Below are 111,671 nucleotides of genomic sequence, written 5' to 3' on the forward strand. Positions count from 1 at the left end.
CTTTTGCTCCCAAAGCACGTTTCTCTGGAATTTGGCCATGGATGTCAGTGCAAATACTCACTCCAGCACAACCTGCTTAGCTTGGATTCCACGACTAGAAATTCACTTTATATAGTCTAACCAGAGATCTGGGTGTTGGGTGGCAGTATCGGGCCTTGAATTTGTGAAACAGGCCGGTTTCTCTTCAGATGATCACATCAAAGTTAATTTTGTTAATATGGGTCATTTAAGGGTTTGCTAATTCTGCAATCTTTAACTAAATTTATACCATTGCATTATTCCTGGTGCATGACTTTCTCTTCTTGATGCGGTATATATAATATTAAAACCATTCAGGTAGTTTTGCCCTACTTATGTCAGCAGCTTTAGGCAATTAGATCTTTATATTCATAAATTAGTTTTTCATACAACAAAGTGGTTTCGGATTTTTGCAAAACCTCCCTGTCTTAATATGAAACATTGGGGAGTGGTAAAAAAGTAGTTATTTAGAAGGAGTTTATAAAAAGATACAAGTACATCGTACATTTCATAGGATTTGTGTCCCGAGTTATTCATGGATATATACAGTAATCCTTGACATGTGACCACAATTGAGTCCAAAATTTCTGTTGCTAAACAAAATAGTTATTGAGTTTTGCCCCGTTTTACAACATTTCTTGCCAGAATCCCTGCGGTTCTTTCTTTCTTTCTTTCTTTCTTTCTTTCTTTATTTATTTATTTATTTATTTATTTATTTATTTATTTATTTATTTATTTATTTATTAGATTTGTATGCCGCCCCTCTCCGCAGACTCAATTGTTAGTAACACAGTTGTTAAGTGAATCTGGCTTCCTGATTGATTTGGCTTGTCAGATTATTGCAATACATTGGGACAATGGGACAATAAACACATGCCAATTGCCAAGCAAGATTTGTGTGTGTGTGTGTGTATATATGTGTAACATATTTTTGCTGATAAGGAAAATGAAGGGAGACTACTATAGATCTATTTCAAGCTATTTAGCTCTCATTAGCTAGCCATACCCTTACCAGGATTTGAACCTGGGCTGTCTGCCTATAAAGCAGTAGCTTTAATCTGTAGGCCACAGGTTCTTCTCCTGTCTCAGCTTTGACAGAAAAAAACCCATATATGTTTGTTTGTATGTATGTAAGCAGTGAAGGGCTACCAAAAATTTTACTACCACACTGTGGACATTATTATTATTGTTGTTGTTGTTGTTGTTGTTGTTGTTGTTGTTGATGTTGTTATGTCAATACAACTCATCAAACGAGATCACTATGCTGGATTTCGTATTTCATCACCAGTCGGGCGCTTCCCAAGCACCTAGGACTGTGTGGTGAAGCGGCGAATTATGTTTGCTGATCCCAGTAAAGCGGCCTTTTGCAATTGACAGATGGAGATTTTGTCAATTCCTATGGTTTTCAAATGTTCGCTGAGATTCTTTGGCACTGAGCCCAGCGTGCCAAGTACCACTGGGACCACTTTCACTGGCTTATGCCAGAGTCGTTGCAGCTCTATTTTTAGATCTTCGTATTTCACTAATTTCTCTAGCTGCTTCTCCTCAATTCTGCTGTCCCTTGGGATTATTATTATTATTATTATTATTATTATTATTATTATTATTATTTATTAGATTTGTATGCCGCCCTCTCCGCAGACTCGGGGCGGCTCACAACAGCAATAAAACAGTATACAATAAACAAATCTAATATTTAAAAAATATCTAAAAGCCCATTATTAACATACAACACAAACATACCATACATAAAACTATATAGCCTGGGGGAGATGTCTCAATTCCCCCATGCCTGATGGCAGAGGTGGGTTTTAAGGAGTTTGCGAAAGGCAAGGAGGGTGGGAGCAATCCTAATCTCCAGGGGGAGCTGGTTCCAGAGGGTTGGGGCCGCCACAGAGAAGGCTCTTCCTCTGGGTCCCGCCAGATGACATTGCTTAGTCGATGGGACCCGGAGAAGGCCAACTCTGTAGGACCTAACCGGTCACTGGGATTCGTGCGGCAGCAGGTGGTATCAGAGATATTCTGGTCCGATGGCATGGCGTATGCAGGGCCGCCCTACATTTTCTTTCAACATCTTCCAGTGCAAATTGGGTTCTCTGGGGTGGAGCTCCATTTTCGCTACCCCACTGCGTTCCCTCCTGTCCGGGCAGTAGCCAACCCCTGTATGTATGTATGCATATGTATGTATATAAATGAAACAATTCCAGTGCAAAAATACTGAACATATGAAATAAAAGGTATACAGTATACCTTACTGTATACAATGGTGATTTCTCAAACCACCACCGTCTTTTAAATACCTTTTGTGGCCATGGAGCATGGCCAGGGACCCCCAAGACGTAACTGAAGACTTCAATCATAAAATTTCTTCAAGAATTTGCAGATTTCCTGTGACAATATCGCAGCCCCTCAGGGCATCATGGACCACAGGTTGAGAATCACTGTAACTGTACAGTAATTATATAAAGCAGGATGTTATTTACATTCCTATAGTCACACATAGACTATATGATTAATTTAGAGCAAAGAACTGGATTTGAAAAGAAGACAAGCATAAACAATTTTATCCTAATCGGGGATAAGCAGGAAATTTAATACGCTTTGTTCCATTATAGCTCTCAGCAAGAAAAATCATGCCTTCCATTTTAAAGGAGAGATAGGTTGGTGTAGATATTGGTATAATTACACTTTTCCACAAACAACAAAATATTAATTTAATGGCTTAACATGAGAATTATAAATAACAAAATATACATCTGCTTTAATTTCCAGGGGTCTGGGCAGGGGACAGAATGGATCTGCCCTCAATGTGAAAGGGATTGTTACTCTCGGATTGGCCTTTTTAGTCACACAAGATGCTGTGCTAGGATAAGGTGACCAGACTGTAACTTTGGTAAAATGGGACACCATTGCCGGGTGTAAATTCCATCCCATCCCAGCCTTCATGGGTTTTCCATATTTTCCATCTAACAGTCTTTCTTATGCACTTACTTTGAAACAACGATCTTGTTAAACTTCCACAGTAAAGGCTTTATAGATCATGGATGGGCAACTTTTTAAGCTGGAGGCTGCATTTTATATAAAAGGAATAGGAGGCAGAGGAAGGTGAGAACAATGACCTCACAACATCACTTAAGGGGGTGGAGATGGGATTTTGACTTAAAGTACCATTTTTTCTCAGTAGGCTAGTTTTTCTTTCTTGATGTGCTTGCTGCCTGCCAGAAAATCAGGAAGAAAATGAATCCTGCTACAGCCATCCAGAAAGGATCTAAAAGATCCCCCGCTAAGAGTTAGAAATATGAGCGAAAGGTAATAGCCACACCTGATTTACACAGAGGCCTATCCATCTTCTCTGGGAGGGAGACATCTTGAAAATGTAAACACCTTTTACATTGTTGCAGCAGTTGTTGGCAATTAATTCTATAGGGTGGCTTCATTGTCATCTGCAATAAATCCTCTCATCCAGACAAGCCACATCTGAGAATTTTCGGGCAACTCGAGTTACAGAGTGAGATGAAACCAGGAAGGATCTCGGGGTGGGGTGTTTGTTTTCTTTCTTTCTTTCTTTCTTTCTTTCTTTCTTTCTTTCTTTCTTTCTTTCTTTCTTTCTTTCTTTCTTTCTCTCTTGTTGAACCTAGTCTGAAAAGGTAGGTAAGTTGAAAAATACAGTGGTGCCTCTACTTAAGAACTTAATTTGTTCCGTGATGAGATTCTTAAGTAGAAAAGTTCTTAAGTAGAAGCAATTTTTCCCGTAGGAATCAATGTAAAAGCAAATAATGCGTGTAAACCCATTAGGAAAGAAATAAAAGCTCAGAATTTGGGTGAGAGGAGGAGGAGAAAGAAGAGGAGGAGGACAGTCGCTGCTGAAGGAAGAAGGTGAGGGGAATCAAAAAAATCCAAAACTTTAAGGCTTAAAAAAAAAAAAAGAGGGACTCTGAGGCGGCGAGGAGGAGCACACGCCTCCAATACACCTGGCACGAGGCTGCCTGTCATACACTGTGCCAGAGAAAGAAACCCAGGTGGGTGAGAGGGAGGAACCTCCCGCTCCTTTGACCAAAAGGCTGCTGCTGCTGCTGCTACCTGCTTCCTCTTCCTTCCCATGCTGAAGGGCTCCCCTCTCCTCTCGCACACTTTGTAGCCGGCGCCTTTCCTTTACTGTGGTGACTCTTCGGCTTGGTTAAAGCCGAGTTGATCTGGCCGGGGTGAAGCACCCCCTTTTGCCTTTCTGCGCCCAGACGCTCTGAGAGGCAACCTCGTGCCGGGTGTATGGGAGACAGTGCAAGGGAGTCATCACAGTGAAGTGGTTTATTCTCTCTCCAAGCACCCACAGGAAGGGAAATGCTTTGTTCGCTCTGGACTGCCAAAGCATCCTTAAACGCCACCAAAAGGCTCCTCTGGCAGCCCAAAAAAGCCTGAGATGGCCAGGGGGAATGGCAGGAAACTCGCCGGGCCTTCGTGCCGCTCTCAAATTTCCTGGGAAATTTTTCCGGGTTCAGGTTCTTAAGTAGAAAATGGTTCTTGAGAAGAGGCAAAAAAATCTTGAACACTCAGTTCTTATCTAGAAAGGTTTTTAAGTAGAGGCGTTCTTAGGTAGAGGTACCACTGTACAATTTTTAAAACTAGATGAAGAGAATGAAAAATGTTACTCATGTGCACATGTTGGCATGGACTTTGGATCAGGGCCATTGACCATGGCTGTTAGCACTGGACAAATCCTAGTTTAACTATGCTGCAAGGATTACCTATCCCCACTATCAAACTGACTTGAACCAATAAATAGTTTTATTACAATTTCATTCTGCATAATTAAAAAAAAAACCTTTGTTGGCTGTTGTCATACAAATATATTTTAAAATCAGCTGCCTGTATATGTTTAAGTCTTGCATATTTTTCAGGTTTAATGAACTTCAGCTAGCAACCTAGAGTTCCCTTGTTGGGCTGGGAAATTCTGGATGTTAAAGTCCACACATCTGAAAGTTTCTGAGACTGAAAAACATTAGTTTAGACTTTAGAGAAACCTTTTTCACTACAGACCCTACAGCACAAAAATCTGGCTATGAAGCCTCAGCAGAGTTTGATGATTTATTTCCTACCTAGAAAGTGATTATGCCTAAATATAAAGTATCAAAGTAGAAAAAGACATCTTGCAGAGTCTGGTTCACACATAATGGACGGAAGCTTAGTCGCAGATGTATCCATAACCCTGAGGGGGGGGATTATTGACCCCTTCAGAGAGGGTCCACAACTCGGGCGTCCTCCTCGATCCACAGCTCACATTAGAGAACCATCTTTCAGCTGTGGCGAGGGGGACATTTGCCCAGGTTCACCTGGTGCACCAGTTGCGGCCCTATCTGGATTGGGAGTCACTGCTCACAGTCACTCATGCCCTCATCACCTTGAGGTTCGACTACTGTAACGCTCTCTACATGGAGCTACCTTTGAAAAGTGTTTGGGAACTTCAGATCATGCAGAATGCAGCTGCGAGAGCAATCATGGGCTTCCCCAGGTATGCCCATGTTACACCAACACTCCGCAGTCTGCATTGGTTGCCGATCAGTTTTCGGTCACAATTCAAAGTGTTGGTTATGACCTATAAAGCCCTTCATGGCATCAGACCAGAATATCTCCGGGACCGTCTTCTGCCGCACGAATCCCAGTGACCGGTTAGGTCCCACAGAGTTGGCCTTCTCCAGTCCCGTCGACTAAACAATGTCGTTTGGTGGGACCCATGGGGAAGAGCCTTCTCTGTGGTGGCCCCAACCCTCTGGAACCAGCTCCCCCCGGAGATTCGAACTGCCCCCACCCTCCTTGCCTTTCGTAAACTTCTTAAAACCCACCTCTGCCGTCAGGCATGTGGGAATTGAGACATCTCCCCCAGGCCTATACAGTTTATACATGGTATGTTTCTGTGTATGTTTGCTCTTAATAATGGGGTTTTTAGTGTTTTTAAAATTATTAGATTTGTTTTACATTGTCTTTATTATTGCTGTGAGCCGCCCCGAGTCTACGGAGAGGGGCGGCATACAAATCTAAATAATAATAATAATAATAATAATAATAATAATGCTTTGCTTGGTGTTCAGAAAATATCTGACTAGTCAAAACAACTTTCACTAACATTATAACCTGGAAATTGGAAATAGTTTGTCATCATTGCATACTTTGAGGATGGTCAAGTGTAAGGCAAAGTCCTGACCCTGAATCAGAATTCTCCTTTGCTAGAGAGAAAGGGGGGGGAAAGAGACCACAAAACAGAGGTGAAATCCAACAGGTTCTTACAGGTTCTGGAGAACTGCTGATGGAAATTTTGAGTAGTTTGGAGAACTAGCAAATACCACCTCCAGATTTTTTTAAAATCTGAGGGTTCAAACATTTTTCCCATGTCCCCCTAGGGAGCTGCTATTAGTAATAACTACCCTTCTCCTTCATTCTTTATTGAGAAAAGCCCTCAGGTATGAAGAATTTGCTGAATGAATATTGGTCACACTCTGATGGGAATTATAATGCTACTGATACCTATCATTTAAAGATGCTATTTAAAGTTCTTTAAAGGTGGCGTTTATTTATTTATTTGTCAGTTTGTCCTGGCTTAAGAATCAGCCAATACTGGAAGAGCAAGGACACAAATCTTTAGTTAATTACAGCACTGGACATACTTAAGCTTCTTGTGAAAGGAATTAGATTTGGTTTCATTAAATCTGTAAAATACTAAGACTATGCCAGCACCTGATTGAAGCAGCATCTTTCTTTTCCCTCAGGGAGGAGTTGTAAATCATGGTTGTGACCTAGTTTTAGACTGAGAACATTTCCATCATTTTGATTGTGACTCACTCTGTTGTATTGTTGACCTGGGTAATCACCAGGAATATTTTCTGGCTATACATTTAGCAAGATTGTGGGATATTCCACAACTAAAACAACCCTTTCAATTACAGATAAAATGAGATTTTATCTGGTGCTGGTTTTCTAATAAAGATTCTACATCCTAGAATGAGAAATGATAGATCTTGCATTTCCTCTGCTGTATGTGTAACTCTTTAAAATATTGGAAGAGAGATGTCATATCTCCCGTCAGTCTTCTTTCCACAAGGTAAAACATACCGTATCTAATGCCTTTAATCTTCCCCCGTAAGCTTCAGTTCTGAGTCCCCTGACCATCCTTTCACACTTTTCTGAACATGCTTCAGTTTTTTTGAATCCTTCTTAACATGGGAATCCTGGAATGTTATGACATACGAGCAGTAATGGGCAGCCAAAATTTTTACTGCCACACTGTGGGTGTGGTTTATTTTGTGGGTGTGGCTTGATGGGCATGTGACTGGGTAGGAGTAGCTTGCTGGCCATGTGACCAGGTGGGAGTGGCTTGAACGATCATCTTTCAAGCGAACTGTTAAGTCCTCGACTTACAACCTCATCAGTGTCGCTCTCTGGGGTGACAATTTCCTTCGCATTTACCATGCTCTCCTTCCTGGGTCACTCCCTGCCTCAGGCTGGGTAGCTAGATGAATGGGTGCGGTTCAGCTGTTGAGAAAAGATGGAGGAGGAAATGGGACCCCTGCAACTCCTGCCAGTGCTGGTCTCCTTGCTGCTTTCCGAGGAGGAGGAAGAGGATGGGAGGGGGGCATAGTCAACTGGAGCTGGGCACACAGCTTCATTTCCGCCGGTGGAACTGTGTTCCACCCCGCCCTGCCTGCTGCCCACCCCTGCATACGAGGTAAGGTCTGACTGAAGCAAAATACAATCGAGTAATTTTTCTCATTATTGAGAAATGATACTTCTGTTGATCTAATCCAATGATGGCAAACCTTTTTTGGTTGGCATGCCAAAAGGGTGTGCGTGTGTGCATGCTAGCATGGTCACATATATACCCACACCAGTATCAGGTAGCTACCCGGTACGCGTCATACTATGCACCGGTAACAAAAATGGAGCTCTGCGCACAGCTCCGCATCATTGGTGTGTGTGTGTGTGTGCATGGTCCAGCGAGATTTTGCTTCTGCGCATGCAGAGAAAGCAAAATCTCACCAGGGAATGTGCACATGTGTGAGATTTTGCCAATTTTTTGCTGTGCATGCACCGAAATCACCAAAATCTCACCCACAGATGCATTCCCTTACAAGATTTTGCTTCTTACATATGCACAGAAGCAAGATTTTTCCGAAACGTGTGCATGTGCACCCTGGTGGCACAAAGCTGCGTGTGCATCGCACTGGTAGCCGCAGTAAGTAGCAACCCCCACCCCTTGCCTCTTCCCCATGCATGCGTGCAATCCCACATGCTGCCCCCTGCACATACACACACAGACACATGCTGCTCTGTGCATGCGCTCAGGTGTCACTGAAGCCTGGGACGGTGAAATAGACAAACCAGAAATTCAGAAAAATGGACTTCTGGTTTGCCTGTTGGGTTCTTTTTCTCACTCTGGAGGCCTCAGGAACCTTCCCTGAAGTCTCTGGAGGGTGAAAACGGCCTTCTCTAAGGCCGAAAAATAACTTCCCTAAGTCCAAAAATCAGCTTCCCTATAGCCGAAAATCAGCTTCCCTAAGGCCGAAAGTCAGCTTCCCTATGGCCAAAAATCAGCTTCCCTAAGGCCGAAAATCAGCTTCCCTAAGTCCGAAAATCAGCTTCCCTAAGTCCGAAAATCAGCTTCCCTAAGGTTGAAAGTCAGCTTCCCTATGGCCAAAAATCAGCTTCCCTATGGCCGAAAATCAGCTTCCCTATGGCTGAAAATTAGCTTCCCTAAGTCTGAAAATCAGCTTCCCTAAGTCTGAAAATCAGCTTCCCTAGGGCCGAAAATCAGCTGCCCTAAGGTCAAAAATCAGCTTCCCTATGGCCGAAAATCAGCTTCCCTAAGTCTGAAAATCAGCTTCCCTATGGCCGAAGATCAGCTTCCCTAAGTCTGAAAATCAGCTTCCCTAAGTCTGAAAATCAGCTTCCCTAAGGCTGAAAATCAGCTTCCCTAAGGCCGAAAATCAGCTTCCCTAAGGCCAAAAATCAGCTTCCCTAAGTCTGAAAATCAGCTTCCCTAAGTCTGAAAATCAGCTTCCCTATGGCCGAAAATCAGCTTCCCTAAGGCCAAAAATCAGCTTTCCTAAGGCCGAAAATCAGCTTCCCTAAGGCCAAAAATCAGCTTCCCTATGTCTGAAAATCTAGTCTAAACTGTAGTTGCCTTTTATGCAGCCGTATCACATAGCTCATGTTCAGGGTTCAGTCAAGGATTACTTGAAGGTCTTCTCCTCAAACACCACTTCCAAGTCAGATCTACCCCATCCATAACCCTCTGTAAGTTGCTTTCAGTCAGAAAGAAAGTGGGGCAAAGCCAGTGGCACACTGCAGACTCCATAACTTTATTTATTTTATTTTATTTATTTATTTATTTATTTTGTCCAATACATAATACACATTGAAGAGAATAGATATGTAATAATATAAGTAAAGAAAAGAATAGAAGAAAAGATATAAAAGTATAGGTGAACATATTTGAAAGGAAGAAAAGATAAATGAGATAAGGAGAGACAACTGGACAGGGGACGGAAGGCACACTGGTGCACTTATGCACGCCCCTTACTGACCTCTAAGGAACCTGGAGAGGTCAATCGTGGATAGTCAAATGTGAGATGATATGACATAAATATAAAAGAACAGAGCTTACAATGCTTTTATCATTTGGCCCTTCTGGAGATGTCACTGCTGCTATCTTACAACTGCTTCTGTTTTTTGTTGAAATCTTTGCTCTTAACGTCTCTTAAATTTCTGGTTCTTCACCAGGGCCTTTTGTTTAAAAAAAAGAAATGTCTTTCTGCATACAGCTGAATATGCATTGATGATAAAGCAAAATTTTGATTCACAGGGGTGCCAATGAACCTCAAATAATCTCCACACATGGGGTTTTGTTCTCCAGCAAACAGGTGCTTTGAACATGGTTGTTGAAGATGGGTCTTCTTTGGAAGGCGAGCATGATGAAATCTCTGGTTTTCAGAACATTTAAATGGAATTCTTGCTTTAACATGAACTTAATTCAGTCCTCAATTCCTAGAAAAGTTAAGTTCTGCAAGTCATACAGAACAAAATAAAAGGCGGTAGTAGGGGCTTCTAAAATAAAGTTGGAACTTGAACAGAGAGATGACTATAACAACAGAATTTAACAGAATAAAAAGGCTGACATTGCGGGCTTTCTTGCCAACCTATCCGCTGACATTTCCATAGTTTGGATCATAAAAGTTGCTTTTAGTGTGTGTATTCTAGGCACCTCTTTGATGTGCTGAAATTTATATTAGAAAATGGGCACCAAAAACTACTAGTATTATGGCAAACCAAAAACTGAAAACAAAGACTAGCAGCATCAGAGTTCTATTTATTATATTCAAATATATTATATTTGTCATTTTTCTACCTTGAAATGAAGCATGTATTCTGTTCTGTTTTTTTTAATTTAGGTTCCACCTTCTTGCTGGAGACTCAGTTCTAGGCCCAAACCTTAACATGTAAGCCATAGTGGCTCTTTTACTATCTCTTCAAAGCATGGATTTCAAGCACAGAAAGTTAAAACATTAACTGAATGGGATTTTAGTCCAATTACACATTTAAATAGAGGAAATTTCATACAGATTTCATTGGATATAGCCAACAAATCTAGTTTGCAATCTGTGATTCAATACTTATTTTTTTTTATTTTTTATTTTTTTTTATTTATTCTTTGTCCAATATACAATACATATGAGAGAGAATATACATTAGGAATATATATATAAAGATAGGAAGTAAAAAGAAGGGAAGTGGATAGGAAGAGAATATATATAGAGGAGAGAATATATAAGATAAAAGAGGTAAGAAAAGAGAATTGGACAGGGGACGATAGGCACATCAGTGCACTTATATACGCCCCTTACTGGCCTCTGAGGAATCGGAAGAGGTCAATCGTGGAGAGTTTAATGGAGAAGTGTAGGGGATTGGGGGTTGACACTATTGAGTCCGGTAATGAGTTCCACGCTTCGACAACTCGATTGTTAAAGTCGTATTTTTTGCAGTCAAGTTTGGAGCGATTGATATTAAGTTTGAATCTGTTGTGTGCTCTTGTGTTGTTGCTGTTGAAGCTGAAGTAGTCGTTTAAAGTCGTACTTTAAATCAACCAGAACCACCTGTCCAGGGGGGGAAATATATATGAACCTATACAATTCCCTCTGACATTCTGTCCCAGTGGTAATAACTAAATTCCATACACATTAACAGGAACTTAAGTTCATAGAGAGCCCCATGTTACCAAGAGTTGCATTTGGTTATGTTTATAATGTTACACAATTTTCTCAAAATATATAATTGAAAGCTTATTGCAGTATCAAACATGGATTGTATATTTTAATTCCTGGCTTAACTAGAGAACAAATCCAGTTTGGAAAGTGATCTGACTCATCCATTTATTAATTATAATAACATTCGTCTTACATGTTTTTGTGCAGCCTCTGCATGTGATGAATTAATCTTCACCTTTGTGATATTACGATGCAGCTGATTTGTTTATAGAACAAACATATGCTTCTTTATTAAAATGTCTAATTAATTTTCCAGATGTCCTTGTACACTAGGGATTTAAACCAATCTCAGAACAATGTTAAATTTAACGGTTTCTGCATGAAAGGAGAAAGCATTTTGTATTTATGTTGAACAAAAAAATATCGTACTTTCTGTGGCAAAGATGCATTCCAATGAAACAAAATTCAGGATACTTCCAGGTTTTTGCTTTTGCTGGAACCAGCTCTTACATGACTTTTTGGAGAAAAATAAGGATTCAGAATAAGTCCTGTATATTTTCCTTCATTACCAAAATCCACTTATCAGAAAGTCTTTTTTACCCAATGTAGGTAAAACACTTTAAATCAATTTAAATGTCCCTGTTGTGTTTGGGTAACCTATTTGTGTATTATTACTCAAAGACAAAACTCTTTTACCCAATTCTGGGCAACTTATCCAGATTTGAGAAACATTGCCTTGAAGCACAAAAAATAGGGATGCTCCATGTTGGATTTGTCTAACTATCCAAACTGCTGTTGGCCAAAATTATTATGATTTTTAATTTAAAACCATAAATTTCAAAGAAAAGTATATACTACTCAAAAAAAATAAAGGAAACACTCAAATAACACATCCTAGATCTGAATGAATGAAATATTCTCATTGAATACTGTACTTTGGTTCCGAACAAAGCTGAACGTGCACAACAGCATGTGAAATTGATTGTCAATCAGTATTGCTTCCTAAGTGGACAGTTTGATTTCACAGAGGTTTGATTTACTTGGAGTTATATTCTGTTGTTTAAGTGTTCCCTTAATTTTGTTGAGCAGTGTATGAAAGTGAGATAGAAGCATGCTTTTTCATCATTAACTGCTGCATGACGCTGACTGGATTCACCCATGATCAACAATACTAAAATCTAATCTCAAAAGGGATATGTTGTTGTCATTGTTCTAAGGTCAAAACAGTTGTTTTGAGCACATAAAGTTCCATTCGTAGAATCTTTGCACATTCATATTACGTGGTTGAGGTTAAAAATTAGCTGGGAAATTGTGAAGCCATATACCAGGCCTAGCACTATGAAGTATAAGGCTTCACCCCTCTTAGCTTAATTCACCCCTCTTAGCTTAAGACGTCTTAAATATGATCTATGTATTGCCCACAAGATCATATGCTGCAACGTCCTGCCTGTTGGCAACTACTTCAGCTTCAACCACAGCAACACAAGAGCACACAACAGATTTAAACTAAATATTAACCGCTCCAAACTAGACTGTAAAAAATATGACTTCAATAACTGAGTTGTCGAAGCATGGAACTCATTACCGGACTCCATAGTGTCATCCCCAAACCCCCAACACTTTACCCTTAGATTATCTACGGTTGACCTATCCAGATTCCTAAGAGGCCAGTAAGGGGTGAGTACAAGTGCACTAGAGTGCCTTCCGTCCCCTGTCCTATTGCTCTTCTATATCTCCTATACCTTTCTTCTATTCCTATATCTCTTCTTCTATTCTTTCATTGATATGTTTTATTCCTATATCTTCTCTTCTATTCTTTCTTAGATATATTTTACTATGAGTATATCCTCTATAATCTTCATTATGTATGCTTTAATTTAATCTTCATATTATATTTATTTATTTTTATTTATTTCTTTATTTTGTCCAATACACAATGAGGATTTTAGTGGGTATATATATATATATATACATATAAAATACATAATGAAGATTATAGAGGATATACTCATAGTAAAATATATTATTGTTAACATGTATTCTGGAATATAAAGACTTGTTGCAAAAATATTGCTGTTGAAAAATCAGTCCCCAAAGAAGACTTTTGCCCTCAAAATGTTTTATTTTTAATTCAAGAGTTAAAATACAAACTCACTAAAGAGCAACCAAGAAAAAACAAAACTAAAAAGGACAAAAAACAAAAAATAAATGCATTAAAAAGTATGCGTATATTGTCTGTCTCACCACCACCACCAGTTGAGTACTGAACTCAAACATGAATTCATATTTAAACATGGGCCAGCGGTGTGCAGCAGAAGCCAAAAAAGCTAATACAATACATGGTTGATAAACAGAGGCCTAGGATCAAAATCACATGAAATATTAATACCTCTTTATAAAGCCTTAGTAAGGCCACAAAAAAGAGCAACTAAGATGATTAACGGCCTGGAGACAAAAATATATTGAGAACGGTTGCAGAAATTGGGTATGGCCGGTCTAAAGAAAAGAAGGACTGGGGGTAACATGGTAACAGTATTCCTGTATTTGATTGGTCACCAAAAAGAAGAGGGGGTCAACTTAACTCTCCAAAGCACCAGGCGGCAAGACAAGAAACAATGGATGGAAACTGATCAAGGAGAGAAGCAATCTGGAATTAAGGTGAAACTTATTAATAGTGAGGACAATTAAACCATGGAACAGCTTGCCTTCAGACATCGTAGGGGCTTCATCACTGGAGATTTTTAAGAAAAGATTGGACAGCCACCTATCTGAAATGGTATAGGCCAGGGTCTCCTGTTTGAGTAGGAGGTTGGACTAGAACACCTCCAAGGTCCCTTTCAGCTCTATTCTGATTGGTTGATAAATATTTTACAGCATTAGTAGCTTTGCCTCTTTGCAAAACTGATCGACAAAGTATAAGCTTCTACAACTCTATTTACCCACAATTTGAACTATCATCAATCTACTGTTTAAAAAACCCCACACAATTTACAGGTACTATAGCCCAACAAATTTCAAAATTCTCTGTGAACGATCTATTATTGTATTTTACTTGCAGAAAGTCTACAATGGCTTCAATTTCAACCTTAACCATTGCAGTCATTGTCTCTGGTCCAACCAGGATCAAATATCCTATTGATTTAATAACAAATCTTTTTTCTTAAAATTATAACTATGGTAAGTCTTTATTTCCCAAAGTCATAGATTTCTTTTGTAGGTATTGCCATGGCACTTGCTACTTTTTATTCTTCTAATCTTGCTGACGCAGTGGTTAGACAGCAGTATTGCAAGCTAATTATGCTCACATTGCCAGGAGTTTGATTCCCTTAATCCTGACCAGCTCAAGGTTGACTCAGCTTTCCTTCCTTCCAAAGTCAGTAAAATGGGGACCCAGATTGTTGGGGGCAAAATGCAGACTTTGTAAACCTGAAAAAGCACCGTAAAACAGTATATAAGTCTAAGTGCCATTGTTATTCCTATTTATTGTTCAAAAAGTCAATAAATGTTCTTAAGCAAGTCCAATTCATCACTCCATTGCATTATCTCTAAATTTTTTGAATTGACAGGTCTTTCAGCTTTCTCCACCAAGTAATTTTCCTGCAAATTTTTTTCTCCTCCCATTCTGTCATCAACAAATCAATTTCCAATCCATCTGATTGGAAATCTGATTCTGCTATTACCAGGAAAATGGCCTATTTAAGTTGATATATAATTGTTATTGCTTCAGTAAGCCCTTTAACCAAATTTTCAAAGAAAACTACTAGGTTAAAAAGCACTTTTTCCCCAAGGGCTTCCAAGAAAGCTTTTAATGCCTTCATTTTCATTTTTAATGTAGACTAAAAAACGTAGGGAATTCCTCTCAAGGACAGCCTGTTCCACAACAACCTGACCACAGGAGAGATTGAGATAATTTTTCCCATAGTAGAAAATGAGTAGATGAGACAAAGGGAAGTGTTCTTGTCTCTTTAAGGGAAAAAAGAGAGAGAAAAATATTCAGAAATAAAATATAGTAAAACAACAACTTCTTGTAAAAGCAAGTGAAATATAAATTCCTTACTGTAACAGTCCAACGTAAATCAAAGCACTCTTCACTACCAAAGAAGAAACCTTCATGCCATCATCTTCCATTAGTTAAAAATGGAAGTATTAATTCAGGGGGCGGGGGGAACAGTAATTTTTTTAAAATCATCATATTCTAATGATTTTTACATTACATTGTAATCCAGCAAGGGGTAAAGGTCAGTTCAGCATTCAGTCAGATGTTTAACATTTGGAATGTATGTTAAAAACAAATGTCAAAAGTGATATTAAAACAAAGATGCCTTCAAAAATCCAAGCAGCTGATAGAAAAAGATGGAGAGCTAATTTTCTGACCCTTCTTACCATGAATTGCAACGTTCCAGTTTCCTCTTCACAGATCTAGTCTAATAAATGAATGGACTATGGACATGCAGGTTGTTGACTGCATGCCAGCAGTGGGTATGGCCACAGTGATTACTGACACCCCCTTGCCAGCATACAGTCCCCATTTCAGTGATTTTCATATGTGCCAAACTTTTACTGAGTGGGAAGTGGCCTTTGCCAGAGAAGCACACTCAGCAAAGTAGAAGGCAGAGCAGGCCTTACCTTATTAATGGTGACTGTTTCTCAAAATATTACTACTCCTGCAATGAGCTCTTTTAAAATATTCTTCAGAAGCCATTGTGGAAGCTCCTTTAAAACCTTGTGAAGATAGGCAAAATTCTTACCTCTATCAGTGGCTGACTGCAAATGGATCTACAATATCATTTTTACTTGTGGATAAGTCAAGAATTTTATGTGCCAAAATACAGCCCCCAAAAATTGGTTCAAATTTTTGGCGGCGGAGGAAGGCAAACACTGGGGAGCTGTCGGCTGGTCGGGAGGCACAAAAGGAGCTGGGGAATCCCACGAAGAGATTCTGGGGACGGAGCTTTGACGTCACGTATACCGGCAGATTGCTAAGGATGCCAAGGTGATCACTTCCTGGATTCCATCCTCCCTCCATTATTCTAGTGCTGCCCCCGGAATCCAGGAAGTGATCACCTTGGTGCCCTTAGCAACCTGCCGGTATACGTGATGTCAAAGCTCCGCCCCTGGAATCTCTTCATGGGATTCCTCAGCTCCTTCAAAGGGAAGTCTTTTCATGTAAAAATATTTATTTTTATTTTTATGAAAAAGGACGCCACAGCGGCGCCACACGTAAAAATAAATAAAAATTAAAAATCCGTAAAAATAAAAAATGATGGGATTCCGGGAGCGGAGCTTTGGCACCATGGACCATTCAGGTTCGGGTTTGGCCGAACTTTGTGTGAAGCTCGTCCAAACTTGCCAAACCCAAACACCATTGGGTTCTCCCATCACTAGTAGTGAGTTTTCTCTTAGTTAGTGACATTCAAATTTCAGCCATGGAATAATATCACTCAGTGCTGTGTAGAAGCGATATGGGCACGGTGCAGTTTGTTCCAAGATTATTTCCTCCAGCTCCACTAGCTGGGTGATTGAGCCATCATTCACAAAGGAGTGTCGGTCAACGCTTAGGAGACATCCTCAAACTCCTCAGGTCAAGATGACTACCTGCTTCATCTTGCTTTCATGAGCTTCAAAGGAAAGGCAAACCTCTGCTTGAAGAGAAAACAATAAATTAAAACCCCAAAGGAGAAAAAGATCCTAAGATTTGGCTCCGCTACATTCTGTCCTGGCTTGGCTGCATTAATGCAACTATCATGATGGTTGCTCATTTCAAGGAAAATATTTTTCCAAGCATGAGATCAAAGGGTAAAAAAAAAAAAAGCACTTCGGGTCCCAAGCGCAAGGAACCTTTGAACAAGTGAGTCGGGATCGTTTATGTATCTAGAAATGTTGTGACAAAGAAAGTTCTTTTCATGGGGCTTAGTCACAATAGCGTAAATCAAGCATTAATCAGAAGTGGACAGCAACTACTCTATATTTCTCAAGGGACTTTTACTGAGAAATAATTTTAGGTGGACCCAATGTAATTCTTGTTTTTAGTAGCATGAAGGCAGTCAGACAGAAGGCGCCACTGTATCTTTGTCCTAAAGCATAAACCATGTTAAATATAAAATGATAACTGAAACAATATGAAGCAGCTGATCCAACTCCTTGCAGGAGACATCTAGTGCCTCCCAAGTTTGATTAGAAACAGAAACATAGAAATCTGACAGCAGAAAAAGACCTCATGGTCCGTCTAGTCTGCCCTTATACTATTTTCTGTATTTTATCTTAGGATGGATATGTGTTTATCCCAGGCATGTTTAAATTCAGTTACTGTGGATTTATCTACCATGTCTGCTGGAAGTTTGTTCCAAGGATCTACTACTTTTTCAGTAAAATAATATTTTCTCATGTTGCTTTTGATCTTTCCCCCAACTAACTTCAGATTGTGCACCCTTGTTCTTTCCTATTAAAAACACTTCCCTACTGGACTTTATTTAATCCTTTAACATATTTAAATGTTTCGATCATGTCCCCCCTTTTCCTTCTGTCCTCCAGACTATACAGATTGAGTTCATGAAATCTTTCCTGATACGTTTTATGCTTAAGACCTTCCACCATTCTTGTAGCCCGTCTTTGGACCCGTTCAATTTTGTCAATATCTTTTTGTAGGTGAGGTCTCCAGAACTGAACGCAGTATTCCAAATGTGGTCTCACCAGCGCTCTATATAGCGGGATCACAATCTCCCTCTTCCTGCTTGTTATACCTCTAGCTATGAAGCCAAGCATCCTACTTGCTTTCCCTACCGCCTGACTGCACTGTTCACCCATTTTGAGACTGTCAAAAATCACTACCCCTAAATCCTTTTGATTGGCTCTTTAGATTCTTGTGCAAAGTAGTAATTGGATTTTTTTTAAAAAAAAAATCTGTATAAATGTATAGTTGATTGACACATGTCTACAGAGCATGTCAGATGCAAAATTGCTGTATTTCTGTTAGGGCAATTATACCACTTCAGTGTCCCCTCTAGTAACAGAAACACTGCATTTAAGCATCTATAAGGGATAGGTTCAGTGAAGGGCTACCAAATTTTTTACTACCACACTGGGCATGGCTTATGCAGGACACTCTGCATTTTCTTTTAACATATTTCAGTGCTAATTGGGTCCTCTGGGGTGGAGGTTCATTTTCACTACCCCACTGTGTTCCCCCCTGTCCGGGCAGTAGCCCACCCCTGCATAGGTTATATGGTTTGTGGGCTATATTGTACACATGGGTCTAATCTAGTATTTCCTAACCTTGGCAATTTTAAGATATGTGGACTTCAACTCTGAGAATTCCTCAGCCAGCATGCTGAGTGGGAAATTCTGGGAACTGAAGTTTATACATCTTAAAGTGTGTCAGGTTAAGAAGCATTGGTATAGAAACATAGAAACATAGAAGACTGACGTCAGAAAAAGACCTCATGGTCCATCTAGTCTGCCCTTATACTATTTCCTGTATTTTATTTTAGGATGGCTATATGTTTATCCCAGGCATGTTTAAATTCAGTTACTGTGGATTTACCAACCACGTCTGCTGGAAGTTTGTTCCAAGGATCTACTACTCTTTCAGTAAAATAATATTTTCTCACGTTGCTTTTGATCTTTCCCCCAACTAACTTCAGATTGTGCCCCCTTGTTCTTGTGTTCACTTTCCTATTAAAAATACTTCCCTCCTGAACCTTATTTAACCCTTTAACATATTTAAATGTTTCGATCACGTCCCCCCTTTTCCTTCTGTCCTCCAGACTATACAGATTGAGTTCATTAAGTCTTTCCTGATACGTTTTATGCTTAAGACCTTCCACCATTCTTGTAGCCCGTCTTTGAACCTGTTCAATTTTGTCAATATCTTTTTGTAGGTGAGGTCTCCAGAACTGAACACAGTACTCCAAATGTGGTCTCACCAGCGCTCTATATAAGGGGATCACAATCTCCCTCTTCCTGCTTGTTATACCTCTAGCTATGCAGCCAAGCATCCTACTTGCTTTTCCTACCGGCCGACCACACTGCTCACCCATTTTAAGACTGTCAGAAATCACTACCCCTAAATCCTTCTCTTCTGAAGTTTCTGAAGTATAACTAGTGATGGGCTACCAAAATTTTTAGTATCACACCGTGGGCGTGGCTTATGCATTTTGTTTCAACATCTTTCAGTGCAAATTAGGTGCTCTGGGGTGGAGCTCCAAATTTTGCTACCAGAACTGCTTTCTTGACTGTTCCTGTAGGAGCCCATCACTGGGTATAACCCACCACAGAATCCCACTTAAGTCAAAAAACACTAATGAAATGGTTGTCCACCTCCCTTTCTTGCCTTCTGTGATACTCCTTAGGAATCCACTATCTTTTTTATGACCTGTGGACTTCAACTCCTAGAATTCCTGAGCCAGCCATTTAGGAAGTCTGGGTGTTGGAAGCAACAAGTCATAAAGGGGCCATATTTCCCTCTCTCTGGGACAGATCCATTGCCAAAGCATAAAGCGGGGAAAATATAGATTATTAAGTCTAAAACAAGACGGTGCAGTATGTGCAAGTGACTCAGGCAGATACTTCCCTAATTCAGACAATTATAAGGGTTTCTGGGGAGGGCAGTTGTTCTATCCCGGGCCTACGCAGTTTGAAAACAAAAGAGGAATCCATGCACTGGTATTTCAAAGCAGTCTTTTTATATAGAAAGTCTCATTTATACAAACCAAAGTCATGCATGTGATATCAGCTTGGCAGCTTCTCAGTGAGGGAAATTAAAAGATAACAGTTGCATGGCTAGCCTGCTGCCAAAGATCAAAGCTTATTGCGAATTCCTTCGTGAGATAAGGAGTCTCCAGTTTCACAGACTTACTTTTACAGCTTCCCAGCATCTCCACAGACAGGGCACTTTTACTCCAAGAATTTTAGCAGGAAAATAACAGTTGGCTAGCGTAACCTGGCTGAAACCTCAAACATCATCCAACTCCACTGCACAACGTTGAAACTCTACCCCGAATTACCCATACTCCACCCTTATATAAAGAGGGGTCAACAATTCCCTAGAGTTAACAAACATAGACTACTTCCTTTTCCCATACAAGTATTCTTGTCTTTTTCTTAATCTTCCTTAAGGATACAAGCAACAAGTTACAATCATACAGTCATAAGTGGGAGGAAATGGATGATAGGAATGATGGGGGAAAAAACTAGTTGTACTAATAGTGCAGACTTAGTAAATAGCTTGACAGTACTGAGGGAATTATTTGTTTAGCAGAGTGATGGCATTTGGGGGGAAAAAACTATTCTTGTGTCTACAGTAGTTGTCTTGGTGTGCAGTGCTCTGTAGCGAAGTTTTGAAGGTAGGAATTGAAACAGTTTATGTCCAGGATGCGAGAGGTCAATAAATATTTTGGAGAACCTATACAGTTGAAAGACTGAAAAGCTAGAACCTTTAAACAAGCATTAAATAAATAATAAATAATCCATCTATTAGTCATATATTTGTGCCAATTGTTTTCTTGTCTTATGTAATGGCAATGGTGTCCTGAATATACTGATGTCTTAGTTTTGAAAATAATGTGATAAAGCCACTCTCTTTATTCAGTTCCTCTTTATTTTCTTTAAGCTTCACTGATTAAAGAAATGGTAAGTTTACTTTTCATGGGGCTTACTTGTATTATCTTCTGTTGGTGCATGCTTTTATTTCAGTCTGGCTGATCAAAGAGGCCGAGTCTTTCTTTTCGCTGGATTTTTGCAAACAGAAACTAAATAGCCATCTCTCCAGAGCGCTTGCATTTGGATTCTTGCATTGAGCAGGGCTAGATGGCCTGAGCATACAGGGGTGGGTTTCACATAATTTACCTACCGGTTCGCTCAGCAGCGCCAAAGATGTGAGAGCATGCACGGGCCTCCTCTGTGTGTGCGCAAAACCTTCCACACATGCGCACAACTCACAGGCGCTGCTTGAAAATGTGGTAGCACTCAAAGATTGTGCTGAGTGTCAGTGCTGGAGAGGTGATTTATTGCTTCTCAGCTGAGGCATGATCCACACTAACATTGGTGGTAATATTCTGATTCTGTAAACTGCTTAGAGTAGGTTGTAAAAGTACTATGAAGCAGTATATAAGTCTAAATGCTATTGCTCTCTCTCTCTCCCTTTCTCTCTCTCTCATCTATATATATTGTTTGGTCAAGACTTTATTCCAGGGACATCTGTAGCAAGCCAAGTATGGATCAAAGGGATAAAAACATGGGTTGTGATATCACAGGGAAGCTTTGCCCTGTGCTAACTTACCTGCAATAGATTCATCATAAATACAGGTGTAGAGTTTGCATGATGACATTACCATAGACCATTGGTCATTTCCTATCCCTTCCTCCCTTCACAGGTATGCCTAAAGTGACCAGGAGGATACTTGCACGCCTTCCAACAAAGAGCCATGCAGTAAATTCAGAACTGAAAAACAAACACAACACAGTCCTAGCCTAGCTTGTGCTTTGCACAGTACAGTTGTACCTCTACTTACGAACTTAATTTGTTCCGTGACCAGGTTCTTAAGTAGAAAAGTTTGTAAGAAGAAGCAATTTTTCCCACAGGAATCAATGTAAAAGCAAATCTTGCATGTGATTGGGAAAACCACAAGTAGGGTGGAGGCCCTGTTTCCTCCCAGGAGATTCCTGGAGAGGCCCCATGGAGGCTTCTCTCTACCTTTTCTGGCCTTGTTTCCCCCCCAGGAGATTCCTAGAGAGGCCCCACAGAGGCTTCTCCCCACCATTTCCAACCCAGTTTGATCCCAGGAGATTCCTGGAGAGGCCCATGGAGAGGCCCCATGGAGGCTTCTCTCTGCCTTTTCTGGCCTTGTTTTCCCCCCCAGGAGATTCCTAGAGAGGCCCCACAGAGGCTTCTCCCCACCATTTCCAACCCTGTTTGATCCCAGGAGATTCCTAGAGAGGCCCCACAGAGACTTCTCCCCACCTTTTCCAACCCTGTTTGATCCCAAGAGATTCCTAGAGAGGCCCCACGGAGACTTCTTCCTGCCTTTTCCGATTACAGTTTCGGAGGCTCGGGTTTGTAAGTGGAAAATGGTTCTTGAGAAGAGGCAAAAAAATCTTGAACACACGGTTCTTATCTAGAAAAGTTCGTAAATAGAGGCGTTCATAGGTAGAGGTACCAATGTACTTTAGGATATTCAGCAGTGCATGTGATGATAGGCAAGCTCCTCATAGGTGGTGGGATGCCTAATTTCCACCTACAGGCTCACGATTTCTCTCGTGAATGCCATGCCTCCATTTTCATTGACGTAGAAAGTGTCTTCCTTTTGGACCATCTATTTTCTTTAAAACCAGGCCCAATGTGGAAGGGAAATTCAAGGAGACACATCTGCAGGAAGTATGAATCAGGGAAGACACTTAACATTTGGCACACTTCTCGGAAAGGATGATGGTTAGAGAGGGTGTGAAAATGCATTTCTTTTCACTGAGGAGGCTACTTATCAGTTCGGCAGGGACTTCACTTCCTGCCCTGTTTCAAGATGTTTGGAAGGGCCCCAGGAAGAGAAATAGCTTGCCTGCCGTGTTTTGATTTCCATCAGTTTGTCACAGACATTTCCTAACCCTGGCTAGCTTCGTTGAGCTAGAACTGCATTAATAACACACCTGCCAGGGAGGAATTAAAACACTGTTTTTCAATCCAGACCACTTTAAGAGGTGTGTAGGCTACTGCCCGGACAGTGGGGGGAACGCAGTGGGCTAGCGAAAATGGAGCCCCACCCCAGAGCACCCAATTTGCACTGAAAGATGTTGAAAGAAAATGCAGGGCGTCCTCCATAAACCACGCCCACAGTGTGGCAGTAAAAAATTTGGTAGCCCTTCACTGGGCGTGTACTGCATCTCCCAGAATTCCCCAGGCAGATCACTAGGGAATTCTGGGAGTTGAAGTACACACCTCTTAAATGTCTATGGAGATTCTCAGCCATCCAGGTTATCGTTGTCTCAAAGCAGTAATGGGCCACAGCCGGTACGACTGGGATCTCCAATTAGTTAGTAAAAATAGTGATGCGTGCACAACTGTGCACCCTGATGCACCACTGCATGCCCCCCCCCGTGTGTGATTTGGCTGCTGCGCATGCACAGGAAGCAAAATCTCACACAAGGACACTCGCATGCATGACATTTTGGCAATTTTGGGGCTTTTTTGCTTCTGTGCATGCGTGGAAGCAAAGAAATCGGTGAGAATTGCTGAAATCTCACGTGTACAAGCATCCTTGCATGAGATTTTGCTTCTGCTCACATGTGCAGAATAATAATAATTTAATAATAATTTATTAGATTTGTATGCCGCCCCTCTCCGAAGACTCGGGTGGCTCACCACAAAGCAATAGTACAATACATTACAAATCTAATATTAAAATTTAAAAAGTTAATTAAAAAACATTAGTATGACATAATCAGCATCATAAAATTATCAATTACACAATCATACACACTCAACCCAATTTATCGTACTACAGAGGTCAGAAAAACAACAAGGGGGGGTGTAATCAGTGCAAGAAGCCAAATCTGGATTATGAGTACAGGTAATTGCAACTACCATCTCCTTCTTAAATGCCTGGATAAAATGGAATTAGGGGAACCATTTCACTGTGAATTTTTCATTCCTGGAAAATCAACTTCAGACAGTGGGACATTGGCTCACATAAAATCTACATAGTTTTCGCTTTCATAAAGTTGGACATCTATTTTTGAAACATCCCATTAGGAAATCTCCTCTCTTTTCCCTCTTTCACTTCAAAACGTTCTGGAGATCCCAAGGTTCACGGAAAATTAGATGAGGTCTAACAAGAGGCAGTAATATTTCCTACCCAACAGATAAACCAAAATGTGAATGAATAGTATTGCCCTGACTGTTATGTTTGCAAGTTGTTAAAATAAATGTGATCGCTGATTGGAGCAGGCGCGACCAGTGAGAAGCCAGCAAGCGCAACCAATGGGAAGCCGAGGTGCGACCAATAAGGAACCTCCGGACGCAACCAATATGAAGCCCCGGCGTGAAGCCTTGAAACATTGTCACCAATCCCCAGCGCTGGTAACAAAGTATAAAAGGTGCGGCTTCGGCCGCTTGTCTTTAAGTCACTACCTGCCTGCGAGCTGGTCACTTTTAATGTTCCTGATTATTGAATAAAGAGCTGTTACCCTCTTCCTCAGCCTCCAGCCTCTGATTTAACACTGACAAAGGACACTTCTAGAAGGCTATAAATCCAATTTCTGCATTTAGTGGAAAGCAAGAAAGCACAACAGTGCGAATCCTCTCCAAATGAGATTTTTGACAGTGTTCCTGATTCATCTGGTCATGGAGGAAACAAATGGGGCCTCTTTAATTATAGTCATTTTTCATTGCCTAGAATCATACTGGACTGGAACACCTCTTGGCTGAAACGCAAACTAATGGTCAGTGTGTCCATTGATAGGTGCCTCACGTGGTCCTTGAAGCATCACAAGCTCACAGCCCAAAGATCTTCCTCTCAGTTGCAAAATCTCTGTGACCAATTTGTCAGAACTCAGACTAAAGCATGTAATGGGTGCAAATCGACGCCATGGAATAATTGGAGAAGGGAAAAGTCAGCTTGAGGCAAGTGTGCAAATTACAGAGAAAGCAAAGTTGTGTGTCTCCTTGAATCAAGATCTAAAGCACATGACCTGAGGGTTATGGGGAAGACATATCTTCACAAAGCACTAAGTATCCATCAACGCACACAAAATGAGAAGCCATAACATTACAAGACTCCTGTATGATAGGCGTAGAGAGAAAACAAATGCTTTGAAACATAGCGGCTTCAAAAAAAACCCTCAAACTCTGTCGCATCTTTGGGGTTATTTAATGGATATACGCATCCACAAATCAAAATGAATAAAAATAGGGTCATATTATTTATTTTTAATTCAAACGTACATTTGAATTGAAAAGGAAATATACTGTAGTTTCCATCACATGCATAAACATCCATGTGAATGATTTGAATGAAGCACTGAGAAAATTCCATCTGCTGCGGTGCTTACACAGTTTTGTGAAAAAGTATTTGGCTGGTTTGGGTTTGCCCGACGCTTTGCATCATCATCATCATCATCATCATCATCATCATCATCATCACCACCACCACCACCACCACCACCACCACCATTATTATTATTATTATTATTATTATTATTATTATTATTATTATTATTATTATTATTATTATGTCAGTACAACACAGCAAACGAGATCACTATGCTGGATTTTGTATTTCATCACGAGTCGGGCGCTTCCCAAGCACCTAGGACTGTGTGATGTAGCAGCGAATTATGTTTGCCGATCCCAGTAAAGTGTCCTTTTGCAATTGACAGATGGAGATTTTGTCAATTCCGATGGTTTTCAAATGTCCGCTGAGATCCTTTGGCACTGCGCCCAGCGTGCCAAGTACCACTGGGACCACTTTCACTGGCTTATGCCAGAGTCGTTGCAGCTCGATTTTTAGATCTTCGTATTTTACTAATTTCTCTAGCTGCTTCTCCTCAATTCTGCTGTCTCCTGGGATTGCGATGTCGATGATCCATACTTTCTTTTTCTCCACGATCACAATGTCTGGTGTGTTATGCTTCAGAATTCGGTCAGTCTGAAGTCAGAAGTCCCACAGTAGTTTTGCTTGCTCATTTTCGACCACTTTTTCGGGCTTATGATCCCACCAGTTCTTTGCCACTGGTAAATGGTAAAAGTTGTTGTTGTTGTTGTTGTTGTTGTTGTTGTTATTATTATTATTATTATTATTATTATTATTATTATTAATTATTTTGCCACCAAGTATTATCAGATCTTCTTTCAGGCTCTAATAATATACAAAGGAAGTCTGAGTGAACAAATAATAGCCACATTTGGTGTTTGGTTTCCTTATCTCATCAGCACATGCAAAATGTGATATGTCAGTATGAAAAAGTGAATGCTCCCTTTAGATTCAATAATTGGTTGTGTGGCCTTCGGATCCAGTAACTGCAGCCAAATTATTTGTGCAGGAATTTTATAGCTTTTTCCACCCTGACAGCTGCTTCCACCACCACTTCTAGGTCTATCCTTTGGACAGGTCATTCCAAAGTATTATGTTCATTCTTCTTCATTTGTTTTCTTGGGGCAATTGTTGTATTGCATAATGTAGCTATGCTTTAGCTGGTGAGCTGATATTCCTAGCTGGATTATTTCATACAAAAGCAAACTTCTACTTCATTCAAGGCAGGGTAATAATGCACCCGTGTCCAAAGGCCGCAAAATATCTCCACGCCATAAGACTGCAACTCCCAAGCTTGATAGTGGTATGAGATTCTTATGGTGGAAAGCAGGGTTTGGTTTCTCACAGGTATTTGGAAACTGCAGTTTAATGTTTCCAAATGTAAAATAATGCACTTGGGGAAAAGGAATCCTCAATCTGAGTATTGCATTGGCAGTTCTGTGTTAGCAAAAAATTCAGAAGAGAAGGATTTAAAGGTAGTGATTTCTAACAGTCTCAAAATGGGTGAGCAGTGTGGTCGGGCGGTAGGAAAAGCAAGTAGGATGCTTGGCTGCATAGCTAGAGGTATAACAAGCAGGAAGAGGGAGATTGTGATCCCCTTATATAGAGCGCTGGTGAGACCACATTTGGAATACTGTGTTCAGTTCTAGAGACCTCACCTACAAAAAGATATGGATAAAATTGAACGGGTCCAAAGACGGGCTACAAGAATGGTGGAAGGTCTTAAGCATAAAACATATCAGGAAAGACTTAATGAACTCAATCTGTATAGTCTGGAGGACAGAAGGAAAAGGGGGGACATGATCGAAACATTTAAATATGTTAAAGGGTTAAATAAGGTTCAGGAGGGAAGTGTTTTTAATAGGAAAGTGAACACAAGAACAAGGGGACACAATCTGAGGTTAGTTGGGGGAAAGATTAGAAGTAAAGTGAGAAAATATTATTTCACTGAAAGAGTAGTAGATCCTTGGAACAAACTTCCAGCAGATGTGGTTGGTAAATCCACAGTAACTGAATTTAAACATGCCTGGGATAAACATATATCCATCCTAAGATAAAATACAGGAAATAGTATAAGGGCAGACTAGATGGACCATGAGGTCTTTTTCTGCCGTCAGTCTTCTATGTTTCTATAAAGACATCCATATAAACCCCCCCCCCCATCCATTTTTGATGCCTCTATCCTTAGATCTTTCCTTCAGATGTTTGGAGGGTTTTGGTATCCGTACTTTCTGGCCAATTAGGAAGAAGCAACAGTGTTCTTCTTCAGATATGGGTTCCTACTTACCTCGCTGCTGCTTTGCTTCCTCCTGCAACACGTGGGTATGCCGCATGGGCACATACGCACTTTGTGTATACGCGCATGCGCAGTGCCAAAAAATCCATTAACCCGCCCCAAAACAAGATGGCGACCACATGCACAGTGCCGGGCACTCAGCTTCTGTGCATGCTCAGAAGAAAAAAATAATAAAAATATCAGAAAAATATTGTGAAAAACATTTTTTAAAAAGATGGCGGCGCTTACAGACCAGCACTGACCGAACCGGGTTGGTGATGTCATTATGACATCACCAGCGGGTCACTGGAGAAACCTACCCCGTTCTTCTTGGTGACCAGTGGCTCCTGCCTTGTCATTCTCCCATGAAACACACCTTAATCCAGTCCCTTTCTGAAGGCAACATCCTCATCAATAGTGAATTTAGAGAAGATGAAAGAGGATTGGGAATCTCTGATTGCTGTTTTGGAGATTTTAGTGATTTCCTGGGCAATCTTGGAGTGATTTTTAACAGCAGAGATCGTTTTAAGAAACTGCATTACTCTCCCAAACTTCCATTTCAAAACTGTGTGTTTGACCATAAAATTACAAAGTTTTAGAAATGGCTTTGTAACGTTTTTCCAGACTGGTAAGCTTCAACCACGTTTTTGGACCAGGGGTTTTCAAAAATTTCTTTGGAGGAGGCTAAATTGTTCCTTTACAATTTGTGTAGTCAGACCTTTACTCTCGTGAGGGAAACCAAAGATAGTGAGATTGACTACTAAATCACTTCACAAGTGATTTTTGTTCTTTTTCATCATCCTAGTGTTTTCCTACCAGTACAGGATCTACTTTCTGGATCAGTTTTCTGATGATTTTCATGTCTGTTAATTGTATCCTGCGACCTTGTCTTTAGTCTTCCATATGGGCATTTGTCATCAAGACTAAAATGATAGACAGTGGCTATACCACCATAGGCAAAGTTTCTCACATTTTCTCTTTTATTGATCTAATTCTCACCTGCAGTTGGACTGTATCATTGCTAACATGTTCAGGAAGGGAAACACCCGATGACCAACGGAGCACGTGAATCTATCTCCCTGAGTGCATGTAAAGGCACTTTTGGTGGCTGGCCAGCATTCAGTGCCATACAGTACTAATAGGCGGGCCATCATTTTATCCCCTTTTGATTGCTCTGTTCTTTCATGATTTGTGGCATTCTTTACAGATTCATTTATAATTAAAAATATTTGCCATTCTGAACATTCAAAAAGCTGGTTTGAGGAATGAGATTGTGCTATGTGACTAACAGCACTAATGTCAGAACAATTTTCAGAACGCTTGGACTAGAAGAATAATGTTGCGATTTATAATCACTCTGTTAAAAGGTTATATGATGGTCACTCAGGAGAACTAAATAGTGGAACCTAAAATAACTTTACTAATGCCACTCATTAGAATATAGAATATAGAATATAGAATATAGAATATAGAATATAGAATATAGAATATAGAATATAGAATATAGAATATAGAATATAGAATATAGAATATAGAATATAGAATATAGAATATAGAATATAGAATATATATATAATGTATAATGTATAATGTAGAATGTAGAATGTAGAATGTAGAATGTAGAATGTAGAATGTAGAATGTAGGTTTAGAATATAGAATATAGAATATATATATTTATAATGTTCTGTCTGGGTGCCCCCAGACTTCAGCACCAACTGAAAAAAGCAGCCAGACACGCTGGTAAAACGCAAAGTCACTTTACATTTTTGAACACAAACACAGAGAAAAACCTGTTCCTACACACTGGGATGCTATGAGGCTTCACAGAAGAGTCACGACGGCCAGACAATGCAACAGGCTTCTTGCTGGCACACCCACCACTGTAGAGAATAAGACCCACGCCTCCCCCAAGGTTTCAGCCTTCAAGGCCACAAGCCAGAATCAGAGACGCCAAGGATTGCAGCAAGGTCACAGGACTCCCAAAAGATAATTCTCCACAATACAGGAAGGGCGGGCCTGCCTTTTCAGCCTTTCTGGGGAGAACCACACCCAAACCCAGCTGTTGCCTATTAGGGATGGTAATACCTGGCTAATTGTCCCCTTCGTTGTGCTGCTCTTCTCTGCCTGAGATCGATGATGGCTTGTGCGTTCTCATCTAAGGACTCCAGGCTACTCGCTGGGGAGAGCTCCACCCCCGGGGGTCTCAGGCTGTTCTGCCTCTTCCTCGGCCTGCAATTCCTCCTCCCCGTCTGCCTGGACCTCCTCCTCCTCCTCCTGTTCCTCGTCCTCCCCCTCTGAGCATGGAGCCGGCAGAATGCCAGCCGTTCCCTGAGGAGCCTCAGACTGAATCACAACAATATAATATAATGTAGAATGTAGAATGTAGAATGTAGAATGTAGAATGTAGAATGTAGAACGTAGAACGTAGAACGTAGAACGTAGAACGTAGAACGTAGAACGTAGAACGTAGAATGTAGAATATAGATGTGTACAGAAGAGTACAGAAGAATACAGAAGAGTATAGAACAGTATAGAACAGTAGTTCTCAACCTTTCTAATGACGCGACCCCTTAATACAGTTCCTAATGTTGTGGTGACTCCCAACCATAAGTCTAGCGCCAATTTTCCTAATGGAGCTTTAAGGTGATTGGCAGGAAAGTCAGAAGGGCCCCCACTGTAAATGCCTGATTAGTCGGATTGCAAAAATATGTTCCAACATGCCAGAATAGAAACATTAAGTCCTAACACCATGGGAAAATTGTTTTTTTCCATGGTCTTAGGCGACCCCTGTGAAACGGTCATTCACCCCCAAAGGGATCCCGACCCTCAGGTTGAGAACCACTGGTATAGAAGAATATAGAAGAATATAGAACATGGCGAACCTTTTTTCCCTTGGGTGCCAAAAGAGCGTGCGCGTGCACTATCGTGTATGCACGAGTGCCCACACACATAATTCAATGCCTGGGGAGGGCAAAAACAGCTTCTCCCTCCCCCCAGAGGTCCTCTGGAAACAGCTTGTTTCCCAACTTTTGGTGGACCCAGTAGGCTTGTGTTTTGCCTTCCCCAGGCTCAAAAGCTTTTCCCCATCCCCCAGAAAGTCTTGGAAGCCAAAAATGCCCTTCCAGAGCCTCTGTGTGAGCCAAAAATCAACTGGCCGGCACACACATGCATGCTGAAGCTGAGCTAGGTTTATGGATCGTGTGCCAGCAGATATGGCTCATCATGTCACCTGTGACACCTATGCCATAGATTCGCCATCACTGATGTAGAAGAATACAGAATTCTTTATTGGCCAAGTGTGATTGGAAACGCAAAGAATTTGTCTTTGGTGCATATAGAGATATAACAAGCAGGAAGAGGGAGATTATGATCCCGCCATATAGAATGCTGGTGAGACCACATTTGGAGTACTGTGTTCAGTTCTGGAGACCTCACCTACAAAAAGATATTGACAAAAGTGAACAGGTCCAAAGACGGGCTACAAGAATGGTGGAAGGTCTTAAGCATAAAACGTATCAGGAAAGACTTCATGAACTCAATCTGTATAGTCTGGAGGACAAAAGGAAAAGGGGGGACATGATCGAAACATTTAAATATATTAAAGGGTTAAATAGGTCCAGGAGGGAAGTGTTTTTAATAGGAAAGTGAACACAAGAACAAGGAGACACAATCTGAAGTTAGTTGGGGGAAAGATCAAAAGCAACATGAGAAAATATTATTTTACTGAAAGAGTAGTAGATCCTTGGAACAAACTTCCAGCAGACGTGGTAGATAAATCCACAGTAACTGAATTTAAACATGCCTGGGATAAACATATATCCATCCTAAGATAAAATACAGAAAATAGTATAAGGGCAGACTAGATGGACCATGAGGTCTTTTTCTGCCGTCAGACTTCTATGTTTCTATGTTTCTATATTCTCTCAGTGTACATAAAAGAAAGGATACATTTGTCAAGAATCATGAGGTATAACACTTAATGACTGTCATAGACTACAAATAAGCAATCAGGAAACAATCAATATTAATATAAATTGTAAGGATACAAGCAACAAGTTAGTCATGCAGCTATAAGTGGGATGAGATGGGTGATTAGCAATTATTGTCGATGGTCACATTACTTATCTTTTTTTAAAAAAATGATTTCATGGTAGTTGGTGTAGAATATGTAGGCCTAAACTTATAAGTATCATGACCTCAATTAAACACTTAGCTTGCAGAGCAGACAAGAAGAAAAGCAATATTCATGGATACAAAACTATTCATCATGTTTAAAGTCTTGGAGTGATGGCTGGGAGGGTGGTTAGTTTCACAACTTGAAAGCAAAGCATCAACATTTAGGGCAATTACCATTGAAATAACCAGTCACCAGATAACCACTTTGATTTCACTCTACGTGGAATAAATTTATTGATAGAATCCTGGGCTAGAAGCATAAAACCCATACCTGGGGCCAACTTAGTATAGTGTGAAGCTGCTGATCCAGAAACCAGGAGACAATGAATTCTAGTTCTCTTAATATGAAATCTACTGGGTGGTTTTGAATCAGTCATTGTCTTTCCCCCAATCCAAACACCTCACAGGGTTGTGGTTGTAGGAGGCACAAGAATTGGATTAAATTAGATGATACCTAGATAGAAGAGAGATGGTGATAGATGATAGACAGATGGATGGATGGATGATGTTGTGGTTGGCTCTGGCCCAGCTCCTGCCCCAGGGAATGGGGAGGTGGATGTAGGGGAAAATTCAACATGTCACAGGCCTGTGTTATTGCTGACAGAATCAGTTCAGAGTTTAGTTTCCTCGGACAAAGAAGAAGGTGGGAGTGACTCGGCAGAGGAGGGCTTGGCACACAGCCAAGGCAGTCAATCTTCCTTATCTTCTATAGCTTCAGATGATGACATTTTGGGCCCATGCAAGCGCATAATTATGCGTAGAAGAGACCAAGTAAGAACATATTACAGGAAATAAGGGAGGCCACCTGTGTTTGGGTGGGGCTCCAGTAATTAGGGCTGCTGCTATAAATAGCAGCATGTGGGTTTGGCCATTGTGGAAGAATATCTGTTGCAGTTTCGTCAGGAATCTTGTGTGCTGGACTTTGTTGCTTTTTCACGCCTTTGAAACCAAAGCAGAGCAACGTGTGTGTGTGTGTATCCCTTCGTTGGAAGAAGCAGGGGTGTGAAGTTTCTCCACAGCTGCTGGCTAAGTACTTAATGACTGCTTAAAGGAAATTGTACAGATTACCCAGTTGTTTTGGGAAGAGTGCTCTTTGCAATACAAAAAGAGTGCTTAATTTTTTTTGACTTTTGTGATAAAGAACATTGTTTTGAATTTTCAAACGTGTGTGTGTCTGAAATTTGTATCCTTGAATTTTCTGGAGGCTCCTATCAGAGAGCCCGGCATAACAGATGACAGGGGTGTGTATGACTGAGTGGTGTGTGTGTGTGTGTGTGTGAGAGAGAGAGAGAATAGGACACAATAGGACACCATTCTCATTATCAAATGTAGTTGGCTGAGTCTGAGCCTGCTAATAGGAGGAGGGAAGACTACAGTCCAGTTCCTACGAGGGCTGAAATCGGAGATTGTGTCAAGGCTGTTAGTTTCCAAGTTGTGTATACTAAATATAGTTCAGGTCTGAGCACATGGCAACCAGCATTGTGCAGCAGGGAAGCTGATTAGAAATGCTAGGGCCAGGGACTCAAGAAGGCTTCCCTCTGTTCTGGGGTCCAATTGGCTAAAAAATGTAGCTGTCAAGTTGCTTTTTCCTTGTTAAGGTTGCAATTACCTCTATCTGAAGCCATTATTGTACGAGTGCTGGGCAACTCCTGTCCTTGCAAGTTACTGACAACATTCACATATGTACATATTTGACACAGATGCCAAAGAAAGTCCACTTTAAATTAGGACTACAAAGGGGCCAACACTGTAGGATTGGCATTCGATGGTGCATCAAGTGGTACTTTTTAAAGAACAAAGACTTCCTTCTGCACAGGCTTACCTGGCAATATTATAAAAGGTAAATACTTCCAGTCTTGCTTGTCGTCTCAAACTGAGTAATTAAAAATGCCTCTAGCCATAGAAAAGAGAAAAAAACAATATGGACTTTTATTTTATATGCATTAGTAAAGAGTGGGCTCAGCCCACAGTTGAAAATAGGTTGTGATCTGAGGAAGCTGCATCATGTTTCTTCCTATCATTCATTAATTCATTAATTCATTAATTCATTAATTCATTAATTCATTAATTCATTAATTCATTAATTCATTAATTCATTCATTCATTCATTCATTCATTCATTTATTTATTTATTTATTTATTTATTCGATTTTTATTCCACCCTTCTCCTTAGACTCAGGGCGGCTTACAACATGTTAGCAATAGCACTGTTTTTTTAACAGAGCTAGGCTATTGCCCCCACAATCTGGGTCCTCATTTTACCCACCTCGGAAGGATGGAAGGCTGAGTCAACCTTGAGCTGGTGATGAGATTTGAACCGCTGACCTTCAGATCTACAAGTCAGCTTCAGTGGCCTGCAGTACAGCACTCTACCTGCTGCGCCACCCCGGCTCATTGAATGTGGTCGGGATCAAACTCAGTTCCTCTCTTTGCCTAATCCCTATCAGATCCTGATTAACTCTCCATGCCCCACCTCCCACCAAAACTCTCCACAATCCCTTCTACAACTCAAGGGCAGTTCTAATAAAGGAGTAGCAATGCAGAAACAAGGTGAGAAAACCCAAAGGTACATCTTCAACCATTCTCATTATCTCAGTTTTCCATCACCATATCTTCTCCATTTTTTAAAAATGGTCAGGTTGAGAAAAACCACTCTTCAAAGAATCATAAATAACCATGTCACCAGTCACTGGTTTCACTTTTTCCCTCCCAGGTGTCTCCCTGCCTTCTGCCAGGCCTCTTACATATTTTATTTTATTTTTATTTATTTATTTAGTCCAATAGATAATACATATTGAAGAGAATAGTTATGTAGTAATATAACTAAAGAAAAGAATAGAAGAAAAGATATAAAAGTATAGGTGAACAAATTTGAAAGGAAGAAAAGATAAATGAGATAAGGAGAGACAATTGGACAGGGGACAGAAGGCACACTGGTGCACTTATGCACGCCCCTTACTGACCTCTAAGGAACCTGGAGAGGTCAATCGTGGATAGTCTAAGGGAAAAATGTTGGGGGTTAGGGGTTGACACTACTGAGTCCGGTAATGAGTTCCATGCTTCGACAACTCGGTTGCTGAAGTCATATTTTTTACAGTCAGGTTTGGAGCAGTTAATATTAAGTTTGAATCTGTTGCGTGCTCTTGTGTTGTTGCAATTGAAGCTGAAGTAGTCATTGACAGGTAGAACGTTGCAGCATATGATCTTGTGGGCAATACTTAGATCGTGTTTTAGGCGTCATAGTTCTAAGCTTTCAAGACCAAGGATTGATAGTCTGCTTTCGTAGGGTATTCTGTTTCGAGTGGAGGAGTGAATGGCTCTTCTGGTGAAGTATCTGAAGACTAGATGGACCATGAGGTCTTTTTCTGCCGTCAGTCTTCTATGTTTCTATGTTTCTATCTTTGGACATTTTCAAGTCCTTTCATGACTTCTTCCTTTGGTATGTTTTGCCTCCACGACAGCTTACAACAGATTGGTAGCATATTTTGGAATTGGCTGTGAACATAACAGAATAACCTAACTTAGTTGGAGTCAGTGCCCACTATTTGATGTCTCTTTTCATTTGATTGGGCGTTTTTGCTCCTAGAAGTAGAATCCTAATATCACTACGGTAAAAATCTTTTGCCCCATCTCTATTAACAATTGCTAATCCAGCATTTTGGAATTTTTCACCTCTTGAAATTTTTATAATGCTGCTTTATAATTTTAAAATTGTTGTTCCTAAATTATTCTGATTTTAGTAGGTTGATCTTACTGATTATTATATAATGTACAATTATTATATAATGTGTACTGCCCAGAGTCCCTCTCTGAGAGAGAGCAAGAGTGCTGTTAAAAAATACAAATCATTATATATTTATAAGTATAAAGAAATGAATACTTCATCCCTCATTAACATAGCACAGACACTATTCAAGGAATGGGCAAACCATTATTTCTGATTCCTTAATGGAACGTTGAAAAGAAATTATGTAAAGAAAATTTTGTAAAAGGAATGGGGGCTCTTGTCAGTGTCAGCATGATTCAATCTCTAGAAATTGAACTGGTAAGTCCTTACTTTACAACCATGCCAACTGCTGCTTCAATCTGATTGGTTGAGGTGCAGGCACCCAGCAAGTAGGAAAACAAAGACTTCCTATTGGCTCAGGACTTGACAGCTCCACTATAAAAGGGAGCTGTCTAGCCACACTGTTCTGTTACTGCCTCAGCTGTTTGGTTCTGCAATAGTTACAGTTCCTGTTCTCCTGTCTGCACCTCCCTTCATGTCAACTATTCAACACTGGCGCTGAATGTTTTGGAGCGGAAGCCTCCACTGCCACTTGAAGCCCAGCCGCGAGCCGCCTCCGCTTCGCGCCAAGCCATGCCAACTGGGGTAGTCACTTAGAGTGAAGCCACTACTTTTCCTGTCATTTGCTGGTTATTATTATTATTATTATTAATTAGATTTGTATGCCACCCCTCTCCGTAGACTTGGGGCGGCTCACAACAATAACAAAGACAATGTAAGAACAAATCTAATAATTTAAAAAACACTAAAAACCCCATTATTAAAAGCAAGCATACACACAAACATACCATGTATAAACTGTATAGGCCCGGGGGAGATGTCTCAGTTCCCCCATTCCTGACGGCAAAGATGGGTCTTAAGAACTTTACGAAAGGCAAGGAGGGTGGAGGCAGTTCTGATCTCCGGGGAGAGCTGGTTCCAGAGGGTCGGGGCCACCACAGAGAAGGCTCTTCTCCTGGGTCCCGCCAAACGACATTGTTTAGTCGACGGGACCCAGAGAAGGCCAACTCTGTGGGACCTAACCGGTCGCTGGTTGACGAGGTATTGCCCTGGCCGCTGTTGTCACTAATCTGTCCTTTACAGGATGGCCACTGTGCCTGCCTTCAATTGAATCTTGGGATGACTATTTAACTCATTTTGAATGCATGCTCCAAGCTAATGACTTTACCGAAATATCAGGCTCTCTCAAGCTGGGTTATTTCCTCAGCTCCTGTGGCCAAGACATGTTCACCACAGCTTGGGCTCTCACTGTTCCACAACCTTGTTCCCTGGGAGACTGTCATAGAGAATTATTATTATTAGCAATAGCAGTGGCTATTGCTATTGCTAATAATAATATTGATTTTTTTTTTAAAGTGACATCATCTGAAAAGCTTGTACATAGTAAAAGGATGATTATAATCAGGAAATTGGTTGAAATAGCAATAGCACTTTGATTTATATACCACTTTACAGCCCTCTCTAAGCAGTTTTACAGAGTCAACCTATTCCTCCCAACAATCTGGTCCTCATTTTACCCAGCTTGGAAGGATGGAAGGCTGAGTCAACCTTAAGCCTACTGAGATTCAATCTGCCAAACTGCTGGCAGAAGTGATCAGCAGAAGTAGCTTGCAGTACTGCACTCCAACCACTGCACCACCAAGGCTCCTATTCAAGCATAAACACTATTCAAGCAATGGGCAAAACATTATTTCTGACTCCTTAAGGGAACATTGAAAAGAAATTCTGCAAAGAAAATGATGTAAAAGGAATGGGGACTCTTGTCAGTGTCAGCACAATCCAATCTCTAGAAACTGAAAACACTGAAATTTGGAGTGCTTAAAGACCGAAGAGTTCAAAAATGGAACCGTCCCCACCACAAGCTTCCCTACAAAAAGAGAGAGTGGCACAAGGAGGGCAGAGCATTTATTCTATTGATTTAGCATATGGCACTCCTGAGATCTTCTCTTAGCGATGTGTTTTAAGCCAGATCACAAGGATTGTCTGGCTGCCATTGTGGAAGAATTAGCCGACTCTATGCTGTTGCCCTGGAGATGTCCCAGTTTAGGATTCCTACATTCTTCAGGGAGGCATCTATCTTGTCCCCTGAGAGTAGAGCAGACACTCATAGATACAACTTTCTATTCCTATTTTCTGAATTCAGTACAGATACCTATTGTGGCTACTGCTGGTAAAGGAGAAAAAAAAATCTGGGAACCATTGTTGTCCACTTTACCTAACTTCATGATAAGGCAAAAATAATCAGGCTAGAATGGCGTTTCCACTGATGCCTGCCCTTGAGGAAAAGAGAATTAAGTGAGATACCAGCATTGAATGCAGTTATTCACTAAACATTACTAGATGTCTATGGAGAATCTCAGGCATCCAGATCATGGAAGTCCCAAAGATGCTTTTTCCAAGAAGCAACTGGACTTCAAAAAGGAAATCCTACTTATGTGTTAGATTGATTGATTTGGTGTTAGATTGAGTGTATGCATGTTTTAATATTCTGGGGTTGTTTTTATGAATTTTTAGCTTAAAATTGTAATTGGATTGGTGGGTATTGGATTTGTTATTATGTATTGTTTTTATCTTGTTGTGAGCAGCCCCGAGTTTTCGGAGAGGGGCGGCATATAAATCCAATAAATCTAATCTAATCTAATCTAATCTTATGGTATGCTGCTCTTTCTAATAAGAAGCCACCAATGGGTTATTTATTTCTTAAGTTATTTAAGAAATTGTATATTAGTGTGCATCAGGATACATATGTATCAACTAACAAGTAGAAAATAAATCAAATTAGTCCTTCGCAGGCTTCATTGACATTTGCTTGTCGTCTTAACTGTGGCCCACGGCGAGGGAAGTATTGTGGCTTTGGCTGGTTTGAGGTTGCAAAATCTGGTGGCTCACACTCATTACGGGAACAATGGATTCTGGATTGCATCAGTACATTCTAGAGGAGAGTTTAAGAATGTGCATAAAGCTTAAACCAGTGTGAGGCATCCAGCATCTTAAACACATCAATGATTGTACAACGAAATTTCTGAAGTAGAAGAAACATTGCATCATGGAATAGCCAAATCTTGATTATTATTTTTAAAGTGACATCATCTGAAAAGCTTGTACATAGTAAAAGGGTGATTATCATCAGGAAATTGATTGAAATAGCACTTTACAGCCCTCTCTAAGCAATTTTATAGAGTCAGACTATTGCCCCCAACAATCTGGTCCTCATTTTACCCACCTTGGAAGGATGGAAGGCTGAGTTAACCTTGAGCCAGTGGCGAGATTCAAATTACCAAATTGCAGGCAGCAAGTTACAGGCACAAGTAGCCTGCAGAACTGCATTCTAACCATTGTACCACCCTGGCTCTTTAGTAGCAAATAATTGCTACTAACGGGAACTAAAATTTCACCTGTTTATTCTAATAAGAACATTTATCAATGTTGATCACTAAGTTCAATAAACAAAATACAGTTTGTTGTTTGTTTAAGCAGAACCTCATTATTAATAGGATTTAGATAAACTTCAGACACTATTGTAGGTATGTACTGCAGGATTCCTGATAGTTCTAAAGCATTCACAAATCTCCTTTCAGTTTTCCCTGCCTAGTTTTTCTGCTTTTCTTGAATTGCTTTTATTATAACCTAAAGAAAATGATGAGTGTTTATTCTGAAAAATGCATGTTTCTTCTGGAGGAAAAATCTGTTGGTAAGATACAACTACAAAAAGTGGGGATAACAACTGATTAAGTTTTTCCATCTAAAGTAGAAGTTTTAAAGGAATTCATTAAACTTCAGTGCTCAGTCATAGAAACATGAACCCAGCACATGAGAAAACTGACACTGGAACTATTTAGAAACTGCTGAAATAAAATTCATATTAAAGATATAGTTCACATTGATCAACTGCAGGCTCGGTCTCATTAACCCTTACCCAGTATTTGTCAACAGAGAAAATAAAAGGTTGCAGCAGGTGAAATATATGTAAAATCTGAACAGACATCAAACTAGTATCCAGTGTTGGAAATATTTATTTTTGGGTTCTGTTTAGCAAAACTGACATCCATGTAATTGCATATACATCTCACATACAGGGTTTTAAACTTAGCAGCTCTTCAGGATCACAAAAATATTACTATCACCAAAGATAGCTTTAAAGTAACTCTTTACTTTTCTTTTGCTAGAATAAAAGATTATTTTAACATCAACAGTTGGGAAGAAGTGAAGCAAATGTTATCTTGTTTGGTTACCCATACACCTATCAACAGGGCTGGGTACCATTGTTCATTATATCATAAAAATATAGTAAAGTTTCCAAAGCTTAAGAATTAGAGCCATTTGATGTATCACAATATTATTCATATGTATTCACGTTCACATAGAATGTACACCTATCGGCCACCACACACAAGGTTATACAATAACCAGCTGAAATCTTTTCAGAAACATTTCATTAATACGTCTGGTGCAAACAGGAGATCCATGATGCTTTCCCACAACATAATTGGGCTATGGATTGTCTTCCTCTGTCACAGTGGAGAACAATCCACTATTAAAACAAATTTCTGAGTTCTCAAAGGAAAAAAGCCAAAGTTCTCCATCAATGGAAGCGTCGCCTTTTTCCCTGTTTACTCTTGAGATGGCCAGCAGACCGCCTGAGTTTTCTCCTCTCTTCGTGATGGAGTTTCTCTGCTTCTTGCTGCTTTTTATGGTGCTCAGACTGGGGAAAAAAATACAAAAATCACTTAAAGACAACAAAATAGTTTATATCCAATGGAGTCCATGCTAAAAGATATCTTTTGGTGGAAGACACAACAGTGCCTTTCTCCTTTTAATTGTATCTTTTCCCTTCTCCATCTTTACTTATGGAGACATATGGAGAAAAGGGAGATAAATGAAAAGTTTTGGGGATGTGAATTCAATCATTAAATTTGTAAATAGCTTCATATTCCCATAAGAGAGATATGAGAAATCTTATCAAAAGTGTCAACCCCCCCCCCCAAAAAACCCTTAGTGAACACAAATAACTTGATAACTTCTTAAAAAATCTGCTCATAATAGAAACATAGAAGTCTGACAGCAGAAAAAGACCTCATGATCCATCTAGTCTGCCCTTATACTATTTCCTGTATTTTATCTTAGGATTGATATATGTTTATCCTAGGCATGTTTAAATTCAGTTACTGTGGATTTACCAACCACGTCTCATGGAAGTTTCTTCCAAGGATCTACTACTCTTTCAGTAAAATATTTTCTCATGTTGCTTTTGAACTTTCCCCCAACTAACTTCAGATTGTGTCTCCTTGTTCGTGTTCACTTTCCTATTAAAAACACTTCTCTCCTGAACCCTTAACCCTTTGACATATTTAAATGTTTCGATCATGTCCCCCCTTTTCCTTCTGTCCTCCAGACTATACAGATTGAGTTCATTGTCTTTCCTGATATGTTTTATGCTTACGACCTTCCACCATTCTTGTAGCCCGTCTTTGAACAAGTTCAATTTTGTCAATATATTTTTGTAGGTGAGGTCTCCAGAACTGAACACAGTATTCCAAATGTGGTCTCACCAGTGCTGTATGGTGGTTTAGTGTGGTCTCTATGTTAAGTTTAGATCCTAAATCATTTTTCTCATAATGGTTAAGTCCATTGTGGGGGGAAAAACAGAGTTGCTTTGTTCTAGAGTAGGGGTATTAAATAGGCTGGATGAGTCACGTGCTGGCCATGACCACGACTGGTTTAGCAAAGGGGGGAAAAGTCATGATATATCACGTGACACTGCATGTTTGACAACCCTATTCTAGAGGTAGATCAAAGCGCAATTTTTTCCAGACAGAAATGTAGGCGTGGTTTGGGAGAAAAATGTGAAAATCTCAAAGAAAATGTGAGAACCATCTCTCCTTCCACTCTCTCAGAACTGACAAAAATCTTAAAGATATCTAAAACTGTAACTTAGACTGCAGGCTGAAAATTCCTAGGCTAGCTACCAAAATACTTCATAGAAGCTAGTTAATTTGCCAAACCATTTGGATACAATTAATAGAAGCAAAATTTATTTATTTTTGATGCAATACTTTAAAATCTTTTTGATATCTTTTTGATGCAGTACTTTAAAGCCCTTTTTAGTTTATTCTAAACAAATCTAGCCTTTTCAGTTGTGAAGTCAGCATGAATTATGACCTGGTTTCCAAGAAACTGCTAGTAGTTTCTATTTCCAATTCTTTTCTCCTGTCACCTTGCCTATATGATTTTTGTGAGTGTGGAATGAGCCTTGCAACAATGATCAAAGCTAAGATGGTGGGAAGGGCTGCGAGAAAGTTGGAGAACTCTACAGGTGATGGACGTGGAGGGTGGTGGCGGTGAAAACATGAACGAAACTAAGATCCATCCAATTCCCACTTCTGCTTTTGGTTAGAAACTTCTGCAGCAGCCAAGTCAATACCAGTTGAAGCATAAATGCTAAATGGAACTAGCTACCATAACACAATCAAACAAAGATTTAGTCCCCTTTCCACAGCTAGGGGCAGCAAATTAAAATGTGCAAAGCAAAAAGAGAGATGCAAGTCTGACCAAGTTGGCTCAGCACAGACAATTCGGAAACAGTAGTCCACCTGCAGTGCTGAAGAAGAAAGCAGTTTCATCCAAAGGACCACGTGATACTTCTGCTGCATTGGTCTTAAAATAGTTTTAAATTTAGGACTGATGTTTACCTTTTTTAATTTAAAAGTGACTTGTTTACTTCCTACAGTGGTATCCTGTACGCTAAGTGCACCAACTCTCTCTTCAAGTTGCAAGCGATCTCCAAGTGACTTCCTGCAAAAAAACAAAAACAAAATGAGAGGATAAACTCAGCATCAACTTTAATGAGCAGCATATTATTATTATTATTATTATTATTATTATTATTATTTATTAGATTTGTATGCCGCCCCCCTCCGAACACTCGGGGCGGCTAACAACAATATAAAAAGACAATGTAAACAAATCTAATATTAAAAACAATCTAAAAAACCCCAATTTAAAAAACCACTCATACATACAAACATATCATGTATAAATTCTATAAGCCTAGGGGGAAGGGAAATTTCAATTCCCCCATGCCTGACGACAGAGGTGGGTTTTAAGGAGCTTGCAAAAGGCAAGGAGGGTGGGGGCAACTCTGATATCTGGGGGGGAGCTGGTTCCAGAGGGTTGGAGCTGCCACAGAGAAGGCTCTTCTCCTGGGTCCCGTCAAACGACATTGCTTAGTCGACAGGACCCGGAGAAGGCCAACTCTGTGGGGCCTAACCGGTCACTGGGATTCATGCCGCAGAAGGCGGTCCCGGAGATAATCTGGTCCAATGCCATATCAACTCTGACAGTAATTACTCTGAGAGCAAATGAAACAGAAATGAAGAACGGATGGAGGGAGGGAACTAAGCTAGTTAAAGTATCTTGAGAAAACTTTAAATGATCTTTAGATTAGGATAAGGTAGTGGGCTGATTGGCTAGTGGACCATTGATCCTGCATCAACCTAAGACCATATCCAGATTTAAGGATCCATGACACTGGCACAATGATGCCACATTGGCCTTGTGCCTCTCTATGCACAGCCCATCAAACTTTCTAAGCAGTCAACGGAGATTGTAGTTGCAATTCTTTTCTAACTGGTATGCAAATGAATGGGTGAATTAAGAGAAACCTCTTCATTATATCTGCACTATGAAATCAATTGCCTTTAGCAGAAATCTGAAATCATCACATTTTAATCACGATCAATGAAAAACAATAAAGACAAATCACTAGAATGGAATAAAATTGTGGTCTTACTTCATTAACTTTTGCTTTTGGGCAGTGTCTTGGAAACTTCTAAATTCTTCCCCGGCTTTAATCTCAAAAAACTTTGGTTCCAGGACTGTTTTCTGATCCTCCTTGAACCTTTCCTGCCGTTTTACTTTTTCCTTTTGGCGTAGAAGCTGCGCTGTTTCCTGACCTCTTCAACCCATCCTTTTTCATCATCTGAAGACTCTGAACTTTCTGCATCACTTGGTTTTCCTTCTGGCTCTTCCTCTTCTTCCTGAAGACAAAAATAGTCAGTTTAAAAAAAGAAAAAAGACTTAACATTCCTTAAATTAACTGTTTACCTAATTAGGAGTAAGTGATGCCTCACAGATGCACTGCTTGGAAAGGACTTTAACACAAACACAGGCAAGATATTTTCAACAGAATACTTTAATGGCTAATAACTATTGGCAATGATATATATTCTTAATCCACCATTCTACCATTCTGTAACTATTAAAGCAGCCCCTCCAAAAGGACAAAATGTATCTAGTATCAATTAAATTTAATATTCCTATTGTTGAAAAGAGACAAAAAGGATCCAAAACTGCTAGGAAGCAAAGCGTGTGCTATGTACAAGGGTCGCCCAGAAAGTAATGCACCATTTTTTCCCCCTTAGCCTACAGTAATGGAATGAATGTGAAATTTTATATATACATTATTTGAATTGTCAGGAGTGCGTGTGTAAATTTTGCATTTCTTCAGCCAGATAGCGTAGCTGCAGCAGTATTTTCAAATGGCGTCTGTAAATGATGTATGTTACAAGCAGTGTGTTGAATTTCTCACTGCAGGGAAAGAAACTGTTGGTAACATTCACAAACGTTTGTGTACAGTTTATGGAGAATCTGCAGTCGACAGAAGTATGGTTAATGGCTGGGCACAGAAGGTGAGGTCATTAGAGGTGATTCGCACAGTGCAGAAATGGCTTTGTGACCAGAACAAGGAGTGGTACCAACAGGGGCATACACACCTTTGTGTCTCACTGGAGGAAGGCCATAGAACGTGATGGAGACTACATGGAAAAATAGGGAGTGTAGAAGAAACATCATTCTTTCTTGTGTGTAAGTTTCATTGGTTCAATAAATAATCGTTGAAGAAAAAAATGTGGTGCATTACTTTCTGGGCGACCCTTGTATGTTCTCCAACTGCTCAATTTAAGAAGCAAACATCTGAAATTAGGAACCAACCTACCACGAAGTAAAAAAGGCAAAATGGAAGAGTTCCACTCTTTGATTTACAATAATTCAACAAAACAACAACTCCCTTTTCCAAAGATAAAACAGTGGCAAGAGAAGACTAGGATAAAAAGATGTGTTTTTAAAAACACAAACATTTGCAAGAGTTGGGGCTCTGATGTACACAGGAGGGAAAATCATTCTACGGCATATTGGTATGGTGCTATTGGTGAGTAAACCTGCCTCCATCACATCTTCCAGGATCAATCACAAAATTGTAATATAAAGAACATGGCTTCATCCGAAGAATGCAGGTGCCTGATGTATCTGGAGATGTTGTTTAAGATAGCCTACTGCTGAGGTTAGTGCAAAGTGACAGACAATTCTGATCTTTTAGCAGAGGGATGATTGCTTCAGTTTGGGGCACTCTAGTTAGTAACCTACCCATTGAATTCTGAACCAATGGCACCTTCTGCACTACTCACAAGCGCAGTCCCACAAACAGGCAGTTATAGTAGACCCATTCTTGAGGTTGCCTATGCAATGAATTTCTGTGAGTAGGGAATTCTTCTTGAGGAAAAGAACAGAACAAATCTACCAGTTTAAATTCATAATATGCTTCCTATTCATGAATGTAAACATTAGTAGATCCAGAAAAAATCCTAAACTGCATATTTGTTCCTTTGGGGAAAACCAGTCCAATCTAGAACAGTAGATCCGCTACTTTCTATATGGATTATAATTGCCTTTATCCTTCTCCTCTTTCCTATAATCTTCTCCTATTGGTTCCTTATGATTTATCACTTTGTTGCTGGTATGTACACTGAGAGCTTATGAACCGGAGACAAATTCCTTATGTGTTCAATCATATTTGGGCAATAAAGAACATTCTATTCTATGAAGCAGATACTCCTGATGCTTTAAACTTATGATCCCATAATATTTTCACACCTGGCAAAATTTAAAGATCATCTCCTTCTTGCGTGTGATCAGACTGCATGCTACTTTCCCCATTTGGTCCAAACTCTGCGTTTTTCACGTTTTGTGCTCAAAGAACATATATCACATAAAAGGAAATGCCATGGTCATATTTTATTGGTTATTTAAGTGTGCCCAGGGGCGGATTCTGGTTTTAATCACTGCTGATTCGCTCAGTGGCGTGCATAAGCACAGTGCTAAAACAAAGCTTCTGCATATCTGCAGAACCAAAAACAAGAAGGCAGAACTTATGCGCCACCAAGAGGGTCAGTTTGGGGCGTGTGGCAGGCCTGGATTGCTGCCATATTCTGCCGACCCAGGCTGCCAAGTTTCTACTGGTTCTATAGAACTGTGTGCGCCTGTGCACAAGCAGGAATTGGATGACTATGCAAAATGCACAATATAATTATTCCAATTCTTGTTAGAGATTCTTAGCACCCAGTAGCTAAACAAGTGGTGGGGATAGAAAGGTTAAGAAAATATGGTTCCACCGAATCCTTCTCAAATCGTAGACGGGAATTGCATCTCCATTTTTACAAACAGCTATTGCAGAACACTAGAAAAATCTCAAATTCTCAGATTTTACCTCTCCCAATGCTTCTTGGTATTCTAACATCTTTAACTTCTTCTTCCTTTTCTCACTCATTTTGGAAACAAGTGGATTAAGCAGCCTAAATTCTTCGCTCTTCTCATCCACCTGGAAATCAGGATTCTCAAACATGACTTTGAAGCGGTCGTCACTAAGGATGTTAGGCATTTTCTGGAAGAAAAATGAAAACGAAATTTAGAAATGGTTCCATTGCTTAAAGTTTTCCAACTTTAGCTTTTAAACGCATTTAGATCGCCAGAGACTTTTTGCACAGCAAGAAGCAGCTTTGTGAAATAAACTATATTTTTATTGAATGAGTTATCTATTTGTACTATTTATTTAACATCCTGCAGAGGTCCCCAAACTTGACAACTTTAAGACTTGTGGACTTCAACTCCCAGAATTCTCTAGGCTGGCTGGAGAATTCTGGGAGTTGAAGTCCCCAAGTCTTAAAGTTGCCAAGTTTGAAGACCTCTGTGCTAAACCAACTTCATCCTGTCTTTTAATAGTTTGTTTAGGGGACTTTCATCCTTCTTTATATATTTGTTATCTGATGAATTTTTATGTTTAGGGTTTTTTTTTTACTGTCAGTTGTCTTGTGTGCCATTTGTGATAGAAAGGGAGGTTGTAAGTTAAACAAAGTAAAACAAGTAAAACAGAGGAAGAAGGAAGCTGCTAGCCAGAATGTTTTATGAGTTTTCTTCCAAATTCTTCACCAGTCCTTGAAATGTCCACATTACTTACCGTATTTTTAAGAGTATTAGATGCACCAGAATATAGTTCACACCTTAGTTTTGAGGGACGAAAATAGGGGAAAAAATCTACCAGGTATTCATCTGGCTAGCGTCTTTAGTCTGTTCAGCTTCAGCACATTATTTTATCTCCTGATAAGGACTGAAAAAGCCTTTTTCAGAGGGAGTAGGAATATAAACAAGGCTGCAAAAACTTAGGGCAGGAAAAATTGCTTCGGAGGGAGTAGGAATTAAAAAAATAATTGAATACATAAATAAATTGAATTGAATAAATAAATGCGGCAAACCAGAAAGATGTTCGTTAGCACTGCATTAGGGCTGAAAAAAACCTTTTCAGAAGGAGTAGGATTGAAAGCATGCCTGCAAAGACTTAGGGCTGGAAAAAAAACCTTCTTTGGAGGTAGTAGGAAGCCAGGAAGATCATTAGTACCTAAGGGCTGGAAAAGAAAACTTTGAAAAAGCTACATTTGGAGTATAAGACGCACCCAAATTTTCAGCCTCTTTTAGGGAGGAAAAAGGTGTGTCCTCTACTCCGAAAAATATGGTACCTAATATTATGCTGACTTAGATTTATTTATCTTACTTTAGTTTATTTTTATTTCATTTGTTTACTTATTTAACTGATTTTTTAAAAGTTCAAATCATTTTATTGCTGGGTTCTTGCTTCCATTTATTTTATTTTTTAAAAAATATTTTTATTAAATTGCATAGACAAACATGACATACATAACATGCAACACTTAGTGGAGCTACAGTCGCGCCACTCAGAATAGAAGTCATCTTTATATTTAAACTATTTAACTGATTTTAATATACCTATTTGCACTTACATATAATTCAAGATGAAGGTTATTTTAAGATCAGAGTGACAGAAGGGATTGGGAGATTGCTGCATTAATGTACAGTGATACCTCGTCTTACGAACTTAATTTGTTCTGTGACCAGGTTCGTAAGACGAAGCATTTTCCCCCATAGGAATCAATGTAAAAGCAAATAATGCATGTAACCCCATCCCAAAAGTCACCCCTTTTGCCTTGCGCCACTGGGAATCCCCGCCTCCGGACTTCTGCTGCCAGCCGAAGCGCTGGGATTCCCCTGAGGCTCCCCTTGCTGGGATTCAAAGCAGCACCTTCATTTTTGCTGGTGCTGCTTTGAATCCCAGCGAGGGGAGCCTCAGGGGAATCCCAGTACTTTGGCTGACAATGGAAGTCGGGAGATGGGGTATCCCAGCGGCGGCAGCTTGGGTTTGTAAGGTGAAAATAGTTCGGAAGAAGAGGCAAAAAAATCGCAAGCACCGTGTTTGTATCATGAAAAGTTCATATGAAGAGGGGTTCGTAAGACAAGGTACCACTGTATAAGTTACAGTTCTCAACAGAATTCTTTGGGGATGGATTAAATAGACATTTTTCGGAGTATAAGACGCACCCTTTTCCTCCCTAAAAGAGGCTGATAATTTGGGTGTGTCTTATACTCTGAATGTAGCTTCCCCACCAGCCCTAACTAGCTGCTAATGATGTTCCCAGCTCTTACCTTGCAGGCTCTTTCATTGTTTCTCTCTGCAAAGAATGTTTTCCAAGCCCTAAGTCTTTGCAGGGTTTTTTCATTGCTCTAACTAGGTGCTAACGATGTTCCCAGCTCTTACCGGCTTGCAAGCTCTTTCATTGCTACTCACTGCAAGGAATGTTTTCCAAACCCTGTCTTTGTAGGAGGTTTTTTTCATTCTCTACTTGCTCCAAATGTTTCTTTCCAGCCCTAATCAGGTGCTAACAATGTTCCCAGCTCTTACCAGCTTGCAAGCTTTTTCATTGTTAATCTCTATGAAGAATGTTTTCCAAGCCCTAAGTCCTTCCAGGGTTTTTTCCATTGTTCTACTTGTTCCAAATCTTTCTTTCCAAGTGCTAATGATGTTCCCAGCTCTTACTAGCTTGCAAGTTCTTTCATTGTTACTCTCTCCAAATAAAGTTTTTTTAAAAGCCCTAACCAGGGGATAAAATAATATGCTCCTCAAAACCCACCTCTGCCATCAGGCATGTGGTAACTAAGATAATCTTTCCCCCTAGGCTTCTACAATTTATGCATGGTATGTTTGTATGTATGATTGGTTTTATAACAAGGGTTTTTAGTTGTTTTCGTACTGGATTTTTACATTCTGTTTTTATCACTGTTGTTAGCCGCCCCGAGTCCACGGAGATGGGCGGCATACAAATCCAATAAATAATAATAATAATAATAATAATAATAATAATAATAATAATAATGTTGAAGCTGATCAGACTAAGGACGCTAGTCAGATTTATTTTATTTTATTTGTCATACAAATATAGTATTGTATTGTAGTATGTTTAGCATAATATAAGTATAAAGTAGAGATAGAAAAGATAAAAAAGACATTAGGATAGGAACGGTAGGCACAAAGGTGCACTTATGCACGAATACACGGTAAGCAGATTTTTTTCCCTATTTTCCTCCCCCAAAACTACGGTGTGTCTTATTCTCTGGTGCATCTTATACTCCGCAAAATGCGGTAGGTGGTGTTCGGTATATAAGTGAGGTTCTTCTAATATCAGAAAAGTGTCATACTTTTAATGTCATACAGTGATTTCCTTGATAGTGTGGGTTTATTGCTAGATTTTGAAAAATATTATACATACATCAATAGTGTCAGACCCTGTTCTGCTTGAACAGGTTTAAGACACTCACCTTTACCTTAAGTGGATTTTGTTATAAAATATTGAAGCCCAGTCTATTGGTCGAAGTAGTCAGGATTTAAGTTAGGATTAGGGTTCAATGTCTCATTTATTAGGTAATTAAAAGGGAGTTTCACCTTTAAAATGAACAATAATTTTAATTAAGATTATAATGTTCTGACAAAGCTATTTAATCACCATTTGCATTTTAGGAGTTAGAAAAAGGTCATTTGAACCTGGATGCTGGAAAAATACTAGCACCTGGGAACTTGTCTTGTCCAACAACTTGTTTGGACAGCTGGCTGGAAAGGAAAATTCTCTGAGCCACTAAAATTGCTCTTCAGTGTAAAGCCCAATATAAGAGACAGGAGAACAGTATTCTGATCAAACAATTGTATTTCTCTCCCCCCCCCCCCCCCTGTTTATTATGTAGATGACTAACTTTTAGTTTATCTCACTTAAAACAATTTACATTACTTTCACTATTACTGCTGCTGTTACTACATCACTATTAATTTCAACATAGCTTTTCTATACAGGGATGTGCATTGTGCACTCTCATTCATTTCTGATCATAATACAGCTATATTTTGATTAGTGGAATTCAACTTAGCAAGTAAAACTCTTTTAGTTCAGTCATCTAAGTATCATTTCCTGTCACTCTCTCCAAAGATTAAGGATAATATCAACTCTTAACCCTACAGGCAGAAGCCCAATAAATGGAGATAGTATAAGTCAACATAGGACTTTCAAAGTTTCTGGTTTGTCATGAACTTATACCCTCCCATTACCCCACACATATTCAGATACAGGCATTTTTGAAATAGCAATTTCACTTCATAGAACTAATATAACAGAAACAAGGAAGGGTAACCTACCTTCTGTTTCTTTTTTCGAACATTCTGTTCCTCTTCTCCCTCCTCAATCAACTTCAGTGCAAGTTCTTTATTAACTTTGGGAAGTTTCTAGTGAGTAAAACAAACATGGGTCTCTTTAGGGTGGAACCTGGTACCTTCAATGTATTAAATATATGAATCACAGTAGGGACTATAATTGTATGGGATATATAATGATTTGGAATATGTTAAGTTATATATTAAGTGAAAAGCAAGCTCTGGTTACATTTACACAGATTTCTTTGATAATTTGACAAAGCCCAAATTATTTAGAAGATGCTCATTCCCGAGATTTCAATAGAAAACATCAGAGATCGCCTAAGATAGCCAAAGACTTCTGATTTTATCAGTGGCTTAAGAAAGAGCAGGATCACACTTATTTTCCTGGACATAAACTGTTTCAATTCCTACCCTCAAAATATCGCTACAGAGCACTGCACGCCAAGACAACTAGACACAAGAACATTTTTCCCCAAATGCCATCACTCTGCTAAACAATTCCCTCAACACTGTCAAACTATTTACTACCATTACTACTAGTTTTTTCTCATCATTCCTATCACCCATTTCCTCCCACTTATGACTGTACTAGTGTAACTTGTTGCTTGTATCCTTAAGATTTTTAATTAATATTGATTGTTTCCTCATTGCTTATTTGACCCCTATGATAATCATTAAGTGTTGTACCTCATCATTCTTGACAAATGTATATATATTTTTTGTCCTCCATGATGCAAAGTGAACTCTAAGCACAATGCCCATTCGTATTACAACCACCGACATTTTGTCAAGCTAGCCCAAAGTAAAATTCAGGTTGCTGACTTAGCACCTGGTTCAAATATCATTTCTCAGCAGGAAAAACCCATCTAAGTAGGGGCTAAAATAATGTTGAGCCTGAGCAGCCAGCAGTGGAGTCAGACAACGAGGAGGCTGGGGGAGGAACCTGGGTTAGGCCTGGAGTCTGGAGAAGAACAGGAGGAACCTGTTCTCAATATGCGCAGGAGCAGAGCTGTCAAAAGACAAGAACAGTTCCAGAGGAGTAGGACTACTCGGGAGTAAGGCTTGGGGAAAATTGTCTCCTCCCATAGGCTACTTAAATAAAGAATACGGATGGTTGAGTTGCAGGAAGCAACTCCCTTCATTTCCAGATCTTGTCTTTGCAATTCAAGCCTCCATTTTTGTTCCCATTTAAACCTGGCAGTTTCCTGCAAACCGTTCCTTGGCAGCTTGCCAAAGAAGAGCAAGGTTTGTGTGTGTTATCAGCTTTTACAGGAAAGACTTTTAGTGAGACTTGTTTGATTTTGCTTGGACTTATGTAAACTGCTAATGACAATAATTAGAAGGTCTTGAAAAGAAAATACTTGCTTTACTTTAATTTGGATTTAGGAAGACTGCTAGTGCAAACAATTAGCAGCTGGAAACAATAAGAAGAAGTTTGCGAGAGCTGTTTGTGCTGTGTGAGTTTATCAGGAACATTAGGTCAGAACACATAATCTCCCCCATCAAGAGTGGCCTTTTTCGGAATCCTTAAAAAGGGGAAGGAGACCAATGGATTCCTGCCCGATAGTTGAGTCAATGCCAGTTATGCCTTTTAGGATTGCACTACAGTAGTCCCTCGCTATACCGCGCTTCACCTACTGCGGCTTCACTTCATCGCGGGTTTTCAAGAAATATTAATGAGAAAAATCATTTGCGGATCTTCGCTGGTTCCTGAGGAAGTCGATCGGCAGATTTAAACAGCCCACCGAACTCGATCGGCAGGTTTTTCAAAAAAAATATATCTAAAATTGTAAATACTGTATTTAAATACTGTATCTAAAATAAATACTGTGTGAGAAAGGTTTATAAACACTTAAAACAATGAAAACTTACCAAACAATTACAATATAAATACTTAAATAAGTACTATTAGTTGATAAATTCCCCATCGCGGATTTCACCTATCGCGGCCGGGTCTGCAACGTAACACCAGCGATAGGTGAGGTCTTACTGTACTTACCCCAGAAAAGAGAAGAATTGTGTAGCAGATGAAGTTGCTCTCCTTTCCGTTCAGATATAAGATCTCTAAAACACCCCAAATGTACTGCTTATATCAGGGAATCTCTCTTTCATTGATGAACCTATCCTGAATGAACCAAATTTCATCGTTACCTTTAGCTGCACTCTTTGTGCACGGGTTTCTTCTATCTTCTGTCTAATTTTCTCCCTTCTGTATTCCTCATAGGCAAAAGGATTTACCATCATTTTAACCTGCAAGCACAAAGCAACCAGGCAAAAAAGGAGAAAGAATCATAAATCATTGCATAATTTTTCCATTTAATTCAGTGTTCTTATTTGCTGGATTGCTAGCAAGAATGAGAGTTAAAGTAAAAAAAAAACAACCTAGGCTGTGTACTAATTAAACATTGCTAAAAGATGGCAATAAAAGGCTAATTAAAAGGCATCTCATCACTCAACCAAAATTCTGCCTGAAAAATGGTGCTCTATAAGAAAGGGAGTTATCCCAACTTTTTGGGGCAAGTCTACATACCTTATGATATAATCGTATGTCCATGAAAAAGCCATGCATGTATGCCCGAAGAAGGGGTGATCCAATAAGATGAGCAAGCCCTGGAGACAACATGGGGGAGAGGAGAGAGGGAGATACATATATTGACCATGACTTTAATATAACACCAAATTTAAAAAGTAAATTTCAGTGTACTTTACAAAAAAGAAGTTTGCATATATCATTGATATAGAGAAAAAAGCAAAACATCACCAAAAGGATTCAGCCCCCAAAGAGAATCATATATTATTTTCAAGTGAGAAATAAGTGGAGTATCCATGGCAAAAAAATAATCTTGTAGTGCCAACATTGCTATAGTCACCATCACAGGCTCCCTGTAAATCTTAAGAAATGACTACTGGTATGTTAAATATTCCTAAAGGAACAAGGAACATGTAGATTTTTTAAAAAAAAGTTAGGTTGAATGTAAAAGTTATATTCTTCTAAGGTTGATCTTTTTTTTAAAAAAAATGAATTTATATGCTTAACTGGTTTCTCCTAGGTAAAATATATTTATATAGAGTTCTAACAGTTTAAAAATTTTCCCCAATTACTAATAAGGAATTGAGTCACGTGCAGCTTTTAAATTAAGGTCTTTAGCAGGAAAATTATTCCTGAAAAAAATGATAGTTCCATATTATTTTTCCCCATAATAACACAAGGTATTGAAATTGGAGAATTAGTGATTTGAATCAACCGATATAAACCATTATTTGAATTTGGATTAAGGTAGAAATCAAAGTACTCAATTTGGACTAGGAAAATCTAATACAAATCTAAATAAACAAACAAACACACACACACACACACATAAAGGAAAGCAAAAACAAGATTTCTCTACCAAAGACCTGATAGGGACAGGAATGCAAACACATTTCATCCTGGAATACTCTAGATCAGTGATGGCGAACCTTTTCTTCCTCAGGTGCCATAAAAGTGTGGCCGCGTGCTATCACACCTGCGCGAGTGCCTACATGCGTGGGGAGGGCGAAAACAGCTTCCTCTGCCACCCGGAGGCCAGAAACGGCCTGCTTCCCAACTTCTGGTGGGCCCGGTAGGCTCATGTTTCACCCTCTCCAGGCTCCAAAGGCTTGCTTGGAGAGGGGAAGGGTAAAAATGCCCTCCCCCATCCCCGGGGGCTCCTTGGAAGCCCAAAACACCCTCCCAGAACCTCTGTGCCAGCCGAAAATCACTTGGCCAGCATACACATGTACGTTGGAGCTGAGTGAGGGCAACGGCTTGCATGCCAGCAGATAAGGCTACGCGTGCCACCTGTGGCACCCGTGCCATAGGTTCGCCATCACTGCTCTAGACTGTAGGCACTAAGGTGCGTATACCATAAGTAAAGAGAATATCTGAGGTCATACTCAGGAAAGAGGCAAGATAAAGCAAATCGCATCCACAGCAGTTAGTACTTTACCAAGATTTTCAAGATCTTTTCTTGTTACAAATTTATAATCATCATAAACTGTTGTCTCCGGGTTCTCCTCCAGCTCTTCTGTCAGATTATCAAGAAATGAGCACCATTTTGGAGCAGGACCTAAAACCTGTAGATGTAATAAAGTTAAATGTGGTGATGGCAAATTATTTCAGTGAAAACCCAATGGCCCCAATAGGTCTCAAAATGATTGCTTCCATTTCCTCCCAAATGAGGGTGGTTCATCCCACTGTTGATATCAATCTCTCTTCTGCTACCCTGAGGACACAGGCACACCCAGTAAACCAAGATTAACTGTATGTACAAAGCATTATCAAAGAGCACATTGAAAGCTCTTTCTCCCCCCCCCCCAGAGGAAAGGGGGAAAAAGGAAATAATGGCACCTGCAGAATGGAACTTTTAGATGCCCCAATTCTTTTTTTGAATCTATCAGTGACAATTAACACAGGGAGAAGGTAAACAAGCCATTTCAAAAGAGAACAGCTGCCATCTAAGCCCCTCAAACAGCCCTACTTCAGAGCAAAATTTATTCAACGGATGCTGGGCCTACATGCTCATCACATAATTGCCACTGTAACTGAGATCACATCAACCCTGTGTACAGCCTACGCAACTCTACTCAAGGATGAGAAAAATATTTATACAGGTCAATAAAAATTGGCAGTACAAATTGTCTTAATACGCGTTCACTACCAGGAAACTCCAAGTACTTCTTTGGAATTGTTAATATAGGTTTGTCAATACACAAATTATGAAGAAGTCTTGAATAAAAGAATGCTGTGTACAGAACCATCCAGCCTGTGTTATCAAGTGTATCGATGGCACACAGAAGTTGCTTTTAGCAAGAAACCTAGCGAAGTGTAATTTTTCCTGAGAATTTTTTTTTGGCAAGATGGAGATTTGGATTCGGATTTCAATACAGTAGTCCCTCGCTATACCGCGCTTCACCTACTGCGGCTTCACTTCATCGCGGGTTTTCAAGAAATATTAATGAGAAAAATCATTCGCGGATCTTCGCTGGTTCCTGAGGAAGTCGATCGGCAGGTTTTTAAAAAAAAATATATCTAAAATTGTAAATACTGTATTTAAATACTGTATCTAAAATAAATACTGTGTGGGAAGGATTTATAAACACTTAAAACAATGAAAACTTACCAAACAATTACAATATAAATACTTAAATAAGTACTATCAGTCGATAAATTCCCCATCGCGGATTTCACCTATTGCGGCCGGGTCTGGAACGTAACACCAGCGATAGGTGAGGGACTACTGTAAAGACATTATTTCGTGTGACTGTTAACTGTTGTTCTCCAGCTATTTTTTTCCCCTGTTCCTCCACATTTCAAGCCTTGTAAAGTATAATTATAATTCTTTCAGAATTAGCCACTCAATTTGCATCTTGTACTTGTGTTTGTCCAAACTACTGACAGCTGCCCCATTAACCTACTTTCTAGGTTACAGAGAATAAGGCTGTTAACTCGTTCACTTTCCTTTCAGTGTAATTATGCCATGCCTTGTCACAGGCTTCCCTTCCTCCCTCACGAGATACACCCAAGGACGATCAGTGCTACCATTCGTTTCCCCCCCTTGGCTCTAGACCAGAGGTCCACAAACACAACAAGACTGTGGGGGGCGGATGGGCGTGACTAGGTAGTCATGTGCCTGGGTGAGTGTAGCCAATTTAGCAATCCATTAAACAATACACACAAATTAAATTTTAATTTGTCATGCTCCTGGGGAGGGAAAGCAGGTTAGTAAAGGGATGTGACTGCCTTGGGGTGTGTGTGAGGGATTTCTATTTGTGTACGTGTGTGTGTTTCTTTCTTTCTCTCTCTCTTCTCTTTTTTTATTTCTCTCTGGAGGCCGAGGAGGCCAAAAACGGGCCCATTTATGGACTCCTCGGCCTCCATTACCATTCTGACACCCAAAACTGGCATCGTTTTTGGCCTCCTCGGCCTGCAAATGATGGGTGGGGGTGGCAGGTAGGTGGGGTGATGTGGGCATGGCAGCCTCATGGTCCTGCACGGGCCAGATTAATGGCTTCAGTAGGTGGGAGGGGCAATGTGGGCGTGGCAGCCTCGTGGTCCCTCACGGGCCAGATTAATAATAATAATAATAATAATAATAATAATAATAATAATTATTATTATTATTATTATTATTATTTATTAGATTTGTATGCCGCCCCTCTCCATAGACTCGGGGCGGCTCACAACAATAATGAAACAATATACAACAAATCTAATATTTAAAAGTAACTAAAACCCCTTATTAAAAGCAAGACATACACACAAACATACCATGCATAAACTGTCTAGGCCCGGGGGAGATGTCTCAATTCACCCATGCCTGACGGCAGAGGTGGGTTTTGAGGAGTTTACGAAAGGCAAGGAGGTTGGGGGCAATTCTAATCTCCGGGGGGAGCTGGTTCCAGAGGGTCGGGGCCGCCACAGAGAAGGCTCTTCCCCTGGGTCCCGCCAAACGACATTGTTTAGTCAACGGGACCCGGAGAAGACCAACTCTGTGGGACCTAACTGGTCGCTGGGATTATTAATGGTTTTGGCGGGCTGTATCCAGCCCGTGGGCTGTAATTTGAGAAATCCTGCTCTAGACAAACACAACCCTAGCAATCTCTTAGGTTCCTTCCTGCTATTTCTCCCTTGTTGCTCTTGAGCATTTCTCTATCGGGGAGGGGTGTGTGTGTCACAACAAGTATATCTGCTCTTGCCACCAACAAATCTTCCTTAAAAAAATAACACAGGGACACTATAATCTACTCTTTCTTCATTTAGGCTGCCTAAATATGAGAAAAGAGCTTACGCAGGATCAACCTGACTGCAGATTACAGTATTGCCAGATAGGTTCACCATCACATGTAGGTTTTCTACCATTTTATCTGCAAGCAAAGACAGAAAGCAGAAGATGCTATTTTATCTACATGAACCAATCTGAACCATTGGAACAGCTTCAGGTAAGCAATTCTGTTAAAACGGGCATCCGAGAAGGGGAGAGTTTAAATTCCTCTCCGCCACCACCGAACCTGATGCTCCTTCTGCCTTCCTGCACTTTTTAAAAGCATGCGCGTTAAAAGACAAGCCACACTTGAATAACATTTACGGTAATTACACTGACAGAGCAAACCCCCCAACCTGCTGCCCGGCAGCCATTCCATGCTTCTCTTCCTCTCCTCTGTGAAATCAGAAGCAAAGAAAGGAAGAAAGGAAGGGCTACTGGATTTTAAACAGATGAAGAAAAGAGAGTTTCAGCACTGACTGTTCTACACAACGATTAAAGGACCTCTATTCTTCTTCAAGACTGGCCATCCCCTTTGGTGTCTGCATTTATTTTTCTGTCCTTTCCTTCAAAAAGAAATTTAAGGGAAGGGAAGACAACAAAAGAAAATAGGTCACCAGGAGTCTGGAGATGAATCCATTCCTGGCCTTTACACCCCACCAAGTGGAATATCATAGCAGTCTTCTCCAATCGCTTGTGGTCACATACTAAGCTGGGGGTCAGTGGTAAAATCCAATATTTTTTTACTACTGGTTCTGTGGATGTGGCTTAGTGGGCATGGCAAGGGAAAGATACTGCAAAACCCACGTTCCCTCCCTACTCCTGGGAAAAGGATACTGCAAAATCTCCATTCCCACCCCAATCTGGAGCCAGCCAGAGGTGGTACCGTGTTTCCCCGAAAATAAGACACTGTCTTATATTAATTTTTGCTCCAAAAGTTGTGCTACGTCTTATTTTCGGGGAAATAAATACTCAAACTTATATTTCTCAAATAAGACAAATTCACAGGCAGAAAAGCTGACACCCCCAAAGAAAGTGTACCGTAAGGTATACTGATTACGGTACGGTACCTGTCAGTATGGCACCCACCCACACAAACGACGGCACTTATATGGTATAACAGTATACTCCCGCTATTGCAGCTTCCGGCCACCAGAGGAACTACAGTCTACGCACTGTAGTGGAGACTGTAATGACGGTGAGACAGCAGCAGACTGTGTCTGCTGTACTGGACGGTACAAAGTGATGGAAGGGGCCAGCAGGGGATGCCACATTATTACGGTACCGCTATGGACAGCTTTGAATGGTACCGTATGCTTTTCCACCATACCGTATATAAACTTGACTACGCCTTATTTTTTGGGGGTGCCTTATATTAGCAAATTCTGCAAAACCTCTGACATGCCTTACTTTCGGGGTACGTCTTATTTTCAGGGAAACAGGGTATTTGCTGGTTCTCCAAACTACTCAAACTTTCCGCTACCGGTTCTCCAGAATCTGCTGAATTTCACTCCTGCTGGGAATTGCACTGCAATACTCTGGGAAGGCTGTACTACACATCCAACAGAAGGTGTGTGCCCTACTGAAATTCTTATCTAGAACTGTGGTATGGAGACCATGAGCACCATCCTTAAAATAATGAATCCTACAGATCTTTCCATGAAAAAGCAGTTTTTCTCCACGGATATCCTGCTGCGAGATGCTGCCCAAACAAACTATAATGTGCATTATTATGTTTCTGTGCTAATGTTATCTCTTAACCAGCCTAGGGATTTCTAACATCATCAACAATCCAGGCCAATTCAGCATTGTGCTTTATGTGTCATCCTTTCACATCCCACAGTCTTGTTTTGGTTTCTTTCCCCGCGGGCACTGTTAATCACTAGGAGGATTGGGGAATATACTTAAGTCTTGTGAGCAAGTCTTGCCCCAAGGAAAAGAATCTGCGAGAATTGCAAACAAGGAAAGCTCTGCCAGAAATAATTTTCACTCGTTCGTTTCTTGTTATGCCCCCCTTTTTTCGTTATTATTATTTCTCTTCTTCTTAGATCAGTGTTTCCCAACCTTGGCAACTTGAAGATATTTGTACTTCAACTCCCAGAATTCCCCAGCCAGCATTCGCTGGCTGGGGAAATCTGGGAGTTGAAGTCCAAATATCTTCAAGTTGCCAAGGTTGGGAAACACTGCCTTAGATGGCCAAAGATGTGTCGGTGACTCCTTGAGCAATCCTGCGGCAAGATCAGGCTTATCTCTTATTCTGAACCTTGCTTGTTTCTAGGCTAGAAATAATATAGTCAGCTGTACTGTAAGAGGGAACAAATGGCTAGGTCAGTGATGACAAACCTTAGATGACAAAAAATCATGCATTCCCCCCTCCCCACACATTCACGCAGAATCCCTCCGACACTGCCCCCCCCCCCAACATGTGTGTAGACGTCACTGAAGCCTCCGGACTTCTGGTAGGCCCGTTGGGCCATTTTTCGCCCTCCCCAGGGTTCAGGAAATTAGGGATAAAATAACGGCTCAACCAGGCGTTCATTTAGGTAGGCACGTTAGATCCAATTTTTTTGTCATCCGCCGACTAGGGAGGGCGAAAACAGCTCCCCCCCCCTCGCCCTCCAGAACACCGAAAATCAGCTGGCCAGCATACATACATACATACGTACGTACGTACGTACGTACGTACGTACGTACGTACGTACATACATACATACTCATTCATTCATTCATTCATTCGATTTGCATGCCGCCCCTCTCCGCAGACTCGGGGCGGCTAACAACAACAATAAAACAGCATATGACAAATCTAATATTTAAAATAAAATAATTAAAAAACCCTTATTGAAAACCAAATATACACACAAGCATACCATGCATAAATTGTATAGGCCTAGGGGGTAAAGGAATATCTCAATTCCCCCATGCCTGACGACAGAGGTGGGTTTTAAGGAGCTTACGAAAGGTGAGGAGGGTGGGGGCAATTCTGATCTCTGGAGGGAGCTGGTTCCAGAGGGTCGGGGCCGCCACAGAGAAGGCTCTTCCCCTGGGTCCCGCCAAACGACATTGTTTGCACGCTAGAGCTAACATAGGGCAACGCCTTGCATGCCCTCAGATATGGCTCCACGTGCCACCTGTGGCACACGTGCCATAGGTTTGACAGAGCTAGGTAGTTCAACCGTACAGTGGTGAAAGAAATTACATGGAAATTTAAAAGCATTCATAAGCTTGCAATGCTGTGACCTACAATGTGATGTGAGTTTCATCTAAGCCTCATTAAGGGATCAAGAGAGGCTGGTTAAATAAACAATGAAAGAAAGAAATGTCAAAAGTTTTTTTGTGAAGGCACTGAGCCTGCAATTATTTGTTTGGGGGGGGGGGGAAATCAGGTGACACCTCTTTTGACAATGATAACTTCAATCTAATGTCTGCTGCGCCTATTGATCAATCCTGAACATAAGCTTCAAGGTTTTTGGTTCAGTCTTCTCTATAATAATTTAATAATAATAATTTATTAGACTTGTATGCCGCCCCTCCTTGAAGACTCAATTTATAGAAACTGATTCAACTCCACTCACTTCAGACAGCTGACACATTTCAGCTGGATTCTTGGCAGGACTCTGACTTCATCATTCCAAAATGTAGCTCCATCTAGCCTCTTAAAAGAGACAATTATCTCAGGGCTTTATACATTTCTACTAAGGAAGTAAATATTAGTCAGTACAATAAAATAAGGGATGACAGAGTATACTGTTTGGGTTGGTTTGCTTAAGCAGAATTTCTTTTCTATTAATTGGATTTAGATGAAGTGGGACAGAGTACTGTTGGATTACAAACAAATCTAAGGATTCGAACAAGTTCTGGTACTACTCCAAAATCATCCTCCTGCACATTTCTCCACAATAGTCAACTATCAGATAACTGAGGTGCAGATCAATAGAAGCTAATTATGATAGAGGAGGCAATTTTTTTTCCAGAACAAGAACAGCCAAACAAAACACATGTTGCTTCTCAATTTTCTGGTCAAACAAAATCTTGCACAGTGGTACCTCTACTTAAGAACTTCATTCGTTCCGTGACCAGGTTCTTAAGTAGAAAAGTTTGTAAGTAGAAGCAATTTTTCCCATAGGAATCAATGTAAAAGCAAATAATGCGTGCAAACCCATTAGGAAAGAAATAAAAGCTTGGAATTTGGGTGGGAGGAGGAGGAGGAAGAAGAGGAGGAGGACAGTTGCTGTCGAAGGAAGAAGGTGAAGTGAGGGGAATCAAAAAAATCCAAAACTTTAAAGCTTTAAAAAAAAAAGGGATTCCAAGGCGGCGAGGAGTAGTTACGCACCTCCCATACACCTGGCACGAGGCTGCCTCCCATATACTGCGTCAGAGTATAGAAACATAGAAACATAGAGGTCTGGTGGCAGAAAAAGACCTCATGGTCCATCTAGTCTGCCCTTATACTATTTTCTGTATTTTATCTTAGGATGGATATGTTTATCCCAGGCATGTTTAAATTCAGTTACTGTGGATTTATCTACCACGTCTGCTGGAAGTTTGTTCCAAGGATCTACTACTCTTTCAGTAAAATAATATTTTCTCATGTTGCTTTTGATCTTTCCCCCAACTAACTTTCCCCCAACTAACTAGTATAGGTGGGCAAGAGGGAGGAACATCCTGCTCCTTTGACCGAAAGGCGGCTGCTGCTGCTGCTGCTGCTGCTACCTGCATCCTCTTCCTTCCCATGCTGAAGGGCTCCCCTCTTTTCTCGCTCGCTCGCTTTGTAGCCGGCACCTTTCCTTTACTGTGGTGACTCCTCGATTTGGCTGAAGCCGAGTTGATTCGGCTGGAGCGAAGTGCCCCCTTTTGCCTTTCCATGCCCAGACGCTCCGGGAGGCAACCTTGTGCCAGGTATGTGGGAGGCAGCGTGAGGGAGTCACCACAGCGAAGAAGTTTATTCCCTATCCACGCATCCTGAGAAAGGAAAACGCTCCGTTCACTCTGGGCTGCCCAGAGTGAAGGGAGCTTTTCTTTTCTCTGGGCACTGGCAGAGGTTTATTCCCTGTCTAAGCGCCCACTGAAAGGAAAATGCTCCATTCACTCTGGGCTGCCAAAGCCTCCTTAAGCACCACCGAAAGGTTCCTCTGGCAGCCCACAAAAGCCTGATATGGCTGGGATCAAAGGAGGAATGGCAGGAAACTAGCAGGGCCTTCAGGCCACTCTCAAATTTCCTGAGAAATTTTTCCAGGCTCGGGTTCTTAAGTAGAAAATGGTTCTTAAGAAGAGGCCAAAAAATCTTGAACACCCGGTTCTTATCTAGAAAAGTTCTTAAGTAGAGGCGTTCTTAAGTAGAGGTACCGCTGTATAAGTAGACTCAACAGTGCTCTTCATTATTTGACAGGCATACTAGTTGATTCATTTGGGAGAAGCATCTTCTAGATCCACGATGGCGAACCTGTGGTACACATGCCACGCAGTGCCCTCTCTGTGGGGATGCGAGCCGTCACCCAGTTGAGGCCTGCTGCGCATATGCCTCCTACCAGCCAGCTGGTTGTTGAGTCTCTGCCACACACGCGTGGGGCGTGTGTGGATAGCATGTGTGCATGCACAGGGCCATTTGCAGGGAGCGAGGCACATGCACAAGGGCCCCACATGCATTGCTTTTGGGGGGCTCTGGAGCATGCGTTTCGGGCACTTGGTCCGCAAATAGGTTAGCCATCACTGTCCTAGATTTTCCAAGCTTTGGAAGGAGGCGTTATCTTGAAGGAGTATGCCAGTTTTTCCTAAACGTTTGAATGCAAAAGCAGTTGCCTATAGTTTCCAAATATTCCCCCAAATCCTTCCTGTTCCTAAGTCTACAATTACTTTGTAAAATAGCAGAAATGGTCTTTTAAATGGTCTTCTGACCAAACAATGATATGCCACTAAATTAGACTTCATATTCATAATAGAAAGGAGCTATCCATCCTTTCTGACAGCATCCTTTGGTGATACAACAATTAATATCTTCCCTTCTCACTAAGTATAACTACCCAATGCCTTTTATAGCTTCTAAAATATAGAGGTGCGGGTATAATTCCATCAGCTTAAGGACTTTTCATGACGTGAGTACCATACTCCTCGTAGTGAATAGGGTCAAATTTTCTTTTGGTCTTTCCAATTCTAGGACCATAAAATAGGAAGCCACATCCAGGTTTTTGGGTCCCCTGTCAGATAAGATATTCCTGACCAGAGGGATGCCATTTAAACCAAATGTGATAGGAATCCCAAAGCTGCATGGGTTAACTACCAAAGTGGTGTCTGCTTTCACATCTTTGTATTCTATTTCAGGATAAAAATTCACATTTAAAACAAGGATGTTAAAGCAGGTGGGGCAGGATTAGGAAACAAACTCATTTTTATTTTAAATGAAAGAGTAGCAAACACATGTCAAGCCAAGTTTTGATATGAACCTTCTTGTATTACTAATGACATAGTCTTCTCTTTGCATAGGCAATATTCATCAACTGAAGCTAATATTATAAATGCTACACCTTCTTCACGCCCAGTTTCCAATCTATTCAATGGCGGGTCAGTTTTGGGAAATAAATCAATGAATCACTGCTATTTCTACCCCTCCTCCAAATTTTAATGCGTGCGTGCAAAAATCCGAGATGGCTGAACTGAAATCCCAAAAGTGGGTGTGGTGCGGTTCATGACTCCCCCACTTCCTTCCCCAAAGCCTTCTCCCCTGGTGTGGCTCTCCTGCCCTCACCTACCACTCTCTATTTTCCCCATAACCGTTTCCCCTATGGGCGGGTGGGGTCCTGGCATCCATTGTATTAAAGGCCACATGCAGCCCTCAATAGCCTTGATATCTATCTCTAGACTCCCTCCCCATCCTGCCAATCAACGTTCTATGTGTCGGAGTGGGGAAATTCCTAATTCAATCAAGAATAATCAAATTAACTAGTCAGCATAGTTCCCTCTAAGCTGAGCAGTGAGTAATCGCTCACTTAAAAATCATCATCAACTCAGAGTTTTCCAAACCTGCCCAGAAGCCGAGAGGGAAAGAGTGAGAGGGAAGGAGAGAGAGAGGAAGAGAGAGAAACAGATAGAAAAAAGAGAGGAAGGAAAAGAGAAAGAAAAAGAATGGGAGTAAGGAAGAGAGAAAGAAAATCAAAATCTAGTTTGAAACTAGCTCAACTATTTAAGTGGCATTTTGATATTGATAGAGTTGCCCTATTATGAGCTCACTGTTATAGACACACAGTACAGTATTTTATTTTGAAATTCTCTGAGGCAAAACAGGGTGGGTTTTTTATTTATTTATTTATTTGTTTGTTTGTTTGTTTGTTTGTTTGTTTATTATTTCTGTGCCGCCCAGTCCCGAAGGGACTGCCGCTCAGACACTATACTTTTCCGCCCCCCCCCACTGCTAGTCAGTATTATTTAGTAAAATAATTCAATTAAATCACAGTTATGTTTCCCTCACTCTACTTTCTTCTTTATTTTAGTCCTGCCTATGTTGTGAAGTGCAACCCCCAACATGCTACTTAAAGCATTTTCCCTCACAGAAATGTCCTCTCCCGCCCAGACCCACCTTGGTCCACAATCTACAACCATCCTTTAAGCTGAAGTATCTGACTTTCACATCTGCTTATCCAGCTGCTTATCAGGCCGACAGGGTCTCCCCCCCCCCACCTGACACAGAGGTCCAAATGTGTTAAAAGATTCAAAAAAATTACTTCCTGAGAGTCGCACACGGGATGGTTTCCGCACCTATGCCCACACACGCGCATTTCCTTTGAGGCAACATGTTATGATGGGAAGTAGAGGATTTCCTTTGTTGTGAATAAGCCCAACGTGCTACTTTTTTAGGTTGAAAGTACTTATCCAAAAACAGATAGGAAGCCCACGCTTCCTGTTTTGTGGAGACTCAACAATTGTCTGGCAGATCGTACTTGAAAAGTATTCGCAGATGAATCACAGAGAAGATGAAATTTCAAGGGAAATAGTTAAGGCTGGGTGTGCGATGCACAAATAAAGCAACAAGCGGGTTCCTTTCAAATCTATGTTTTTAAAATCTTATTTAGTGCTACGTCTAGTTATATAATACCAAATTGGTGAAAAGAAGTTGATATATGATGATCAACTATTTTACATTTCACTGTAACAGAATCAGAGAAAAAAAGTGTCACTGATCACTGGGGAACAATTTGTAACACAATTTCTATTGAGTTTGATTTTTGAGCTTTTTTATAGTTAATTAGGCATGCTGGTTTTGAAACTTCTATCACGTTCTTCTATCACGTCAAGTTTTTTCTCTATGCCTTATATAGAAACATAGAAACATAGAAGACTGACGGCAGAAAAAGACCCCATGGTCCATCTAGTCTGCCCTTTTACTATTTCCTGTATTTTATCTTACAATGGATATATGTTTATCCCAGGCATGTTTAAATTCGGTTACTGTGGATTTATCTACCACGTCTGCTGGAAGTTTGTTCCAAGGATCTACTACTCTTTCAGTAAAATAATACTTTCTCATGTTGCCTTTGATCTTTCCCCCAACTAACTTCAGATTGTGTCCCCTTGTTCTTGTGTTCACTTTCCTGTTAAAAACACTTCCCTCCTGAACCCTATTTAACCCTTTAACATATTTAAATGTTTCGATCATGTCCCCCCTTTTCCTTCTGTCTTCCAGACTATACAGATTGAGTTCATTAAGTCTTTCCTGATACGTTTTATACTTCAGACCTTCCACCATTCTTGTAGCCCGTCTTTGGACCCGTTCAATTTTGTCAATATCTTTTTGTAGGTGAGGTCTCCAGAACTGAACACAGTACTCCAAATGTGGTCTCACCAGCGCTCTATATAAGGGGATCACAATCTCCCTCTTCCTGCTTGTTATACCTCTAGCTATGCAGCCAAGCATCCTACTTGCCTTTCCTACTGCCCGACCACACTGCTCACCCATTTTGAGACTGTCAGAAATCACTACCCCTAAATCCTTCTCTTCTGAAGTTTTTGCTAACACAGAACTGCCAATGCAATACTCAGATTTAGGATTCCTTTTCCCCAAGTGCATTATTTTACATTTGGAAACATTAAACTGCAGTTTCCATTGCTTTGACCATTTATCTAGTAACGCTAAATCATTTACCATATTACAGACCCCTCCAGGAATATCAACCCTATTGCACACTTTAGAGTCATCGGCAAATAGGCAAACCTTCCCTACCAAACCTTCCCCTATGTCACTCACAAAGATATTAAAAAGAATAGGACCCAGAACAGACCCTTGTGGCACACCGCTTGTAACCTGTCTCTGCTCAGAATACTCGCCATTAACAATAACTCTCTGATGTCTATGCTTCAGCCAGCTTGAAATCCACTGAACTATCCAGGGATTAAGTCCAATCTTCACTAATTTATCTATCAGCTCTTTATGTGGAACCGTATCAAAGGCTTTGCTGAAGTCCAGATAGGCAATATCCACGGCACCACCTTGATCCAACACCTTTGTGACATAGTCAAAGAACTCAATGAGATTAGTCTGACACGATTTGCCTTCAGTAAAGCCATGCTGATTTGGGTCCAATAAGTTATTGTTTTTTAGATGCTGATTTATCCTCTTTTTAAGTAGAGTCTCCATCATTTTAACTACAACTGATGTCAAGCTAACTGGCCTGTAGTTTCCAGCTTCTTCTCTACTGCCCTTCTTGTGGATAGGCACAACACTGGCCATTCTCCAATCCTCAGGAACATCTCCTGTTAACAGGGATTGGTTAAACAAATCAGTCAGGGGGGTAGCAATGACAGATCTGAGTTCTTTAAGAACTCTGGGATGGATGCCATCTGGACCCATTGCCTTATTTATCTTTAATCTTTCAAGTTCTTCTAAGACATCGGCTTCTAAGATCACTGGAGCTGAATCCGTACAGCTGGAAGCAATGCTATATCCCTCTATAGTATTATTTTGTAAGGTGTCCTTTGAGAAAACTGAACAGAAGTAGCTATTGAAATGGTCAGCGATCTCCTTATTCCCATTAATGCATGTATTATTCCCGGTACTAAGCTTTGTGATGCTGCAGTTTTTCTTCTTCCTATCACTAATATATCTGAAGAAGGTTTTATCCCCCTTCTTTACAGATTTTGCTATTTCTTCCTCTTTTGAGGCTTTAGCAGCATATATTATCTGTTTCGCCTCCTTCTGTCTCATTTTATACACCTCTCTATCAGCTATACTTCCAGACTCTTTATACCTCCTATAGGCAGCCTTTTTTTCATTGACTATAGCCCTTACATCATTGCTAAACCATAGCGGTTTCTTCTTCCTTTTACCTTTAGTTACTTGCTTTACATAAAGTCTTGTGGCTTTTAAGATGGCCTTTTTTAATACAGTCCACTGGGTGCTCGCTCCTGCCATTTTATCCCTCCCCTTTAATTCATTATTTAAATATTCCCCCATTGCATTAAAATTTGTTTTTCTGAAATCCAATACTTTGGTTGCAGTATAGGATTGCTCACAATCAGTTTTTACATCAAACCACAAACATAGATGGTCGCTGCAACCTAAATTTTCTCCCACCTTGACCTCTGAAACCCGATTCCCATTTGTAAAAACTAAATCTAGAATATTCTCCCCTCTAGTTGGTGTCTTAACTAGCTGTGCCATAGCTGCTCCTGTAAAGGCCTCTACTATATTCTTACTTTTGCATGTAAGGGCACTGGGGATATTCCAGTCAACATCAGGCATGTTGAAATCACCCATAACCACAATATCTCCCTTTACTGCCATTAGGGTAATCTCATCCACCATCTTGTTGTCATGTTCCTCAGATTGCCCTGGAGGCCTATAGATCACCCCAATTCTAATGACAGAACCGTCTTTATTTTGCATGCAAATCCAGAGGGTCTCCAGATCTTTACATGTATTTTGAATTAGTATTGTTTTTAGACTTTCTTTAACATAAATGGCTACTCCACCTCCCCTTCTCTCTATTCTATCCTTCCTATACAGTGTATATCCTGGTATGGATATTTCCCATTCATTGGAATCCTTAAACCATGTCTCAGTTATGGCAACCAGATCCAAATTATCTCTAGATATTATGGCCATTAACTCACAGAGCTTGTTGCTCAAGCTTCGAGCATTCGTGCACATTACCCGAAGAACATTATTTTCATTATTAGTTTGCCCCTTATCATCAACAACTACATCTATTTTATTTTCAGCTCCCTTTTCATAAGCTTCCAGAAACTGATGTATCCTCATTGGTCGGGGACAGAAATCCTCCACATCTGGTACATCTCTGTCCCCTTTACCTAGTTTAAATGCCTGTCCAAAAAAGCTCTGAATTCCTCACCGAGCACCTGGGTACCTCTGTATGATGGATGCAAACCATCCCTCTTAAACAACTCCCTATTAGACCATCTACTGACATCATGACTTACATAACCAAAACCTTCAGCTTTACACCACTGCCTTAACCATACATTAAACTCTCTGATACAACTTGTTTTACCCTCCTGGCCACAAACCGGTAACACCTCTGAGAAAGTCACTGAATCAGTTATTTTACCCAGCTCCACACTTAGACTTTGAAAATCTCTTTTTACTACATTAACATTTCTCTGGGACAGATCGTTTGTGCCAAGATGCACCACCACATCAACTTTATTACCTTTACTCACAGCCCTGACAATGTTTGTAATCCGCCTCCTGTCCCTGTGGGCAGTGGCTCCTGGAAGACACCTCATCACCTTCACCACATCCTTCCTCTGTCCCAAATCAACACCTCTGACAATCGAGTCACCCACAAGAACATGTGTCCTCTCTTTATTTCTACTAACTGGACTTGGTTTGGTGACACTATGTTCCTCATTTACAACAACTTCTCCTTTGAACATCCCCTCATTCTCCGCCTGAGGGGCCTTGCTAATATCTACAACATCCTTACTATTTAAATCCGCAAGAACATTATAGGAGTTGGATACAGAGAGACCAAAATTGTTATGTTTTTGTTCAACTGCACGTAATCTTCCTGAACCAACAGTTGTCCAAACAGCCCTCCTCCTCGGGGGGCGCTGTGGAAGTGGAGGCTGCACACATGGCTGCATTACAGCACGTGGCTGGGACAATCTTTCCACTTCTGCCTGCAAGCTACAAACTAAGGACTGCAATCTAGAGATCTCGCCATCTAACCTAGATGTCCTAATGCAAAGAGGGCAGTACCCCAAGTTTCACAAGGTACTACGGAACACAACAGCCAAACAAGTGTTACACTGTACCAAGCCAATCATCTTAAGAATGTATTGAAATACAGGTACAGGTATATATCTGTATATGGGTATGACTAGCTGATGAGGCCAAAATAAGGCCGAAATAGATCTATCCTAGTCTCCCTTAATTTTCAAATTCAGCAAAAAAAACCATGTGACACATACAGATAGAATTGTCGGCTATCAATAAAATTAACTGCCTTGGAAATGGCTCTTTGTTGGGCTGAGAGGCAAATAAGGAGTTGTGATGTTCCTTCAATACACCAGGGTGATTCGACACAAAAATATGTAACCCTTCCCTGGTGCAGAGCTAAAGGGATTGGATACTGTAGCCTAGAGGATAATTCTCTGGCTTACAAGGCAAAGGTTGCAGGTTCAAGTCCCAGTGGGTATGGCTAGCTGATGAGGCCAAAATAAGGCCGAAATAGATCTATCCTAGTCTCCCTTAATTTTCAAATTCAGCAAAAAACCCATGTGATATATATATATATGTGTGTAGATTGTTCTGAGTTCGGGTTTTGCCCCGTGTAATGTTTTGAATGTCTATGCGATGTTTCAGTAAAATCACAGTCACCATCATGTCACATAGACATGCAAAATATTACACGGGGCAAAACCCGAACTCAGAACAATCTACATACATATACCCGTGAAAATCTACGAAAACAAATATATATATATATATATATATATATATATATATATATAAAGTTAATTAGGCAACATGAATATCAAATTGCATTTTTTACATAGCCATCTTGCTAAGGTCCCTGAAAATCTTGGTGCAGTCAGTGATGAGCATGGTGAGCGATTCCACCAAGATTTGAAGGTCGTGGAGGCAGGGTATCAAAGTAGATGAGATGTACATATGATGGCCGAGTATTGTTGGAGCATCAAGCGAGAATAACCACAGATTAAACACTCCAGAAAAAGCTATAAGCGAAATTTTTTACCTTAACATGTATAATTACCGTTTGATAAAAAAAACAACTATTTGTATGAACACAATTTAACTTGCAGTAACTATTATAGCCTTTGTATGAATAAAATTGTTTTTTTGTAAACAGTGTATATTTCCTTTCCTTTATATGCACAATTTGAATGACTTTTGAAAGTATCCTGTAGCTTAAAAAATTGATGTGATAGACAAAAACTGTGGTTATTTTTGAATCCAGAGGCCAAAAGTTAGTTGAAAACAAGTCACAGTTTTAAGACAGTTCCCCAGTGTAAACTTTGTCCACAGTGTTCTATGCATAAGAAGTGGAAATAAAGGGAAACTTATCAGTTAATTTTATGTAATTGTAGCGATTGTTGTAAATAATCTGTACTGTAAACAAGCATGAGTCTAAGAAAAGATGCGAAACGAGAGTGCAACAGCAGAAAATCAAAGCACAGAATTGTCTTGTATAGCATTACAAGCTACTCTGCCCTTTCAAGCAAATGCTTTATTTAGTATTCAAGTCCACAATTCCATGGCAATTTTTTCCATATAGTCTGGAGGCGACAGATCTGAGTCATCATCCTAATATCTAAGGATGATATTAGATCCTAGCTACATTCTATTTATGAAAAAGCAATGTATTCAAGCAGTGTATCCATTCGAACAGGTTGCTTCTAATGACAGCCTGCTCCCAACTCTCTTATTAAAAGTGTAAGAGGCCCATCTGTACAGAATTTGGAATAGGGCAACAGTGGGTTCTATAACTTGTTGCTTCTGGTTCGTGCACACGTGCAGAAGCGTCCCGGGTGGGTGGGCGGAGTCTCCTGCTGCCAGTTTGTAAAACCGGGCCAAACCGGGAGCAACTCACTGCTGGTGGATGGTAGAAGAGATGACAGTGAAAATACTTTCATATAAGTGATAGTCTTCTTATGTAGTGCTACACATGATATAAAATCAACCTGGGCCTTTCTTCAGCCGTATTGGCTGTCTTAATTCAAAATGCTGAAGCTAAAATTGTTTTCTTTTATCTACTTAAATTTCTTATGGCTGCCCACTTTAATAGCTTCTGGGCAGCTTAGAAATCCCAAACACGATTGTTTAAAAAAGCTTTAAAAAGTTAAAAACATAAACAAGGCAGCCTGGACTAAACCACAAGAATAAAAATAGGACAGCCCCACACCCCATACACTTACATTAACCCTAAGTAGGGGTGGGCTGCTAGCCGGAACGCTAAATTGGGCTCACCGCCGTGGTTGTGCGTGTTTGCGGGGCCAGCGCGATTTTGCTTCTGCACCTGTGGATAGCAAAACCGCGCATGGAGCTGCAGGTGCGCCCGTGTTTCAGCATGCACGGAAGCAAAAATCCCATCATTGAAACATGGGTACACCTGTGGCTCCGTGTGGGATTTTGCTATCTCCACAGGTGCAGAAGCAAAATTGCGCTGGACCCACAAGGACTCATGAGCCGCGGTGGCGAGCCCAATTTAGCATTCCGGATAGAGCCCATCCCTGACCCCAGGCCTGAAACAAAGCAGATTTCAAAAACTTTCTGGAACCCCAGGATAGGGGGCACCCTTTGTAGCTTTTTTTGGGGGGGGGGAGAGGCTATTATTCCTCTATTAATAGGGGCAGCAACAGAGAAAACACACTTCCTTTGACCCACACAATGACAATCTTTAATACAGGAGACCTGGAGCACATCCACTCTTCTGAAAGTATTGGATGGACAGAAACAATTTAAGATTGGTGGTCCGTCAGATAACCAGCCACTAAAAAGATCTGATAGTGGTCTCACTACATCTGTAATGGCGAACCTGTGGCATGTGTACCAAAAGTGGCACCCCGAGTCCTCTCTGCTGGCACGTGCACTGTCGCCCGGGGGTGAAATTCAAAAAAATTTCACTACCGGTTCTGTAGGTGTGGCTTGGTGGGTGTGGCAAGGGAAGATATTGCAAAATCTCCATTCCCACCCTACTCCAGGGGAAGGATACTGCAAAATCCCCATTCATTCCCCTCTCCCGGGGGAAGAATATTGCAAAATCTCTATTCCCACTCTGGGGCCAGCCAGAGGTGGTATTTACCGGTTCTCCGAACTACTCAAAATTTCCTCTACCGGTTCTCCAGAACCTGTCAGTACCTGCTTAACTTCACCCCTGCCATCGCCCTAGGTCAGATCTCCGTGGTGTTTCTTTAATGAGCTTCTATTTCCCTGCAAACGATGAAACAGAAGCTCACGAAAGAAAAAGATCTTAACTCCATGGTGCTGGTGTTGGGATGCACTGCCTCCCGCCAGCCAGCTGGTCTTTGGGTCACTGCTGCGCATGCATGCACATGTCTGTGCATGCACATGTTTATATGCACACATTCGTGTACACCTTTCCATTTGGAATGTGTGAGCACAGTATGGGCACTTGGTATCTAAAAGGTTTGCCATTACTGCCACCTAAGTGCAGTTCCGGGATCTTCTAGTGATTTCCCATTGCAATACAAACTAAATACCACCTTGCTTAGATCAGCCAATGAAAGTACTGCCATCAGGAAAAGACAGGTCAATGAAATAAAGGAAACTGTGTAATTTCAATGGGATGGGAATAAAAAACAGGCATGAAGAATTACCGTTGTTTCTTTTTCAATAGCACTGTAACTCATGCATTGAAATATGTACGGTAACCCTTACACCTGAATTAAATACAAAGAGTACAGGTCTATTCTATCATGCCCAGAGACAAAACAGCAAAGATCACTTAACAACCCATGTTACTTACTGGAATGTAGTAGATGTTCATTTTAGGAGTTTCATTGGCTGTGAACAGCATTCCTGTGAATTTAAAAAAAAATTAAGATTGTTGATTTCAAATGCAGAACTTTTCCTCCATTTTAAAATTGGAGGAGATTGAACTCACTAAGGCTTATTAGTGGGAATAAAGCTAGAATATCATACAGTCCAAAGTCATTTTAAAAAAGAAATTAATACAGCAGCAACTCTAACTCAGACAGAAGAATGTTTAACCAAAAGCAACCAGAAGTAATTACCTTTTCTCCCATCTTTCCATGTATACTTTGCCCGCAGATTAATTAAGAGAAAAATGTAAGTCAGACCAACACTGATCTTTGGCAAAGAAGAAATTGTTCTTCTATAATATTGATAGTATTGGAGAAGGAGGCAACATCTTGTTTGACTTTAATTGTCAGCAATGTCCATTATTTTTTATCTGGGATATTAGACTGAGAACCAAATTCTAACAACCAAGAAACTTAGAAGAAATCTGGAGTTTTGAATTTTTGCATTATCCCATATACCGGTAGTAGATTTCCAACAATGTGTATATTTATTTATTTGTTTGTTTGTTTGCTTGTTTTGTCAAGTACATATTGGTGGTATACAAAGATATAACAATATTCATATACATGATTCTAGTAAAAAAAGAAACAATACGAAAGAGGATGGAAGGCACGCTGGTGCACTTATGCACGTATGTTCTAATTGCGGTAATATCTCTGGCTTAATCTTTGAACATGGAGGAAGGAAGTGTCATCCTATAGCCAGATGGTATTAAGAAAATCTTTGCAGCAATTAAGATTGTTTTTTTTTAAAGTATCCAACATTTCTTTTCATATTTCTACCCTCCTTACTCCTGGACAAGAAAGTTAATAATATAAAATGGAAATACTAATCAAACTACAGTGATCACAAGTAATTTTTAAACATGGTCATCCACAATAACTTCCATACACTGCGGTAAAAGATATAAGCAGTAAAAAATCCATAGCTTCCTGTAAGCACTCTAATTAAATTTTTCCCATCAAATGGTATCAACTTCCTGCAGAGTTACAGATTTAGTGTGACAAATTGGCAGGATCCTGGTTCCCGTGAAAATCAACATGTATACAACTGTGCACAGCTTCCAGCAGGAAGCAAAGATTGTCTGAGTGACTTGGGGGGGGGGGTAGTAGGGTTTAACTGCAGCATGAAGGCTTTCAGAACCTATGAATGGAGCTCAAAGAAAACTGTATTTAAAGCAGGCAGGTTCTGTATTTTTATTTTCCCATTCAAAAAATAATAGGCATCCAATAAAGATGCTTCCCCCACCCCCGTCCTTTGACACCAAAAAGAATATAATGGGTTCCTTAATTAATTCAGTAGGAAAAATCTCTACTCTTCCCAACTCCAATATAAACTTAAATTCAAAGCAATTCATTAACCAGGGAAAAATATGTACTCCTGCTATGAAGGGATCTCTTATACACTGCTCGAAAAAATAAAGGGAACACTTAAAAACAGAATATAGCCTTAAGTAAATCAAACTTCTGTGAAATCAAACTGTCCACTTAGGAAGCAACACTGGTTGACAATCAATTTCACATGCTGTTGTGCACATTCAACTTTGTACAGAAGGAAATATTCAATGGGAGTATTTCATTCATTCAGATCTAGGATGTGTTATTTGAGTGTTCCCTTTATTTTTTTGAACAGTATGTATGACAGTGGAATAGAACTACCAGAGCAGCACTCTAAGGACATGACATTATAAAACACTTTTCCAGTTAGATGTCCATCAAACTTCAAGCATCAAACTTTCAGTGATACTTGTAATAAATCAGGAAGGCATCGTGCTCAAACATGGGGGGAAAATCCTGATTGCTTTGAATAATGACATTAGTAAAAGAGAATCTATGAAGACATGGTTAAGACATCATAGACATCCCACAGTGAAATTTTGTAACGGTGGAATAAAATGACCCAATTCTAACATGATGACATTTTCAGTGACAGAAGATGATTTTGGAATTTAGAAATGAAACTGATTAAAAACCTCTATGAAGAATAATTACAAAGCACATGTCTAGATAAACATATATGTTTGATATTTAAAGATATCTTTAAATCTCAAACTCATCACCTCTTGGATTGAACAGATGTGGATTGAACAGATATGTGGACTTCAACTCCCAGAATTCTTCAACCAGTAGGGTTGGCTGGGATATTCTGAGAGTTGAAATTCATAAATTTTAAAACGGCTAAGGTGAGAAACATACTGATAGCCAAGTGTTGGCGAACTTTTTCGGCACCAAGTGCCGAAAAGGGAACATGAGCACATGGTCATCTGGGTTGCGACCAGGAAAAGGAATTGCCCAGGGAGCATGCATGCACCAAAAATTAACTTCTGGTTTCTGGCGCGCATTTGGGTGCCAGCCTGCAAGTCTTCCGGTTAATGCCGCGCATGGACACAAACCAATCAGCTGACCGACACGCATGCTCACAACAGAAAATGGAGGAGCAGCTTTTCCGGTTTCTGGCACTGCCACACACACAAAGGCCAGCTGATTGTTGCGTGTCCATGCGTGTCAGAAACCTGGAAGAGGAATGGCCGACACCGTGTGTGCCGGGCAACAGGACTCCGCATGCTACTTCGGGCATGCGTGTCATAGGATCATCATCACAGTGATAGCCTGTAAAAGCAAAAGTGCTCTAATGTGTTGAAAGCTGTTAAGAATTCTGAAATGGTCAACAGATTACAGTGATCCCTCGATCATCGCGAGGGTTCCGTTCCAGGACCCCACGCGATGATCGATTTTTCGCGAAGTAGCGGTGCGGAAGTAAAAACACCATCTGCACATGCGCAGATGGTGTTTTTACTTCCACTGCCCTTCGCCCGCCCACCCCGTTGCTCGCGCCTGGGGTTTCCCCGCACGCGCGCCGCCCGCCCACGCCATTGCTGGGGCCGCTTCCCAGCTGGGAAGCGAAGCTGGGGTCCCCGCGCGCGCGCCCGCCCACACTACGAGCGGCATTTCACCTTCCCTCCCAGGCAAAAAGATGCCGGCATTCTGGGTTGATGGGGTCGGACTTCCCAGGCGGAAGGCGTGCCCCTCTCCCCGCATCTTTTTGCCTGGGAGGGAAAGTGAAATGCCGCTCGTAGCAGCTGCTAGAGCCGCCGGCATTTCACTTTCCCTCCCAGGCAAAAAGATGCCGGGGAGAGGGGCACGCCTTCCGCCTGGGAAGTCCGGCCCCATCATCCCAGAATGCCGGCATCTTTTTGCCTGGGAGGGAAAGTGAAATGCCGGTGGCTCTAGCAGCTGCTACGAGCGGCATTTCACTTTCCCTCCCAGGCAAAAAGATGCCGGGGAGAGGGGCACGCCTTCCGCCTGGGAAGTCCGGCCCCATCATCCCATAATGCCGGCATCTTTTTGCCTGGGAGGGAAAGTGAAATGCTGCTTGTAGCAGCTGCTAGAGCCGCCGGCATTTCACTTTCACTTCCACCCCCTAGCCAAACGGCTTTTTTCGTGTTTAGCGCTCGAACGCCGTGCTAAACAGGAAAAAAGCCGTTTGGCTAGGGGGTGGATTCTTGCTTCTTAACCGGGAACAGTTGCCCCCTCTCCCAAAGCGATGTTCCAAAGCGGTCTCCGGGAAGCGACCAAGGGAAAGGCAGTCGCCTGCCTTTCCTTCAGCTCTAAAGAAGCGGCAACTGCCCTGCCTCCCCCCAGCCGGTTAACTTGAAGCGCTCGGTTAACCGGCTGGGGGGAGGCAGGGCAGTTGCCGCTTCTTTAGAGCTGAAGGAAAAGCAGGCGACTGCCTTTCCCTTGGTCGCTTCCCGGAGACCGCTTTGGAACATGGCTTTGGTTGTTCCTGCCTCTCCTGCAGCGGAGAGAAGCGGCAAATGGCCAGCCCTTCCCCCAACCGCTTCCCCGCATGCTTTGGATGCACCTGCCTTTCTTACAGCGAAGACAGGCGGCACCTTCCCGAAGCGCTCGGTGAAGCCGCTGGGGGAAGGGCTGGGCCATTTGCCGCTTCTCTCTGCTGCAGGAGAGGCAGGAACAACCAAAGCAATGTTCCAAAGCGGTCTCCGGGAAGCGACCAAGGGAAAGGCAGTCGCCTGCTTTTCCTTCAGCTCTAAAGAAGCGGCAACTGCCCTGCCTCCCCCCAGCCGGTTAACTTGAAGCGCTCGGTTAACCGGCTGGGGGAAGGCAGGGCAGTTGCCGCTTCTTTAGAGCTGAAGGAAAAGCAGGCGACTGCCTTTCCCTTGGTCGATTCCCGGAGACCGCTTTGGAACATCGCTTTGGGAGAGGGGGCAACTGCTCCCGGTTAAGAAGCAAGAATCCACCCCCTAGCCAAATGGCTTTTTTCCTGTTTAGCACGGCGTTCGAGCGCTAAACACGAAAAAAGCCGTTTGGCTAGGGTGTGTCTGTCTCCGCCGCCCGCATCGCCCCTCCGACGGGCCGGCCTCCCCCGCCCGCCTCTGCTGCAGCCACCGCCGCCTCCCCGACTGGCACAAAAGGGCCCCGCCCGCCCCGCCCCAAAGTTTACCTTGCGGCGGGATTCAAAGTGCTGGGGTGGGGGGTGTCACTTCGCCGCTCGTGTCCTGGCTAAACCGGGCGGCAGGAGACAGGCTTTGAGTTTTTAGCTGCGGGGAGAGAAGTAGGACTTTCCTAACTCCCTCCCCCCGCAGCCAAAACTCAAAGCCTGTCTCTTTTTTTTCTTGCGGCGAGCCCAAGCCGTTCCCCTCTCGACCGCAGCCGAGCTTCCCTCGGCCCCCTTTGGCCCCGTCGCCTCCTCCCCGCCTGCCTTTCCTCGCCAAGCGCACGAAAAAAAAGAGAGAAGGCTTCTACCAGAAGCCGGGGACGGCGGGCAGGGGCATGAAGGATCTCTTGCGGGGGAAAAGCCGCTAGCCAGCTTTCGGAGCTCCTCCGCCATCACCCGCTTCTGGTAGAAGCCTTCTCTCTTTTTTTTCGTGCGCTTGGCGAGGAAAGGCAGGCGGGGAGGAGGCGACAGGGCCAAAGGGGGCCGAGGGAAGCTCGGCTGCGGTCGAGAGAGAAACGGCTTGGGCTCGCCGCAAGAAAAAAAAGAGACAGGCTTTTAGTTTTGGCTGCGGGGGGAGGGAATCCCGCCGCAAGGTAAGCTTCGGGGCGGGGCGGGCGGGGCCCTTTTGTGCCAGTCGGGGAGGCGGTGGCGGCTGCAGCAGAGGCGGGCGGGGGAGGCCGGCCCGCCGGAGGGGCGATGCGGGCGGCGGAGACAGGCGAGGTCCCGGCCGCCCCCCGCCCACTTGGCCCCAGACCGGTGCAGCAGGAAAGGGACGGAGAAGGCTCACTGGCAGCCCTTGCCCATCGCCGCGCCTTCGCTTCCCCCCCTCCCCCGCTGGATCCGGCAGCGTGCTGAGGGGAATTGCCGCGGACTGGAGGCAGTGAGGCAGACCGGCTCCGAGGCGAGCGGCCGGAGCTGCGCCCTCCTTCGCCCGCCAGGTGAGGCGAAGGCGAGGGGCGCGCGGCTGCAGCGAGGAGCCGAAGATCCGGGCGGGGAAGACCCAGGGAAGGTTCCTTCGTCCGCCTAGCAGCTGATCTGCTCGGCAGCGCAGCACCAGCGAGGAGCCGAAGATCTTCGGCTCCTCGCTGCTGCTGCGCTGCCGAGCAGATCAGCTGCTAGGCGGCCGCTCGAGAGCAAGAGGGGGAGAGATAGAGAAAGAGAGAGAAGGAAAGAAAGAGATGAGAGAGGGAGGAAGAGAGTGTGAGAGAGGAAGAAGCAACATAGAGAAAGAGGGGGAAGACCCAGGGAAGCCTCTGCCCGGCGGGGAAACTCCACCATCTACGCATGTGTGGAAGGGCACGCATGCGCAGATGGTGGAGTTTACTTCCGGGTTGAAAACTCGCGAAATAGCCCTTTCGCGATACTTGAGGACGCGAAACTCGAGGGTTCACTGTATTCAGTTGTTAAATACTGTCAGAGGAAAAGTGAAAAAGGTCACCTCCTTCCAAATTCTCAAGATGTTATCTGTTAGTACAAGGTACATGGTTGTTAGGGTTTGCCATTGTAAACTACATATTGCAGTCTCTTGTACTATCACTTTAAATATTTTGGGATGGTTCGCCATAAGAGGGCGCCAATACTCCTTCCCTCAATGATGCTTTAACGCTCATTCGCTTTTGCTTTGCCTTGAGGGGGGAGTGTATTTGCTTAGTGCTTATTATATTGGATGGCTTAGTGCTTGTTATGGATTGTTTCTATTTTGTATATATGTAAATAGTACTTATTAAGCATAACTAAGTCTCTGTCTTTTTTTCTTTGGCTTTACCACACATCCACACTCTGTTAAAATTCTCTGTTCAGTGTACGTCAAAGGTCTCATAGCCTAGTTATACAGAGACATACCAACATTGTCTAACACTAGGCTGCCAGGAAAGCTATGGGTCAATCTGTATGACCACAAAATCGAGATTATTTTGTACTTTACCTGAGTTAGGGTACAGGCAAACATCATTAATATTATGTTCAGGTTCTATAGAGGTGAATATTTTCCCCTGAAAAATAAAGTCAAACAATCCTTAATAAAAACATACAACGGAAGTAAGGAATTTCATACTATATAAATTATTTGAACAGTGAGGTGGATGGCATATGAATCCAATAAATCTTCAGACAATAAATCTTATTATCTGCAGAAATATTGTTGTTGCCTTCATAATTGCTAATATTAATCTGGAAGTGTGTGCAGTTAAGTAGAACAATTTAATTACTGTTTCGGGTTCAAAGTCTTCAATTCCATTATGTTACGCAGAGCCGTATTTTTATAGCTGTTGCACTCTGAAATGTATAGTACTTTTAAAGAGTATAAAATCTATCATCTTTCTTTTTCTTTCTTTCTTTCATTCATTCATTCGTTCTTTCCTTCCTTTCTTTCCACCTCCTTACCCGCCATCCAATAAGTTACTTGATTTGTGCAAAGAACACCTAGCAGCAAATTTCCATGCTTAAATTACATTTTCTTTTTAATAAACAACATGCACTAAATCATGTTGTGAGCCTCCCCGAGTCTTGTTGTAAGCCGCCCCATGTCTTCAGAGAGAGGCGGCATACAAATATTATTATTATTATTATTATTATTAATAATAATAATAACAATAACAACATCATCATCATCATCACCACCAACAAAAATGTCTTATCATCTAGAGTTTGTAACAGAAGCCATTTAATTGTATGTAATACTCTACTGGGTGCGATTTTTTCATGATCTTCCTGGACACACAATAATTTGGCAATTTGATTAGTATATTAATATTATTAATATTAATATTAATAATATTATTATTATTATTATAATCATATTGCCAAATGGTGCAGTGCAGTCTAAGTCTATTGATTTAAGTGGTTGTAAAGTTTATCAAAATCTTTTCTCCATTAAAAAAAGAAAGTATTTATAAGCTCTGGCCAGACTAGACTCATCTTTATTGCCAACAAGCACGTCTCCCTAGCATGTAGCTCTTCACTTCCACAATGTGACTTCTAGTATTTCTAACTAGTAGATAATCCATGAGCACAAGGTCCTCTTTTTTTATGCTTGTGATTATGAGGCTGATGATTGTAGCAAACTCCATTTTCTACCATTTGAAGGCAGATTCTGTAGCCATTTAGGCTCTCCACATTCCTTGGCAGCCAGTTCCACCTACTTCCAAAGAATTTAGAAGAGGTCAATGAGATGCCATTGCATTGCTAGGTATGAAGAAAGCAAATAAATGAATACAGAGAAAGGAAATTACTCTTCTGGTATTTTTCTGATGGCTGGATTGCAAAAACAAAAAAACTGGCAAACATTTTGAGGACATGGATGTTGAAGATTTTAACACGACAAACACATCAGCAAGGCTCAAGCACTGAAGACGTCTTCCTTGAGTAAGTGTTAATTAAACAGAGTACTACAAGCAAACATCTGCCAGCTGGATCAGCCATTTCCCTACATTTTTCACCCAGCGTGTATGAACATAGTTTTCCTGGGCCTTCAAAGAAAGTATTTTCTCCTTTTCCAGGGGAAGTATGTGTATTTTCCATCCCACTGCAATATTTTCCACAACCTATTCCAACGTTTTCATGTAGAGGAAAAAGATGTTTGGCCAGAACCAGATTTAATTTAGAAGTGAGTGTTATGTGTAGGGAGGTATGATAGAGGAAAGAAGACCTACTGCTTTGAAGAGAGCAATACATTGTATTAATGATTGCTAGATGTTTGAGGAAGCCTCAGCCCCTTTCCTCTCTACCATAAAAACAACTCCCTCACCCCTGAGACAAGTGAAATGTTAAATTCTTTTTGTTCCACAACATGCTGGGATATCAGAACACTGATATAATTATTGTGTAAAGTCATGGTTATGGCAGAAGGGGTTTGTGGTATGCCGGGAATAAGGTGAGGAGTCCACATTTCTGGTTCTTACACAGAAGGTCCCTTTATATAGATATACAGTGTTCCCTCGATTTTCGCAGGTTCAAACTTCGCGAAAAGTCTATACCACGGTTTTTCAAAAATATTAATTAAAAAATACTTTGCGGTTTTTTCCCCTATAACAAGGTTTTTCCCGCCCGATGACGTCATATGTCATTGCCAAATTTCATCCGCCTTTAATAGATATTTTTTTGAATAATCTTTAATAAATAAACATTGTGAGTAATAATCTAAATGGTTGCTAAGGGAATGTGAAATTGCAATTTAGGGGTTTAAAGTGTTAAGGGAAGGCTTGTGATACTGTTCATAGCCAAAAAATAGTGTATTTACTTCTTCGGAAATTCGACTTTCGCGGACGGTCTCGGAACGCATTCCCCGCAAAAACTGAGGGAACACTGTATCTTCTTGAGTTGGTAATCTTCAAATATAGGGTTCATTTATTAGTATCAATCAAATGTATTCCCTGGTGGAGTCACGGGATTCTTGGCAGATCACAAAAGGTACGATGTAGAAACATAACATATAAAATAATTAAAACTCAATATATTCGCTAACCACTTGCCTGGTTTGTTTTCAAAGAAGTTTTCAAAAAAGTTTTGCTTACTTTTCAATTTGCTGTGCTAATTCTTCTTTTTCCATTAAATTTAAGTTAAATATTTCTCATCTTTGTGATTCCTTTTGTAATCCTTCCTCTAATTTTCTATACTCTTCCTCTAATTTCCCCCTTTCTTGTTTTTTCTTTTTATAATCTTTAGCCATATAGGCTATTGCAATTCCCCTCATCACTGTGTCCCAAAGAAATTAGTGTGTTCCTTCTTATTTTCTTGAAAGAAAAATTGCAAAGAGGAAACATATGGCATCAGACCCCTAAACCTTTCCAAAAACCCTCAGCTTTCAGTTTTTTTTCCCCAGAAGGCAGATAATGTCAGAAACAGAGAAAACTCCAATGGGAAGAGCTACTCCTATCTCCCTGAAAAGCAATGCTTCCAGATTCTGGACCGCCTGATTTCTAAATATGAAAGACAACCAGCTGTTTCTCCCAGCACGATCGAAGAGGCCAGGCCAACTCTAGGAGATGCAACCCTCTCAGCAATCTAGCACCACACTGTAATTATAAGTTGAAACCAGCACCTTAAATGGCAACCAGTCATGGCCCCTGCTGAGAATTCTGGAGCTTGTAGACATCTGGAAAGTGGCATAGCTGTACTAGAACAGCTCCCCAAAGGCTTGAGATGTGGAGATGATGATGATGATGATGATGATGATTATTATTATTATTATTATTATTATTATTATTATTATTATTAATTAGAATTGTATGCCGCCCCTCTCCGTAGACTCGGGGCAGCTCACAACAGTGATAAAAACAATACATGGTAACAAATCTAATACTTAGAATCTAAAATAACAGTTTTACATTAAAAAGTCTAAAAAAAACACAACCCAATAGATAAAATACAAACACACGGTAATATCATGCACAAAACTACATAGGCAAAGGGGGGGATGTCTCAATTCCCCCAAGCCTGACAACAGACGTGGGTTTTAAGGAGATCTCTGGGGGGAGCTGGTTCCAGAGGGCCGGGACCGCCACAGAGAAGGCTCTTCCCCTGGGTCCTGCCAGACGACATTGTTTAGTCGACGGGACCCGGAGAAGACAACTCTGTGGGACCTAACCAGCTGCTGGGATTCTTGCGGCAGAAGGTGGTCCCGCAGATATTCTGGTCCGGTGCCATGAAGGGCTTTATAGGTCATAACCAACACTTTGAATTGTGACCGGAAACTGATCGGCAACCAATGCAGACTGCGGAGTGTTGGTGTAACATGGGCATACTTAGGAAAGCCCATGATTGCTCTTGCAGCTGCATTCTGCACGATCTGAAGTTTCCGGACACTTTTCAAAGGTAGCCCCATGTAGAGAGCATTGCAGTAGTCGAACCTCGAGGTGATGAGGGCATGAGTGACTCTGAGCAGTGACTCCCGGTCCAGAAAGGGCCGCAACTGGTGCACCAGGCGAACCTGGGCAAATGCCCCCCTCGCCACAGCTGAAAGATGTTTCTCTAATGTGAGCTGTGGATCGAGGAGGACGCCCAAGTTGCGGACCCTCTCTGAGGGGGTCAATAATTCTCCCCCCCCCAGGGTAATAGACGGACAGATGGAGTTGTCCTTGGGAGGCAGAACCCATAGTCATTCCGTCTTATCTGGGTTGAGTTTGAGTCTGTTGACACCCATCCAGGCCCCAACAGCCTCCAGACACTGGCACATCACTTCCACTGCTTCATTGACTGTAGTCTGTAGAGGAGCCATAGCATCTTAGGGAAAGGGTAACCATTCTAATCTTAGTTTTCACTGAATCCAGGAGGAGTCCGCTAAATAAACAAAGAATGCCAACAGTCGTGACCGCAAGTTTGACTCTGAAATAGGACTTGCCCCGCCCCTCCCGTCTTCACTTGTTTCTTCACTAGTTTCATTTTGCCTCTAGGTACAATACTCTTCCTTTCCCTCCCTGTTTAATTCTGGACCTCACCCACTTCTGCTGCTGCTTTCTTAATAATTATGAAAAAAGGGTTTTCCTCCAACCTCATTTTTGAAAACCAAAGCTGAGATTTTTTCCCCCCAGCTCCAGGCAAAGTGCATGAAGCGGCTTCCCGCCTTACCACCTTCCTCTTTTTGTCCCATGACATACAATCATAGGTGATTAGGGAGCAGTTGAGACAGAGGCTGGTAAGGATGATTAGATCTGCTTTGTTAACAAGAAGAACTTCTCATTTGAAGACTCCTCACCGAAAAGCACAAGAACCGTAGGGAGGAAGGCATCTGCTCTCTTAAAGTTCCTTTTACAGAAATGGGTGACAGTGTCTGCCCAAGTTTCGGTCAACCCTATTTAAAGCAATGACCAAATCTTATTTTATGATTGTATAGATACATTTGAATCCTGGGACATATCCTTTGTGTTTCCGGGCAACGTTTGTCTATTATTCTGTGAACAGAAGGGTCATTTTTGACATCTATGACAGCAGAGAGTTAGGGAGGAGAAATGCAATATGTTTGGATAATGGGCAGGTAGAAGGAAGAGAGATGATCAGCAGTGGTATCATTCCACAACTGCGCTTGTTGAATTAGAAGGACAATACGAAATATGGCTTATCCCAAAAGTTAAGCATTGGGGATTGTAACAATACCGGTAGGCCTTTCAGATTTTGCAAAATCCAAGACGTGCAAACACATTTTCTTTGCAGGACTGAAGCACTTCTACTTAACGAAACAGAGTTACCATTATCTGGCACACTAAATAAACTAATGACCTTTCAATCAACAACCTCAGCGTTTTAGCCACTGAGCCACCACATCCCAAAGGCACACTAAATACAAATCAATAAAATACTATTCTTACCTCGAATGGAATACTACTGAAAGTAAACACACTATTTACGATTTAGCTATCACAATAGAAAGTAGAAGATGCTCAGAAAAAAAAAAACGTGAATCATTATCCTTACCGTGTCCTGGTTCCATAGTTTTATAATTCGTGAATCAGCAGAAATAATCAGGTCCAATGCATTGTGGAACTGGATTGATTTGACTGGTAGACCATATTGGTGATCCTTCATTATTAAAGGATTACTCGACCGAAGATCATAAAGTAAGACCTGGTGCCCAGAAAAGATAGGTCAATTTTCTATTGTTTAATGCAGGTATAAATCTAATATATCAGATATACACTGCTAAAAAAATTAAGGGAACACTTAAACAACACAATATAACTCCAAATAAGTCAAACTTCTGTGAAACAAACTTCACTGAGGAAGCAACACTGATTGACAATAAATTTCGCATGCTGTTGTGCACATTCAACTTTGTACAGAACAAAGTACAGTAATACCTCATGATACGAACTTAATTGGTGCAAGGAGGAGGTTCGTAAGACGGACGGTTCATAAGACGAAACATTGTTTCCCATAGGAAACAATGTAAAGTCAATTAATCAGTGCAAAAACAAAAAAAACCCGCAAAAAAACGCTGCCGCCCGGCTGTCACCTTTTAAAACAGCCTGGGGGCTTCGGCGTTGGGAGGCTGCTGAGAAGCCCCCCGGCTGTTTTAAAAGGTGACAGCCGGGCGGCGGGGCTTCTCAGCGAAAGTTCGGGTTTGGGAGGCTGCTTTGAGGAGGCGAGGAAGCCTCTTGCAGCAGCTGCCACAGCCGCCGGCTTCCCCGCCGCTCGCCCGCCGAGGATGCTGACCTGCTGCCTCGCGGGGAAGACGGGCAAGAGCGATCTTCTGCCGGCCATGGGCGAGCGGTGGGGAGTCGCCCATGGCCGGCAGAAGATCGCTCTTGCCCGGCTTCCCCGCGAGGCAGCAGGTCAGCAAGAGCGATCTTCTGCCGGCCATGGGCGACTCCCCGCCGCTCGCCCATGGCCGGCAGAAGATCGCTCTTGCCCGGCTTCCCCGCGAGGCTTCCCCCATCCTCGCCCGCCACCCGCCCGCCCAGAATGCTGACCTGATGCTTCGCGGGGAAGCCAGGCAAGAGCGATCTTCTGCCGGCCATGGGCGAGCGGCGGGGAGTCGCCCATGGCCGGCAGAAGATCGCTCTTGCCCGGCTTCACCGCGAGGCATCAGGTCAGCAAGAGCGATCTTCTGCCGGCCATGGGTGACTCCCCGCCGCTCGCATTGGGGTGGGGGGGCTGTCAGGACACCCCCCCACCCCAGCACTTTGCATCCCACCGGCTAAGAGCAATCGGGCAGCAGCTTCTGCCGGACACGGGTAATGAGCGGGACAGAGAAGCGGGGAGAATCAGGAGGCTCCTTTGGCGGCTGGAGGTTGCCTGGCTTTGTGTTTTTGGCTGGAGGAGGAAGCAGTAGGACCTTCCTAACTCCCTCCCCCCCAGCCAAAACCCCAAAGCCTGTTTGCTGCCACACGATTTAGCCAGGACAGGAGCGAAGTGACGTGGAGGAATGGGGAGCTGAAACCGGGCGGTTTCAGCTTTCCATCCCTTCACGTCACTTCGCCGCTAAATCGTGTGGCAGCAAACATGCTTTGGGGGTTTGGCTGGGGGGGAGGGAGTTAGGAAGGTCCTACTTCTCCCCCCCAGCCAAAACCCCAAAGCATGTTTGCTGCCACACGATTTAGCGGCGAAGTGACGTGAAGGGATGGAAAGCTGAAACCGCCCGGGTTCGGGGGGGTGCTGGCAAGCCCCCCAGGCCAGCTGCGACCTTTTAAAACAGCCGCGCCGCTTCCCATCTGTCTCCTGAAGCCGAACGCGGAAGTTTGGCTTTGCCGTTCGGCTTCAGGAGACAGATGGGAAGCGGCGCGGCTCTTTTAAAAGGTCGCAGCCGGCCTGGGGGGCTTGCCAGCACCCCCCCGAACCCCGAACTTGTGCCGAACTTCTGGGTTCGGGGTTGGGGGGGTGCTGGGAAGCCCCGCCGCCCGGCTGTCACCTTTTAAAATAGCCGCGCGGCTTCCCAGCAGTCTCCGAACACCGGTTCGTAACTCGAAAAAAGTTCGTAAGAAGAGGCAAAAATTTTCTGAACCCCGGGTTCGTATCACGAGTTGTTCGTAAGACGAGGGGTTCGTATCTTGAGGTATCACTGTATTCAATGGCAATATTTCATTCATTCAGATCTAGGATGTGTTGTTTGAATGTTCCCTTTTTTTTTTTGAGCAGTATATTTTCAAATTGAGAAAAATAAAAAAGATATTTCAGCTTACTGAATATTTTGTAAATCTACCCCATGAACTTTTAGATAACAAATCCTCCATCCTACAAATTATACTCATAATTAAAATTGAACTTCCATTCCGGCTAGTTTTGTTTGATTGGCTGAAGTTCTTTTTAACGGAAAGCATCACAAGTAGCTCTCATCAATAACCCAAATTAACATGCTACACATCAATGAAACCTTTTGAAGAACCCACAAGTGTCTTGGACTTAGACTTGAATTAAGCAATGTTAATTACAATACTTCCAGCACCACATTCCCTTCACAAGCTCACTTTATCGAATTATCGTCCGTCCATCCATCCACCCACCCATCCACCCACCCACCCATCCATCCAACCATCCCTCCATTCAATTATATGCCACACACCTCCTTCTGCAAAGTGACTCTGGCTTACAATTAAAATCATAAACATTAAATAATATTAGAAACATAGAAGATTCACGGCAGAAAAAGACCTCAGGGTCCATCTAGTCTGCCCTTATACTATTTCCTGTATTTTATCTTAGGATGGATATATGTTTATCCCAGGCACGTTTAAATTCAATTACTGTGGATTTACCAATCATGTCTGCTAGAAGTTTGTTCCAAGGATCTATTACTGTTTCAGTAAAATAATATTTTCATTACTTCTAATCTTTCCCCCAACTAACCTCAGATTGTACCTCCTTGTTCTTGTGTTCACTTTCCTATTAAAAACATTTACCTCCTGAACCTTATTTAACCCTTTGACATATTTAAATGTTTCGATCATGTCCCCCCCTTTTCCTTCTGTCCTCCAGACAATACAGATTGAGTTCATTAAGTCTTTCCTGATACGTTTTATGCTTAAGACCTTCCACCATTTTTGTAGCCTGTCTTTCGACTCGTTCAATTTTATCAATATCTTTTTGTAGGTGAGGTCTACAATATTTTAATATTATAAACATTGGGTACAAAAGCTTAAAAAAAGAGGCAAAAGCGATGCAGCAGTGGCATTTTCCCTGCTAGCCTCATATACCACCCTCAACATAGAGCATCCCTGTCAGAACCCCAAGCCATCAAACCCAGATTTTAATGTCCTTCTAGAAGGCCAAAAGAGTCAGGACTATCTCAATTCAGTAAGCAAGAAAAGCAAGACACTCCTTGAGGATTGCAATAAGAAAGTGCACAGCATACCTGCCCTGTAGACGTTCCGACAGCCATTTTCAAGCTTCCATCAAACTTCAGGGCAGAAACAGCGGGCAGGCCCCCTACCCTGGGAAAATTCAAATAAATTTCATTCAGTCGCAGTAAAGGTCATCATAATCTGGACTTTAGCTAATCATACCAAATCTGCATCTGACAGCATATTATTTCTGTTAGAAACATGACACGGGGGATAGATTTAGAAAGAGTATTAAGAAATGTCCATACTCTTGATCAGCAGTCACGCTGTTTAAAGCACAATCCAGTATCCCAACTCGATTTCTCACTCTAGGATCCCAGCATTCCACCTTTCCCTGAGGAAAAAAGAAACAAAGAAAGAAAAATGTCATTCAGTATATTTTGAATAATTCACCACGATTCACCTGCTTCCTAATCTGCTATGTACAGAAATCACTGAATTACTATTGTTACCCAAGGGGTCTTTGGAATAATGAGCATTTATTCCTCCCAGTTTAAATATTTTGCTGCATTCCAATCTGACATGGTTTCCCCCAATTCTGAACAACAACTCAGGAGATTCCAAAAGCAGAATAACACAGAGCTTCTGCAGAACACCAGCCAGCTGAATTATTTGGAGTATCTGAGCTATATTAGGGAAGAACGGACCATAAACCCTTACCTATAAAGCCCTATATGGCTTAGGGCCAGATTATCTATGGGACTGTCTCTTGCTACATACCTCCCAGAGACCAATTAGAGCACACAGAGCACACCTGGCCTCCTCCAGGTCCCATCAGCCAAGTAATGTAGACTGGCGGGACCTCGGGGGAGGGCCTTCTCTGTTGCTGCCCCAGCTCTATGGAACCAACTTCTCCACACCCGATGTCTGTACTGCTCCCACCCTGCTGGCTTTTGTAAGGCCACGAAGACCTGGCTATGCTGGCAGGCCTGGGGGCCCTAAATCAACAACTAGCTTGACCACCTGTATGAATATGATTCTGTATGAATGGTATGTATGCATGTTGTTGAGTTGTTTTATTATGAGTTTTTTTAATTAGGGTTTTAGAATTTAGATTGGTTTTTTTTACTCCTTATTGTTGTTTGTAATTCTATATGGTAATTTTATATTGTTGTAAGCCACCCTGAGTCCTATAAATAGATAGATAGGTAGGTAGGTAGAAGATAGATAGATAAATAGATAGACAGACAGACTAGATAGATAGATAGATAGATAGATAGATAGATAGATAGATAGAGATAGATAGATAGTTAGTTAGTTAAGTAGGTAGTTAAGTAGGTAGTTAGGTAGTTAGTTAGTTAGGTAGGTAATTAGGTAGGTAGGTAGATGATAGATAGATAGATAGATAGATAGATAGATAGATAGATAGATAGATAGATAGATAGATAGATAGATAACAGTTAAGAATAAATTGTGATAGTCCGGTTGGGCATTTAATTGGTATAATTATTTGCTCACTCTAAGTTGAAGATGGATAGAACCCAATAAAATGATAGAGGCAGTATCTAGCAATATAGGTATTCTTTGAATTATAACCACAATTAGGAATAGAATTTATTTCTAAGAAAGACAATTGTTAAATGAATCTAGCCCTATTTTCTGACCATTTTGCCAATCACTGCAGTTGTTAAGTGAATCAGGTGGTCGCTATAAGCAAATCCAGCTTCCCCCACCAATGTTGCCTTTTGGAAGCCGGCTGGGAAGGTTGCAAATGGTGATCACATGACCCCAAGATGCTGCAGCCATCGTAAATATATGCGGGTTGTCAAACACCCAAATTTTGATCACCTGACTGTAAGGAATGCTGCAATACTGGTTGGGAGGAATGCACAAGAGCTGGTTGTAAATCACTAGTTTCAGTCCCATTATAACTTTGAGTAGTTGCTACATGAATGGTTGTAAGCAGGCATGGGTTGCCAGTCCTGCTGCTACCTTTGCACTGCGTGCATAGCTTTGGGTGTCTGGCATGTGCAAACCGCATCCCAGTGAAATTTCGCTTCTGCGCATCTACAGGAAGCAATCGGACCAGAATCTCTCCGGGACCGCCTTCTGCCGCACGAATCCCAGCGACCAGTTAGGTCCCACAAAGTGGGCCTTCTCCGAGTCCCGTCGACTAAACAATGATCTTTTGGCGGGACCCAGGGGAAGAGCCTTCTCTGTGGCGGCCCCGGCCCTCTGGAACCAGCTCCCCCCAGAGATCAGAATTACCCCCACCCTCCTCTCCTTTCCTAAGCTCCTTAAAACCCACATCTGCCGTCAGGCATGGCGGAACTGAGATATTCCCTCCCCCCTAGGCCTATACAATTTATGCATGGTATGTTTGTGTGTATTTTTGGTTTTTAATAAGGTTTTTTTAAGTGGTTTTAAATATTAGATTTGTTACATGCTGTTTTTATTATTGTTGTGAGCCGCCCCGAGTCTACGGAGAGGGGTGGCATACAGATCTAATAAGTAAGTAAGTAAGTAAGTAAGTAAGTAAGTAAGTAAGTAAGTAAGTAAATAAATAAATAAAATCTCGCAAGGAGACATGCGAGCGAGAGATTTTGGTGACCTTTTTTGCTTCCGTTACTGCGCAGAAGCAAAAAATTGCTGAAATCTCGTGCACACGTGCTTCCCCATGCAAGAATTTGCTTCCTGTGCATGCGCAGAAGCAAAATCTCACTGGGACATGCACACACGCCATTCACCCGAAGCTGTGTGCGCAGCTCCAGTTTTACTACTGGTGCAGCATCCCTTACCGTTAAAATAGAGTACTGGTTGTAATCAAGGACTGTGTATATTACGTAGGAGGTATTTTGAGCTTCAGGAAGTGGAAGAGGTTTTTTTTTATTATGGTAACTGCCAAATGTGGAACCTGCCTTGCCTGGCTGTTCACAATGACCAGTTCAGTGGTGGGTTTCTACCAGTTCGTCCCAGTTCAAGTGAACTGGTAGCGGCAGCGTTGTGCATGCGCACCTGTTCCCGAACCATTAGCAAACATAACTGAAACCCATCAATGGGCCAGTTGAATAATAATAAGCAGCTGAATCTAAGCAATGTCAACACCTCTTTGAGGGAAGGGAGGTACCAGCAGCCCTGAAACAGGTGTTGGTCTGCTGATCCCTCAAGAGGACAGCCACGGATCCAACTTTGATGGATAACCATTATCCAAACTTCTTCTAGAGCAGATTGTTGTGAAAGCAGCAGGTCAATAATTAGAAAGCTCTAGAAGATGCAGATTATCTGGATCCATGGCAGTGTGGATTCAGGCCTGTCTACTCAGGAATAAACCTTGTTGAATTTAATAGGACTATGCCTATCGACTCTTAGATAAAAGAACAGATAAAGGGATATAGAAGTGAAACTTCAAATAACTATTATTTAACTTTTTCTAGTCAAATGCTTTGAGCCAAAACATATAAAACAATAAAGAGCTGCCAGCTATTTCCTTTTCCAGGATATTTCCACTTTTCCATTTCTCAAATAATCTTTTATTTCCAAAATTCAATGTCCTCTGCCTAGTATTAAATAACGTTTTTAGAGAGTCTCCTGCTGTCATTTTCCATTAAAAATTTGGAGCTGACGTTTTAAAAATACATTTCTAGAAATTTTATATTTTCTTTATATCTTCTGCTATCTCCCATTTCTGTGTAATGGGAGACAAAAAAATTGAACCATCTCCAGGGAATGAGCACACTGTTAATTTTAAACTCGCTTACCTCAATTGTCCCAGTGGCAAATAAGCCATGTACATGATTTATGTCGCATACATGATTCTCTCTGGAAAACAACAGAAATAAGTAAAACATTAAAACCAATCGAAAGATATAGAAAGTAAAAATTGTTAGGACAAATTGAATTAAGTGGTTTGCATTTGAATTATTTTGCATTTGAATTATTTTGCATTTGAATTTAATTTGAAGTATTTTCTTTTTGATGTAAAATATGCATCATGATATACATACAAAAGCAGAAACTATCATAGAAGAAGTAATCAAATATTTGCTTTCCCCCCTAAAATATCTCAAATAGAAATGCCTTAATTCTTAACAGGTCATCCTGGCCCAATCTGCAGGTGATTTAAACAAATGCTTTATAATCTGGGGTACAAACCAGAGTGATGTGTTTATTTTAAGTAACTCCTCAGCAAACCTCAGCACTCAACTATTATTCCTAGATCAAATGCAATAAAAAAGCTATGTTAGCAAAGTGAACCAAGGCTTAATTTACAAACTGTGGAAAGAAAACACCAAACTAAAAAGAAAGTGAGGGTTGCAGGGAGAAAGATTCCATCTGCTTTTGCTGGACTATTGAGCTGATTCTATAATTAATGTAATGAGCAAATGCTGATCATGAATAATGGTCAACATTTACATTGTACATATATACCAATAGTATGTATATGTACAGACACAAAGATAGAGACAGACAGACACATATAAATACCAATAACATATCATTTAGAAATTAGCTTGTGATCCATCCATGGTGGTTTCACAGACAGATCTTATATCGTTTGGCTCCACCTACTGGAAAAAGATGCTTAGATTAAAAAAGCAGAAGATATACTTACGAAGCATCTGTTTGTAGAGAGTTCAAATACCTTCCTTGTTCCAGATTGAGCCTGTATATTTGAGAACTGTAATAAAGAAAGATAACACTCACTTTGCTTTTGATTCCTGAGCCTTACAAAGAGAGATAAAAATCATTCAGGCAAGAAATGATGAATTAAAGGCAGCACTACTAAAGATAAAGAAGATGACGGTGGCAGAATTTTATCACTTTACAAAGGCAGAGAAAGAAAATGAATTTTTAAGGGGAAAAAAAAAGAACTAGTCGCAACTATTTCCCATAGAGAAAAATAACAGTGACCCAGCGACCTATTAGGTCCCACAGAGTGGGCCTTCTCCGGGTCCCGTCAACTAAACAATGTCGTTTGGCGGGACCCAGGGGAAGAGCCTTCTCTGTGGTGGCCCCGGCCCTCTGGAACCAGCTCCCTCCAGAGATCAGAATTGCCCCCACCCTCCTCGCCTGTCGTAAGCTCCTTAAAACCCACCTCTGCCGTCAGGCATGGGGGAACTGAGATGTTCTTTCCCCCTGGGCCTCTACAGTTTATGCATGGTATGTCAGTATGTATGTCTGGTTTTTATAATAAGGGTTTTTAGTTGTTTTATTATTGGATTGCTACATATTGTTTTTATCACTGTTGTTAGCCGCCCCGTGTCCACGGAAAGGGGCGGCATACAAATCCAATAAATAAATAAATAAAAACAGTAGAATTTAATAATGATTCAAAACACCATAAATACCTCGCTCCTACAAAGTATAAGTCACAGGATGGATAATGATAAGAGAAATCTCTTCCAAATTTGGGTATTCTTGTCCTGTAATAACGACCATGTTGTGAATGAAATTCCACGTATCTGTCATTGTGCAAGAAAACGATCTGAAAAACACAAGGCACGAAACTGCATTGGAGAAGATTACTTCTCCCAACTGATACTCTTACAAAGGCATCATCAACGAAGCAAAACAAAGCAGTTGTTTAAAACAAAGAATTTGTCATTCAAAAAAGCTGTGTAGGAAAGTGAACACAAGAACAAGGGGGGCACAAGCTGAGGTTAGTTGGGGGAAAGATCAGAAGCAATGTGAGAAAATATTATTTTACTGAAAAAGTAGTAGACGCTTGGAACAAACATCCAGCAGACGTGGTTGGTAAATCCACAATAACTGAATTTAAACATGCCTGGAATAAACATATAAGATAAAATACAGGAAATAGTATAAGGGTAGACTAGATGGACCATGAGGTCTTTTTCTGCCGTCAATCTTCTATGTTTCGTCTCTATAAGAAACAAGTTTCTCTATAAAAACAAGTTGGAATGACTATAATATGTAAAGAAATATTTCACTCTTGAGTTTAAATGATTTATACAAGAAATACCAACTGGTGGTGGGGTATGAACGATTGCCTGGTGATGGGATCACTGAGTACATGTTATATGTGTGTTTTATATTATAAAAATCAATAAAAATATTAATTAAAAAACCTACTATGTTTCTATGTGTCACTGGGGCTAGGTAAATCTTTGAAAGGATGATTTGGTTCAGGAATTAAGTATGGCTTTTTTGAAGCAAAGCTTATTTTTACTGAAACAAAAGGGGCTCTATTTCTGTACACAAGAAGCTTCTCTTTGCTCACAGTGGCTACTGTTTGTACTGCAGTCCCCCGGAGGCAGATCCACACCGTGACACATCTCGGCCAAGGTGGACCAATGCATATCCAGGAAGTGCTTTTTCTCACTGAGGCACAGCAAGGACTGATGCTCCTCACGAGGCTCCTTATCTGGAGTGGTCTGAGGATTTATCCTCTGGGCAAGGAGTTGGATTAGAAGACCACACCCTCCACCCCACCTAAGGTCCTCTCCAGCCTTATGATTCTGTTAGTACAGGGTACATGGTTGTTAGGGATTGCCATTGTAAACTGCATATTGTAAACTGGACCAAACTTGTACTTAAAGAGTTAATGTGCACTTAAAGAGTTAACTTGTACTTGAAGAGTTAATATTCAGGGCTGTTTCGTCACTTCCTCATTGAAGCTATAAAAGCTCATAATTTTGCTCAGTCACTTCCTTTACTTTTGCCTGAGATGGGGGAGTTGTGTCTAAGCTCCGTGCTTGTATAAGCTTCCTGCTTATTATCTATATTGTATTTTAGCTTCATGCTTATTATCTATATTGTATATTGTCTATATTGTCTATAACATATCAGGAAAGACTTAATGAACTCAATCTGTATAGTCTGGAGGACAGAAGGAAAAGGGGGGACATGATCGAAACATTTAAATATGTTAAAGGGTTAAATAAGGTTCAGGAGGGAAGTGTTTTTAATAGGAAAGTGAACACAAGAACAAGGGGACACAATCTGAAGTTAGTTGGGGGAAAGATCAAAAGCAACGTGAGAAAATATTATTTCACTGAAAGAGTAGTAGATCCTTGGAACAAACTTCCAGCAGACGTGGTTGGTAAATCCACAGTAACTGAATTTAAACATGCCTGGGATAAACATAGGAACATAGAAACATAGAAGTCTGACGGCAGAAAAAGACCTCATGGTCTATCTAGTCTGCCCTTATACTATTTTCTGTATTTTATCTTAGGATGGATATATGTTTATCCCAGGCATGTTTAAATTCAGTTACTGTGGATTTATCTACCACATCTGCTGGAAGTTTGTTCCAAGGATCTACTACTCTTTCAGTAAAATAATATTTTCTCATGTTGCTTTTGATCTTTCCCCCAACTAACTTCAGATTGTGTCCCCTTGTTCTTGTGTTCACTTTCCTATTAAAAACACTTCCCTCCTGGACCTTATTTAACCCTTTAATATATTTAAATGTTTCGATCATGTCCCCCCTTTTCCTTCTGTCCTCCAGACTATACAGATTGAGTTCATTAAGTCTTTCCTGATACGTTTTATGCTTAAGACCTTCCACCATTCTTGTAGCCCGTCTTTGGACCCGTTCAATTTTGTCAATATCTTTTTGTAGGTGAGGTCTCCAGAACTGAACACAGTATTCCAAATGTGGTCTCACCAGCATTCTATATAGTGGGATCATAATCTCCCTCTTCCTGCTTGTTATACCTCTAGCTATGCAGCCAAGCATCCTACTTGCTTTCCCTACCGCCTGACTGCACTGTTCACCCATTTTGAGACTGTCAGAAATCACTACCCCTAAATCCTTTTCTTTTGAAGTATTTGCCAACACTGAACTGCCAATACAATACTCAGATTGAGGATTCCTTTTCCCCAAGTGCATTATTTTACATTTGGAAACATTAAACTGCAGTTTCCATTGCTTAGACCATTTATCTAGTAAAGCTAAATCATTTACCATATTACAGACGCCTCCAGGAATATCAACCCTATTGCACACTTTAGAGTCATCGGCAAATAGGCAAACCTTCCCTACCAAACCTTCCCCTATGTCACTCACAAATATATTAAAAAGAATAGGACCCAGAACAGATCCTTGTGGCACACCACTTGTAACCTGACTCTGCTCAGAATACTCTCCATTAACAATAACTCTCTGATGTCTACGCTTCAGCCAGCTGCAAATCCATTGAACTATCCAGGGATTAAGTCCAATCTTCACTAATTTATCTATCAGCTCTTTATGTGGAACCGTATCAAAGGCTTTGCTGAAGTCCAGGTAGGCAATATCCACGGCACCACCTTCATCCAACACCTTTGTGACATAGTCAAAGAAATCAATGAGATTAGTCTGACATTTATTTGCCTTCAGTAAAGCCATGCTGATTTGGGTCTAATAAGTTATTGTTTTTTAGGTGCTGATTTATCCTCTTTTTGAGTAGAGTCTCCATCATTTTAACTACAACATATATCCATTGTAAGATAAAATACAGGAAATAGTATAAGGGCAGACTAGATGGACCATGAGGTCTTTTTCTGCCATCAGTCTTCTATGTTTCTATGTTTCTATTGTATTTTGCTTTGTGCTAATCTTGTAATTGCTCAGTGTGTATTATTCTGTATTTGCTTCGTGCTTATTCTGGATTGTTTATATTTTGTTTATATGTAAATAATACTTATTTAACTAAGTCTGTGTCTTGGCTTTATCACACATCCACGCTCTGTTAAAATTCTCTGCTCGGTGTTGTCGAAGGTTTCATAGCCTAACCGAGACAAGCCAACAGATTCTATGACAATGTAAAGAGCAGGCTGCCTACATCCTATGAACCACGTGGAGACTGTTTCAGAAAAAGAGAAGATACATCGCAGGATGGGGACATCACATTAGTTCAGTTTGGTTATTTCTTTTGGAAAGGTATATGACTGTTACAAAAATGTACTTTGAGTTTTACTTTATTAGCTTCACACTCACACATACGAGAGCCAATTCGGTGCAGTGGTTGAAACTGGGAGCCCTAAACCAGGAGCTCTTGAGTTTTAGCCCCACCTTGGGCAAAAGGCCAATCTGGGTGACCTTGGGCCAGTCCCTCTCAGCTCAACTCTAGGAAGGAGGCAAAGACAAGCCACGTCTGAAAAACCTTACCAGGAAAACTAGAGATTTCTCCAGGCAGACTCCAAGAATGGGACATGACTGAGCAAAAGAAGAGAAATGCTTTGCCCAGCAGGGTAAGCCATGATATTTTTTAACTGCAGTCCCAAATTTACACATATAATTTAAAAATTAAAAGTTGACATACCTTTGAGTAATCATCTGATAAAATGTCAAACGTGACCACTGAGGAGAGGAAAAGTAGATTACAAATAGCAGTCAATCATATGTAGTAACTATTCCAAGTCACACATTACCCCACTTTCTCAAACATAATTATATTATCTGCCAAACACTCTCTGATCTTACAGCCAGGGGCCAGAGCTGGGCCAAGCATGATCATTATAGCTCTCCATTTGCCTTCTCAGGCAAACTTTTCTCTCTTGGGCTTTTGATCCAGTGAAGAGCTGAATTTTTTTTTACTATCACACTGTGGGTGTGGCCTATTTTGTGGGTGTGGCTTGCCAGTCATGTGACCAGGTGGGAGTGGCTTGACAATCATATGGATCATCCATTTAAAGATCCTGCATAGAACAGATCAGTATCAGTTTTTACAGAACATTATATCTTCCAAATGTTATACTAGCAGATAATCTACACCAAAAAACCCTCTAGAAGAGGGGTCTCTAATCTTGGCAACATTAAGACTTGTGGACTTCAACTCCCAGAACTCCCTGAGATCCGAGCTACCCCCACCCTACTGGCCTTCCAGAAAGCTATAAAGACTTGGTTTTTCCGGCCGGCCTGGGGCCGCTGATCTGGTGGTATGCCATTGGGATCTGTCCATTCATGACATGTATGGTTTTTAACTGTTTTAATTGTTTTTAATCGTTGGTTTTAAATTGTTTTAGATTGTTTTTAAGGGGTTTTACTGTGACATCTATGTTTTATTCTTTGGTTGTGAGCCACCCAGAGTCCCTTGGGAGTTGGGCGGCATACAAATCCAAACCAACAAACTCTGGGAGTTGAAATCCACAAGCTGGCTGAGGAACTCTGAGAGTTAGAAGTCCACAAGACTTAACCCCTGCTCTAGAATGAAGACGAGGATCTTTGCTAAGGAAGTGATCTTCCCTTTGCTTGCTTTTTTCATTCTTTCTCTCTCTGAAGAGAGAGAAAGAAGTGAAGTGTTTTAAAAACTGTTTTTTAGCCCCAACCAGCAGGTGGGCTCAAAACCAGCAAACTAATGTGCTGAAGCTGTTCAGACTAAGGACTCCCCTGATGAAAACTGGTAGGCAGATTATTTTTTCCCCATTTTCCTCCCAAAAAACTAAGGTGCATCTTATACTCCAAAAAATATGGTATATTACAGTGATGGTGAACCTGCGGCACGTGGAGCCATATCTGACGGCACGCCAGGAATTGCCTTATGTCAGCTCCAGCGCGCATGTTTGCACTGGCCAGCTAATTTCCAGCCTTCCTTTCCTGAAGCCTGGGGAGAGCGAAGAACAGCCCAACAGGCCTAGTGGAAGTCCAGAGGCTTCAATGAGCATGTGTAGGGGCAGCACAGGAGGTTGTGTGCATTCATGGTGGGGCAGCGTGGGGGTGGGGGGTGTTGCACATACATGGGGGTTGAGCATTGCATTACGGGTATAGGCACACATGCACACACAATCACATCCTTTTGGCATCCAAGCCAAAAAAAGGTTCGCAATCACTTCTATCCTATTCTATTCTATCCTATTCTATTCTTATACTGTATTGTATTGGGCTTATTTTATTTTGCTTTATATTTGATTTTTCATATACAGAGGTACCTCTACCTACAAATGTCTCTACTTACGAACCTTTCTAGATAAGAACCGGATGTTCAAGATTTTTTTTGCCTCTTTTCAAGAACCATTTTCCACTTACAAATCTGAGCCTCTGAAACTGTAACCGGGAAAGGCAGGGAGAAGCCTCCATGGGCCTCTCTAGGAATCTCCTGGGAGGAAACAGGTTCTCCGCCCTCCCTGTGGTTTCCTCAATCACACACATTATTTGCTTTTACATTATTCCTATGGAAAAATTGCTTCTTCTTACAAATTTTTCTACTTAAGAACCTGGTCACGGAACGAACTAAATTCGTAAGTAGAGATACCACTGTATTAGCTTCCCAGAGTATTGTTAGGCTGAGAAGGATTACCTTATAAATTGGACATATAAACATAGCACAATTATTACATTAATAAGAAAAAAAATCAGATCACTTAGGGTGCAGCCCCCATCTGGTCCCCAATTTAAAAAACCCTTTATAGACCAGACGTATATTTATTTTCAAATAAACATGGATTGATTTACACACTGAGGTTTTTTTCCCCTTTGTGCTTAATTTATCCATATTGATTTCCATCATAATTAAGATTACTAACCTTCAGCATCCAAGCATCTTTCAAATTTCATGGACAACTGATATGTATCAAAACATCGGACCCTTGGTTTGTATGTGCCTGTTAAAATATATATATTTAACATCAAAGTTAAAAGAAAGATTCAGAGGTTGCTTTTCTTTAAGAGATTTTGATCTAGAAATTAAAGGTTAGGCAAAACAAAAATAGCCTAAAATTTTGTTCTTAGTGAAATTCAATAATGAAAATGATCCTAGCTTACACAATATACAGTATATATTTTTATAATTTTCTATTATATTTTTATTAAAATATAATATTTTAATTAAAATTTATTATAATTTTTATATATATAAATGCATTTTCCCTGAAGGCCAAATATGTACATATATGCACATGTTTATAAAAACTGCCATCCATGGTTTACTAACAGTCATTGGAACAGTGCCCATATTGTCTAAGTGTGTCCTTGGGACCAACAAGTTTGAAAACCCACAACCCTTTTCTAATTTCAATACTGCATCAAAAAATGTTGATACTGTAATATAAAAGAAAAATGAAACATTAATGCATTGTAGAGTATATGAATTCATGATTCTTGACAAACGTATATTTCCTTTTATGTACACTGAGAGCATATGCATTAAAGACAAATTCCTTGTGCAATAAAGAATTATATTAATATATCATTCTATTATCTTTTTTAAGACCCCCAAATACACAACCTTAATCTTTGCAAGATTTAGTGCCAGAAGGCACTATATTAGATTTGTATGTAATCTCCAGAACCCAACTCAGCATACCTCTGTCACAATTTGACTTTGCAGGTTTATTAACTGGACCTGGTTTTAGCCAAACTTACCTGTTGCCATTACGTACTGCCCATCCTGTGACACCTTGATCTTGGTGCTAACAGCAGGCATCTCAAAATCTTGGATAAGTTCAATTCTTCTGTGAATATCTTTAAAATATGAAATAAAATTTGAAGAAAGACTGCATAGTAAATGCATCACTACCATAGGACATTAATGACAACAGCATTGATTGACATTGCCCCACTTAGTCCTAAATATCCTTTGTATACCTTATGCAATCTGCTCCATAAAATGTTACTGCACAGACACACATGCCTTTACTTCCCTCTTTGCATTCATCATATAACATTCCTACGAACCTTGCATCTTTTTCCTCAAATGTGCTTCTGACATTAACAAAAGGAAAGATAATGCATCCTTCAAAATTTTCTCAATCCCTGCTAACCACATGAACATATCTGTGTGATTTTCATTTTAACAATAAAGGTTTCATATCCCTTTTTTTCTACAGTTATGTTTCTAATTCTCAGTTTAGGCCGGATGTCTGCAATCCACGGCTCCAGAGCCGTATGTGGTTCGTTGACCCCTCTGCTGCGGTTTCTGCCAACCTGCTCTCTACCCCGAGACACTGGCCCAACTCGTCCGTGGCCGACACCAACCTCACTAACACGAGGGCTGGTGAGGTGGGAATGGGATCTGGGAGGAAGATATAATGAAAAGGGGGACAGGCACGCAGCTGAGAGGCTAGCACGAGCCGCAGTGGCAGCTTCCCCTAAGATGACTCTCCTCTTTCTTAAGTGACCCCCTAGCCTCCTGTTGTGAAGCCAGTAGAGTGCACATGAGCAGAGATATCCTCCTCAAGTGAATGGCCAAGCTCCGCCAAAGCGCACCAAATGCATGCTGAGCGGGCAGGTTGACCGACTGATAGGCGAACATCTTTGGGGATGGCATTTCGGCTTTCTCCGAAACTGATCCCTTGAGTGGGCATGCAAGGTTCAGTGGGAGCAGCCCCCTTTTCCCACTGCAGTTTGGAAAACACGTGTATTCTGCTATTTAAAACACTCACTGTTATTCCTTTTGTGCTTCTAAGCATTTAATCAAACATAATAAGTTCAGAATATTCTGTTCTGGACTAACACAACATGCCAACTCCCAGAACAAGACTAACTAGAATTGAAAAAGGAAGAAGTTATAAAGGAACTAGAACCAGTCATTTATGCACTAAGACCTAACATGAAAAACAAATAACTTTAAAATCTAGATACTCTATAAATGTCCATAGCAATAATTCAAACAACCAAATTTTACAAGACAGTGTACTTTTTTTTTTAAAAAATTCCCAGTTTAAACACAGACAAGAAAACACAAACAAAGAAAAGGCAGGGAACGTTCTTCCTTCTAACATTAATGAAATACAAAAGCTATGGTTGCTTCCAAATGTTTTCAGCTTGGTATCATGAAACAATCAGAAATAATATTAACATGCATGAATGAACATAAGAGCTCTTAGAATAAAATAAGAACAACTCACCAACATTTTTCTTTTGCAGTGCTCTTTTCTTTCTATCAGAAAGCCACTATTAAAACAAAACACAAAAATGTCATTTGTGGAAAAGAATAAAGAAAGATTGTTCAAGAAGACCAGCTAATATATTTTTTAAAAACTTCAGCGAATTACTCTCAGTTTAGAGAGGATTATATATTAAATAAATACAATAAAATTCAATTAAAACAGTAATTGCATGCAGATCTGATCCAACGCAATAACTAAAGTGCTGAACAGACATCTAATTCTGTAACCAAGCATACCTTTTACCATTACAAGTAGCATATTACAAAATTAAGGACTCAGGGAATATATAAGCAGTTGCTTAGAAATTTCCATTACTACTGTGCAGGTGATTTCAACATAATTCACTGTAGTCCCTTGTTTTTTTCTTTCAAGCAGCTGAAGACACTTTGTTTACCTTATCAATTTACAAATATTAGATAATGCAATAAAAATTCAGTATTCTAAGCAGAAGATGAATTGAAAGGATCTCTTCTGATGGTTTAGATATGAGAGGGTAGCAAACAAAGCCACCAATACAGCAAGGGCAAACAATATTTCTCAGCTCCCTACAAATTCCTCCAAGGCTCATTGTATTAATTCTTCATTCTTTCAATTGCGAATAGAGTTATAAAAAAGAATGATGTCTGCAGCACTTTAAAATGAACTTCTCAAACCTGGAAAAGTGTGGAGTGCAACTCCCAAATTTCTTAACACCATGAAACAAAGTTGTGGAATGCTGCCTTCAAGATTAATACAACATATGTTCATAGTAAATATTAAACATTAATGATCTCAAAGCAGCTTATTTCTAAGTAAGTATAAAGAAGATGATAACCTAACTTGTTCCTGATGTATGAGATTTATGTATTGCCTGTTTTCACTGGAGGGTCCAACAGATTTAAAAGGCAAAATATATGAAAATGAGCTGCTTTAGGGAAACTATTAGGAGAATATTTGTAGCTCAGGAATGAAGAGATGAGTCCTTGGTGCTCTCTGGGCTTGGTTTTCTTGCAGACGTTTCATTACCCAATTAGGTAACATCATCAGCACTGGATGCATCACTAGCAGCACTGATGATGTTATACCCAGTTTGGGTTGAAAGGTCTGAAAGCTCAGAGAGAGCAATAGGGAAATTTCATCCAACCAGTCTACAGATGTTCTTGCAATATTCCTTTCTCATCATCTTGAAACATTGGCCATGCAGGCTCTGGGATTTGAAGATGGCTTTCCTATAACAGTATTTGATTTTAGAATGAATGAGGTGGAAGGGATTTTGGAGGTTTTCTAGTCCGGCCCTCTGCTCAAGCAGGAGAACCTATACCAGGTTTGGCAAAGGTGGCTCCTCTATGACTTGTGGACTTCAATTCCCAGAATTCCTGAGCCAATCATGCCAGCGCAGGAATTCTGGGAGTTGAAGTCCACAAAGCCAACTTTGCCCCCCCCCCCCCCGCTGCCTGTAGCAACCGGCTTTTTCGACGCGTATTAATAGGGGACCGAAGCGCACGATCTGCCTTCGAACATCGCGCAGGGCGAAAGGCACGCGCTCCAAGCAGCACCGCGCGCAAGGGAGAGGGAGCGAGCGCGCGGACAGGGCAAAGGCGAGGGGTTGGCGCTCCCGCGTTCTCACCTCCGGCAGGCTCCGGCCGGCGCTCAGGCTGTAGATCTTCACCTCGTTGAGGTTGGAGACCTGCATGTCGCCCTTCTTCCCGGACGAGACCGGGCTTTACTTCCGGGAGCGAGAGGAAACTCTTCCGGCCATAGAGTTCCGGCCAAACCGACCGAAAGGAGGGTGGATGGATGGCGTCACGGGCGGCGGGGTGACGTCGACGATGTCCTTCTAGTGTGCGCTACGTCCTTTTGAGGTGGTGGTGGAGTTTATTTTTTTTCCCCTTTCCTTCCTTTGGCCAGAAAGGCGAGGATGGAAAGGAAGGTTGTTGTCATCGACTCTGAACTTCGTTATGGGTTTGGTAGGAAACAATGGATGGAAGATACCGGTAATCAAGGAGAGAAGCCTGGAATTAAAGAGAAACGTCCTAACAGTGAGGACAAATAACCAGTGGAACAGCTTGCCACCAGAAGTTGTGGGTGTTCATCATTGGAGGTTCTTAAGAGGAGACTGGCCAGCCCCTTATCTGAAATGGTGTAGGGTCTCCTGCCTGAGCAGGGGGTTGAACTAGAAGACCACCAAGATCCCTTCCAGCTCTATTCTAATTTTGATTCTCATCCTGAAGTGCATGCTTAAAAGTGTACAGGGAATTCTGACCTTCTTTTCCAAAGCAGGAGCAAGTTCCCACATTTATTTATTTATTTGTTTGTTTGTTTGTTTGTTTGTTTGTTTGTTTGATTGATTGATTGATTGATTGATTGTTTTCTTTCTATGCAGTCTTATTCCTCAGACTCGGGGCGGCTCACAACAAAAGTGAATACGTATCATGTAGAAATCTAAAATTAAAACATACTAAAACTCCCTTTTCTTTAAAAAATCAATCACTCACATTTAGCCAATCAACCATACATTCATTCACTGGCTGGGACAAGATGATGGAGTTAATGGCCCCAAGCCTGACAGCACAGATAGGTCTTTAAACTCTTGGGGAAGGTGAGGAGGGGGGGCAGTGTGAATCTCTGGGGGAGTTGATTCCAAAGGGCCAGGGCCACCACAGAGAAGGCTCTTCCCCTAGGTCCCGCCAGATGATATTGTCTAGCTGACGGGACCTGTAGAAGGCCAATTCTGGGATACATGAGATAGAAAACCGTCCTGTAAGTAAGTAATCTGGTCCGATGCCATGTAGGACTTTATAGGTCATAACCAACACTTTGAATTGTGTTCGGCAACCAATCGGCAAACAAGGCAGCTCGCAGAGGACTGGAGAGACATTCTCCTTCTTCCTGGTAGTAATAATAATAATAGTAATAGTAATAATAGTAATAGTAATAATAGTAGTACAGTGTTCCCTCGATTTTCACGGGGGATGCGTTCCGAGACCGCCCGCGAAAGTCGAATTTCCGCGAAGTAGAGATGCGGAAGTAAATACACCATTTTTGGCTATGAACAGTATTACAAGCCTTCCCTTAACACTTTAAACCCCTAAATTACCGTTTCCCATTCCCTTAACAACCATTTACTCACCATTATTACTGGTACTCACCATTGAATAAGACACTTAGTGATCCTAATATTTATAAACATAATTATTTATTAACAATAATTATTTTTTTGTTATTTATTTGCAAAAATTATTAGTTTGGCGATGACGTATGATGTCATCGGGCAGGGAAAACCGTGGTATAGAAAAAAAAACCATGAAGTATTTTTTAATTAATATTTTTTGAAAAACCGTGGTATAGGCTATTCGCAAAGTTTGAACCCGCGGAAATCGAGGGGACACTGTAATAGTAATAGTAGTAATAGTAGTAATAGTAATAATAATAGTAATAATAATAGTAATAATAATAATTAGTAGTAGTAGCAGTATTATTAATTAGATTTGTATGCTGCCCCTCTCCGAGGACTCGGAGCGGCTCACAACAGCAACAATAATACAGTATAATACAAATCCAATATTAAAAAACTAAATTAAAAAAACCATTACTACTAAAAAAACAATCAATTCTACACAATCATGCCACTCTCAAATGCTAAAGTCAGAAGGGTGGGGGAGAGAGCTAATCCCCCCATGCCTGGCAGCATAAATGGGTCTTCAACATCTTGCGGAAAGCAAGGAGGGTGGGGGCAATTCGAATCTCTGGGGGGAGTTGATTCCAGAGGGCCGGGGCAGCCAGAGAAGGCTCTTCCCCTAGGTCCCACCAGACATTGTTTAGTCGACGGGAGCCGGAGAAGGCCAACTCTGGGACCTAATTGGCCACTGGGACTCGTGCGGCAGAAGGCGGTCCCATAGGTATTCTGGTCCGATGCCATGTAGGCTTTATAGGTCATTACCAACACTTTGAATTGTGACCAGACACTAATCGGCAACCAATGTGGCCTCTAATGTGTTATTTCCTGCCAGTTGGCTTCATACCTAAGTCTTTTTCTTGGGCTGAATCAGGACTTTGCATCTTCCATCTGCAAAGAAAGAAAGAAAGAAAGCCAGAGTCACTTGGTTCTGATCCCTTGGTTGCCATGCTGTTCGTGGGAAAAGGTCTTTTCCGAGTTTTCGGAGAGGGGCGGCATACAAATCCAAATAATAAAAATAAATAAATAAATAAACATCCTATTTCATTCCAGAGGAGCATTGTGGTGGCTTTCTCCTCCACTGCATCACACCACTTCTTGCTCAGTTCCCCCAGAGGTACTGGGGTAAAACTGCTATTTCTAAAGATGTGAAAGACCGTGTCAGAAAAATATAGATGGATAGTTAACTCTTGACAGCGTTCATCTGTTATTTCGACCAGCCAGCTGCAAAAGACAGGTTGAAGTCTGCCTTTGACAATGGTAATCAAAGAAACTTCTATAATAGAACATAATAGCAGCAGCAAGGGTAGTTTTGTACAATTTGCAAGTAAATAAAGTTAATTCTTGACAGCAATTGAGCCCCAAATTTATGTTGCTAAGCAAGGCAGTGGTTAAGTGAGGTGTGCCTGATTTTACAACCTTTTTTTTTGCCATGGTTGCTAAGAGAATCACTGCAGTTGTTAATTAAAGTGAATTGTTGTCAGTTAAGCAAATCTTACTTCCTCTATTGACTTTGCTTGTTGGGAACCAGCTGGGAAGATAAATGTGACCACATGATCCTGGTACAGTGCAACTGACATAAATACATGCAGGTTGCCAAGCGCCCAAATTTTGATCACCTGAACATGGGGATGTTTGCAGAGGTGGTTAGTGTGAAAGCCAGTCATAAATCTTTTTTCTCAGTGATGTGGTAACTTCAAACGATCAATAAACAAATGGTTGAAAGTCAACAACTATATGTACCTTTGAAATTTACTGAGATATATTGAAAGCTTTGGAAGAATATACTGTTAACTGTTTTTTGCTGGCTGCTAAGCCATTCTGGAATAGGCGAGGCTACCATTGAAATGCCCCTCAATCTGCCACCTTCAATACTAGATGGCGCCCAGAGCAAAACTGAAATGAAATTCGGGTGGATGTGGAAGAAATAGAAACAGAAAGAGGAGTTTCTCCAGGTACTGTGATCCCAAGCTACAAACGGCTCGACTGGTTAAAATCAGCACTAGGATTATGACCATAAATGAAATGGGAACCAGTGAAACTCATATTAAACTGACCAATTATGTTGGTACTGTCCTATTACAATCAGTTTCCTTGTTGCAATGTAAGCCTGTTTCTCCGTAAATATATTTTCATATGTGAAAGACAATAGCTAGGATATATATTTGAGGAGATTGATTTTGTAAATAGAGCACCTAATAGATCAGAAGTTATTCAATTAATTTTTCTTTCTTTTAATGTGCCCTTTGTGAGTGGCATATGGACACATTCACATACATGACATAGAAGTGTGTCCCTTTGTATGTTCACTTAAAATGAAGAAATATCTAAATTCACATTATGGACGGAGGTTAGTTAAAAACTGATTTTAACTGATGTTTTTAACTAATGTTAGTACAGTGATACCTCGTCTTACAAACCCCTCGTCATACAAACTTTTCGAGATACAAACCCAGGGTTTAAGATTTTTTTGCCTCTTCTTCCAAACTATTTTCACCTTACAAACCCAAGCTGCCACCACTGGGATGCCCCGCCTCAGGACTTCTGTTGCCAACGAAGCGCCCGTTTTTGCGCTGCTGGGATTCCTCTGAGGCTTCCCTCCATGGGAAACCCCACCTCCTGACTTCCGTGTTTTTGTGATGCTGCAATTTCACTGAGGCTCCCCTCGCTGGGAAACCCCACCTCCGGACTTCCGTTGCCAGCGAAGCACCCATTTTTGTGCTGCTGGGATTCCCCTGCTGGGATTTCCCTGCAGCATCACAAAAACACGGAAGTCCGGAGGTGGGGTTTCCCATGGAGGGGAGCCTCGGGGGAATCCCAGCAGCGCAAAAACAGGCGCTTCGGCTGGCAAAAGGGGTGAATTTTGGGCTTGCACGCATTAATCGCTTTTCCATTGATTCCTATGGGAAACATTGTTTCATCTTACAAACCTTTCACCTTACAAACCTTGTCCTGGAACCAATTAAGTTCATAAGACGAGGTATCACTGTATATCTAAGTTCATAATGTGGGAAGGTAACTCTGGACAGGGTCTTTATCTACATTTAAATTTATTACAATTACAATCAGAGTATAGCTGAAAGGGACCTTGGAGGTTCTTCTAATCCAAACCCCTGCTCAAGTAGGAGACCCTATACCAGTGATGGGGAAGCTTTTTTGACTTGCATGTTAAAAGGGTGTCTGTATGCTAGAGTGTGTGCACATCCTCACATCCATGTTCTCCCCCTGCACATGCATAAAACCCCCACACTGCCCCAACACGTGCGCACAACACCACCTGCACTCGTTGCCCCCTGTGTATGTGCACAGGCCTCATTGAAAACTCCGGATTCCTGAAGCCTGGGGATGGCAAAAAAACGGCCAAATGGGCAAAGAGGAAGTCTGCTTTTCCAAACTTCTAGTTTATTCATTGGGCTGTGTTTTGCACTTCGGAGGCATCAGGGAAGCCTCTGGAGGGCAAAACCAGCCTTCCCCAAGGCTAAAAATCAGCTGGCCAGCTAGCGCATGCACACTGGAGCTGACATAGGGCAATGCCTTGCGTGCCCTCTGATATGGCTCTGCTGCTACCTGTGGCATGCATGCCATTGATTCTTCATCACGGCCCTATACTGTTTCAGACAAATGGCTGTTCAGTCTCTTCTTTAAAATCTACAGTGATGGGGTACATACAATTTCTGAAGGCAAAGCTGTTCCACTGGTTAATTGTTCTCACTGTTAGGAAGTTTCTCCAGGTTGTTTCTCTCCTTGATTAGTTTCCATCCATTATTTCTTGTCCTGCCTTGTGGTGCTTTAGAAAATAACGCCCAACATTGGAAACAGGAAAACATCCCCACTACTATAAATATTATCACAAAAATTATGGACTGCGCTGAACTGTCTAAAATGACGGTGGAACTACAAAATAAAAATGATTCGGAGCTCTACAGGGCTTGGGAGAAGTGGTACCGATGGTTATCCAACAAAAAATATGAAACAACTACTAATAAGAAAAATGAAACTACTCAAACACATGTTTCCATTTCATAACAGACCATGTTGTAATTATAAAATTCAATACCGTTTACATACACTTTAAATTACTAAATAAACATTGGTTTCATAGACTGTCTGAATCCAATCCTATTGATATTGATCCATCATTATTAATCAACTATCTCTTCCTGCAAACATTTACAAATATACACCTACCATAGGACACAACTCAAAAGTCGTTAACTCAAAACCCTGCTACCTCGCAGGCTTTCCCCCCCTTCTCTCCCCCATCCAAATCTCACCTTCCTATACATCTCTCAGCACCTTCTTCACACCTTGCTACAATTAATTAACCAAACCCACTTTTGAATTCGTATATATATCCGATTTGAAGTTATGTTATTATATTTGTATAAGCTCAACTTTGAATAGAGATGCTACTTCATTATGTATAGTTTATTATCTTACTTTATTTATTTATTTATTTATTATTTATTTATTGGATTTGTATGCCGCCCCTCTCCGCAGACTCGGGGCGGCTAACAACAGTAATAAAACAGTATATGACAAACTTTACTATATATAGTTCCTTATGTTATTCCGTTATGTGTTTTGTGGGGTTTTGGCATATTTTTCCCTCCTTTTTTAAAAAAATCAATAAACTTTTTTCAAAAAAAGAAAGAAAATAACTTGATTCCTTCTTTATGGCAGCCCATCAAATACCAGAATACTGCTATCATGTTCCCTCTACTCCTTCTTTTCTAGGGAAGTTATGCCCAATACATGCAATCATTCTTCATATGTTTTTATCTCCAGGCCTTCTTAGTTGCTCTTGTGCTTGTGTTCATTCCCAATACTGTAAATACAATAAATGAAATTTCTAGAGCATCTTAAAGGGAATCACACAAAAATTACATTGCAATAAACTGAAACATCCAGGCAAAACAACCAGACTGTATTCTAGGCAAAGATCATTCTGCAGGACAACCACTACAGTTTAAGTACCAAGACAAGCCGAATCCCTTGTTGAAATAAATGGTGAAATAGATAACTAAATATTTGTGCAATATCTGAAATTGGTGAATTGGGAACCACTGGTTTTCAGACTAGACTGAATCTTTATTAAACAGATATCTCCCAGCTTCAAGGCCACAAAAAGGAGATCCAAATTTCACTTTATTTTAAAAGAATGAAAAAATGGCCTAAAATTTAAATATTGGATGAGACATGAGCAATAAGCAGATCTCTGTATTTATGATTTATGATTTTTCTGCAAGAAAACAACTTCTCATTTTTCCTATAGTAGATTATTCTTTTCAATTCTCAATATAACAAAATTTTGGAGGTTGGCACATAGGCCAATTGCTTTCCTTCTCTACCTAGTGTAGCCAAAGATGTTGACCCAGCAGTCAAAATTCAGTAACTCTCTTTTTCCAAAGAACCAGGAGAGTCCAATTTTGACATTGAAGAGATGATTTCTAGGAAATGTGTTATAAGACAATGAATACACTGCTGGTTCACTAGCCACGCTGCTCACTTCTTCAAAATGGAAGTGAATACAAACTGAACTCCATCATCTGCATTATAATTCAGGTTTTATAATTTTATAACTTCATATTCAATGGAGTGCAATGACCCCCGCTTCCCAGATAATTAGCCCATTCTCTCCATTTTAAATGCCAAATATGTCTCATCAGGAAAAGCATTCAGAGATGCTTGGTATGTATGTGTTGTTTGGTTTTAAATGATAGGGTTTTATATGTCTTTTTCTCTTTTAATATTAGATTTGTTCCACTGTAACATTGTTTTTATTATTGTTATGAACCGCCCCGAGTCTTCGGAGAGGGGCGGCATACAAATCTAATAAATAATAATAATAATAATAATAATAATAATAATAATAATTATTATTATTATTATTATTATACCATGCTCCCCCCCCCCCCCCAAAAATGGTAGCTCTTTGGTTTGGCTGTACTCTTATTATACATTAGCCCTGATGCTAATTTTAATCCACCTTGTGCCAGTGTGGCAAACTGCTGAGAGTCTTTGGAAATGGAGTGGCTTATCAACCAAAATCAAAACAGGAATACAATTATTAAACCAATTGCTAGTTGCTGTCTAGAGACAAGTGATATTCTTCCTTTCTATTAAAATATTGTGCTACTTTAAAAATTAAAGGACCCCCATTGTTGGGGGCAATATACTGACTGTAAACCACTTAGAGAGGACTGTAAAAGTACTGTAAAGTGCTATATAAGTCTTAAGTGCTAAGCAGGACCTTTTGGAAATGGGATAGAAAGACAGGGAAAAGACAGGACAGGA

General features: G+C 41.0%; 1 protein-coding gene across 1 annotated transcript; it reads right to left on the bottom strand.

The window, feature by feature from the left end:
• Window positions 1–40,019: 40,019 nt before the first annotated feature.
• NOL10 (nucleolar protein 10) lies at window positions 40,020–103,975 on the bottom strand. The gene is given in 22 exon segments (XM_070732999.1): window positions 40,020–40,226; window positions 42,214–42,316; window positions 43,314–43,461; window positions 43,464–43,560; window positions 46,065–46,238; window positions 50,385–50,471; window positions 52,554–52,652; window positions 52,933–53,012; window positions 54,371–54,497; window positions 73,144–73,196; window positions 79,600–79,666; window positions 85,083–85,232; window positions 88,456–88,534; window positions 88,693–88,778; window positions 92,143–92,203; window positions 92,997–93,062; window positions 93,733–93,869; window positions 97,657–97,694; window positions 99,857–99,934; window positions 100,695–100,793; window positions 102,179–102,224; window positions 103,827–103,975. Coding segments are annotated over 22 exon segments (2,061 nt in total). The 5' UTR covers window positions 103,893–103,975; the 3' UTR covers window positions 40,020–40,106.
• Between the last annotated feature and the right edge of the window lie 7,696 nt (window positions 103,976–111,671).

Source organism: Erythrolamprus reginae, chromosome 1 (genome assembly GCF_031021105.1).
Source record: "Erythrolamprus reginae isolate rEryReg1 chromosome 1, rEryReg1.hap1, whole genome shotgun sequence".
Taxonomy (NCBI): Eukaryota; Metazoa; Chordata; class Lepidosauria; order Squamata; family Dipsadidae; genus Erythrolamprus; species Erythrolamprus reginae.